This window comes from Sminthopsis crassicaudata, chromosome 4 (genome assembly GCF_048593235.1).
Source record: "Sminthopsis crassicaudata isolate SCR6 chromosome 4, ASM4859323v1, whole genome shotgun sequence".
NCBI lineage: Eukaryota > Metazoa > Chordata > Mammalia > Dasyuromorphia > Dasyuridae > Sminthopsis > Sminthopsis crassicaudata.
In genome coordinates, this window is record NC_133620.1 from 234,171,727 (window position 1) to 234,315,905 (window position 144,179).

The following is a 144,179-nucleotide window of genomic DNA, read 5'->3' on the forward strand; positions in this document are numbered from 1 at the left end:
GAAATGATGATTATATCCAATTTTATAATTATGTCATTTTGTACCAAGCTTGTCTTATCAATGAGGGGCTTATCATATATATCCACACACTTAAATATATATATATATATATATATATATATATTTGTTTAGAAGGGAAAATAATGTTATTAGTCATATATTTTTTATTTAGAACTCAAAGAAAGTTTTAGGTAAGCTATAACATACTGATGAAAGAAAGATTCTTTTTTCTTCCCATCTCCTGCTTATAAAGTGGTCATTAAACATTTGTTTAGAATAATGGATGGCATATTTATGTTTTTATTTTACACTACATCAGGTGTCTAGCACCTGATACTTGCATGATAAACATGCATCAATTTCATATATTCTGTTATGTAGTTAGTCTTGGGTCCTATTATTTAGTAATAGTAAAATTATTAATTTAAACATATAGCCATTTGAATGGCCAGAACAAAAAGTATAGGATCCCATCTCTTTTAACATACTTGAGATCATAGTATGTGTTAGTTATTGACATAACATGCAGCCTGAGAAGAAGAATCCTTTGGGAACTGACAGATATCAATGAGATATTTGGTCTGGATTAGGTAATACTGTTCTTATGGACACTTAGTCTATTAAGAATATAATAAGAGTTGAATAGCAAAGCAGAGTTGACCCCTCAGTTTCAACACAGTAGCAAATGATGTGGAGTCCCCCAGTGAAACAAGCCTATTGAATATATCAGAGTTAAGAATTTTGGAGCCTGAAAGTACCTGAATGTGTGAAGAGGCTTGAATCCCTATATCTTCACCCCAATGCTCTACCAAATGATTAAAGCCTTTTCATAATTGAGCCAATTTCCCTCTCTGTTTTCTCTTCTCTTGTGCTAAACTCCAACTTTTGTACAAACACAAAGCAAATTGGTCATCTGAACTGAGAGGCACAGCATTCCAAACATTTATTCTCAGTCATGCTGTCAGGCACAGACATAGGAGAGAGAAGGAAAAAGAGGCTGGCAATAACTTTTTCAGTGCATGCTTCTCCTAAATGGCCTAGCCAAGTTTGCCAATAAAAAGTGGTCAGGGATATTGCACAGGAGTAAGATTAATTCTTTAATCTAGGCATTCTATGTGACATATCATGGATAGACCAGAGATAGAGAATGATGGTCAGAAGAATAGGGATGTATTAGCTTTTTTAACAGTCATTCTAGCAGTGGGCAGCAATATTTTTGAAGCATGTCTTATCTTTTCCAAGAAAACCCCAAATGAGGTCAGGAGTCTGATATGACTGAAATGAATATACAGTCATTTGATTAATGAGGAACTGTCTCCACATGAAATTAAGTTACTTGAATGCTAAGCATCTGAGGCAAAATTTGATTTCATGTTTTTCAGACTGTTCCAGCACTCTATCTGTTATATACAGCTGCTTCCTTATTCAGAACCCTGGCTCCATTTCTAGCAAAACACATCTTGGGTGCCCTTCAATGACTTGCATACCTATTTTAGTGTTATAAATCATTTCAGTTTACCTGTACTCATCATCTGCTTCTTTATTGTCTTTTGGATAGTTCTTAAAGGGTTGATTGGATAAACTCAGTAATGTGGTTTCTCTTTGTGTAGTCTGGACCTATGTTGCAGTGTAGCAACTTTCTAGAACACAGTTTTAGAGAACTTACTGGGATACAGTTTTAAGTGACTTGCTCAGGGTCACATAGCTGGTTTGTATAAGTTTTACACGAATTCAGCTCTTCTTGATTTCAAGACCATTTTTTTATTATGCTATGCTATCCTGAGTTGTTTCATCAGTGGATGAGAAATCAATCAAATGACAGCTTAATTCAGCTAATAGATTAGGCTAGCAGAACTTTGTTTAGGTGACCAGAGAATGATTTTTGTAAAAGGTGGAGTTAAGGGAAAGCCTCATTAATTATAGATGATAATTCACAGCAACTTTGGAAGAGCTTTGTGGCAGTGATTTTGTATCATATCTTGTAATTCCAAAAGATCTTCACATATATTAATTCATTTGACCCACACAACAACTCACTAGGGTAGCTAGGAAAAGAAATCAATCCCTATTTTATGGGAAGATATGGAAACTCGGTAAATTTCAGTGACTTTACATCTTACAGCTAGTAACTGACAAAGAAAGGAATAAAATCTAATCAGTCCTGCCTGTAAGTCCAGGCTCTTTTTTCCTGTTTCATTTAATGGTCTATTCCTCAGCAATTTGGAATGATTTTAAAAATGTAATATTTACAAATTAATATGAGGAAAGAATATGACAGCTCTAAAAATGATTAAAATTTTGGAAATGAGAGACAATATGGAATAATTGATGTGTTGTTAATCCTGGAATGAGGAAAAACTTGATTCAAATCCTATTTCAGGTTATTTATTAGTGGTATGACTTTTGGCAATTCACTTAAGCTATTTATGCATCAGTTTCTTTATATAAGGAATTATTGAGAACCACATAGTGTGGAACCCAGAAAGCTTATAAAAGTGTTAATCAGGGACTGTACAAAAAATTAATAGGTCTGTTCTCTGACCTTCTGCAGCTATAAATCATGGCACACTATGAGAAACTATGGAAATGTTTTGTTTTCACAGTAAAAGAATTGTGAATCAGGCTTTACTGTTATCTTACTCTCTGAGTAGAACTAAGACTCAAGGAACACATGACTATGGGAGTCAATGATAAGTATTTCAATACCATACACCACATTTACTGACACTGATATTGCTTGAAAAAAATTATGCTTTTCTCTCAATGATAATAACCTTGCTGTGCTTAGAAAACATATATTCTGTATAGGAAAAGAATAAATCAGAGGTTCAGAGGTTTTCAATGTAACTGCCTCTCATTTCCTTGTAAAATTATTGTCTTCTCATATGACATGACCTATTCTGCTCATCAGAATTAGATCCCTGCAGCCACTAACAGGTAGCTCCCATAATAAGCAATAAAGTTATTTGGTTTATTGCTTGTGTCAAACTCAAACAGAAATGGATTAATTTAGAAAACCACAAATTAACAGTATCTATGTTTTATTATATTTTTGCTTATTTTGTTAACCATTTCCCAATTATATTTTAATCTGGTTATAGCTTGCACTTAATAATTTTGCTACAGGTGGAAAATTGGATATTTATGGACTAGATAATAAATTTATATATTCATATATTATATAATGTCAATTTCTCTTCCATTTCTAAATCAATGATCTTAGGACAGAATGAAAAAGCTATGCTGGGTGAGAAATGTTTAGGCTACTTTCACTACTCTCCATAGAGAAGATTACATGACTCTCTGATGCAGAGTTTTGATTGAGTTCTCAGGGATTTCTGGGGATCATGAAATTATGATTCTGTAAACTTGCAAGTTTGAAGAGACTATCCCTACCATTGCTTAATTCCATAAACTCACCAAAGTTATTTTTTAAAATTTTAGCTTCATTTTATGAAGTAGATTTTTTCAGTGGACATATTATCCATCTATCCATCCATTCGTCCATCCATCTATCTAATCTAGCTATCTATTTCATCTTCCTGCTTAGTAATAATGTTTCATAAAAAATGGAAAAATAATCTTCTAATTTAAATTCAGGTTCCTATAAGTTTCTTTTTTAAAAAATTGTTTTTAATATATGGAATAAAATGAGCATTTTCCATAATAGTATAAAAATATATTTTCACATGAAACTGCAAATCTGTTATGTACAATTTGCTATTGCTTTTAAATGTATAATAAAATTATCATATAAATTTATTTTTTTATTTTCATTCCTTCACCTTAGAGAGGGGTTACCACTAGATATATATGTTTATGTATATGTGTGCATATGTATATATGTATAATATATTTACATATATTATATATAAATAAAATTATTCTACACATACTCTAAGTATCCACTTTTTTCTCTAGAGAAAAATAGCATCTTTTTTTAGGTCCTTTATTTTTGTTTGTGTATTTATAATTGTCAAAATGATTTAATTGCTCAATCCTTTTAAAAACAATATTGCTATCACTGTATACTGTGTTTTCTTGTTTTGTTCACTTCACTTTTCACCATTTCTTGCAAGTCTTTTCATGCTTTTTAAAGATTATTGAGCTCATCATTTCTTATACCACAGCAATCTTCTATCTTAATCATATGCCTAACTTATACAGTCATTTCCTAATTGCTGGGGATCCTTGCATTTTCTAATTCTTTGCCACCAGAGAGAGCTATAAAAACATCTCATTCACAAAGTTGTAATTACTATTTATGAATTTTTCTTCATCTTATTTTTATAGACTATTTTCTTTCTCAGCCTATGTTTTTACCTTATCCCTATAAATTGTTTTTTTTTTTTTCTTTGCCCTTCCAATCCTCATCCTACCCACAATCTCATCCTCATCCTTCTAATCCCATTCATCCATACCTCCAAAAGTCCCTCTCCCAACATTTCTACTACCTTCCCAAATCCCAATCTACACACCCCTCTAAAATGTCCCCCAACTCTACCTCCCAGTTTTCTCAAGTCTCTAAATGTTCAGGATTATTAGCCCTCTATCTTACCCTGCTTCCTTTGCATTAATTCTTCTGTTTACATCCTATTTTTGTAATATGTTGCTTCCTTTTACCTTTTCCTACATAATTTTGCTTTTTAGAATCACCTGATCATACCCAGATGATCCCCAACATTTCTTTCAAGCTACCTAAATGATGTTGACAGTTTAAAGAATACTGATAGGATTTGCTTATATAAAATAAGTAAATAGGGGCAGCTAGGTGGCACAATGGATAGAGCACCAACCCTAAAAGTCAGGAGGACCTGAGTTCAAATGTGTCCTCAGACACTTAACTCTTCCTTGCCTGTGACCGTGGGCAAGTAACTTAACCTCAGTTGCTTCAGCAAAAAAAATAAATAAATAAATAAATAAAATAAGTAAATAGTTTGAACTTAATGAGTGCCTTATAATTAATCTTTAATGCTTCTTTCTTCTGAATCTTATATATTGAATTGTCCATTGAATTCGTCCCTATTTTTTTTTTTTTTCTAACAAATACCTGAAAGTCAGTCTATCAATTCTTTTTCTTTCTTTCTTTCTTTTTTTTTTTTTTTTCATTCAGAATTATACTCAGCCTTTTCTGGGTAAGTTATTCTTGGACATAATACCAGTTTCTTTTGCTCTTCAAAATATGTTCCAAGAACTAGGATTGTTTTTTTTTTTTTTTTTTTTCTTTCTGTAGCAATTGGGGTTAAATGACTTGCCCGGATTCACACAGCTAGGATGTGTTTAGTGTATGGGACTAGATTTGAATTTAGGTCCTCCTAATTTCAGGACTGGTGCTCTATCCAATGTACCACCTGCCTGCCCCTAGAACTATGATTTTCTTGACAAAAAGTTCATAGGTCTTGTAAAATCCTGACTATATTTCTACAGCATTAATTTTTTTGATGTTGCTTATAATATTTTCTCTTTATTGGGAATATTTTGAAACTTGAGTATGTCATTCCTGTAAGTTTTCTTCCTGGGATTTCTTTCAGAGTAGATTTTTTTTTTTTTTTTTTCTATTTTGCCTTTATCCCCTTGTTTTAGTACTTTACAGTTTTAATAATTTTTAATATTATTGTATTTAAATTCTTTTTTTTTTTTCAATGTTATAACTTTTAGGTAGTCCAGCAATTCTTATATTCTCTCTCCTGGATCTATTTTTCAGATCAGTTATTTTTCTTTTTTCTTTTTTTTAATTTTCAGTGAATTTGATTTTGTTCTGTACTGAAAATAAAAGAAACAACACTTGATGATATTGGGTCAAATAATCTTTCAGGGCTCTAATGAGCATAAGTCAACAGACTATCATGAAGTTAATTACAGTTTATGTAACAATCCACTAAACCACACCCATTGCAATGAATGAAGAATTTGACAAGATCCCCTAGCAAAGCCAATATATCTCAATGGACATTAAATTTACAAATATAAACTATTTACAAATGTAAAAAGGATCTGTCACTACTCAATGACTTCCCTTTTTCTTAAGATACTATTGTTTCTCACATTTTTTTTTTATTTTATAATAATAATTTTTTGACAGTATATATGCATGAGTAATTTTTTTTAATAACATTATCCCTTGTATTCATTTTTCCAAATTATCCCCTCTCTCCCTCTACTCCCTCCCCTAGATGACAGGCGATCCCATATATTTTACATGTGTTACAGTATAACCTAGATACAATATATGTGTGTAAATCCAATTTTCTTGTTGCACGTTAAGTATTAGATTCCAAAGGTATAAGTAACCTGGGTAAACAGTAGTGCTAACAATTTACATTTGCTTCCCAGTGTTCCTTCTCTAGGTGTAGTTGTTTCTGTCCATCATTGCAGATCAGTTATTTTTCTAATAATATCTTTTAGATTCTGTCCTATTTTTTAAAGTTTATTTGTTCATGTGTTATACAATCATTCTGCTCCTTTTGCTGAGTTCTAGTTTTCAAGGAGTGATTTTTTAAAGATTTTATATCTCTTTTTCCAATTGGTTAACTTTCTTTTCATAATTTTCTTCGATTGTTTTGGGTTTTTCCTCTTTAATTTTTCTTAAATCTCTTTTATTTGATTTTTAAATTTTCATTTCAAGTTTGTCCAAGAATTCTTTTTGGGCTTGTGATTATTTGATGTTACTATTTCTGGTAGGAGTGGATTTATTTTTTTTATCCTTACCATGTTTCTCTGAATATATGTTTCAAAAATATGACCCTTTTTCTGGGGCCTGATAACCTATGGAGAATTTATCCAGAAGTTTGCTCCATAAAAGGTTTTGGCCATAAAATTTTCCCTTAACATTCAGCACATGTGGCATGGATTGCTGTTAAGAAGGATATTTTGTTGATTCAAAGAGAAAATTTCAGTCATGATGAAAAAGGTATGGATAGAAGATGGAAACAAGAGCAGGTAACATAAAGAATACAAAAGGTGGAATGATGTTGTAAGAGTATTTTCAGGAGTGGTAAAATTCAGAGTGAGTTAAAGCTAGCAAGAATAAGGATAAATAGTTTTTGCTTTTATTAAAGTCATGCTGATGAAAAAATATTAGGAACAAAGGAGCATAGGACATTTCAGATTAAGAAGGGATACTGCTCTAATTGATACCAAAGAACAGAGGAGAGAGTGATACTTTATTACTACTTTGCTCCAATTTTTCCCCATGTGGAATGAATTTTGTGCTAGAAGGGATAGAATAATACTTCTATCTATAGTTGAATCAATAAATCTATACTGAAAGTTAAATAAGAAAGGACAAAGAACACTTAATCCAGGGGAGTGGCCTATTTTGGTGCTGAAAGAAGAGGCAGATATATTTGCCATGCCATGTATGATCTTAAAGTTCAAGGAGAATAGGGGAAGTACCATTAGACTGGGAAAAAACGAACATCTGCCTTCTAGTTTCCTAAAAATATCATTTTATCAATTCATTTTGCTTAATGAAGGTTTGGCTATCTTATATATATCTATGTGTTAGAAGTAGCATTCCTTATATTACATTTTTTAAGATGGCAATATTATTGGTGATAACTGCAATATTTTGGGCATATGGATATTCAGAAGGTACAAAAATCAGTAATGTTCTTCCTGTGATATATCACCTTGGGAAAAGTTGTATATATCATCTCTTTATGGCTTCAAACTTCTTTTATAATTACCTTTTTATAATTTCACACATGCTTTACCTTTTCTGTGAATTGATTTTTCTTTTCTTTTGGTGTTTTTTTTTTCTCTCCTGACTAAAAAACACCAAATAAAATGAACATTTCCATTGTAGATTGGTTTTCAATGATAATATCTGCAATTTCTTTTTATACAATTCTCTGTATTTTTCTGAAGCCTATTTCTTTCAAAGTTTAGACATAATTTATAAACAGGCATTTGGATGCAATACGAAAGTTCTCTATTTAAGGGAAGGTTAAAAAAATGAAAAACTTTTGTGTGAACAAAATCATTTCAATAAGGATAAATATTTACTATTTTATTTTCCCTGTTATATTTAAAGTCTTTTTTTGCATTTATTTTTAAAACCTGGAATTCCAGATTCTCTCTCTTCTTCCCTTGCCCCATTGGGAAATCACATGTGAAGTTATGCAAAACATTTCCACAAATGTCATATTGTAAAAGAAAACATAGCTTTATTCCTTCCCCCAATTCCCCTTCAAGCAAAATAAAATTTAAAAAAAAGAGAGAGAGTATGCTTTAATCTGTATTCAGACATAATCAATAACTTCTCTGGGTATGGACAGGATTTTTCACCATAATTCCTTCAGATAGTCTTGCATCATTGTATTGTTGAGAGTAGCAAAATCATTCACAGCTGATCAGGAATGATAATATAAGAGGTTGTTCATGCTGGAAAAATTTTGTGTCAACTACCCTGAGGGAAAGAACAATGAGATGGTTCAAGAAAAAGGTGCTGATTTGACCAGTCATTGTCTAACAGTATCTTGTACAATGTAAAGAACATGAGAACCTTCTATGAAGATGGTTAAAGATAATAAAGTGCAATGCTGTGAACACTGTCATAGTGTGTAGTGTACTACAGGGACCCAGAGGTGAGCAACTTAAGGATGCAGTCAAGATAAGAGATGCCCCAATAGTCAGAAAGGAAGGAAGAGAATGCATTGTGGAACATATTAGAAGTATGCCAGAGCTCCATGAAGGAGAAATTTGCTAAGAGAAGTACATGAGAATGTGGAACTCAGAGTCAACTTGGAAAGTATATGTATTTGTCAAGTTGTCTATTAGCAGTATGTAAGTGGTCAATTCTAAAAAAGTCAATTTTCATAGCTTATATGTTATCCTGAGGTCCAGTGAGAAAAAAAACATACTGAAGATTCTTTTATCATCTCCTTCTTCAGTTCTCTCTCTTTTCTGAACAAAACAAATATTAGTTAGTGAACTACGGAATTAATCTATTAATGTGTTCATTCAGCCATTCATTTAACACAAAGGAAGAAGATATTCCTGTCCTTAAATAGGGGGATGATATAGTCAGCCAAGTTATAGAAGCAAAATAGACTTCTTATTGCACATTTTGTCCTTTGGACCATGAATATAATATGCTTGGTAGAAAAGAATCTTTATCTGATGAATCATGAATAATACAGTCTGGAATTGTGAGATAAAGTGAGATTTTTAATATAAGGCAATATGAGAAGGATATTATAAAATTTCCTTCTGGTATAGATGATTTTTTTTGAAGGGGATAGACTGAAGTTTTCTTTTATAACATGACTTTTATGGAAATATTTTTCATAACAACTTCACATGTGCCTTCTCAATGGAGTAGGGGAGGAAGGGAGAGAATCTGGAACTCAAAGTTTTAAAAATAAATATAAAAAAAATTTTCATGTAGTTAGGGAAAATAAAATAGTAAATATATTATCCTTAATGAAATGATTTTGTTCAAACAAAAGTTTTTCATTTTTTTACCTTCCCTTAAATAGGAAACTTTAATGTTGCATCTAAGTGCTTGTTTATAAATTATGTCTAATCTTTAAAAGAAATAGACTTAAGAAAAAGATAGAGGATTGTATAAAAAAATTGCAGATATTATCATTGAAAACCAATCCACAATGGAAATGTTCATTTTAATTGTTATTTGTTAACAGACAGAATTTTTAAAAATCATCAAAAGAAAAATCAGTTCACAGTAAAGATAAAGTATTGTCAACATAGTCAACTCAATAAGCATTTATTAAGTATTGCATGCCAGTCAGTATGCCAAGTTTTAGTAATATCATGTAAGTAGGAAGAAAGATAATTTGTACTCTCAAGGAACTTATATTCTAATTGGGGGAAGAGAATATATAAAAGCAAGCTGAAAAAAGAGGATGGGAAGATAACCATGCAGGGGTATAGTAGAGAAAATCTGGAGGGAAGCCTGAAGAGATCTCTATCACAAACTAAAACACTTCATTCTTTTGGACAGAGGCAGGTCTATAATAAAGTCCAAATGCCATTGCCACTCAGAAGGTAGGTAGTCCATGGGAAGAGAAAGCATCAAGTCTAATGTTAATCTTATTTGATCCTTGTCTGAGTGCCCATTTCACAAGAATAAATATATCAACTTACATCATGTTGCAATATTGGATACCAAAAATCAGAGTAGACTCATGTTAGTCCCTAAAAAAGGTCTGTAGCTGGACTATTATAGGAAAGCTGGAAAGCTATTTCTCAACCATTGCTAGCAGGAATTTAGAGACTAAGATATCCCTGACCATGGGTACTGTACCCTTTTCAGGGGGAGATATCTAAGTAAAATACATAAATAATAACAGTGATATTAGCCAATGTTTACTTAATTCTTTAAGTTTTCCAACGTTTTTAAATACACATTGTCTTATTTGATAGTTACATAGTATTACATAGAATAATAATATGATTCCCATGGGAAGTTTTCTTTATATTTCTAATGTAATTGCTCCTTAAGTTCTGAGGCCAAAACTTTAGATGTATTCTGAAATGATGATGCAATTCATTTGAAGTCTAGGTGGACTCAGGAGAAGACAGAAGCTTTTCTTTGTCTTGGATTACTCTTTTCCTGGATTGAATCAATGATATTTTCTGTCCACAGATAACCTATTACTAATGGAATATGGGATGATGTATAACATGACAAGTCTTAACAGATAGTTGAGAGCCACTGAAGATTCTCAAGTGGAAGAAACATAGATTTTTTTTGGGGGGGGGACTCCTCACAATTTTGCAGTTATATGGAATATGCATTGAAGAAGGGAGAGGCCAGATGCATGAAGAACAAATAGCGGGATGTTTTAGTCCTACACATGTGAGATGACAAGAGATTGAACTAGGGTAGTTGCTTGTAATATGGGAAAAATATTGAAATAGAAATAGCAAATATGTCACATCCACTGACACAGAAGCTTCTTTTCTAGGCATGTGTTCAAGATATAAAGGTCACATATATACCAAAATATTTAGAGCATTCCCTTTTGTGGTAGCAAGGAATTCTAAAGAATATATATGTCCAATTAGAGAATGGTTAAAAAATTGTTGTAAATGAGTATAATGGACTATTTTATATCAAAAGAAATTATGACTATGAAGACTTCAGAAAAGTAAGAGAGAATCTATTAGTTTGTGATGAAGAGTAAAAAAGTAAAACCAAGGAGGAGCTAGGTGGTACAGGGATAGAGGACCAGCCCTGAAGTCAGGAGGATCTGAGTTAAAATCTGGCCTCAGACACTTCCTAGCTGTGTGACCCTGGGCAAGTCACTTAACCCCAAAGGCCTCAGGGAAAAAAAAAAGTAAACCAGGAAAACTATATATAACTAAATTATAAAGATTATTCTTTGTATCCATAGAAGACGTGTGGAAAAAAACAAACAGGTTGGCTTCCTCTTTTTTCCTTCAGAGTCATACAATAGTTGTAGAATGTTGCTTTTACTCTTATCTATGCTTGACATAGTTTTTCCTGAATTTCTTTTCCTTTTAACAATCTTTGCCACTCATGATAGTTGACTGGGCCATTAAGGAAATTAGTATGTATTTAGATACTAAACAAAAACATCAAAGTACCTAAAGAAAGGATATCTTTTACCGTTTGCTTGAAGGATTCAGGAAATCATAGAAATAGGCAACAATTAACCATTGTTAATTTCCTATTAATCACTAAGAAAAGAAAAAAGTATGTTGTGTTTGAAGTATCTAATGTAATATGAATTTTAGAAACATAAGAAATACATCAACATCTCATTTGGAGGGACCAGAGTAGTTGCACATTTCATGAGTGTGTGTGTGTGTGAGTGACAGAGACAGAGACAGAGATACAGAGAGGGAAAATGTGCATGTGAATAAATTAGAGAGGGGGAAGGAGAGGGACAGAGAGCGATGACAGATAGGTAGACCTATCTTTGTTTCATAGAGATACTTTTGAGTAATAAAATGACTTTGTAATATTACAAAGGCAATCTTATAAGCTTTCCTCCTATTTTATTCTGAACTCAATGCATAGTCCATATACTGTCAGTACTGAGAAATTCATTCAAGTTCTGCCTGTGAGATCTCTCTCTCTCTCTCTCTCTCTCTCTCTCTCTCTCTCTCTCTCTCTCTCTCTCTCTCTCTCTCTGTCTGTCTGTCTGTCTGTCCTGGTTTACAGAATATTGTCTGCTTCCTTGTAATATCAGGATATATAAATTATTCTTAAAAAACATAATCCATGAAGTAGTGGTAGTGATTAGGGATGGTGGAGCTATCAATCATCTCAGAGCTTAGAGCTTACGAAACCTGCTACCTCTGCCTTTTCATGGGCAGTGGCATGGACTTTTGAATTGTAATTTTTTCTTTCCAAGTGACTCATTCCCCATTTTTTCATGGAAGTATGACTTTCTTTTCAAGCTCAGGATGGTTGAGCCACTGACCTTCCAGGGAAATAGGAAATGACATTGATTACTTAAACCCTCCTACAATTTTTTCTTGTCTTATTTCTCAGGAGATTATTTGGATATTGTTTTGTCTTTCTTCCAAATAAACAGTCAACTTTGTTAAATGTGAATTCTCAGACACTTTGAGTTGGTAGATTTGTAAACTCTTCATAATATATATCTCTTTCTCTCTCTCTCTTTCTCTCTCTCTCTCTCTCTCTCTTTCTTACATCAAAATGTTTGTGTTAAAGTAGATAGACTTGAAATAGATTTGATTATGTTTTCTTGCTTTAAAAAAATCTGAAATTTTATGTCAAAAACAGAGAAAATTCCATATATATAGCAAAATATGAAAACGGAAGAAAAATTCACATATGTTTATATAGTTTTTGGATTTGTCCTGTTAGATTGCCAAGTATTATATATTGTCTGTATTTATTTTGAATGGAATTTTTCTTTCTATTTCTTACTCTGGAAGTGGAGCCAGCACTAATGTGCTAGTGTGACCTGCACTGGGATTGTGTGCTGGGCTCCCACTTTGATACCATAGACCTTTTCTGCTGACTTTTCAAGTTGTTTTGGTGTGCCTGTGTTGAAGTGGAAGACTCCCTATAATATTAAAGTTCTCAGGTTAGTGTCATGGATATAGTGAAAGAATTTACAACCTCAGTTTGTCTCCAAGTTAAGAAGCAAAGATTTATTATGCTGCTAAGTTCTAAATGAATTAAGCAAAGAAATTTAGAAAAAGAAAGATCAGGTTCTTCAAGTCACTAATAAACCAATTTTATGTCTTAGAGATAGAATTGAGGACTGGTAGAGGTGGAGTTGTACCCATGATTGGATTCTATGATTTAGAAGTAGAATTGAGGAGTAGTTTTAGAGATGGAGTTGAAGAGTATTGAGTTCTAGGATTTAAGGTGGAGGTGCATTCCATCATTGAATTCTATGACTTAGAGGTGGAATTGCACTGCATTATTGAGATTGTCTCAGAAACTGTTATTATAGACCAACAGATTGTTATTTGACAGCCAGCATTGTTTGTGGTACTCCCAAGGCTTGGTAGATTAGGATAATTGCTACATCATCCAGAAGAACTATACTGCTTCATCTGGATAGAAAGATCTGGAAGCTACCAATAGGGCCACTGATTCAGAGGTCTCTAGACCAGTTCCCAGCTTGCACAGGGACTGCTTGTTGAACTCTCATCCTGATGCTGTAGATGTTTTTTGCTGACCTTGTAAACTGTCACCAGTTAAAATATTGTTCTACTGTCTTTTTCTGTGTTCTGACACTAAAATTTGTTTAGAGACATTATATAAAGGAATTTGAAGCAATTTGGGATAGGAAAAAAGCACGGTGAGTTCCTGCCTTTATTCAGCCATCTTGGCTTCCCCTCTCCTTACTTCACTCCTAATTTTATCGATAATGTTTCTAGCTTATTTCCATTATAATGCTTGCTTATCATTTTAAGGAAAGTTCAATTTTTTTCAATGCTTCCTAGTGTGATTTTTTAAAAATTAGGAGTGAGTTTTGTGGTTAGTCAAAAGTTTATTTTTTTTTAACTGCATCAATTAAGATAATCATAAGATTTTGTTGGTTTTGTTATTTATATAGCCAAGTATGCTGATAGATTTTTTTTTTAATGTTGAACCACCCCTGCATTTCAGGTTATCATCTGTGATCTTTGTGGTATATTTCTATCATCCCCTTTCTAGTATTTTCTTTTTCTTTAATTAAAGCTTTTTATTTTCAAAACATATGCATGGATAATTTTCAACATTCACCCTTGCAAAACCTTGTGTTCCAAATATTTTTTCCATTTGAATGTGACTAAATTGGACAAGTTTTCTCAGTTTGAGGTTAAGTCACATGATCCTTATTCCCAGAAAATCAGGTCTTGGACTTGGATTGCAGGGAGTCTCTGAAGGTTAGAACCACATGAAGTGATGTGATCCACAGGAAGCAGACAATATTGGTCCAGGATGGTAATGTCCTTTTAGGCTTGGGTCTTTTGCTTCTTAAATCCTGAAAAAGGCATAAGCTGGTCAGCTCCACATGGTAGGAGCTGGGATGGCTCCCAGGTGTGTTTCTGGGCCTCACCCTCCAGGGACTTAATGTTGTGCCACAGGTCCCTTTTAATGTCCTGGCCCAGTTTCCCTAATTGTCCTATTCAGTTACTCTGCCTCAGGTTATAACCATTCCCTCTTAATGTTTGATAGGATAAAGGTCTTAGATCTTAGGATATAATCATTCCCTCTTAATATTTTGATGGGATAAAGGTCTTTATCCATTTTAGACATCAGTAGAATATCAGGAGTCTCTTTGGTACCTCCCTCCATTATTTTATCCTCGGTTCCTCTCCCCCATTAGGTCATTCCATCTAGGTCTTGTTACCCTATAAAAGAATCTTGTTGGTCCCTGCAAATCTCTCCCATTTAACAAATTATTAAATACTCTCTAATCTCTATCCTGCCTCAGTTTCTGCAGTATTACACAATCTATTAATGTATTCCTTTTCTAATTTATTATATTTACAGATATAATTTTTCCTCTAAGTACTGCTTTGGCTTTTTTCACAACTTTTAGTTTGTTGTCTTATGATTGCCGTTATCTTTATTGATCTTATTTATTAATTCTAGGATTTGTTTGACACTCATTTTTTTTAAGGATTACTTCCTAACTAATTTTAATCTATGTTTCTATGAATGTAATTTTTTATTTTATTATGATCTGAAATGGATACATTTAATATTTTTGCTTTTCTGCATTTGGTCATTAGGTTTTTTATGTTCTAATATATGATCAGTTGCTGTGAAGGTGCTATATACAACTGAGAAAAATTATGTTCCTTTTTAAAAATTTCCATTCCTTTTTCTCCAAAGGTTTTTTTTTTTTTAAATAGATCCAACTTTTCTAAAATTCTTTTTATTCTCCTTAACTTTTATTTATTTTTAAAATTTTTTTGTTGTCAGGTTTTTCTAATAAAGGAAAGTAGCTTTAACATCATTTGACTTTTCCATTAAGAATTTAGATGCTATGCCATTTGGTGCATATATAACTTCATTGTTTGCAGCACTTTTTTTTTTTCCTGAAATGATTGGGGTTAAGTGACTTGCCCAGGGTCACACAACCAGGAAGTATTGTGTCTGAGACCAGACTTAAATTCAGGTCCTCTTCACTTCAGGGCTGGTGCTCTATTCACTATATCAACTAGGTGCCTCAGTTTGTAGCACTTAAAAAAAAAAAAAATCAACATGTTGTTTCCCTGCTGTTTTATTTAGGTCAATTTTTGCCTTGTCTGAGATCATGAATACTACCTCATCAATTGTATCTGTATATAGATTTTCTGTCTTTGAATAAATTTAAATGTAGTAGTTTCAAGTATTGCCCACTATGATATTCTTGGTAGTTTTCATTTTGAGATTTCCTTTAGGTGGATTCTTTCATGTTCTATTTTTAAACCCTGATTCAAGGATATTGGGACAGTTTTCTTGGATAATTTTTTGAAATATATTGTTCAGGCTATTTCTTCAGACTTGACTTTTAGATTATTCATTAATTCTTAAATTAACTCTCCTTGATCAATTTTTCAGGTCAGTTATTTTTTGGTTATTTCTCATTTTCTTTTTTTAATTGTTTCTTGATTTCTTATGGAGTCATTAGCTTCCATTTGCCCAATTATAATTTTCAATATTTTTCAATGATTTTTCTCTGTAATATTCTCTCTAAAATATCATGTTCTCTGGGAGCAGCCTTAGTTTCAGTTCAGTAATCACCACAAATCCAGCCAGGGATTAAAGTCCAAATTCTTTATTGTCTCTTTCAAAGTTTTATCTCCTTTCCTGAGGCCCAGTTAGCTTTCTTAGAGACCTATCTCTCTCCTTGGTTCTGAGAGCTTAAGCTTCTGCTTCTAGTCCTTTATCTTCTCTGCTTCTGCCAGCTTGTCTTGGTTTCTGGGGGAGGCAGGAGGACCACCATCATTTCTCTGTCTTCCCTAGTTCTCATTCTGGCTGAGTTTTTCTGAGCTTATATAGTCTCTTATCAAAGGTGTGAATCTTGTAGAACTATATTAAGTACTAAGTACATGTACTAAAGTAGAGAACTGTTAAGCATCATGCTGAATTAGATAACTATTGTTTCTATGAATTCCTCTGACTTAGTACCATGTAAGAATTCTTTGTTTCAAGTTCAGAGTTTTGGCCCATACACTTCTCCCCATTTGATCAATTCTGCTTTTAAAGTATTATTTTCTTCAATAAGTTTTGTACCTTTTTAAAATCAAGTTGCTAATGTATTTTCATAATTCCCTTTAATTTTTTTTACTTATTTTTCTCTACCAGTTTTATTTGATTTTGAAGATTTCTTTTTTTTAAAGTTCTTCCAGTAATTTTTGTTGGGCTTTTTGTACAAATGTGAATTGTGTACAATTCATATTTTTCTATGGGGCTTTACTTTTAGCTTTTGATTTCATCATCTTATTCTGAATTTATATTTTAATCTTCATTGCATTGTTGTCATTATTGCACTTTTTATGGTCAAGCATTCTCTCCCTTCTTCTTTTTCTCTTTCTCCTTCTTTGGTGAAAGGTGTCATCACTGCTTTCTTGATCTGTGTTTGATCCATTTGGATTATAATTAATACTATTTCTCAGGATTCTTCCTCCCTTGTGACCTGAAGTGATACCTCCTCTCCGGACTTTTATTTCCTCTTGACTGAAAGTGCTCTTTTCCCTTTGAATTAAGACTCAAAAATGGGTATATGAAATGGAATTGCCAAACAGAGTCTGGTCTTATTTCCAGTGTTAGCACAGAGGTATTCTGTATTCTCTTTTTGATCAGTTTCCAGGCCCATTTAACACTTATGACTTAAGAACTCCTAAAACTGCTGCTATTTGTGTCATTATCACCTAATCCCACCTTTGATATCACAAATCGTTGGAGAAGGTATTTGAACTTGGGAGATTGGAATGGTGATAGTTTCTTTGACACAAGGAGGGAAATTAAAAAGAGATATTGTATTTTTAAGGAAATACAAAAGGAATTCCTTTTATATTTTGATTTTAGATATATTAAATATTATATGTCTGGAAAATTTTGTTGGAAACATTTAGTTGGCAGTTCACAATTTAGAATGGAAGTTCAGGAAAGACTGGAAATGCAGAATTTTAGAGTAATCTCAATTAGATTATTAGTTGCTCATTAGAGCAACACTGAGATGTTAAAAGCAGATAAGAGAAGCATAGGGAGGGGAAGAGAAATGAATGACGTGAACTTGTGAAAACTAATTCACAAGATGGAGACAATGTTCTAAACACTGAGTGAAGATTATGTGTGCCCAGGGTCAGGTTTCTTTTTTTAGAGATCACATAGTTTATAAAAATTGGGATCATACAGCCCTTTTCTTTGTGAGACTAAGTTGGGGCTACTTTGGCATTGAAACTCCCATATAGGGTAATTTAGTAATTCTTTAGATGTGGTTGAATTAGAAGTTTTTCCTTATTAATGACTTAGAATGTGAGGTCATTTGTCCTGACTAATCAGGGTAAAGATCCAGCTTATTACCCCAGAACCTTATATAATTCTTGTTTGTTAACTGGACTTACCTCTCATTGTTATTTGGGAGGGAGATGCTATTTTTTGTGAGAGTGTAATAAAATTCCTTTCTGATTTTACCTTGAGAAATGTCCTTGATTGATTTGAGTCAGTGGTTTTGTCCCACACAGTTTACAGAGGCTCTTCCAGAATCACATGACCTGGTGAGTGGGCGGGAATTCCAGTGTTAACAAGACAATGCCCTGCCTTGCTTTAGGTAGCCTGCAAATTTCCAAGATCTTTCCCTCCTTCCAAGGTCAAGTGACCTGAAGAGGACACACTCAACGCAAAATAAAAGTCAGTAAATCTGTGGCAAATCCTGAGTGGTAGCCATTGAAATGGCAGTCAGGCAACTTTTGTTTACAAATGCTAAAGGTGAGTGACCTGTGAGACCCTTGAGGTGACCCTTGAATTGAAGATTACAGACTGTTGGGATTCTCTGGACCAGATAGATAGGCCTTTTGGGGTTATTGAGGAGAGGGCTTGGGATGATTCCATTGAATTGAATGTGGCAGTCTGGGATCTAAGTGTATTTGATCCTGAAATATCTCATCAAATATTCAAAATGGGAAGGCTCAGTAACAAACATCCCTCCATGGAATAGATAGTCCCTTGGAAGATAGGAGGGCAAAAAGTAAAATGATTAAATAATGCTGTTCTGTATGGGGAGGAAGCTCCCAGGACTAATTGAGTATGTCCAATTTAAATCTGTATGTAAAATAGAATTCTGTGGGTGTTTGTGATTTCTGTGTGTGTCTGCTTTGCATTCTGTGTTCTGTGTTAAAAGTTAGTAAGCTGGATGAGAATTAAGGAGTCAGGCTCTGTTGCTTATTTGGAAAAGATCAGGCTGAGTTGGAAAGATAAGATCTTTAACTAATGTATATAGAAAAGTTAGTGAGAAAGTTTATGTATGAATGAGAAGAGTATAGGCTGAAAGAGATTGGAGAATTTGATGGCTTTTGGGAAAATAGAAAAGCAGTGTGTTTAAAAAAAGTGAATAAAATGAAAAAAATGATACTTGTGTGGCCCCAGAAATGGCCAATTTGAGTCTGAAGAAATAATTAAGTTACAGAACTGCTAAAAACATTTTAGCAGATTATGGGCTTTTTGAGAATAAGTTTTGGCTCTATCAGCTAAATTCAGTTGGTCTATTTGGTTTTTAAGGTCTAATTTTCATGATTAAAAGCCTTCTGAGAGAAACTGCCAAAGGAAAAGAAAAGAAAAGAAAAGAAAACAAACTGCTCTTTCTGTTTTTTTTCTAAGCCTTTCAGGTTTGTGGAATCTATCTTGGCTAGGGAAGTGTCCTGTTGGCCTGAATTTTTCTGGGGTTTGCACTGATACCCCCAATATCTTTGACATGGGCCCCCCTCCCCATCATTTCTGGCACAGAGAGTAAGACAGCCACTGAGCCACAGACCTGTAGCTGGACACCTGGGTCCAAATTTCTCCCACCATCTTCCTTCAGGGTTTTTGCATCTGACAATTTCTTAAAGACCTGTATTGGAATTCTGATTCTGAAACTGTAGGGTGTGAAGTCTGGATTAGCTCCCTGGAGGCCTCAAAATCAGCCGGAATCAGGATAAGCAAAAGTCCTTGGTCTTTAGGGGGAGAAGTGAAGGGGATGGACAAAACTGCTACAAACTTTCCACCAACCTCCCTTCTTGTCATCCTCTTCCAAAGTGACTCTGACTTGTCTTCCTCCACCCCCTAATTCCTCCTACCATTATTTGTATACACCAAAAGATGGAGCCAGCACAGAATAGTGAGAAGGGCCATTTTCCAAGAATATGCTAATAGGGTATTATCCAATAGGTAATTAGTCTTAAGTGCTCAGTTGTCTAATTCCAGTGCACCTATTCAGATTTTCAGCCTTTTACAGTAGGGGATAATTACTATTAACTTGTGCATATTAAAATTGTGAACTTGTTTATTCTGGTATAAGAGTTTAGAAATGTGTGCATTGATATTGAAATATTGCTAGTAGAAATTTAAATCTGTGTTTGATTTGATTTTGTTAAAAAATTTGGTTCTCTGGTAACACTTAAAGAGGTCACATGTTTGTATCTTAATTAGATGAAATATATTTAAGCTTTTATGTTCCTTGCTAAATTGTATATTAGGTAATTTGTAAAAATTGAATGAGTTATGCTTTAACATTTTGTTGGCCCAGCTGGATATATGGCACAAATTTTGTGAAATTTGATTCAAAGCTATTAAAAGTATTAATGTTATGATTTATCTTGCTTTCTCCCTTTGAGAAGTAAAAGCAAGAAAATTTGGCATATGGGGATGTGTGTAATTGCAGAACAAATTATATCTGAAAGGTATGTAACATGTCTAAAGATAAATAGGAAGTTATTGAGGAGGTGTCCCTCCACAGGAAGGGAGCCAGATCCAAGATATTAGGTTAAGTTTTAATGAAATTACGCCAGTGGGGAAACTGAAATCTAGGAGGAATGCATGGAAAAACTTTCCTCTGAGCTCTGCTGCTTTAATGGAATAAAATGGGAACAAATTGTACCTAAGTATGGATTGGTTGAGATTATTGTTTCTGATGAATAAAAATATTTTAATTTCAAGGTTTTATAAGAAATAATGGGGAAGAATTGCAAATTGACTGGCAATTCCATACACCTGAGTATCTGCCCTCCTCGGGAGAGTGGAAAGAATGAATCAGATTCTTAAGAAACTGATTACTAAATTGAAGTTAGATACTAAATTGCCTTGGACTAAATGTTTGCTTACTGCTTTGTTAAAGAATTAGAATGGTTCCCAGAAGTGACCTGGGACTTTCCTCATTTGTGATTGGTTTATTTTATTTAGGAGGAGAAAGGGAGTCTGTTGCTAGATGCATATATTGTCTATTTTAGCATTTTTTGTTGTTATTGACTTTTGTGGCAGACATTGTTATTTGTGAAAGGTTACCTACTCCAATTAAGGGGATATAACTGGTTGGGATGACAGTGATCTTGCTGCCTGAATCCAAAAAGAAAACTCTAATCAATGAGAAGCCTTTTCTGGAAGGCTGACATCCTAGCACTTGATGAGTTCTTCCTATTCCCAATCTGTATTATCTAAAAGGATTAGAATGAAGAACAAGGAAGGGAGGAAACTTTCTGGATGATTTCCAGGAGAAAAAGTATTATCTTGGTACAAGATATAACCAAAGACCTCAGAAAATTTGCACATGTTCAGATTCAAATTTGGACCTCACCTTTTAATACCTCTTGTTGGTCTTGCTTTGGAGGAGCCTATTGGAGACAGGCTTTATGCTTTCTCCTGACAGCCATCAGTAGAGTTATATCCCCCCTGTATGGATGCAATTTATTACCAATATGGTTCAGAAAACTCTGTCCCAAATCATTAAGATAGAAGGTAAAGTCATGGGATTAGTGGGATCAATGGTGCTCAAGAGATAAGTGTGGGAATCAGAGCCTGGGAGGATAGGTCAGATCCTGAAAATGAAGTTGATATAGGAAGTTGAAGAAATGTATAAACTTTGGTGTGAGAAGATTTCAAATGATGAAAGAGGGGAATTGAATGAAGTGAACTGTGAAAGCTATCTCACAAGATGGAAACAGTATTGTAAAGATTGAGTGAAGGTCGGCTGTGCAGTAAGACCAACTTTCTTTCTCTAGAGATCACCTGGTTTACAAGAGTGGGATCTTTTCTTTGTGGGACTAAGTTGGGTCCCCCTTGGCAATGAAACTTGAAACTCATATAAGGTAATTTAGTAATCCTAAAGAGGTGGTTGTAATGACTTAGAATATGAGATCATTTGTCCTAATTGTTGTCTGTTAACTGTTCAGTCTTTTCTCTTTGCCTAACTGCTTATGAAGAGGGAGATATCCTTAACTGCTAGATCTGTAATAAAATTCCTTTCTATTTTTACCTTGAAAAAATCCTTGATGCATTTGAACCAGTAGTCTTATGCCGCACAGGAATATAATGGGAGGGTAAGGAACAAGGGGAAAAAGGATGGAAGGAGATAGGAAGCATTGAGGGGGGAAGGGGAAGGAGAGGGCAAAAAGAAAGAACTTTGGGGAACATGTAAATTAGGGAGTGCCATAGAGAGGATGATCCATGAAGGATGATGTTCATTTTCTGGTAAATGGCCTGTGTTTTCAATTTGAAATAATAGTAATGAGAATAATGACAGCTACTCGCATTTATATAATGTTTCATGGTTTACAATAAACTTAATGTCCATTATCTCATTGATCTTTGCAACAGTGAGCTTAATGGTGAAAGAAAGTATCATCATCTCCATTTTGCAGATGAAAACACAAAGTCAGAGAGATTAAATAATTTACCTAACATCACACAGCTAGTAAACTATACATATTAGGAAAAAATCCCAAGTTTTTTGATTATTTTTTGGGACTATTTTGACTAATACACTATGTTGTCATAGGCATAATTTCTTTTGCTACTGGGAAAATTATTTTCTTATTATATTAATAATCAATTTAATATGCAAGACCCAATGATGTTCTTTTGATGATTAATATCAAATTGTTAGGTTTTTTTTTTTTTTTCCCTTTTACTTCTTCATTCAAAAACCAGTTTTTGTGAAGGACAGGTCTGACAATGAAATATTCTCCTTAATTTTGAACAGGACTACACCCAACTAATGGTAAAGAAAATCTAATTTAGGTGAATTTTGCCCTATTTTTCATCAACTTAAGTTCTCTGGGTGGAGATGGATCCCTTTGTCTAGATATCTGGAGGCACCTGAATCTCATTAAGCTAAGTCCTCAGACAGAGGAGTTGATGACTTTTTTGCCCACCTCTTTATTAATATATTCACACCCTCATTAATTATTAATCAATCAGAGTTGATTTTCATCCCAGGGACAACTTCTTTCCCAAAGGTATTTTATACATTCAATGTGGGGTTTTTGGTTATCCTGAGAGAGACCACTGACATTCAATTTACTAATTATTTTTTAAGTATACCTTCCAAAAAAAAAGAAACAGATAAAGTTGAAGTCATTTTTACTTGTAGTGACTCAAATGAAAAGTCCAAAAAATATTTTCTGGTTAATAAGTACTCAAATTATTAATTAGGCTAAAAAATAATTAGTAAATTGAATGTCAGTGGTCTCTCTCAGTGTATATGTAGAATGAAAACAAGTATTCATTATCCTTCATGGTTTCCATGAAATCTAGCATCTGGTCTTCCTCCTATTCTTATATTTTCACACACATTTAAACTTTGTAGAAAGTGTTCTTATTATTGATAACCCTTTGGGAGTGGAAGAAAATCAACTAAATAGAACTGCCCAGTTTCTTTTCCTACAGATGTCAGCTGACTATTTAGATCTTTGCATATCTAATCTCTCTTTAGAGGCATAATTAAGAAAAAAAATAAGCAGGTTTGTAGACATCACTCAAATTAAAAGTATTTTTAAAAATTTCTGTGATTTTCTTTTGACTTTGGTTCTATAATAATAGCTAGAAATTGTCAAAATTTGTCATTTCTACCTATATTAGATTTCTTGAAACTGACCTCTTTGGTTACATAATAACCACCTTAATTTGGAATTATTGCAATGGTCTGCTAATTGGTTGTCCACCCTGAAGACTTTCTACAAGTCCATTTTATCCTGTACAATTATACTGAGTAAGTGCTAGAGTCCCCCAGTTGGCTGGGGGAAAGCAGAGAGCAGAATGTTAAATTTTCAGGATGAGCATTTTCACTTCAGAAATCAGCAACCAGTACAGATCAAGGTTTAATTTATTACTTTATTGTCCAGAGATAAAATAATAGAAATTTATAATAAGCAGATTAAGTTTTAAAATGTGCCCAGCATTATTTATTTATTTATTTTTGTGGAGAGCCAGTTGCTAAACATTTACTAGCACATCCTAATCAAAGAGATCTGTTCATATAATTTTCTCCTTCATTAAACTCTAGAGACTGTCTATTGCCTTTAGGAAAAGAAAATAGTTTTTTAAAGTCTTTCACAGCTTGACCCCAACCTATTGTTGTATATTATTCTACCTCCCACACTCTATAGGGAACACTTCCTATGTTCCTCAAATATGATACTTTCACATCCTTACACTTGAACTGATCATTTCCCTTGCCTGGAATCTATTTCTTCTTCATCTAGGCCTTTTGGAATGTCTCTCTTCCTTTAAGATTTATTTCCAGCACAACTTCTTAAACCAGACCTTTTCTGATCTCTCCAACTGCTAGTGTTCTCCTTTCCAAATAATTTTATATTTAGCTACTTTGTATTTATTTTGTTAATTGTTTTTATATTACTTTGTATAGACATATACATATACAAACTTGTTGCGTCTCCTGCTTGGACATAAGCTCTTTTAGAATAGAGATTGTTCTATTCTTTATATTTTTTCCTCCAGTGCCAATGAAGCAGGTTGGGTTCCCTTTAAGAAACTGTATTTCCTATTGATCTGTATCCCAGCCCCTGCTGGCTGAGGCATATCCTTCCTAGACAAGTTGTCTTTCCAGGATGCCAGAGCCTTTGATTCAATTACAAATCCTGGTCAAAAAACATCCCTTTGAATTCCAATAGGAAATGCAGCCCCCATTCTGACTTGCTTGGGCTGTTCAGCCCTCACTGGTTCTGATCTGCTCGGCTTCCCAACCCCCACTAAGATACCCAATATAATAAGCTTCTGTCAACTAAAGTCTTTGCAGATGGACCTTGGTAGCTCACTCAACTACCAGGACTTTTTGTACATTGAGAACTGCATTCTCAGTTCAAAACTCCATTTTCCATAGATCTGCCACTATAGAAATCAGTCTTTGGGTAAACTGATTTCTATCTAACAATACATTTTGATTTTGCAACTAATATTCAAGAAGGAGTAAATTCTTTCATTCCTAAAACCTGAGGCCAATTTAAAGGGGATTCTCAATAACTCTCTTATTGCCACTAACCTCTAGACCACCAGGAATCTAGACCACTCTAAACCTCATCATCCAGGTAATCAATAGGCACTTAATGTGTATTGATTGATTAATATTCTGCTTTAAAGCTCACAAATATCTTACCTCTTTTTAGTCACCTGTAACAGGTGCTTTAGGAATTATTATTTCCATTTTATAGAAGAGGAAATTCAAGTTCAAAAAAATTATATGTATATATAAAGTAATATATGAGAAGCCAGAAACACACATACATCATTTAGAACTAAGAAAAAATATTAGAATGATAAACCAAGATAATGGGCTCCCAATGGAGAGTGTGAAATCTCTGTCCCTGAAGACCTTTAAGAAGAGAATAGACAATCTCATGTCCAGCAGTTTAAAAATTTATTTGTCTGAATATAAGGAACTTGACTAAATGATACGCCAAGACCACTTCTAATTTTGTAGTCTGTGATTTTCTTTTTTTACAGTGTCCACTGGTTTGAAAGAACCCGTTATAAACCAACACAGCGCTAAAAACTGATGCCTCAGTATTTTTTCATCTCTAACAAGGATAGAGTAATAGAATTGAATAGAATTCGGTTGTACTGTGAGGAACAGATTAAATATAAAGGAAAAACTACTAATTAAAATTATTAAAAATTGGAACAGATAGCCAAGAAAATTTATGGCTCCCATTAGTCTGACTTTGGGAAAAAGGTAGAACTTTTAATAGTGGTAGGAAAAAAAGGCCTTCAAAATCAGGAGGACTCCATGGCATTCTGTCTGGTGTTGTATTTTTAGCTTATGTGATAAGCTCATTTTAAGAGTTGGCAGCAACTACTCCAATGAAGCTCTTCGTGATGTGATCCTATAGATTTATTTGTTTAGTCACCCTATTAAAAATGGAATTTTCTCATTTATTATAAATTTTGTTATAAGTAAATGCAAGCTTGCAATACACAAAGAAAAAAAAAGACATATGAAACACTATAAATTTTTGTTACTTCCTTTCTTTTTTGAAAAAAGGGAAATGTATTAAATTTAACAATATTGCTTTCTTTGTTCTTTTCTTCTGATATCCATTTCATGATGATAATGATAGCTGTCATATATATGGAGTTGAGTATTTTCAAACTTTGAGAGCCTTTTTTATTTTTACAAAGCACTTTCATAAAAGGAAAAGTTACAGTCTTCTGCATAGGTAAGTCTTATCTGTCTTTATTGTTAATTAATTTGTGCCTTTGTCTATTTTATTTAGTATGCCAAGTACTATGTTAAGTAGGAACCCTATTATTAGGGTTAAGAGTAATTCAGATTTATAGGGGTTTTTATTATTTATAAAGCTTTTTTATGTTATCTCTTTTGATCTTCCTAATACTTCTGTAAATATTTGTTATTAAGTATATGTTACCTCTCTTACATCCATGGTAACTGAGATTCAGAGGAGATACAGTGCAGTATGGAATAAATAACCTCAATCCCTTATTTTTTCTTTAAAGATGTTAAGGCTCAAAATAATTTAAAATATATTTTCTATAGAATATATTTAAATATATTTTTATAGAAAATAATTCCAATTCTGTATTTTTTCTTTACAATGTAGAAATTAAAAATTCAAAACAATGACTAATTATAGTGTAAAAATATTAACCAATCCAACCAATCCATGAAAGCTTCTGCATTTTCCAATGTGCCCAAATTTTGCCCAAATTGGAAAATGTAGTAGTAGTGATTTTCATAATCTTAAGATGATTTTACTTTATTAAACATATGAGTAATTTTTACATTTATTAAAAGAGCTAAGGATGTGAGGGTTGAGCTAGTCATTGTAGTCAGTATGTTACTGAGTGATTTTTCTGGCCAAACATAATTAGGCTAACCTTTAAAGGTATTTTGAAAACTGAAAATATTTAAATAGGTCATTTAATGATTATTCATATAGTAATCTGGAAGGAATTTGCTCCCCACCCCCATTTTATAGATTAGGAAACTGAAAAGAGCAGTCCACCTAGAATTACATAGTTTATGACTTGACTATGCAAAGACTATCACTTGAATAGGATGATGAACTAAATTTTCTGTTCTCTGTTAAGTATTTAATTTCATTGATTCATTTATTTAAAATCCATTTATGGATTACTTACCATATGTTAAGGAAATATATTTAGTGCTTCAAATGCTTTAGCTTTTTTCTTTCTTTCTTTTCTTTTTCTTTTTCTTTTTCTTTTTTTTTTTTAAACCAAATAGCTTTTGAACCAGAATTCCCTACACAGTCCTCTCTCATTCTAACTCTAAGTCTTGGCTCATACAAGTCTCACTTCTTCGACTAGCCAAATCCTTTAATTCAAGGTCCAGTTCAAGTTTTACTCTTCCTTGTGCTTTTCACTCTAAACATCTACACATTGCTCTCCTCCTCTGAATGATTATAGCAGCATTGTATGGTGAAAGGCATTTGAATTAAAAAATAAAATTACCCCTGTCTCTCCCCCCAAGTAACTGTATAAATTTTTTCTGTGAACTCAGGAAGGTTTGAGAATGTCTATAACTTTGATTTCCTCATCTATAAATGGAAATTATCATCTCACAGGATTATGGTGGAAAATCAAAATAGATAAAATATTTTATTACCATAAATTATTATATAAATGTATTTTATTAAAGCATTCATTTGGATGCTCAATTATATTGTTTTTCCCTGTTGCATAACTTAGTCTATGAGCATATTTATCTTCTCAAATATGTCAGGTTGCTAGTTCTTAGAAAAGAGAGGTGTTTCTTGATATTCCTCTTCTTTTAAGTGTCCATTAAACCTGCAACAATACTATGCATATAGAATGCCCTCAAGATAGGCTTAATAAATAAATGTAGGAGATTAAAAAGGTCATATAAAGTATAGGCTCTACTTTCCTAAGGAGGAATTCTTAAAAAGGCATCTTATCATCCAGAATAAAAAAGTTTTAAAATACTTATTGTAATGACTTGCACTGAATCAAATAAAAGAGGGTGAATCCAGTTCATTAATGCTTTGACTTCTTTTCAAGGCTAGTCTTCAGTTTATTAGGATGAAGAACCAGACTATGGAAATGGAATTTATATTGGTGGGAATTTCCAGCCTCCCAGAGCTACGACTGTTTCTCCTAGTGTCCTTCCTATGCATCTATGTGACTGCTCTGGTGGGAAACTCTCTCATCTTCTTTACCATCTATGCCAGTAAACAGCTTCATACACCCATGTACTTCCTTTTGGGCAACTTGTCTGTCATTGACCTCTTGTGTACATCTACAATTGTGCCCAAGATGTTAGCCAACCTTTTGTCCCAGAAGTCTGCCATTTCATTTTCAGGCTGCATGGCTCAAATGTATGTGTTCACATGGGCCTTAGTTTCAGAGGCTCTCCTCCTGGCCCTCATGGCATTTGACCGCTATGCTGCCATCTGCCATCCCCTCCATTACCCAATGATCATGAGTAGTCGTGTCTGCATTGGGATGGCAGGCAGCATCTGGGCCATTGGTATAAGCAACTCAGCAGTCCATACCAGCTTGGCAATCCCCTTGTCGTTCTGCAGTTCTCTCATCATTGACCACTTTTTCTGTGAGCTGCCACCCATCCTGAAGCTGTCATGCTCTGACACCCATCTCAATGAAGCTCTAGCTTTTTGTGCAGATGTGATATTTGGGGTGGGGAGTTGTTCCCTTATCCTGGTTTCTTATGGATGCATTATTAGGACAATTCTGAGGATTCGCTCCTCTGAGGGCAAGAAGAAAGCATTTTCCACTTGCTCTTCTCATCTTACTGTTGTCTCTCTCTACTATTCCACTGTAATTTACACTTACATTCGTCCAACCTCCAATCTCACTTTGGGAAGGGACAAAATCATCACTGCCCTCTACTCTGTCATCATCCCTATGTTCAACCCAATTATTTATTCCTTCCGGAATAGAGAAGTGAAAGGGGCCCTGCAGAGGTTATTGGGATGGACTTCTTTCTTTCCCCTAGGCAGAACTGTATCAATTCATCTAAAAAATCATCCATCTTAGATCTGACTCAACACTTTCTCCATTATTAGAGGTGTGCAAGCAGAGACTAAATGGCCACTTTTCTAGAATTTGGTAGAAGACATTCATGTTTCAGGTAGAAGATGACTATTTTCTGGAGTTCTTTCAAGTTTTAAGATTCTACAACTCTGGAAGTAAATATTGTTTAGGTTGATTAGGTTAAGCAGCAATTCAGTGTTTAATGGGAATATTTGGTGAGGAAGGGCAGGAAACTCTCAAACTCACTAAATTGGATCACACAGACAACCACTTTTCTTCCATACTCTCTGACACATGAAATGATGATTATTTCTAATTTTATAATTATCATGTTGTAACATGTTTGTCTTATAATGAGGAGCTTGTCATACATATCCACACAAATATATAAATATATATATACATATATATATATATAAAATATATATACATATATACACACATTTATTTATTTATTTATTTATTTATTTGTTTAGAAGGGGAAACAATGCTACTAGTCATATATTTTTAATTTAGAACTCAAAAAAAGTTTCAAGTAAACTATAATATACTGAGGACAGAAATATTCTTTTTTCTTTTCCATCTCCAGGTTATTTAGTGGCCATTAAACATTTGTTTAGAATAATGGATGGCATATTTATTTTATTATTTTATATTATGGTGCCTGGCACCTGATACTTGCAGAATATCATGTAGCAATTACCTATATCCTGTTATGTAGCTAGTCCTGGGTCCTATTATTTAGTAGTAATAGTAAAGTCACTGTTGTAATTTGCCACTTCCTTTTCAAGTGTATCACCAATCCATAGGCAAACAGATGTTAAATAATATTAATGTATTTATTAATATCCTTTTTCTTTTAGTAAGATTTGATTTCATGTTTTCCTGTGTTCCAGCATTCTATCCACTATACCCAGCTGCTTCTTTCTTCAAAACCCTGACTCCATTTCTAGCAATCTTGTGTGCCCTTCAATGACTTGCATTCTCCTATTTTTGTCTCAGTTTACTTGTATTCATTATCTACTTCTTTATTGACTTTAGGGTGGTTCTAAAACAATGGGTTGATTGGATTAACTCAGTAACATGGTTTCTCTCTTTATGTAGTCTGGACCTATGCTGCAGTGCAACAAACTTCCTACAACACAGTTTTTAGAGAATTTCCTGGGATATAATTATAAGTAATTTGCTCAGGGTCACATAGCTGGTTTGAATAAGATGACATGAACTCAGGTCTTCTTGATTTCAAGAGCAATTTTCTATTATACTATGCTACTCTGAGTTGTTTTACTTAGTGGATGAGAAATTAATCAAATGACAGTTTAATTTAGCTAATAGATTAGGCTAGCAGAACTTTGCTCTAGGTGATCAGAGAGTGATCTTTCAAAAAAGGTGGAGATAAGGGAACACCTTTGGAAGAGTTTTGTGACAGTAATTTTGTATCATATTATATAGTTCCAAAGGATCTTCACATATATTAATTCATTTGAACCACACAACAACTTACTAGGGTAGCTAGGAAAAGATATCTCCATTTTATGGGAAGATATGGAAACTCAGCAAGTTTCAGTGACTTTATATCTTACAGCTAGTAACAAAGAAAGAAAGGAGCAAAATTTAATAAGTCTTGTCTTTAAATCCAGGGCTCTTTTTTTTCCCATTTTAATTTTAATTTTTTATTTCCTATTTTATTTTTTCCCCACGCACAAGAAAAGATAGTTTTCAACATTCATTTTTGTGATATTCTGAGTTCCAATTTTTTTCCTCCCTCCCTTCCTTTGTTTCTCTCCAGCACAGCAAGCAATCTTGTTTAGGTAATATCTGTATAACTGTTTTAAACACATATCCATATTAGTAATGGTGTGAAAGAAAAATCAAAACAAAAGGGAAAAATGAGGGAAAAAAAAGTGAAAAAAGTATGCTTCAAACTTCATTCAGTCTCCATATTTCTTTCTATAGATGTGGATGTCATTTTCTGTCCCAAGTTAGATGGAATTGTCTTGGTATTTCTGAGAATTGTGTCTGTCAGCATTCTGGTTCTGCTCACTTCACTCAGCATTAGTTCATGTAAATTTTACAAGGCTTTTTTGAAATCATCTTGTTTATCATTTCTAATAGAACAATAATATTCCATTACTTTAATATAGTATAATTTATTCAGCTATTCCCCAATATTCCTCATGTGCATTCACTCAATTTCCAATTTCTTGCCACTACAAAAAGGACTGCTACAAAAATTTTTTGCACAAGTGAGTTCTTTCCCCTCTCTTATGATCTCTTTGGCATACAGACTCAATAGTGGTACTGCTGGATCAAAGGATACGGCACAGTTTTAAAGCCTTTTTAATATATTTCCAAATTGCTCTCCAGAATGGTTGGCTTAGTTCATAACTCCACCAACATTTCCATCAACACCAATTTCCCCACATCTTCTCCAAAATTTATCATATTTTTTAAAGTAGTGAAAATATACCTTTTTAGTTATCCAATCTATTTCTAACATTTAATGCCATATATTATATATATGTTCATATTTAGTTCTATAATATAAATTAACAAAATATTCCACTATTATACATAAGTTGTTTATTCAGTCACATTCAATTCTTTGTAATCCCACAGATCATGGTTTATGGGATTTTCTTGATAAAGTCACTGTTATAGTTTGCCACTTCCTTTTCAAGTGTATCACCAATCCATAGGCAAACAGATGTTAAATAATTTGTTCAAGCTCACATAACTAGGGAATTTTTGAGGCTAGATTTGAAATCAGGACTTCCTGACTTCAAACCCAGCATTCAATCCACAGTACTACCTAATATGTTTGTATGTGTATGAGTGTGTGTGTATGTGAATAGGAAAAAATTTAGTATGAAGGCTCCTTTCTTGTGTCCTTTATAAGATTATATATTCAAAGAAACTTTAAACTCAAATTTAAATATACAGGCTTAGCTGAACATCTTAAAGTATGATCTTGAATAAATATTTGCTTTATTCCAATGTGGACATAAAGGTATGGTCTCTAGAATAACGAATTAATAGCAAAAATGTATTTCTGTATATTAATGACAATGCAAAGAAATTGTTTCACTTTTCTGTTATCTCGTAAGATTTTTGCCCTTTAAGTGGGATTCTATATATTAAAATTGGTATGATCAGAATATATGACTGATGTCAGTTATTTGTGTTTCATTTACCCTTTCAAACTCCCAGTATAACAAGTCCAAACAAACTACATTTTAGTGAAGTAAACAGATTGGTAAAGTAGGAACAATGGGTAAAAATTGTAGTGAGAAAATATTTGGAAAGTGTCTGAAAAATTAAAAACCTGCAAAAATGGAGTGGGTCACCATTGCATGAAATTTCTCTTCAAAATTTAAATGAAATTTGGATGACCTTACTTTGTTGATGTATATTGATTTCAAGTTCAGGTACAGGTTAGAATAGAAGAATGACCTTTTGATGTCCTTCCCAATCCTGGATTCCTGTGCTTATGTTTTAAATTTGTGGGTAAAATCAAGAAACTAACACTTTCCTGAAACACACTTGTTTATTTGAAAATAACATACTTGAATATCCTCCCATCAATCTATGTCAACTGTTTATTTAATAGCTAGACTACATGGACTAGAAGAAAACATTACCTGACTTGAAAATAAATGAAACATTTGAATCATGGTGCCATCATTTACTGTTGATCTTGAAAATATTTTTTATCCTTAAATACAAAATGGTGATAAACACCTTTCCTAACTATAACTAATAATTATTATTACAATCCAATATTGGATTTGTGCAAACCCTTTAAAAACCGTAAAGGAAAAATGACACATGAAGAACTTTTGGTGCTTTGCTGAAAGTTGTACATTGTCATTAAAATCCTTCATCTGTTTTCAAGTCATATAATATTTTCTGAAATTCTATACAGGTGATATTAACCAAAGGACCTTTAAATACAATGTTTTCAAATAAGTACTCCCCCCCCACCTTTTTTTTTTCCCAGAAAAGAGTCAATCTTTTGTTTTTAGGACCAGAATGAGTATACATAATTTTAAAAGCATCTTGTTATGATTCTCTAGATAATCTGGAAATCAACATTTTAAAACTGGTGAGCTTGATATGGACATGAAAGCAATGAAATTAAGTCAGTAAACACATACTTAAATGATATATCAATATACATGATATATATGTGCATATATATATCATAATAAACATACATGTATATAAACATGAAATGCACAAATGTATGTATACTTGTATATATACAAAATGTGTGTTTATATGTGGGAATATATATACACATACACACAGGCATATATCATGGAAAGGCTTTGGTATTCGAACCTTTAAGAAATATTTCTAGGCTATGAGTTTCATCAGAGCATTCTTTATATTCTTGTATCTCAGACTATAGATTACAGGATTTAGGGTTGGGGGTACCACTATATAGAACAGAGACAATGACAAATCTAGAACTGAGTCAAATTCCTCGGGTAGTTTTAGATAAACAATGAGAACGATGAGGTGGGGTAGGCAAGTGGAGAAGGCTTTTAACTTACCCCCTGTGGTTAGAATCTTCAGCACAGTTGAGAATATGAGACCATAAGAGGCACCTATGGAAATAGAGCAAAGAATGCCTAAACCGAGCCCAAAAGCCATTGTGACATCAATTGCAAAGTGTCTTAAAACAGGAGATCCTGAATAAGGAAGGGATATCACAGAAGAACTGGTGGATTTCCTTGGAGTCACAGAAAGCTAAGTACAGGCCCCCAAGCAAACCTCCACTGAGCCAGCAAGTAGCTGCCATCTTCACACAAATCTGGCATTATGACTTCATATTGCAAGGGTTGACAGATAGTAACATAGTAGTCATAGGACATTGCTGTGAGGAGAAAAAGCTCTAATGCTGCAAGTAACTATTAAAAAGAACTGTGATCCACACCCAAAAAAGAAATGGAGTAGCCGCAACAGTGAGTTTGCAATTGATTTGGGGACTATGATGGAAATAAGGCAGAGGTCTAAAAAAGATATGTTCTTTAGGAATATGTATGAAATTTCCATACAAGAGAGATGAGGGTGAAAATAAGTATATTACCCATTAGAATACCAGGTAGATCAGCAAGAAAAGGATTGTAGTTCTTAGATTTTAGAAAAAACCCAAGGGGAGGAATTCTGTCATCAAAGTGACATTGATCATATTCTAGGGGTAGAAGATTTTCTCTACTCTCTAAATGAAAGAGAAAGAAAGAGACGCCAAATGAAGGGAATGGCATATCAGGTAATTCTGGTTGAGGCTCACTCTGTGACATTAGACAAATGACAGTTCTTTCTGCTTTAATTCTCCTATTTTTAAAGTTGAAGTGATGAAACTAGTTCAGCATATTTTAACCTGAAGTTTATGGACCTAAAATGTTTTGATAAATGTATTTACCTGTAGTCTGTTTCCATTTTAATGTTACATATTTTAATACTTTTTAGAGAAATGATTCTCATTAATATGTCCATTGGATTCGTTCCCAAACCCACTTTAGATTTTGATTCACTTTGCCCTAGTTAAAAGGTTTCTGGAGCTCAAACACACATTCTCATATACTCATGAATTATTTCCCAACGTATACCTCTTTGACCCATTATTAATGTTTACAAAATATTTGGGAATGGGGATAAAGGAATTGAAAAGGACAAAACAAATCAAGAACTTGCTCTGTACTAGCCTTTATTCTACTCCAGTTATTTAAAAAAAAAAATTATCTCTTGAACTCAAGATGCTTTTAGTCTGTCAGGGGAATAAGTAATATAAGTACATGATGATAATTCAAAGTAAAATAGGATAATTGCATAGAAGAATGAAGCTCAGAGAGATATGAGACAGAGAGCTTATTTCTAACTGACAAGTCAAGGGACAGTTTCATGCTTTTTTAAATTTGAAGGCAAGGTTGTAGGAGAGAATTCTTAGATATAAATATTGAGGTTGCAAGGGGAGATATTGCATATATGTTATGAGCATAAAACACAGAAGTAGTGATGATTAGGACAAGAGAGAATTGTCTATTTTCTTAATATAAAGACATTTTAAAATTCAAATATTGATTTCAAGAGGCAACTGAGTTAACTGAAACTATCCTTTTCAAAGTCAATAATTTATTAATGTGTATATCTGATGGGTTTTTCTCAAAAAACATCCTTCTTGACTTCTGTGTGATACAGGACACAATTTTGCCTTATCTCATTCATCATGGTGTTGTTGTTGTTGTTGTTGTTTTTTTTTTTTTTTTTTTTTTTCTTTCTATATTTTTGTTTCTTAATTCTCTTTTGGTTGTCCTAATATCTATCTGACAATTCTGAGTTTTCTCTTGTTGGATCATCACTGTCCCATCATGCCCTTTCATTGGGTTTATGTCAATCCTCCTATTTTTTCAATTCATGCTCTTTCTTAGTGACTCTTATTATTTTACATGGGTTTGTTCATATTCCATATAATGATGAATTCCAAGAGCCCCAGTTGCTTAAGCTTTTTATCATGTATTGGACATTCCAAGTGGATGTTCTTTGTCAATGTAAAGCTCAGTATGCCCAAATCTACCCATTATTTTTTCCAGTTCCCATAGACCCCTGCTTCTCAACTTCCTTATTTTTTTAAGAGTACCATCATCCTTTCAGTCATCAGATTCAATAACTTTACTGTTATTCTTGCATATCACTCTTAGTTATTCCCTATCCCACATAGTATTCTTTCAATTTCCTCAATATCTCCCACACTTGTCTCTTTCACTTCATTTACTCAGCCACCACTCTTGTTCCGACTCTTGTCATTATCTAAAATAGTGAAGTATCTTCCTAAGTGATGTTCTGTTCCAAGGCTTTCCTCCTTTCTATTCATCTATTACACATCTTCCAAACTGGTTTCCTAAAGCACAAAGTTGAGCAAGTCACTCCTCTGCTCATTAAACCCTAAAGGACTCACTAAATCTCATATTTTCCAATATAAACTCCTCTTTTTGATTTTTAAAACCTTTTTGAAAGAGGACCCAACCTTTATTTCCAGCCATCGTGCACATAAATTAATGACTATTTTTTCCATTAATGTTTGAATTCCTAGCCCCTAGTACACTGACTGATCCATTTTAGGACCTTAGTAAATCTTGTTGATTGATGTGTGTGTGTGTGTGTGTGTGTGTGTGTGTGTGTGTGTGTGTGTGTTTAGTCTTTCAGTGATCACTTAGTCTGATATGACTTAAAAAGTTTTGGAAAGATCATGTGTCCCAAAATATGACCTTAAATTTCTGAAATCCTCAACTACATTGTTTTGCGCTTCCTGAATTTTACCATTAAAAAGATAGTTTTGTTGGATGGGATTTATTTTTATTTTTTAATATTGAGTTAAGTTAGGTACAAAGAGTGCTTTGTCTATATAGTATATGTGACTTTATACCTAGCTAGACCACAAAGAAAGTTAGTCCTGAATGGGTTGAATAATAATTTGCACGTATGGGAGACTAAACTGAATGCTTGAGGGATCTGCTTTCTTATATTGTAGAGCAATTGGAGTATTAAAACTTAGTAAAGAATATTAAGATGTAGGAGTTTATGTAAATCAACCTTCACATTCTCTTTAATTTTTGCCACACTTGCCTTTGATTTTCATACCCAAGAATCTGTTTAAAGTTGCAGATACAAATTGTAACAAACTATTTGCTAATATAGTTTTTAATCTTTCTAGACATTTAAGATTTATTTTGTTACAGTTTTTTCCCCCTAATCTTGGGCACAAATTACCACTGCATCTACATTTTGATTTAAAAAAAAAAAAAAGATGTAAATTTATGCCTCTTATGCCATTCACTCCTTCAATCCTTTGCTTGAGATGAGATGATCTCTTCTCTATTCAGGCACCTATAGGCTTATGTAGAGATGGAGTAAACTCTCAAAAGTGAACAATATTCATATATGCAATGGTGACATATGCAGTGGACAAAACATTTTCTTTTCTTTCTTTGGATTTCTGATCCTAGAAGGATCCCAACATATTATCGGTCACATTAAGTGTCCAAGGTGGGAATCACCAATATTTTCTTAGCTATGCTTACTACTTTTTTATTTTAGCTGCAGTATTCAATGTGTTTAGGAAATCAAATTTTGTGTTATGTATTTCCTTTTTTTTTTTTTTTTTTTTTTGAGATTGATTTATTTGCTATATTCTTACATCATTTTGAGATTTAAGCTTTCTAAATTTGCTGGGATTCTCCAAGAATTATAGAACAAGAGATCTGAATGTTTCTATAATTATTATTATGATGTTTCTATAATTATTCAGTGTTAAAGACCCTACAGTTCCTGAGCAGCTCAAATAGCCAACTTGTGAACCTGGCTTTTGGGAACTGGGGATCGATTGCTTGATCTTAAGACTTAAATCAATAACACCATAAACATCCCACCATCCATTAGATCACATTTAAAATTATTTTAGGATTCAGGAATAAGTTTCATATTCCACAAAGCAATATACATCAATAAACGATCTGTTCCCCAAATCACAAACAAACCCAACAACAAAATATATTCCTCGGCAAATCTTTGAAAAAAGGAACATTCTTTATTATAACCTTCATCTTTTACAATTTTCCTTTTGTTACAAGAAGGGTAATAATTTAACAATTTGGCAGAAATATTTTTCTCTCCATTCCTAGCACACAGGATGGTGCCTGATACATACAAACCATTTTTTGAGATGTAAAAATAAGTCATTAAGATATTCCCTATTGAAAGAGAAAGAAAGACAGAGGAAAAGAAAGAGAATATTTTAAGAGATGTCTTAATGTTTAAAGTTTTTCTTTCACTATGATATCATGGCTGTGACAGCTTTTTTCCCCTAATTCCTCATTTTTGTTCAATCGTTGTGTCTGACTCTTTGTGAGCCCATGGACCATAGCACTCTAATCCTCCACTATTTCTTGAAGTCTGTCTTAGCTCATGTTTGTTGTTTTCATGGTACTATTTATTTCTTCCTTTGCCCTCCCCTTTTATTTTTGCCCACAATTTCCCTCCCAAACAGATTCTTTTAAAATGAGTTTTCAGTCAATTATGTGCCTAAGAATTTAAGCTTTAGCTTTAGTGTTTGATCTCTCCCAGTAAATATCTTGAGTTAATTTCTTTTAATATCAACTTATTTAATCTCCATGATGTCTAAAGAAGAGCTTTAAAACTTTTTTCTCCTTGTGACACCTAGCATGCATTTCCTTAGTGGACCTGGCTTTGCATCTCTGAAATAGGTAGTGGACAACAAAGCTGCTATTTAGTGTTTTTTTCCCTTAGTCTGAACAATGTCTTGTTTTATGAGTACAGGACCTTGTATTATGCTTGGACAAAGTCTCTGGACACTGGCATGCTGAATGCTGAGTGTTCTTGGCCAAAGTCCCCCTCTAGTGTCTATAGACTTGTATGTCTCCCTATGCTGACTGAATTAGACAAATGACTCCCTATGATTTTTCCCCTCGAATTTCCTGATCTAGATTTTATCTGACACATTTTCTACTTCTGTTTGAATGAGTTAGGGATTGGAACTCACTGTACTTCTCTCTACTATTCTGCTATCTTCCCTATGAACTTAGAGGGTTGTGTAAGGCCAAGGGGGAAAAAAAAAAGCAGTCATTAAAGAAAGAAGTGAGAGAATTTTATCTATTGCCTATAACCCATTATGAGTTCTTTTCTCCTCCTATTTTCAGTTCAGTTTAAAAAAAGGCTATCTTATATCAGATATGCATAGTTACCTTGAGTGAATACATGGAAACTAAGCTGTTTTGAACCACCTCTGTGCACACATTGCGGTTTTTGAACAACTTGAAGAAATCTTTAAGATTGATCTATTTTCCAGAAACCCAGATCAAGTGGTGGCTAGCTGTTAGTTTCACTAAATGCCTATGATTTCTAGGCTTGTATTTTATGTTCTACTATCTTGAAGATGTATATTACCTAAATTTATTATTCTTTAAACATTCATCTAGATGTTCCTCAATGAATAATCATCCATCTATGGGTGTTTTCCTTTCCCCTAATCATTACTCTAGTAGTGATTTTTTTTCTTGTTTTATTTGTGTAGCTAGATTTTAAATAATAAAGATAATTCTGAGAATCCTAGCTTTTTGTCTGTGATTACTTTTCTGAGAAAGGTAAAATTGAAGAATGACAAAGGATATAATGCCAAATTATATGGAAAGAAGAGAGGAAACTTGGTATTTCAGAAAGGTAGAGTTCATATTGTTCACAGAGGATATGGAAGCAACAGGTTTGGTTATAGCCTGGAAAGAAAAAAAAAACAAAACACAAAACATTAGAATTTAGGTAGATTAGAAGGCAAGAAAAATGATGAGAATCAATCCATTTCTTAGAGAGCCTTAGCATATATCTTCTATGTGCTAGGTGAACAATCAGTTGTAAGAAAGAATACGAGTACCAAAACAAAACAAAACAAAACAAACAAACAAAAAAACCCCATACTCTCAATAAGCTTATGTTTTAAAGATAGTAATAACAAATATTTGAATAAATCTTTGTAATATAAATATAAAGAATAAAAATTAATATAAAAATGGTTAAGTATATGGTGTGTTGTGATTTGAATACACTAACAGATTGGGGAGATTAGAACAGGCTTTGTTCAGAAGATATTGGTTATTCTATATCATAAAAAATAAAGGGGCTTTATGAGGCAGAGATAAAAAAGGATTGAATTAAAAACATAGGATGTTCAATAAAAAGTAATGGAGAAAGTTAAAATAATGTATCTGGGGAACACAGAGAGAGTAAATTCAGATGATGAAAGGATGGGTTAAGGAGTAATATTTAAACAGTCTGGAAAGATTGATATGGGTACAGATATTTAGTGCTTTAAACATGAATTAACAAGTTTATATTTTATCCTTGAGGCAATAGGTAGGTAGTAGCTTCAATTAAATTGGGTAGTGCCATGGTCAGATTTTCTCTTAAGTGAAATGATGTTGTCAGTCTAGAATTGTCCAGAATATTCTGGAATGATGAGAAACTTGAATCAGGGAAGCCTGATTGAAGATTGTTGCAGTAATCTAGGCTAGAGGTGATGAAAGCCTCAATTAAAGTGATAGCTGTGAGAGTGGAGAGAAAGGTTCAAAATAGGGGAAATTACGAAACTAATTAAAAACAATCTACCTGAAGCAGCAAAGTTCAGGGAAAGATAGAAGACTTCATGTGCCATATACATCACACTCCCATCTCTTTATCAATTAATTTCCTCAAACTTGGATAGAAACAATACTGGACTTTGAGCCCAACTGTCCTGGAAAATGGTGTCATATTACTGATATGGGCCAGAACTTGAAACAAGGTACTAAGTGGAATTGAGGAGACAATGGTTAAATCTAATTTAGCACTGATTCAATTCTACAACAAATAATGGTTTCCTAATAATATAATCATTGGTGTATACTCAGTGTAGAGCATATAAGCTAGGAGCCTTAGCCAGGATTGACATTTGGAGAGATTCAGAGGGCAGTGAAGGAGGCAAAAGCTCAAGCTCACAAAACCAAGGAGAGAGGTAGGCTTCTAAGAAAGCTAACCAGGCCACCAAAAAGGAGACAAGAGTTTGAAAGAGATAATAAAGGATTTGGACTTTAATCCCTGGCTACTTGTATGGTGATTATTGAAGTGAAATGAAGGCTGCTCCAAGAGACCCTAAGAAAACCTCAATAGAGAACATTACATTTTGGTGTCCAAATGTGGAACCAAGAATGTTCATCTGTGACCCAGATATTAGGGTGAGTAGAAAAATAGACAAGGAAACTTTGTTAAGGGCTAAAGTAGTATTCCAGCTAAAATGGGACAAATATTTAGAAAAGAGATTTCTCCACCAAAAGGAAAATTTGCTGAAAGTTTGGTTACACTCATTAAAAGTTTGATTGTGACTTGGGAACAGATCATTGACCTTTTAGAAACAGTACAGTACACATCTCCTTGGTTCTCTAAGGAAAAAGAATTAAATTCAGACGAGTGGAAATTAGTAGGAGAGCAATTATGTGAATATTAACTACAATGATAATAGATCTGACTCAATTTCCAAAGAAACACTTTATACATATAACTTAATACAACACGCTTTAAGAAATTATATAAATATTAGAATAAGAAAAAAGAAGAAAGAGCAGGAAGGTGAGGATCCAGATAAACCAGGTGAAAAGGATGAAGAATCAGATAAGAATGGAGTTAAGTACAATCCTAAGTGTGGTGCTTTACAGCAGAAACCATTAAGGGATTCCCCATCTCATGACCCTTCCCCCTCAATTAACCCTTTATGGGTGGAGGAAGAAGGAGGAGAGGGAGAGGCAGTAACACATTCAGCACCACCTATGATGCAGTCTATGAGAAGTTTACAAAATGCACTGGTTAAAGCTAAAAAAGGACAGAATATATCTGATTTAATAAATGAATACCCTGTGATTGAAGAGCTTGACTCTTCAGGTCAACAAAGAAGATACACTCCTTTTGATTTGGAAAAAATTAAGAATTTGAAAAAGGGTTGCACTCTTTATAGAGTTACATCATCTTATGTTAAGATGTTACTAGAGAATTTGGCTTATGGAATTTTAACCCCTAGTGACTGGAAATTCATAGCAAGGACATTTTTTAAAAATTAATTTTATAATTATAAATTTTTTTTGGACAATATATATGCATGAGTAATTTTTTTTTTATGACATTATCCCTTGTATTCATTTTTCCAAATTTTCCCCTCCCTCCCTCTACTCCCTCTGCTAGATGACAGGCAATCCCATACATTTTACATGTGTTACAGTATAACCTAGATACACTATATGTATGTAAATCCAATTTTCTTGTTGCACGTTAAGTATTGGATTTTGAAGGTATAAGTAACCTGGGTAGATAGACAGTAGTGATAACAGTTTACATTCACTTCCCAGTGTTCCTTATCTGGGTGTAGTTGTTTCTGTCCATCATTATCAACTGAAAGTGAGTTGGATCTTCATGTTGAAGATATCCACTTCCATCAGAATATATCTTCATACAGTATTGTTGTTGAAGTGTATAGTATCTTTAGATACTTGTATAAAATAGAGAAAGAGAAGATCAATTAATTGGGCTTACAATTTAAAAAAGCTAGAAAAAGAACAAATTAAAAACCCTAATCAAATACCAAACTTGAAATTCTAAAAGTAAAAGGAGAGATCAATAAATTTGAAACTAAAAAAAAAAAAAACTATTGATTTAATAAATAAAACTAAATCTTAAATCTTTGGCTTTGGCTGCATCCCACAAATTTTGGTATGTTGCCTTATTATTGTCATTCATTTGGATGAAATTATTGATTGTGACTATGATTTACTGTTTCACCTATTCATTCTTTAGCATAAGATTATTTAGTTTCCAATTTCTTTTTGTATTATTTTCCCCTGGCCTATTATTGAATGTAATTTTTATTGCACCGTGATCTGAAAAAAATGCATTTACTATTTCTGCCTTTCTGCATTTGATTTTGAGGTTTCTATGTCCCAATATATGGTCAATTTTTGTATAGATTCCATGAAATGCCAAGAAGAAAGTGTACTCCTTTCTGTCTCCATTTAATTTTCTTCAAAGATCTATCATATCTAGTTTTTCTAGTATTGTATTTACCTCTTTAACTTCTTTCTTATTTATTTTGTGGTTGGATTTATCTAGTTCTGAGAGAACAAGGTTGAGAATTTTTTTTTTTTTTTGCTATTTATTTATTATAGTTTTGCTATTTCTTTCTTCTTGCAACTCTCTTAACTTCTTTAGGAATTTAGATGCTACACTACTTGATGTATGTTTAATATTGATATTACTTCATTATCTCTGGTACCCTTTAACAAGATAGAATTTCCTTCCTTATCTCTTTTAATTAGGTCTATTTTTGCTTTTGCTTGATCTGAGATGAGGATGGCTACCCCTGATTTTTTTACTTCACCTGAAGCATAATAAATACTTTTCTCTTTCCTTTTCCCCTTTCCCTCCTTCCCAGTATTTTACTTATGAGGCACTACTTGCCTCAAGCAATCCTCCTTTAGAGAGCTTCCTCCTTTCTTATACCTTTCCCCTACTATTTCTGTTTTCCCTTCTATTTAGCCTATCCCTTCCCTTTTCTTCTTTCTCCCTCCTACTTTTCTATAGGGTGAGAAAAGTTTCTCAGTGAAACCAAATATATCTAATATTTTTTCTTTAACCCAAATCTGATGAGAGTAAGATTCACATAATATTCGTTACCCTCTCTTCTTTTCCTCAATTATAATAGGTTTTCTTTGCCTCTTCCTGAGATGTAATTTCTCTCATTTGACCTACACTTCCCCCCCTTTTTTTCTGTTACAATCCCCTTTCTGCCTCTAGTTTCTTTTTTATATTATAATAGTAAAATTAGATTGTGTAATTACTCTCTATGAATACCCATAACAGAAATACAGTTCTCAAAATTTTTTTTCTTTTTACCTTTTTATGCCTCCCTTGAGTTCTATATTTGTAAGTCAGATTTTTTATTTAGCTTGGTTTTTTCATAAAAAATAAATGGAATTCACCAGGTTCATTGAATGTCCATCACCTTCCCTGAAAGAAAATGCTGAGTTTAGCAGGGTAATTTATTCTTGGCTTGATTCCAATTTCCTTCACCTTTTGGAATATGAGATTCTAACCCTTCAATCCTTTAAAGTGGAAGCTGCTAGGTCCTGAGTAATCTTTATTGTGGCTCCTTGGTATTTGAATTGTTTCTTTCTGGCTGCTTGTCATATTTTTTTCCTTGGTCCAATAGTTCTGAAATTTAGCCACAATATTCCTTGGGGTTTTAATTTTGGGGTCTCTTTCGGGAGGTATTTGGTGAATTTTTTTCAATGGTCATTTTACCTTCTGATTTTATGATATCCAGGTGGTTCTCCTTGATGATTTCCTGAAAGATAGTCTAGGCTCTTTTTTTCATCATGTATTTCAGGGAGTTCAATCATCCTTATATTGTCTCTCCTAGATCTATTTTCCAGATTTTTTGTTTTTCCAATTAGATATTTTACATTTTTTTCTATTTTTTCTTTTTTGGGGGGAGGGTTTGCTTGACTGATTCTTGTTGTCTCATTGAGTCATTCATTTCCATTTATACAGTTCTGAATTTCAGTGAATTATTTTCTTCATTTACTTTTTTTTTTTTTACTTCTTTTTGTATTTGATCAATTGAATTTTTAAATGAGTTGTTTTGTTCTATGGAAATTTTTTCCATTTCACAAATTTTGTTTTTTAAGGAGGTTTTTTTTTTTTTTTTTTTTTTTTTTTTTTTTTTTGCACATCCTGTTCTTTAAGGAGTTATTTTCTTTTTCTATTTCACAAATTCTGTTTTTTTGAAATTGCTTTCTTTTTCCATTTTATCAAATCTATCTTTTAATGAGTTATATGCCTTTTCCAAACCCTCTTGCAAAGTTTTTATTTGCTTTTCCTTTTTTTTTTTTTTTTTCCTAGCTCTCTTTAAGATCCTTTTTTCATTTCTTCTAGGAGAGCCTTGTGTGATGGAGATTAGATTATATCACCCTTGGTGGTTCATCTGGATACAATCTGCCTTTGTGTCCTCAGGGTTTGGAATCTTCTCTCTTACACCATAAAACCTGTCTATCATCAGAGTCCTCTTTACTTTTTTGCTATATATATATATATATTTTTTTTTTAATTAAGGTCTGCTTTTAGGGCAGAGGAGATTTTCCAAGCCTCCTCTACAAGCAGTGGCTTATTCTAGGCTTACATATGGCTGTGGCCATGCTGGGTCACTGCTGATTCACTCCTGGTGCTGGTTGGGCATGGCCAGGTCCCATAAAACTCTGGCATTTAGGGGTTCACTATTGATCTTTTGTGTTTGTGTTGGATGTTTTGTAACTTCTCTGCTGATCTACTTGCTTTCAATGAAGGCAGACTGGCCAACATTGCTGTAGATTCCTGTAGATTCCTTCCTGGAGATTTTCCCCCACATGGAGTCCATACCCCCCTGAAGAGTCCACACTGCCCTAGGAGTCTACACCACCCCAGGACTCTGTTCCATCTGTGCTGGCTTTTGTGCTCAGCTACTTGTGCTTGCCTGCCTCCCTCCCATTTCTGATTGAAAGAGACCTTTTCTGGTCTGTTTCCTACTTGTAGATTCTCTGCCATGTGGAGTCTGCACTGTCCTTGGACTCTGCACTGTCTGGCATTTGTGCTTAGCTGCTTGCCTTGGCTGTCGCCCTCCCATTTCTAATTGAAATAGTCCCTTTCTGGCAATCCTCGAATTATCTTCTGATGATAATTTGTTGCACTCCCAATATTTGTGTGTTCTGCTGGCCCAGAGCTAATGTAGAGGCTTGATTTGCTAATTATTGTAAAGGTTTTAGGAGAAGGTCAGAAACAAATGTGTGTAATCTTGGCTCTGACTTCCAAGTCTCCAAAGTATTTAAGTTTCTTAGTATCTAGTTCAGTTCCTTTCCTGAGGTTGATATATTTGTTATATCTTTACATCTTTTTATTTTCCTTCTGAGTTTCAAGCTCTCTGAATATGCTGGTATTCTCTAAAAATGATGGAATTAGAAATCTCATTAGTATTTATATAGTTATTCAGTATTAAGGACCCTATAGTTCCTGAGCAGCAGCTCAAATCCCTGAACCTATAACAAACTTATTGCTGCAACCTTTGGGAAATGGGGAGAGGGAACATTTCAGGACTTTAAGATGCCTAGATACTATGGCTTATCTTAAATATCCCAGTAACCATCAAATCATGTTTAAAATTATTTTTGATTTGGAAAACAGTTTTGTATTGTACAAAGCTGTATAAATTAATAATGCCACCCATTCCCCAAACAACTAAGAAAACCAACAACAATATATGTTTTCTGCAACTCTTAGAAAAATAGCATTCTTCATTATAAACATTTTTTAAAAAATAATTTTCCATGTATTACAGGAAAGAGGGTAATGTAACAATTTGACAGAAATAATTCCACTCTGTTTTTAGCACTAAGCACAGTACCTGATATATACCAATCATTTATTGAGATGTCAAAACTAGTCATGAAAAAATATTCACTATTTTGAGAGAGGGAGAGAAGGAGATAAAGAGAGAGAAACAGAGACAGGGTTGAGGGGAGAGATAGAGAAAGGAAGATAAAAGGAAGAAGAGAGAATTAAGAAAAGGAAGAGGGGGGAGGGAGAGAAAGGGGGAAAGGCAAGAATAGGGGGAGGAGGAGGGAGAGGAAGAAGAGGGAATTAGGGAAGAAGAGGAAGATTTAGGAAGGGAGAAGGGAAGGGGGAAGGGAAAGGAGAGGGAGAAGAGAAGGGAGAGGGAAGGGAATGGGGAGGAAAAAGGAGGGGGAAGTAGGGAGAAGGAAAGAGAGGGGAGGGGGAGGGATGGAAGGAGAAGGGAGAGAGAGGGAGAAAGAGAGAATGAGCACATTTTAAAAGATGTCTTAATTCTTAAAGTCTTTCTGGCTCTCTGATATTATGTCATTGTTCTAGCTTTCTGATTATTTTCCTTAATTCCTCACTTTTGTTCAGCCATTCAGTTGTGTATGATTCTTTGTGATCCTTTACATCATAACATCCCAGTTCCTTTTTTCCTCCATTATCTCTTAAAATCTGTTTCAATGCTGTCTATTTCTTCCTCTGTTCTCCCCTTTTCTTTTTGCCTTTAATTTTCTCCAACATTAGCATCTTTTCCAATGAGTTCTGCCTTTTAATTTTGTGGCCAAAATATTTAATCTTCAGTTTCAGTATTTGACCTTTCAGTTAATAGCCTGCATTAATTTCTTTCAGTATTGACTGACTTGTTTTCTTTGCTGTCTAAAGGACTCTCAAAGGACTTCTCTAGCACCATAACATTAAATAGTCAATACTGCAGTGCTCAGCTTTCCTGCTAGTCCAACTCTCACAGCTATACATTGCTACTGAAAAATCATAGCATTAACTATATGGACTTTTGTTGGCAAGCTGATATCTCTGTCCCAATTTGCCATAGGTATCTATTATTTTGAAGACTTCAGTCATCATCTATAGGGATTTTTGTGCCCAAAAATATAAAACCTGATATGCCTGACATTTCTTTTTCTTCTATTTGCCAAGAAGTGTTAGGAGAGGTTGCCAAGATTAAGTTTCTTTCTTTCTTTTTTTTTTTTTCTTTTGATATTAGGCTTCCAGGCAGCTTTTACAATTTTTTAAAGAGACTCCTTAATTCTTCTTAACATTTGTTATCAGAAAATTCCTCATTGCTTTTCTTTTTATGTTTAGGTTATTTGCAACACGCACACAACTGCTTTTAGTCTTCCATTAATCGCCCATTTAAATACTCTTGACTCTTCATCTTTTTTTTTGTAGGATATTTTTACATAATTATTATTTTTAAAAGCATGGCCTATAATCTTACGTTACCATAGTACATTCATTTTTTTTCTCTCCTCCTACTTTTAGTAGCATTATAGTACTCATCTTATTGATAGCATTATCCAGTTACTGCTTTCATGGCACAAAGATTCAGTGGTACATATGAGGCCATATTTGCTTCTTGAATCATGCCTTCTAATTTGTCTTGTTTCTTACCTGAATTTGAAAATTGTACATGGACTTTTTAGCCCCTGAATTTTATTTCTAGTCATTTCTTGTAACCTGTCTTGTGGTCTTCTGAAAGTCTTCCCAACTGTTATTCTTCTTGTTTCATTTTAATCATACTTAATACTCTTTATCTTGGTAGATGTGAATAGTTAACTCTATCATTTTATTTTTTTTTTTACTTTAAACAACTTTCAATAAATACATATATTCTTATGAACTTCTATTCCTATACAAAAGTCATTACTTTGTATTATGCCAATATCCAGAAATCCAGATCCAATTTTATTTTATAATTTTCTTACATATCTTTTCATTAGCTTTTTTTTTCTTTCTGTATGATGATAATACCACTTGTTTCCCTATGTACTTCAAATAATATTTTCTAGGCTTCTTCTGACAATATTCTTTGTGTCCATGTGAAAGTCATTCAAAGTTGGAAGTAATTGCCAGTTGGACAACTATTGGGCAAATTTTTGGTTTGTATTCTGGCAAATGTTCCAAGAAAAACCAAACTTTCAGATAATGGTAAATGCAATAACTACCTCATAATCATGGAAAACCATCATTTCCCCAATAGCCACTATTTTTTGCCCCTCCTTTGACTCTAATTGGAATTCCTAACAATTTGGAATACAGAGGTAACCTTTGATCTTCAAATATTTTTTGTATTTTTACTTATTTCACTCAGTATTTCTCATTTTGAGTTCTAAATAATCTTCCTTTCTTTCCTTATCCATTAGAAATGCTAGCAATATGTGATAGATAAAAGGTGTAATGGTTGAGAAGACAAAATTTTAAGTTCTTGATTTATTTGTCATTTCCTGACAATGGCTTAATCAATAAGGACCAGTAGCCTTCCTCTACTTTGGATTCAGGAAGACAGACTTTTTTTGCATTAAAAACTATCAATTAAATGAGATCTATTAATTAAAATACCCTTAACCCTGATACAAAAGTAGAAATCTGATTTCTAATGGTAAAATAGTAGAAGCTTATCAAGTTGGGAATGGGAGAGTGAAAAGATATAATTAATTGAAATTGGTAAAATATGTCCTATCCCTAACTGCAAATCTAAGTAACATGGAAACAATAATTGATTGATCGGTATGGGAACAGTTTTCAAATAAGCCATGTGAAAAATTGTGAAAAAATTGCTTATATAAATAATAGGTAAACATGGCCTAGCTTTTTAGCAACAATCAGCAATTGCTGATTGAACAATTGCTCAAACAAAGCAACAAAGTCTTCTCACAATTCCCATAATTAAAAATGAAATTGTACTAGACCTGTGATTGAATGAAAAGGGAACTGATCTATATCCAGAATTGAGTTAGAAGATGTAGACAATGTAGTTTATTCCATACCCATAACCACTTGGTGATCTAATATCTCCAATATCCCTTTTGATTTACTGAGGCATATGTAACCTATTACTTCCAGGAATCATTCATCTATAAGCCAAATCTATAACTCATATTTATAAAGAGAAATTACTTAAGTCAGAATATAGATCAAACTACTTAGGGGGCTTACAATGACTAATTTTGAGAAGAACTATTTACATGTCATTATGGTCACTAAGAAAACTTAAATATAAGCCTCATGAAACAAAAAGGCATGAGAGTAAACCAATGAGCATCAATATCAACTAACAAGAAGTCTTTTGTATCCTGCTAAGCGATTTCCAATGCCTATTTAATATCACATTCGGTCTTGAGTCCTAAATACTCCATGTCATTAACTAATCCCTGGAAACCTTCTCTTGGACATTCTGGATTAGGTCTCATTCTCAGAGTAGCTCTGAGGGGTACTTTGTTTCTCTGATTTCAAATTAACTTGTAATGGTTCTGATAATTCGATAACATCTGTCAGGAACAAGATTTCATACAATATAGTATGACATTTAAAATTTTGTTTTTTAAACCTGAAACTTTAGAGGATATCACTTTCTATTTCTTTCTTTATCTAAAATCTGTATCTTAAAAAACAAACAAACAAACAAAAACTTAAAAAATTCCTAAGGGTCTAAATTGTAAAAAAAAAATATTCTGTCTTTTTAATTTTTTTTCAGATACTTTAAAAGTAGAAAAATAATTTCAATTCAAGTGTTGGGGATAGAAAAAGAAAATAATTGGAAAAACTGATTCTCAACCAAAAGGAGCTTATATTCTTTAGACCAGTAATTTAGGTTAGATCTATTAGAGTGGAGATAATTAATCATTTGACTCCTCACCTCTTTACCTTTCAGGGATTCAAAGCATACTTTAGAGAATGGTAGAAATAAATGTGAACATGAGTACCAGAAAAGGGGAAAAAAAACCTTTTCATTTCTACTGTTTCTGATATCCCTCCTTGAATCCATTAGCATTTATTTCCTAATTTATCATCTGACTCTAGTAAATTTTGATTTGTATGGCTCAGTCTTTTAAAGAGTGGAAGTGATATTTTATAGAGAATGTCATATTCCTTAAGATTTAAGGGAACTAGTTATTTATGTAGAGAATGTAGAGTTCTAGAGAATTTCCAATCTCTTGAGAAGAGTTTCATACATTTAGTCCTAGAATTGGGAGAATAATAATGGAATAAGACATAATATAGAGGAATAAAACTCAAGACTTTTATTTCTTCTGGTACTTTGAGCTGTTCAGATGTAAGGGGTCTGATGGATAGAAATATCTGGAATATTCAAATAATTTTTTTTAAGCTAGGTTCATGGGTTGTTTTCTTTCTTGAAAGTAGTCCAATGTTTTATACCAAGAATGAAAAGATAACTCAGTCAATGGAAAAAAAAATCAACATTTACTCTTTTCCAGGTACTGATCTCTGCACTGTGCTTATAAATTCAAAAGTGATGAAGTTCCTACTTGAAAAAGCTTATAATTTAATAGAGGAAGTTTTGGCCACAGAAAAGAAAAGTTTTGTTCCAGATTCTCAGGGATAGTATAACAATAATTTTGCTTGTTTTATTGGTATACCTAAAGAATTTTCTACACTGGTAAGTAAGAAAGGTGAGAATGGACATTTTTTTTCAAGTCATTGAAAAAAAGGGAGGATTGTAAAAGAATGACAATGCAATAATTTTGAAATAGGAAAGAAAAGGCAGGTCAAACCATGTACTTTAGAAACTTCATGTGCATGATCTTCATGGTACATAAAGAAAAAACCAGCATAAGTACAATTCACAAAGCAGAAAAATAAAATTCAGGGCAGATTGGAAAGCAAGGGAAATGATGAAAACAATCAACAAACAAATAGGTGTTATGGATTTACTATGTACTGTACTCTGTAATATGGTTTAGGGATACAACTATAGAATGGCACATTCTCTACTCACAAGGAAGATGAGGAAAATACAAAATAGATATATATGTATAATGCCATTGTTTTTTATCTTTAATTTTCATAAAAGCCCAATGACATCTCAGGAATTGTCTTGACTTGTACTTGAATTAGATTTAAGTGAGGCAGAGTTGCAGAGAGTCATCAACTTTACTCTCTTTCCCAGGATCATCTTGGAACCAGGGGAAGAAAAAAAGTCTAGATGATTGGATATAGCCTGAGATGCAGTGGAGGACCCTGATATCTTCAAAGTCCTACCAAGTTCTATGCACACCACAGGGCCTGGTTAGTCACCTTCATAATCTTTGGGACAAATTGTTCTCATCTATACCTTCTGCTGGGGAAAGGAAATAAGCCAAAATTCACAAAAGTGGTTAAATAATAGGTGCTTTGTGATGAGAGGGCAGAAAGTAATACCAGAAGATATTATGTGCATCCAAAAGAAACAGAGAAGATTATGTAAGACACAGATAAGGAGAGAGTGCATTCAGTGCTTGTAGAATGATCAGTATAAAGGCAAAAATAGGACACATATTGCAGTAATTTAAATTCATCATGTAATATTTAGATATAGTTGACAAAACGTGGCTGTACCTTCTAGAAAAAATACTCTTTGAACAATCTATTTTTCTATCTATTAAGGTCTGAAGTAAGGTGAACCAGTTTGAGTAGAGAGAAAGAGTTGTACTCAGAGTTTTTGTGGAGGTCAAAAAACAAACTTTGTCAACAGAATCTATAGGTGGCCTAATTGAAATAGAAAAGTTCTTTAAAGGCAGAAGGTTCATGTGTCTGATGAGTCAAGCAATTACTTCTAAGACATGGATGGATAAGGTCCTAGACCTTGAATTCAAGAACATGAAATTTTATCAACCACTAAATCTGAAGTACCTTGTGTCCAGCTCTGTTTTTACACTTGCCATTCATGGAATAACCCTAATAAAGTAATAAAGATGCAATATGACAGTTACTTCTGCAGATGCTCCTCAAAGGCAGAAGTGTAGATTAAAAGAAAATCTTTCCTATAGCCAAAGGTGAAATGTTAGAAGTGAATGTGTCAGTGGAAATAACATTAGAGAACACTCTATACCACATTTGTTCTTGTTCTCTAATGACCATTGAGCCTTTCTTTTCCTTGTAGTTGAAGTCTCTTATTAAATGTTAAATTATGAATTCCTTGAGAAGAGGGACATTGTTTTTCTATTACTTAGAATAATGATTTGCATATAATAAATTCTTAACAAAATTCTTCCTTTTTTTCCTCCCCCTATCCCACCCAGTAATTTACTCATTCATAAGGTGAACAAGAGAAGGAATTTTTGATATTGCTATAGTTATCAACTTGAGATATTGGGAGGATCAACATATACTTTGAAAGATTTTAACTGGATCATTGGTGATCTTGTACTGAAACTTAATGGAGAAACTAGCATAATTCTCTATCTGTTTATCTATATTTGCCTATCTATTCATTGGTATTGACATACATTAATATTTGCATTTATCATTATTTATTATTATCTTTTATCAATCTAACTGAATTATAGTTATGGAAAAAGAGACTTTCATCATAATTCTGACTCTCATAAATTTCTGAAATATGATTCAATTTTGCTTAGAGCTGACCATCCATGAAGAATGTCTAAAATATTTTTTCAAAAAGTTTTTTTTTTCCTGCTGTAATGTCTTTTCCTAAAAGTCAGCTATAAGACATGAGATTCTGCCCAAGAAGAGCATTATTAATGTGATGATCAAAAAGCGTGACTTGAAAATGAAATGTGAGTGGTATTAGGAAGTAAGTGGATGAATATTCTGATATAAAATGAACTTTCAGGATAATGTCAATAGTGCTGAAGTTATGAATGAGCTGAGATTAACAAGGAAAAAAGTGGGGATTTTGGAAAGTGTTTGTTTTTAAGTCTTGTTGATAAAAAGTCTAAGATTTTTGACTCTTTACTCACATGGACTGGGTTTTGGACATTGGACTGAGTTTCTATTCCTTTAGTTACTGTCCTTATTTCATAGTAAGACCAGAGAAATCCCTCTATATATCATAGGCTTTAAAAACTGTTCAATATTCATGAAATATTATTTCTTAACTCTACAATCCCTCTTTCCAACTTTGATCTCAAGTTTTCTCTACTCTTTGCATTTCTAAACAGAAGCTTGTGATGGAGTAGATCACTATCCACCGAATCACTAATATGCCACACTAATATGCCACTTGAAGAAATTAGAGGACATGAGAGCTCTCTACTTAGGTGTCAGTGAATAGTATATGCCTGTCTTATTTCTCACATGATACTAACCAACTGTGTTGTGCTGGTTTTGTTAGATTGACTCTTGATCAGAAAGAATGTAAGGAAAATGTGGGATCAGTGTATTAGAAAATCACTGTCAAGGTAAGACTGATGGATTATATGATTATTATTTCTGTTCATCTTAAATAAACTTCTGTATGGAATGATTTATTCCTAATCAGTGTGTGTGTCTCATTTACCCACATTATGATATTTGGAATACTTTACCCTCTAATCCATGAATTGTTCCTTGGAACTGCAAATTGGTCAGTATCAGCTGCATCAAATAATCTGTGTGTCTGTACATTGACTATGCATATAAATGAGAGATGTGGGTTAATTATCAAGACCCAATGTATAGGAACTTTTTCTTTTCCCCTATTTATTGCAATGGATAGAAACCTAGTGTAAAACAATTTCTTCTAGTTAAGTGTGGAAATAGAGTACTGAGTTCCTCAGATGTATTAAGTAATACACTAAGATAAATGGCTTCCATATCCTCTTTTCTTTAATTATTATAAACCTGTGGAAAATTTAAAAAAGGAATCTCTAAGACCAAACATCTTACCTGCCTCAGCAAAAGAAACACCTGAATATTACATAGTTATGCACTATGGTCATAGACCTTGTATATCATACCTGGTATAGTTCAGTAAATGCTTTCCTTAGGAGCAATTTTCTTTTCTCAATAAAGTATTGCCATTAAAGTATAGGAAAATTCCAAGTGAGGAAGAACAATAAGAAAACAAATATCAATTTGGCTTAATTAAAAGAAAAAAGAAAACTCAAATAAAATATCAAGGATCAGATGCTGATAAATTTCAGTGTAATACATATTTGTGTATTCATTTGAAATATAAATAGGTTAACATTCTGTGATTAAAAAAAGTTCAATCTTTAATTTATCTCTCAAAGCCTTTCAGGGTTAAATTGGGATGCTCAGAGGAATTCCAAACAAAAACTAACTTTTTTTTTTCTCCCAAAGAGGAAACAAAGGGTAAAGATATGGAATGGATCCAAGAGAAAAGAAGCTAACTCATTATTTTAGTTCCCCCCTTTTCCCCCTAAGGATAAGGATATGGAATGGATCCAAGGAAAAATAAATTAACTCATTATTTCACTTTTTTTCCCCCCCTCTGGTGCAGGAATGAGTGAGTTCTGATGAAAATATACTGGTTTTATCTTTTATGTATACATGATTCAAAATTGTTCAGGGAGAAGAAAAAAGTAGCTCCTAGTAAGATTGGAGTCAGTTTAAAATGAAGTAGGAGCTTTTTGTTAGGAACTCTCTAAGCTTCCATAAATTTTGTTATTTTGGCCCAACTGGAACATTAATTCAGTCTACTCTTCATTGTTTCCTCCTAGTCTGTTCAATCAAAAGAAAAAAAAAAAGGAAAGAAAAAAAAAAAGTAAAATAAAGAAATAAAAAGACCCTATTACTTTGTTCTAAGGATAAAAGTCTTATGAATTCACAGGGATTTGTAGTAATATTTTAAAAATGGTTGGTTTGGGTACAAATTATAACATGGTTTTCTTTCTTTTTTTATTAATAGTTTTTATTTACCTGATACATGCATGGGTAATTTTACAACATTGACAATTGTCAAACCTCTTGTTCTAATTTTTCCCCTCCCCCCTGGTTGGCAGGTTGACCAATACATGTTAAATATGTTAAAGTATAAATTAAATATAATATGTGTATACATGTCCAAATAGTTGTTTTGCTGTACAAAAAGAATTGGACTTTGAAATATTGTATAATTAGCCTGTGAAGGAAATCCAAAATGCAGGCGGACAAAATTAGAGGGATTAAGAATTCTATGTAGTGGTTCATAGTCATCTCCTAGAGTTCTTTCGCTGGATGCAGCTGGTTCAGTTCATTATTGCTCTATTGGAACTTATTTGGTTCATCTCATTGTTAAAAATGGCCACATCCATCAGAATTAATCATCATATAGTATTGTTGTTGAAGTATACAATGATCTCCTGGTCCTACTCATTTCACTCAGCATCAGTTCTTGAAGTCTCTCCAGGCCTTTCTGAAATCATCCTATTGGTCATTTCTTACAGAACAATAATATTCCATAATATTCATATACCACATTTTATTCAGCCAATCTCCAATTGATGGGCATCCACATAGCTTCCAGTTTCTGGCCACCACAAAGAAGGCTGCCACAAATATTCTTGTACATACAGGTCCCTTTCCCTTCTTTAAGATCTCTTTGTGATATAAGTCCATTAGTAACACTGCTGGGTCAAAGGGTATGCACTGTTTGATAACTTTTTGAGCATAGTTCCAAATTGCTCTCCAGAATGGCTGGATATATTCACATTTCCACCAACAATGTAGCAGTGTCCCTGTTTTCCCTCATCCCTTCCAACATTCTGCATTATCTTTCCCTGTCATTCTAGCCAATCTGACAGGTGTGTAGTGGTATCTCAGAGTTATCTTAATTTGCATTTCTCTGATTAATAATAACTTGGAGCATCTTTTCATATGACTAAAAATAGTTTCAATTTCTTCATCTGAGAATTGTCTGTTCATATCCTTTGACCATTTATCTATTGGAGATTGGCTTGATTTCTTATAAAGTAGAGTCAATTTTCTATATATTTTGGAAATGAGATCTTTATCAGAACCTTTGACTGGAAAAATGTTTTCCCGGTTTATTGTTTCCCTTCTAATCTTGTCTGCATTAGTTTTGTTTGTGCAAAAACTTTTCAATTTGATATAATCAAATTTTTCTACTTTGTGATTATAATAATGATCTCCAGTTCTTTGGGTGTAAATTCATTCCTCTTCCACAGGTTTCTAATTTTCCCAGAATTTTTTGTCAAACATTGAGTTCTTATCCCAAAGGCTGGGGTCCTTGGGTTTGTTAAACAAAAGATTATTAGAGTTATTGATTATTTTGTCCTTTGGACCTAACCTATTCCACTGATCAACTAGTTTATTTCTTAGCCAATACCAAGTGATTTTGGTAACCGCTGTTTTATAATATAATTTTAGATCTGATACAGCTAGGCCCCCTTCATTTGATTTTTTTTTTCATTAATTCCCTTGAAATTCTTGACCTTAGTTGTTATTTTTTCTAGGTCATTAAAATTTTTTTAAAATTAATTTTGTAATTATATATATTTTTAACAGTACATATGCATGAGTAATTTTTTTTTACAACATTATTTCTTGTATTCATTTTTCCAAATTTTCCCTTCCCTCCCTCTACTCCCTCTGCTAGATGACAGGCAATCCCATACATTTTACATGTGCTACAGTATAGCCTAGATACAGTATATGTGTGTAAATTCGATTTTCTTGTTGCATGGTAAGAATTGGATTCCGAAGGTATAAGTAACCTGGGTAGAAAGACAGTAGTGCAAACAGTTTACATTCAAATCCCAGTGTTCCTTCTCTGGGTGTAGCTGTTTCTGTCCATCACTGATCAACTGGAAATGAATTTGATCTTCTTTATGTTGAAGATATCTACTTCAATCAGAATATATCTTCATACAGTATTGTTGTTGAAGTGTATAGTGATCTCCTGGTTCTGCTCATTTCACTCAGCATCAGTTCATGCAAGTCTCTCCAAACCTCTCTGAATTCATCCTGCTGGTCATTTCTTACAGAGCAATAATATTCCATAACCTTCATATACCATAATTTACCCAACCATTCTCCAATTGATGGACATCCATTCATTTTCCAGTTTCTAGCCACTACAAAAAGAGCTGCCACAAACATTTTGGCACATACAGGTCCCTTTCCCATCTTTAGTATTTCTTAGGGATATAAGCCCAGTAGCAGCACTGCTGTCCTCTTGTTGTTGCCATGTACCTCTCCTGGTTCTAGACATTTCGTTAGCATCATCAGTTCATGTAAGTCTCTCCAAACCTTTCTGAAATTATCCTCCTGATCATTTCTTATAGAATAATAATATATTGATTTATTAGTCAATGCCTGCCAATTGCTTAACAAATAGTAGCCAATAGCCTTCCTCTACTTTGTCACTGGACACTGGATTCAAGGGGAGACAAACTTTTTTTACATTAAGACCTTTTTTACATTAACTAAATGAGACTCATTAATTAAAATACATCAACTGGGATACAAAATTAGGCAATCTGATTCTAATTGGTGGAATATTAATACTTTACTAAGTTAGGAGGGGGAGAGTGAAAAGGCACAATTAATTGAAATCAGTAAAAAAGGTATCCTACCCCTAACTCCAAAAGTCTGTGAACAAACTAATGAACTTGGAAACAATAATTGATTGATCAGTATGGGACTGGTTTTCAAATAAGATAAATGAGATCCTTGAAATGTATAATTGTGAAAAAATTGCTTATGTAATCACACCAAATTTCTGGTCACTACAATCTAGATCCTCATTTAAAACAATAGGTAGAAGTGGTCCAGCTTCCCAGCAAGAGTGGACTAGGTTCAAACAGAGCAACAAAGTCTTCTCACAGTTCTTGTAATTAAAAAATAAATTATATTAAACCATGACTGAATAAAAAGGGAACTGAACTATATCCAGAATTGAGTTATAAGATAGAGCAGTAGGATTTAACGCCATACACATAACCACTTGGTGATCTAATCAATGCACTGTCCCCCATTTGATTCACTGGGGAATGTGCATCCTATTCCTCTTAGGGGTCATTCATCTATAAGCCAAATCTATAATTCATATGTTCAGAGAAATTATTTAAGTCAGAATATAAATCAAACTTTTTAGAGGTCTTACAAGTGACTAATTTTGAAGGAAGCTATTTACATATCTCTATGGTCAGTAAGAAAAGCATAAACACCATGAAACAAACCAAAATAAACAAAACATGAAACAAGCATTAATATCAGCTAACAAGAAGTCTCTAGCACTGATAATCCATTCCCAATGTCCATTTAATCATCACATTTTTGTCTTGAGTCCTAAAGATGCTATATAGTCAAGTGATCTCTGGAAACCTGTTGGATATTCTGGAGTAGGCTTCATTCTTACAGTAGCTCTGAAAGGGGCTCTGTTTCTCTGATTCCAAATTACTTGTAATAATTCTGATAATTCTGCTAATATCTGAAAGTAACACAATTTTGTACAATATGATATAACACCTTAAATTTTGTTTTTCCAACTTGAAAATTTAGAGGATATTTCTTTCTGTTTCTTTCTTTATTTAAAACCTACACATGAAGTATAAATCTTAAAAAATTCCTGCGAGTCTATATTGTAAAAAATAAATCTTCTTTTAAATTTTTTTTCAAATACTTTAAAATTGGGGAAACAATTTCACTTTAGGAGTTGGAATAGAAAACAAAATTCCTGAAAAACTAATTCCCAACCAAGAGGAGTACATTCTTTGGATCAATAATTTAGGTTAGATCTATTACAATGGAGATAATTAATCATTTGACCCATCACTTCTTTACCTTTCAGGGATTGAAAACGTACTTTAGAGAACTGTAGAAATAAATGTGACATGAGTATCAGAAAAGGAGAAAAGAAAACCTTTTCATTTGCACTGTTTCTTGAACTCCTTGAACCCATTAATAATAAATATTAGTGGAGTTAGAGTTTATGTCCTAATTTACCAGCTAATTCTGCATGAGTATTGAGTAGTATGGTTTAGTCTTTTAGAGAGTAGTCATGGTATTTCAAAGACAATGTCAAGTCCCTTAGATTTAAGGGAGCCAGTTATGTAGGTAGAGGATGTAGAGTTCTGGAGCATTTTCAGTCTCCAGAAGATGTTCATACATATGGTCCCAGTGCTAGGAGAATAATAACAGACTAGGACAATACAGAAAAGAAAAAATCTATGACTTTTATTTCTTTATTTTGAGCTGTTCAGATGCATTTCCTGATGCATAAGAATATCTGGAATAGTCACAGAGTCTTGTTTCTCCAACAAATTATTTTTATTTTTGAAGGTAAACTAAGGTTTTATATTAAGAATGAAAAGGTACATCAATGAAAAAGTACATTAAAGAAAAAACAAAAAAAAATTCTTCAGTATTTAATCTCTTCTAGGCACTGATCTCTGCTCTGTGCTTACAAATGCAAAAGTGACCAAATTCATATTTTCAAGAGCTTATATTTTAATAGAGGGAGTTATAGCCATGGAAAAGAAAAATTTTGTTCCAGGAGTCTCAGGGAAAGTATAACAATAACAATAATTTTGTTTTATTTGTTTGTGTAGCTAGAGAACCTTGGGCACAAATAAATAAGAAAAGTGACAATACATAGCCTTTTTTTTTTCATTGTGTAAGTCTTTGGGAGAGGGAGAATTATAATAGATTGACAAAGGTAATAATTTTGCAATAGGATAGAAAAGGCAGCTCAAATTATGTACTTCAGAAGATTCACGTGCATGATGTTCATAGAGGATAAGGAAGGAACCAGTATAAGTACAATTCACAAAGCCGAAAAATAAAATTCAGGACAGGTTGGAAAGCAAGAGACTGATGAAGACGATCAATAAACAAATAAGCTTTAAGGACTTACTATGCATTGTACACTGTAATATTCTAAAGGGTTACAAGTATAGAATGGCATAATGAAGATGAAGGAGATTCAAAATATCTCTATCTCTTTATCCTTAATTTTCAGAGAAGACCAATGACAGGTAATATCTTGACTTGCATGTGACTTGGATTTAAGTGAGACAGAGTTGCACAGAGTCATCACCTTCACTCTCTTTTCCAGTGTCATCTCAGCCCAGTGGTAGAAAGGAAGTTTAGATAACTGGACATAGCCCGAGATGTTGTAGAGGATCTTGGCATCTTTAAAGTCCTAAACACACCCCAGGACCTGCTTCAGCCCCCTTCATGTCCATCATGTACCTCCTTTTGGGGAAAGTCTTCACATGCATGAATAGCAAAAACAAAGGCAATAAATCTAAATGCATAAAAGTGGTTAAATACAAGATGCTTTGTGGTGGGAGGGAAAGAAGTAACATAAATGATGTTATTTTAGGTGCCCCTAAAAGGAAGAGAAAAGGAGAGAGTGCATTCAAGATTTGTGGAATGATCAGCACAAAGACAAAGCCAGGAGACATAGTATCTTGTATAAAAAGTAGAGAGAAATCCAGTTCTACTATATTACCAAATTTGAGAAAATTCATAATGTCCAGTGAGCCTGTAACCATTTATCGGGCTTGTATCTTTAATGAAGTGCTTCCAAACATGAATAGAGGAGCTTTTATTTTTGGTCCATTTAGGCAATAAAAAGATGCTAAAGTTTATTGAGTACTGAATTACTTTATTAAATTTGTGCTTAAGTAAATTTAGTAGTCCTGTGTAGGATGTTCTGCAGAAGTGAGATACTTGATTTAGAGAAGTCAGGTAGAAATCTGTTATAATAATTTAGTTTAGGAAAGATAAAGATCTGAACTAAGACATGAGACATGAGATTCTACCCAAAAAGAGCATTGTGAATGAAAAAAAAAAGTATTAATGGGACGATAAAAACAAACAAACAAACAAACAAAAAAAATCAGTGACTTGAAGATAAGATGAAGTAGAATTATGAGGTAATAGGATAAATATATATAAAAAAGTTTATATTCTGATATGAAGTGAATTGTCAGAATAATGTCCAGAGTGTTCAAGCTGAGAATGAGCTCAGACTAGCAAGGAAAAATAAGGATCAAGGAAAAGTCAGGATTACTTCTTCATTTGGATAAGATGGTGATAATTCACCATACCAGGATAGGGGTTCCTTTATTTTTATTTTACATCTTTATCATTGGATAAGGAGAATGAGTTTTTCCACTGAAAAGGACAGAACAAAATGTGTAATAGATTTGGTATTCTAAGTAAAAGGATCCTGAGAGTACTTAGTAACTGGAAGAGAGGAATGATGTTTATTGGTGCTGAAAGAAGTGGCAGATGTCCTTTTAAAGCCATAGTTCATTATTTTAGAAATATCGATTAGAAAAGGAGAGTTCTATCAGACTGACTTATTATTTTCTGACAATATCAGTTTATCCTTAGATATATTTACCATGTGACTTAATGGAAATTTCTCTAATTTTCTCATATTTGATAACAATTCACCATGTACAGCGACATATTTGAAATAGTTTACCTTGCATTCCACTTTCAAGGACTTATGATTTCATCCTTGGACAACTTGCTATACCCTCCTGAATCGATATATTGAGGAATACACACAACCACAAATGGTATAACCAACTTGACAAAATCATGGCAATATTAATTGGTTGAACAAAAGAAACTGTATTTTAAAAAATGAAAACATGATGATAGGCAGGAAGAAAATTGATTATAGTACTTCTAGATCTCAATCTACATTACAAAATTGTAAGCAACAGAACCAGAGTTTGTTTAAAAAATAGGTAGCTCAGTAGAAGAGACTAGAAAAAAAGAGAATTAGAAGCCATGAAACTCAATAACCTAGTTTTTTTTTTTAATAAAATTGAAAATACAAATTACCTTAAAAAACCTCTTTTTTGAAGGGGGGATAAAATATATATTGGAAAATCTGGAAAGTAATCTGGTAGGAAGTAAACTTTGACCAATAACTTATGCCATGTTCCACAACACATTTGAAATAGATACATGATCTTAATATTAAAGATTATATAATACATAATTAGAAGAGAAACAGTTCATATGCCAGAGTGGGGGGTTTCATCTTCTTGAAAGATTGTGAGTCATTTGGCTAGTATAGCCTTGCTCTTGGTAATGTATTGGACAGAGGCAGAGAGGCAATGAGCAATCTTAGATTAGGCATTAATTACTGGGTTTTTGTTTTGTAAATCATGGAGTTATCTGCAGTTGCTTTGCTTTGATATGTCAAAAGTTATGAAAGGTTGTAAGGATTAGACATAATTAATGTTTATTTCTCCATCTCCTTCTTTTGTCCATGTGAGCAGAATTTATGCAGAATTCTTCATCAAATAAATGATAGATGCAATTGCAAGAGCTAGAATAAATAGCTTTGATTACTTAAAACTAAAAAAAAATCTCTGCATACACAAAATTAATGCATAGGTTTAATATAACAACAAGGAAAAGAAGTTGAAAGGAAAAACATTTTTTGAATCAAACTTCTTTGAGAATTAATACTCCAGGTAGCCATGGCTTATGAAATGTCATCAAAGGATATGAGGAAACATTTCTCACAAGAAGTCAAAGTATTTACTACCACATGAAAGAATGCTCCAAATCAGTAAAAATGAGCCATATAAATCAACCTAATCCTGGGGTTTCATCTCATATCGTACAAATTGGATGATACTAAAAATGTCAATAGTCAAAGTTGGAAGGTTTGTGCAATAGTATGCACACTAATATTTTATTGGTTGATCTATGAAATAGTTAAACCATTTTGGAAAGCAGTTTGGAATTATGATAATAAAATGATTAAAATTACATGTTTTTTTGAACTAGAGATTACATAATTGAAGTATAGCCTCGGAAAGAAATAAGGAGGAAAAAAAAGACCTAATATATGCCAAAAGATGTATAGCAGCACTTTTTGTGATAAGAAAAAATTGGAATCAAAGCAAAGATACAAATTTTATTACTGGAATGTATCTGACTATTATTAAGCTTTATTTCTTAATGTGATACTTGTGCCATAATCATACCTTTTTTTCTACTCTTGGTTTATTTTGAGTTGACATCTGGGTAGATCTCTACTACCTGGAACGAGACTCCGCCAGATTTTTAAAGTCCAGAGTATTGAATCTTCAGTTTCCTTTATAGTATGCTAAGATAGAGTTCTAATGATATCAGAAATTTTAAGAATAACTTTGGTGATCTGAGTGAGGCCATATAGGCAGGTTAAATGCCTTGATTAGTTTCATTGTGAATTCTTTAAGTTTCTAATCACTCGGGAGCTTTTTTTGGAAGAAAATTCTAATCTAGCTGTCACTAGATATAAAACTTTGTAGACTACAGTGTCCCTGGCAGAAATCTGTTTCAGTTATGCAGTTCTTGGTTTGCTTTCCTTATTTTGGTTTTGTGGCAGGCTCTCCTTTTCATTGTCTATAGCATACCATTTCATGTCTTTTTTCCTGTACTTTTTTGGTGGAAAAATTTTCAATGTAGGTGGTTATTGGATTTCTTGATTATTATTTAAATTTTTAGTTTTACTAGTTATAGTTTGCAAGAGCTTGGCTGCCTATCTCAGTTGACTGGAAGTTGGAGATCTCTGGCCTTTAAGGAGCCTGAGCTTAAAATCTCTTAAACTAACCAATTGCTATTAATTCACATCTCCCATCTTTCAGTCATCTATTGGTGTAGTTTTCAAATTTATCATAGCCTCTATCCATATTCATAAAAACCTGTTCATTAACTCTATAATTCTCCTTTCCAACTTTGATCTCAAGTTTTTTCTGCTTTTTGCATTTCTAAGCAGAAATTTGTGATGGAATAGATTACTATCCACTGAATCCCTAATATGCCACTTTAAGAAATCAGAGAACATGGGAGATCTCTACTTAGGTCTCAGTGAATAGTCTTTGCCTGTCTACTTCTCACATGATGCCAACCAATTGTGTTGTGCTGATTTTATTAGACTGACTCTTTAGGTCAGAAGTTAAGGAAAATGTGGAATCAGTGAATAGTTTTCCCAAAATTAACTTTGTTAGAAAATCATTGTTAAGGTAGAGTGATGGATTTAATAATTGTTATTTCCTATTGTTCTTAAACTTCTTCTGTATGGGATGATTTATTCCTAATAGTGTGTGGGTCCTATTTGCCCAAATAGTTATATTTGGAATATTTCCCCCCATAATCTGTGAACTGCTGCTTAAAAGTGAGAATTGGTCAGTTTCAGCTACATCAAACAATCCATTTTTTCTGTGCACTATCCATATATATGAATATAAGAGGCATGCATTGATCATTGTAAGGGGCCTTTAAATGGGTGCCACAGTGCATCAGGAGATTGAGGCCCGGAAGTAAATTCTGTGGATATTAGGACTGCCCTTGGGCGGGATCCTGGCCATATTGAGATAGCTTCGTAATGGGTGACTCTCTCGCTGATTGGCTGTGTGTGTGACCTCACAGGCCCTATGTAAGCCCACTGCAGGCAGCAATAGCCCTCTTTAATCTGGTGCTCTTCACCCTGGCTCCCTAGCCTGGGTGGCTAAGCCGAGATGGATAGCCAACAGAGGTAAGGATTTTGGTAGTGAACACGTGGGTCTTCTGACCAGGTGTTCACTCGGGAACCAACAAGTCAGGGCATCAGTTAGGGCATTATGTGAGTAGGTATAATAAAGGCTTTTAAGATTACACGTGGTTGTTCTTGAGTGCACTACCGGTTATTAAGCTAGTAATTGTAACTGCCAGGAGAGCACGTTACAGATCATCAAGACCCAATGTATAGGAACTTTTTCTTTCCCCTTATTCTTTATTGCAATTGATAGAAACCTGGTAGAAAACAGTTTCTTCAAATTAAATACAAAAGAGAATCCCTCAGCTGTATTAGGTAATACACTCAGGCAAATAAATGGCTGCCATAACCTCTTTTCTTCTAAAATTATTAAACCTGTGGAAATTAAAGTAAGGAATCTCTTAAGACCCCACATCTTCCCTGCCAGAGTAAAAGAGATACCTGAATATTATATAGGTATACATTTGGTCATTTATCTATGTAAGGCTTAAATTAATATGCCAGTTGTACTCTAGTCAAATGCTTTCTTTAGGAGCAATTTTATTATCTCAATAAAGTATTGCAATTAAAGGACATGGAAATTCTAAGTGAGGAAGAATAATAAAACAAATATCCAATTTGGTTTAATTACAAGAAAAAGGAAAGCACAAGTAAAATAGCAAGGGTCAGATCTTGGTAAATTTCAGTGTAATACATATGTGTGTGTATTTCATACACATACATTGTATATTTATACATATGTGTGTATATTTATGTATATGTGTGTATGTGCATATATATGTATATACATAAGTGAACATACACAAATATGTGTGGATATGTTTTTTTTTCTATGTATGTATATGTAATGTTTATTTGAAATAGAAATAGATTAACATTTTGTGATTAAGAAAAAAAATTCAATCTTTAAATTAGGTCTCATTGCCTTTCAGGACTAAATTGGAATGCTCAGGGATTCTGACCAAGAAATAACTTTTATTTTTATCTCCCAAAGAGGAAACAAAGGGTAAAGATATGGAATGTATCCAGGAGAAAAGACGCTAACTCATTATTTTAGTTTTTAGTTTTTTTTTTTTTTTTCCTGATGTAGGAATGAGTGAGTTCTGGTGAAAGTGTTCTATTTTCATCATTTTATTTATACATGATTCAAAGTTGTTCAGTGAGAAGAAAAAAAAAAGCAGCTCCAATTAAGTTGTAGTAAGTTTTGCTAGGAACTTTCTAAACTTCCATAATGTCTTTTGTTTTGGCCCAGTTGGTACATTAATTCAGTCTACTCTTCATTCTTTCCTCTTAGTCTGGTCAGTTAAAAGAAAAAAAAAAGAAAAAAGAAAGCAAAGAAATAAAAGAACCCTGTTGCTTACTAAATTTGTTGTAAGAACAGAAGTCATGAATTCACAGGGACTGTAGGAATGGTATTTTTACAATGGTTGGTTTGGGTGGTTGGCTTTCTATAGTGAATTCCATATTGAAGTGTCTTTGGAAGAGCTTTACTGTGGATAGTTAAATATATAGCTAAAGCATTTATTAAGTACTCAATATGGTTTAAGCAACATGCTAATTAGAAATTCACATATTAGCCACCATTATTAAAAATAATTTTAAAAAAATTATTTATTTCCAACTTTTGTTCTCAAATTCTGAATTCCAGATTATCTCCCTATCTTCTACCCTTCCGTTACCCACTAAGACAAAAATTTATCAATTATATATTTGAAACCATGTAATACAATTTTCCATTTTAGCCATTATTCCCATTTTTTTAAATTCTTAGTTTATCAGTATGTCGATGAAAATGCTATTTTTAAAATCAAAAGTTTTGCAGAGAAGGCCCCTTCAGACATTTTGAAATAGTGCAACTTGCTATTCCTTTTAAATATATAACAAAATTATCATATTGATTTTTTTTTGTTCCCTCATGCTGTTCCACCTATAGATACAGCTACTATTATGTATATATCTATCTATCTCTATATTTATATGTGTATATATATATATATATATATCTATCTATATATCTATCTATATATATGTACAATTATTTTATGCATGCTTCTATTTATCAATTCTTTCTCTAGATGCTGATAAGGTCTTTAAATATATTCTTTAGAATTAAATTATATTTTTAAAATAAACTCATTCAATTAAATATATATTTGAAAAGCATTAATTAACAATAACTAATGACCTTGACATGGAGATACAAGAAAAATGTCAAGTCAGTAAGCTCAGAAAGGCCATAACTGATTTTCTTTTCATTAAAAAAAATAAAACAATAGTATAATCATGAAGAAATCCTTAGTGTTGATCCCTATGAGAGGTATTTCCAGGCTATTAGCTTTCTCAGAAAAATCTCGATGTCCTTATTCCTTAGGCTATAGATTATAGGATTCGGGGGTGGGGGCACCACTGTATAAAATATAGATAACAAGGGATCTAGAACAGAGTCAGATTCCTGAGATGGCTTTAGGTAAACTATGACAACTGTTGTGCAAAAAATAATGAGAACAATGAGGTGGGGCAGGCAAGTGGAGAAGGCTTTTGATCTACCATCTATTGATGGAATCTTCAGCACAGTTGAGAATATGGGACCATAAGAGACAGCTATGGAAATAAAGCACAGAATTCCTAAAGCAACTCCAATAGCCAAATATACTCCAATATGTATATCAGAGCAGTAGAGCCAAAGGAATGAAAGAAAATCACAGAAGAATTGGTGGATCTCCTTGGACCTACGGAAAGGCAAAATAAATATATTAGCTGAGTACAGAGTCCGAACAAACCTCCACCAAGCCAGGAAACAGTTGCCATCTTCACACAAGTCTCTCTAATCATGATGACTTTATAGTGCAGGGGCTGGCAGATAGCCACATACCGATCATAGGACATCATTGTGAGGAGAAAAAGTTCTGATACTACAAAGAAAATTACAAAAAAGAACTGTAATACACACCCTGTGGAAGAAATGGAACGGTTATGGCTCAGAGAGTTTGTGATGGATTTAGGGAGTGTAGTAGAAATAAAGCAAATATCTAAAAAGGATAGGTTCTTGAGGAAGAAGTACATGGGAGAGTGGAGATGTTCTTCAAGGGATATGAGGGTGAATATGAGCCAGTTCCCCATCAGAGATAACAAGTAGATCAATAAGAGAAGCATGCCATATAAGACCTGCAGCTCCCATGTGTTGGAAAATTCCATCAGGAGGAATCCTGTCACCATGCTGAAGTTGGTCATGCTCTGAGAATTCTCTTTATTATCTGCACAGAAAAAAGAAGCAATTATTAAATGATTAGAACACTCAATGTGCCGGACATCAAGGCTCTGTGGCCTTGTACAAATTGCAGAGCTTTGATTGATTGAGTCATTTGCTAAATGAGATGAAACTGCAACAGAGAGTCTAGATCTTAAATCCAGGAATATTTTTAAAACCATATTTTGCTAAATATATTTTCCCATGGATGATTTCTTTTTAAAATCTTTGTATTTTAATTTAAACACTTACATATAGTATTCTGAGGAGGGAGAGATAAGTTTTACCAGAAGTAGTCCAGGATAAAAGACAGGTAAGGAATCCCTGAACCAGAAGATTTTTAACATCACTTTTACATGCCAAATGTTCTGTGTTTTGAGGAACATTATCCACAGGTTATAAAAGATAATAAAAATAGTAATATATTTCTACTGTATATGAATTTTAAGGGTTATCTAACACTTTTATCATAAGAACTCTATGAGATGGGTGGTTTGAGAAATATTACTCCATTTTGAACATAAAATACCAAATTTTAGGGAAGTTATGTGGTCATCCAGGAATTATTAGAACCTGCCCTTCTGATTCTAAGGCCGAGTTGAAATTGAGTCCAGGTTCCTTCACTGAGTCAAACCTGAACTTTCTCTTGAAGAGCAATTGACTTTCTTCCCATTCTTCAGGAATGTTAGTGATATAGTTTCCTCTAATAATTTTAAATAATATTTATTACCTAGGATGTATTACCCAACCATGTAACTGTCATATTTATAGTTTTATTACCCTAAAATAATAGAAATGTCATGCAAATGAAGCCAGTGTCATTGATTTGGGACCAACCTAAGCTAATTCCATTTTATATTCTCCCTTGTTCAAATACAATACCACCAGCAACTGAGAACTGCCATCTTGAAATACAAATATATTGGTCCTGGAGAACTAATTTCCAGATTTCCTTAGGTATGATATGATGAAGGCAGGATGAGAATGGGGTTAGAAAGTATGAGAATACAAGCAGGAGAGCCTGAAAGTGTAGACAGCATTATACTAAACTTAGGCTAAAAAATGGAAGACATAGAAAGAGAACTTTTCAAAGATTGTAAGATATAATAAAGAATATTTTAATAATGAAGGAAATTAAAGTTTATAAGTAGCAAGGGAAGACCAAATAGACAAACATTAAAAGGAGAAAAAAGAAAAATAATAAAGACAGAAAAGAAAAAAATTAATAAAGACAGGATGAGAAAAGATCAAAGGTATGGATAAAATTTTACCTTTGTCTGGTGTTGTTGCCTCACATTATCGTCAAGGAATAAAAGAGGAGAGAATGATGAATATCAAGGAATTATGACTGAAAAAGAAAAGGAATAGAAAAAACTCACAAAGAAAAGAAAAGTGTCTTTTATATAAATGAAGTGTGAAATGAAGTCCTAACTTATGTGACTTGCTGTATGAAAAATTTAAAGAGAATAGATAAGTTTGGAAAAAAATAAAGTGAAAAATATGATTTAAAAAAAATCAATTTAAAAAGTAAAATAATGATTGGCTTACTGAGATTAGATAATTAAAATTGGCACTTGGCCCAGTTAGTAGTTCTTGGCTTTCATTAGATCCATTCAGTAGTGCCTAAATAGGATTAAAGTAGGTGAATGCAGGAGTAATCACAAGTTAATTTTAATAGATGTGATCTGCAATTATTCATGAAAGCAAGTGATTTCAAGAGAAGACAAAACTGGTTAAATAAAGAGTCCCAGATAGGGAAGCTGTCAGAGTGAGGCAATTGCTCAAGAAAGTACTGAAGAATATGAAGACTATAGGACACAGGAAAGATAAAAGAGCATGATTTGGAAGAATAAGGCTTGGGAATTTTTCTAAAACTACCAAATTTTCAATTCCTTAAATTTTTAAATGGTTTTTATATTGAAAAAATGGAGAACCCCAATTTCCAAACATGACCTTTTTATCTCTGCTACTATATATTTATCAACACCATACTTAGAATCAAGAAAATCCATAAGGCCAACACTTGGGTATTAGTGATCTTCTTAAACATTTTTCCACTTGTGACCTTTTTTTAACCAAGAAAATTTTATACAATCCAAGGCATATAGCTATTTTATCTATTTTATATTTGTTTTACACAAATCAAACATTTTCTAATAATAAATCATAATGAAATTTATTTTAAATATATATTTATATATAATTAATATATTTTATATATTAAATATATTAAATTTAAATGTATTAAATATTAATTAATATTAAAATAATTTTATCTCTATATATATTTTCACAAGAAAAAAGTTCAAACCTTGTAATCCATTTATTTCTTCAATCCATTCCTTGAATGTTAGACTATGATATCACTTCACATTATTCAATATGCTTACCTAGAAATGGAGTAATGTTTGAAAAGTGGAGATAATTCATATACTGAATTGGGACATGAGGAGGTAACAAAAAATCTGCTGATCTTTCTTCTAATACCTGGCTCCAGTATGACCTCACCATTTCCTAGAATTACCTCAAATATACTGAGATAGGATAATTTAGTATCTCCTTATCTACTATTGCAGTAGCATTTATTCTCTATTAAGAATCAAGGTTTTAAAACCCAGTAAATGTTTTCTCTGATAGTTAAATACTTGGAAGATCCTTGAATCATTTTATTTTCCTTTTGGTATATAAGTTCTCTCTATTTTGGACTTCCTCTGTGGATCATAACTGGCATTCTCCAGAGTATTTCTGCAGCCACTCAGTATCATTTTCTTAATTGCTCAAGTATAAGAACTTATTAGCATTGCCCCAGGAGTTGAATAACACTTTGGGACTCTATGACAGCTATATCTTATGCCTTGTTTTGATAACCACATAAATCTCCCTTTGTCCACTGGATTAAAGTTGTTTTATTTAATATTTTCCCCCAGTTATATTCAAAGCCAAATTTTTTACATGTTTTTAAAATTTTTTTAAATTCTAGGTTCTCTTCCTTATGCCCATCCACAATTAAGAAAATACATATGAAGGTATGTAAAACATTTCTATGAAGGTCAAGTTGTGAAAGAAATCATAGGCCTACCCCATCAATAAAAATAAAAACAGAAAAATTAAGTTAAAAAAGGAGAGAGATAGAGAGAATACTTCAATCTATATTCAGTCACAAACAGTTCCTTCTCTGGATATGGATAGAATTTTCCATCATAAGTCCTTGAGCGTAGTTGTGGATGATTATACTACTGAGAATAACAAAATCATTTACATATGGTCATCCAGGAACATTGCTATTCCTTTGTATACAAGACATTTCACTTTGATTGAGTTCATGGAAGACTTGAGTTGATATTGACTTTTAAGTTGTTGTTGTTATTGTTGTTATTTTTTTCTGAGAGCATTCTGCTCATCATTTCCTATAGAAAAATAATATCCCATCCCAAATACATATCACAGTTTATTGAGCCATTCCCCAATTGATGGGCATGCTCTGAATTTCCAATATTTTATCTCTGAGAAGCTAGATGCAATGAATATTATGTGTACATATAAATACTTTTCCTTTTGTTTTAAATATCTATTTTGGTATTCATGCCTAGTAATGGTTTTGTTAGGTCAAAGGATTTGCATTAATTTAGATCTTTTTGAGAACAGCTCATATCTTTGGATAATTTATCAATTATAAATTTTCCAACTGGAATTATGAGTTGTAACTTATTCACTTAATTGTTACTTAAATTTTGAGTGCAGTTATATATGGAACTTTTAATTGATAATTGATAAAAATCTTTTCTCATAATTTCCTGCATTGTGTATTATGGACCTTAAATACTATTAAGTACTATTGTTCTTTCTTTATTTTAGCTATGGTCTATATCATTTAGCTAAATAGATGTATTTTTTTTTTAAATTATTGTTACTTTATTTTTAACATTAAATTTTTGGAGGGCTAAATTCTGATATCTATGGAAAAGACAAGAAATATAATATCATATGGAATCTTGCAAAACAGATTTCCATATTAGCCATATTGTGAAAAAGCAAGAAAAAAAAAAGAACATGAAAAAAGTATGCTTTAATTTGCACTCCAACTCAACCAGTTAGATAACTTTTTTTAATCACAAGTTATTTGGAATGGTTCCATAAGGTCGTTTCTATGCATGGCCCTGAGGATGTTATTTGTCTATACTCACATAATTATTTTTGAGTCAAAAACCTTGAAGAGGAGCCCTTTCAAAACAATTTTATCATAAAAGATAACAAAGAAAATTAAATTACAGGAAATATTCAAAAAAGCTAATATGGAGCTAGTACTTACATAGATAGCTCTTAATAGTTTGAGAAATATTTTAGATATATGTTATTTTATTTGATCTTCACAATAGCTTTATTTCTATTATACAAATGTGGAAATTGAGATGCAGAGAGGTTAAGTGACTTGTTTACCTCTATATGAGAAAATTCTATAAGCCATCCCTTTATGCTAGGTCTTTAAAGAGGGGCTAAAAGGAATTTGACATTTTTTTTTTTTTTTTTATCTTTTCAAGGAGATTATGCCCAATCTCAACACACATTAGAGTAGTATAGAAATAAATGTTGACCTGAATCTTAGGATTGGGGCCAGGAAGTCTGTTTCTTTCTCCTTGCTGTTGTCTACCCATAGTAAATCTGTTGGAAATTCTGTCAAACAAAATTAGGAATGGTTTCCTAAAAGGTATGTAACAGGACCCCTTCCAGAAAATTATCTCTTCTACAAAATACTAATAATTGCCTGGCACCTGGCATTTGACTGGATACCCAGTGACCTATCCACATTGCAATTAAGCTTCATCAGAAGTACCTTTCTAATATCTATCATCTAATATCATTCTCTCTCTCTGTGTGTCTCTGTGTGTGTGTGTGTGTCTCTCTCTCTCTCTCTCTGTTTCTCTGTCTCTTTCTCTCTCTGTTCGTCTCTGTCTCTTTGTCTCTATCTCTGTCTCTACCTCACTTAAGGGTGAAAAGTAATTTTCACCTAGGTTTTTAAACTTTTGAATTACATGGACTTGGTTTCAAACTGGGGACATTGAACTAGGTTTCTGTTACTTATTTCATAGTAAGATTATGAAGAAATCAGTGATGTAAAATTTAGATATGACAACAAAATTTAGATAGGCTTTCTTTTGAGGTCAGAGTCAAGATGGTAGAGAAGAGATGCATCTTTATATGAGCTTTTCCTGAAGTCCCCTAGATCAATACCAAATCAAGCCTCTAATCTGATTTTGGAGCCAACAGAACCCACAAATATTTGAAATGTAACAAATTTCTAGCAGAAGATTTTTTGGAATAACTTCAGAAAATGTCTGTTTCAATCAGATGTGGAGGAAGAGGCTGAGCACAGAAATTTTGCAGTGATCCAGGGCAGTGTGGTGTTGGGGCACCAGGGAATCTACCAGGAGGCTCTGACCCAAAATACAGCAGTGTTAGCTACTCTGTCCTGGTTACAAGCCAGTGTATCAGCATAATGATTGTAAGACATCTTACACAAATACAAAATACAAATAATAAGCCTTTGAACCCTAAAATAATGAGGGATTCTGACACACCCATCTAACACTGGAAGTTGGTAACATTGATCCAGGGCAGCTGCTGTCATATGTAGATGAAGCTTGGGATAATCTCACCTCTCCCCTAAGAGCACACCTTAATCTTTAAATAAAAGGGCAGAAAAGCAAAAAGAACTCTGATTATAGATATTTTTTATGGAGAAAGAGAAAAGAATCCCAAACTGAGAATACTAAAAGCAAATTATCTCCAGATGAATTCACAAAGGGTGATATGAGTTGGTTCCCATCTCACAAGGCTTTGTTGGAAGAATAAAGAAATGATCTTAAAAGAGAATTAGAAGAAAATTGGGGAAAGGAAATTAGAACATTGCTGGAGTATTTGGAAAAGGAATTTAAAAAATTATCTGAAGAAACTTCTTACAAAATAGATTTAGCAAAATGTAAAAATCATATAACTCCTTATAAAATAAATTTGGGAAAATGGAAAAAGAAAACAACTTCTTGAAAAACAGAATTTGTGAAATGGGGAAAAATCCATTGTACAAAACAATTCATTTAAAAATTCAATTGGCCAAATGCAAAAAGAACTAAAAAAAGGTAATTGAAGAAAATAATTCACTAAAAATTAGAATTTAACACATGGAAATGAATTACTCAATGGGACATCAAGAATCAGTCAAAGAAAACACAAAAAATGAAAATAAAAAAGAAGAAAATGTAAAATACATTACTGGAAAAAGAATTGACCTGGAAAATACATCTACGTGAGGCAATCTAAGAATGATTGGACTTCATTAAAACCATGATGTAAAAAAGTATCTAGATGTCATCTTTTAGGAAATTGTTAAGGAAAACTGCCCATGTGTCCTAGAACCAGACGGTAAAATAGCCAATGAAAAAATTCACTGATCACTTCCTGAATGAGACCCCAAAATAAAATATCATAGCTAAATTTTAGAATTATCAGATCAAGAGGAAAATATTGCAAGTAGCCAATAAGAAACAATTCAAGTATCAGAAACCACAGTCATGAATACCCAAGACTTAGCAGCTTTCACTTTAAAGGATCAAAGGGACTGGTATCTGATATTCTGAGAAGCAGCCAAGAATCAACTCCCCAGTAAAATTGAGCATTATTTACATGAAGTGTGCTAAGTGAAGTGAGCAGAACCAGAAGATCACTGTACATGCCAACAAGAAAATTACATGATCATGAATGGCTTTTCTTAACAATGAGATGATTCAGGCCATTTCCAATTATCTCATGATGAAGAAAGCAATCTACATCCAGAGAGAGTACTGTGGAACTGAGGGTGGATCACAACATAGCATTTTCAGTTTTTTGTTGTTTGCTTGCATTTTGTTTTCTTTCTCCTTTTTTTACTTTTTTTATGTGATATCTCTTATGCAGCACATTAATTGTGGAAATATATGTAAAATAATTGCACATATTTTACATATATTAGATTCCTTGCCCTTAGGAGGGAGTGGGGCAAAGGCTTGGAAAAAATTTGGAACATAAGGTTTTGCAAGGGTGCATGTTTAAAATTATACATTCTTATATTTTGAAAATAAAAAGCTTTAAAAATGCTCTTTGAACTTTACATATAGATATATCAATTTATCTCAGAACAATATAAATACGAGATATAGTATGCTCCTTTATTTTTCCTACCTCCAAAAATGTTTAAGACTGTGAGGAGCTAAAATGTGGTTATAAAAAATGCAGTACCTCTCATTAACTTTCAAATAAATTTCACTTATTATACTCTTCTTTTAAAGAAAAGGGCCCCATGTAACTGTTCAACCAGCATTTCATGATTAGCTTAGATGTGTGCAACTTGAATTCAACATCATCATGCCATGGATTAGGCTTTCTAACATTTAACCCCATTGCTTAGACAAATAAGTTAAAAAAGTGTGTGTGTGTGTGTGTGTGTGTGTGTGTGTGTGTGTGTGTGTGTGTACTCAAGATACTACTTTTTATGGATATTTAAGATAAGAATATGGTAATGCTGAATGTTGGAGGGGATGTGGGAAAACTGGAACACTGATACATTGTTGGTGGAATTGTCCCAACCATTCTGGAGAGCGATTTCGAACTATGCTCAAGCAATTATCAAATTATGTATACCTTTTGATCCAGAAGTGTTACTACTGGGCTTATATCCCAAAGAGATCTTAAAAAAGGGAAAGGGACCTGTATGTGCCAAAATGTTTGTGACAGCCCTCTTTGTAGTGGTCAAAAATTGGAAACTGAATGGATGCCCATCAATTGGAGAGTGGCTGAATAAATTGTGGTATATGAAGGTTATGGAATATTATTTTTCTTTTCTTTCTTTTGTTATTTTAAATTTATTTATTTAATTAATTTTTATAAAAATTTTATGCATAGGTAATTTTCCAGCACTGACAATTGCAAAACCTTTTGTTTCAACTTTTCCCCTCCTTCCCCTCACCCCTTCCCCCAGATGGCAGGTTGACCAATACATGTTAAATATGTTAAAGTATAAGTTAAATACAATATATGTATACATGTCCAAACAGTTATTTTGCTGTACAAAAACAATCAGATTTTGAAACTGTAAACTTAGCCTGTGAAGGAAATCAAAAAAGTAGGCAGACAAAAATATAGGGATTGGGAATTCTACATAGTGGTTCATAGTCAGCTCCCAGAGTTCTTTTGCTGGGTGTAGCCGGTTCAATTCCTTATTGCTCTATTGGAACTGATTTGGTTCATCTCATTATTGGAGAGGGCCTTATCCATCAGAATTGATCATCATATAGTATTGTTGTTGAAGTATATAATAATCTCCTGGTCCTGCTCATTTCACTCAGCATCAGCTCATGTAAGTCTCTCCAGGCCTTTCTGAAATCATCCTGTTGGTCATTTCTTACAGAACAGTAATATTCCATAATATTCATATACCACAATTTATTTAGCTATAATCCAATTGATGGACATCCACTCAGTTTCTAGTTTCTGGCCACTACAAAGAGGGCTGCCATAAACATTCTTGCACCTACAGATCCCTTTTCCTTCTTTAAGATCTCTTTGGGATATAAACCCAGTAGTAACACTGCTGAGTCATAGGGTATGCACAGTTTGATAACTCTTTGAGCATAATTCCAAATTGTTCTCCATAATGGATGGATGTATGGAATATTTTTTTTTTCTGTAAGAAATGACCAGCAGGATGATTTCAGTAAGGGCTAGAGAGACTTACATGAACTGATGCTGAGTGAAACAAGCAGGACCAGGAGATTGTTATATACTCCAATAATAATACTATATGATGATCAATTCTGATGGACATGGCTCTCTTCAACAATAAGATCAACCAAATCAGTACCATTTGTTCAATAAAGAATAGAACCAGCTACACCTAGCGAAAGAACTCTGAGAAATGAATGTGAATCACTACATAGAATTTTCAGTCCTACTGTTTTTGTCTACTTGCTTTTTTTGATTTCCTTCACAGGTTAATTGCACATTATTTCAAAGTCCGATTCTTCTTGTGCAGCAAAATAACTACATGGATATGTATACATATGTTGTATTTAACATATTTAACATATATTTGATTACCTGCCATCTGGGGGAGAGGGTAGGGAGAAGGAGGGGAAAAATTGGAACAAAAGGTTTTGCAATTGTCAATGCTGAAAAATTACCCATGCATATAACTTGTAAATAAAAAAAAATATAATAAAAAATCTTTAAAAAGATAGGAATCTGGTTCAGGTAGAGTTTATATCAAAAATGGTCTAACATTCTCATTTGTCTGTGGTTTTCTCATTATTTTCTAAATATTGAAAGAGCCAAATGATCATCTTTGAGGAGTTATCCTCCCTCTAGCCATCTGGAATCAAGATTTTTTCCTAGTCAGAAAGCATAATTTGTTAAGGAATGCTAAGTAGTACTTTATCTTCGTGATTTAAAAGGGTAAGATAAGAAATCTGGTGGGCACTACTTCTATACAAGCACATGTTTTTGCTGTCATGTGCTTACATAGGAAAACATGAATCCCCACCAGCATTCTTGTATGTATGAACTGGGGAAGAGAAAAATATCTCCATTAACTCCTTCAGGTTTCTAACAAATTCAAATTAAAATCTAGCAAAGTGTTCCAGAAGAAGAATGCTCCCAAAAAAGGAAGTATAAGCTTTTTGCTCACTGATCTTAAAAACTACAGAGAAGATGGCTCCTCCTGATTTTGTATGCAATCATATTGAACAAGATGATCAATTGACATATGTTGCATCATCTCAGATACATTCATGTCTCAACAAATGATCCATTCACCTAGACACATAAATAAAAATAAATAAAAATCTCTGTGTAAAATATTGTATGTATGCCTGTGATAGAAATGAAGTTCAGGGGGGGCGGAGGCAAGATGGCAGAGAAGGCACATGTGACATTCTGAGCTCCTCTCATACTCTCATTATCAATTTTTAAAATCAGCCTCAAAAATAACGCTAGATTGGTAAGGTTCATGAAGATTGGAAGTACAACAACTAACCAGCCAAAGATAATCAGGAATATCACCAGAAAAGGTTTGTCCTGAGTGGCAGGAACAAACTGGTGCAGGCAAGGATAGAATCGGAGCAAGGGCAGCCTCTGTGGTTCAAAGATTTACATAGTCATACATACTCTGCCATAGCCCGATTACTTTGCTTTGGTTGCAGATCTGGCTGTGCCCACTCAGAACCGGAAATGACTTAGCGAAGACCATAACACAATCTTCATTGGCATTCTGCATCTAGGGGCTCCTATTGGGGAGGGGGCAGTCACAAAACTGCACAGCAGGGGCACAGCCTGGAGTAGCCTCTCATCTGCATAGTGTGGGGCTAGGCCTGGGGTAGTGGAATTTCCCCAGGCTGACTACACTGCCCAGGCAGAGACACTTCTGGTGCAGTGAGGGATAGGGCAACAGCTAAAATTCAAAGAGGGCATTTGTGGGGGGGGGGGCAGTGATACTTTTGCTGCTTAACCTCTAGCCCCAAGGCAATTGCTAATCATCACAGTGAGGCTCCTCCCAGGGCACTTACACAGTGTGGCCCTTGATACCCAGGCCTAGTCACTCCCATATGGAACTCTTCCCAGAGCACTCCCACAGCTTGGCTGCTCCCTGCAGCCCATTGAGAGGCCAGCTACTGTCCATATACCCATCCTTGCTCTGCAGAGGAAGCTGGTAACCTCCTTGCCTTGAAGGCAGACCCTGAAGGCTTTAAAAAAAGTGAATAAAAAAATGAAGAGAACCATTGATAGCTTCTATACAGAAGGAGATCTGGTTTCCAACCCTGAGAAGACTAATAGCAAACAGCCTCTAGACAATACCCCAAATAATGCTCTCCTAGAAGAGACTATTAAAAATCTCAAAAGAGAGTTAGAAGAAAAATGGAGAAAGGAAAGAGAAGCTATGCAAGAGAGTAACAACCTCCTGAAATGTGAATTGGGAAAGGTAAACAACTTCCTGAAATGTGAATTGGAAAAGGTAAAGAATTCACAGGAAGTGCAGGGAAACAGAATTAGGGAATTGGAAAAGATAAAGAAATCACAGGAAAGTAGGATCTGTAAATTGGAAAAGATAAAGAATTACCAAGAAAGTAGGATTTGTGAATCGGAAAAAGAAAATAACTCACTAAAAACCAAATTTAGTGAAATGGAAAAAATTCCATAGAGCAAAAACAACTCATTTAAAAACTCAATTGGACATATACAAAAAGAAGTAAAAAAAGCTAATGAAGAAAATAACTCATTAAAAATCAGAACTGAACAAATAGAAATGAATGATTCATTGAGACACCAAGAATCAGTCAAGCAAAACCAAAAAAAAAAAAAATGAAAAACTGGAGGAACATGTCCAATATTTACTTGGAAAAATAACAGACCTGGAAAATATATCTAGGACAGATAAACTGAAGATTATTGGATTTCCCGAAAAAGTATGATGAAAAAAAAGAGCCTAGATACTATTTTACAGGAAATCATCAAAGAGAACTGCTCAGAGGTAATAGAACCAGAAGGTAAAATAGGCATTGAAAGAATATATCTAACACCTTCTGAAAAAGACCCTAAAACCCCTCCCCCCAAAACAAACAAAAAAAATTCCATGGAATATTGTAGCCAAATTTCAGAACTATCAGACTAAGAAAAAAATATTACAAGAAGCCAGGAAAAAAACAATTCAAATACCAAGGTGCCACAATAAGGGTCACTCAAGATCTGGCTGCCTCTACATTAAAGGATTGAAGGGCCTGGAATCTGATATTCTGAAAGGCAAAAGAACTTGGAATGTAGCCAAGAATAAACTATCCAGCTAAGTTTAGCATTTTCTTCCATGGAAGAAGATGAACATTTAATGAAACAGATGAAGTCCATTTATTTCTAAGGAAAAAAAAAAACAGATCTAAACAAAAATTTTGATCTCCAAACAAAGGACTCAAGAGAAGCAGAAAAAGGTAAAAGGAACTCTTGAGAACTGTATTTCTGTTGTGGATATACATTAAGACCACATGTGTAATTTGATTTTACTGATACAACATAAAAAAGGGAAGTAGAAATGGAAAGGGGATAGTATCAGAAAAAGGGAAAAGGGGAGATAAAAACAGGGAAAATACATCCCACAAAGAAGCAAAGAAAACTTATAATATCTGAGGGAATTTAGAGAGGGGGAGGAACATTGTGTGAATTGTACTCTCATCAGAATTGGCTCAAAGAGAAAATAATTGACCCATTGGTCAATAAAAACTACATTCAACAAAAAGTTAGGGGCAAATAGACCAAAAAGTAATTGGAAACTAAATAATCTTATCTTAAAGAATGATTGGGTGAAACAGCAAATTATAGACACACTTAATAATCTCACTCAGGATAATGACAATGATGAGACATCATACCAAAACTTGTGGGATACAGCCAAAGTGGTAATAAGGGGAAATTTTATATCTTTAGAGTATTACTTGAATAAAATAGAGAAATAGAAGATCAATGAATTGGGCTTGCAACTTAAAAAGCTAGAAAATGACCAAATTAAAACCCCACATTCAAATACTAAACTTGAAATTCTAAAACTAGAAAGAGAAATTAATAATATTAAAAGTAAAAAACAAAAAACAAAAAGAAAACAAACTTGAACAAATAAATAAAACTAAGAGTTGGCTTTATGGAAAAACCAATAAAATAAACAAACCTTTGGTAAATCTGATTAGAAAAAGGAGAGAGGAAAATCAAATTGTTAGTCTTAAAAATGAAAAAGGAGAACTTTCCATCAATGAAGAGGAAATTAGAGCAATAATAAGGAGTCACTTTGCCCAACTTTATGCCAGTAAATTGGATAACTCAAGTGAAATGGATGACTACTTCCAAAAATATAGGCTTCCCAGATTAACAGAGGAGGAAGTAAATTGCTTAAATAGTCCCATTTCAGAAAAAAGAAATTGAACAAGCTATTAATCAACTTCCTAAGAAAAAAATCTCGAGGACCAGATTGATTTATATGTGGATTCTACCAAACATTCAAAAAACAATTAACCTGAATGCTATATAAACTATTTGAAAAAATAGGGAATGAAGGAGTCCTACCAAATTCCTTTTATGACACAGACGTGGTACTGATACCCAAACCCGATAGGTTGAAAACAGAGAGAGAAAACTATAGACCAATCTCCCTAATGAATATTGATGCTAAAAATCTTAAATAAAATGTTAGCAAAAAGACTACAGAAAATCATCCCCAGCATAATATACCATGATCAAGTAGGATTTATACCAGGAATGCAGGGCTGGTTCAATATTAGGAAAACTATCAGCATAATTGGCCATATTAATAACCAAATTAACAAAAACCATATGATCATCTCAATAGATGCAGAAAAAGCATTTGATAAAATCCAACATCCATTCCTATTAAAAACACTTGAGAATATAGGAATAAATGGACTTTTCCTTAAAATAATCAGTAGCATCTATTTAAAACCATCAGTAAGCATATGTAATAGGAATAAACTGCAACCATTCCCAATAAGATCAGGAGTGAAACAAGGTTGCCTGTTATCACCATTATTATTCAATATTGTATTAGAAATGCTAGATTTGGCAATAAGAGTGGAGAAAGAGATTAAAGGAATTAGAGTAGGTAATGAGGAAACCAAATTATCACTTTTTGCTGATGATATGATGGTACACTCAAGAGAACCCCAAAGGTTCTAATAAAAAGTTATTGGAAGTAATCCACACCTTTAGCAAAGTTGTAGGATACAAAATAAACCCACATAAATCATCAGCATTCTTATATGTCACTAACAAAATCCAACAGAATTACAAAGAGAAATTCCATTTAAAGTAACTACAGATAGTATAAAATATTTAGGCATCTATCTGCCAAGGGAAAATCAGAAACTATATGAGCAAAACTACAAAACACTTTCCACACAAATTAAGTCTGATCTAACCAATTGGGAAAATATCAAACGCTCTTGGATAAGGCAAGCAAATATAATGAAGATAACGATACTACCTAAACTAATCTATTTATTTAGCACTATACCAATCAGACTCTCCAAAAACTATTTTAATGACTTAGAAAAAATAACAACAAAGATCATATGGAAAAACAAAAGGTCAAGAATTTCAAGGTAATTAATGAAAAAAAAAATCAAGTGAAGGTGGCCTACGTGTACCAGATCAAAAATTATATTATAAAGCAGTAATTACCAAAACCATTTGGTATTGTCTAAGAAATAGACTAGTTGATTAGTGGAATAGGTTAGTTTCAAAGAACAAAATAATCAATAGCTTTAATAATCTGGTGTTTGACAAACCCAAGGACCCCAGCTTTTGGGATAAGAACTGTTTGACAAAAATTGCTGAGAAAATTGGAAATTAATATGGCAGGAACTAGGCATTGACCCACACTTAACATTGTACACCAAAATCAGTTCAAAATGGATTCATGAACTAGTCATAAAGAATGTGATTATAAATAAATTAGAGGAACATTGGATAGTTTACCTCTCAGACCTGTGGAAAAGGAATGAATTCATGACCAAAGAAGACCTAGAGATCATTATTGATCACAAAATAGAAAACTTTGATTATATCAAATTGAAAAGTTTTTGTACAAACAAAACTAATGCACGTAAGATTAGAAGGGAAACAATAAACTGGGAAAACATTTTTATAGTCACAGGTTCTGATAAAGGCTTCATTTCCAAAATATATAGAGAATTGACTCTAATTTATAAAAAATCAAGCCATTCTCCAATTGATAAATGGTCAAAGGATATGAACAGACAATTCTCAGATGAAGAAATTGAAACTATTTCTAGTCATATGAAAAGATGCTCCAAATCATTATGAATCAGAGAAATGCAAATCAAGACAACTCTGAGATAGCACTACATACCTGTCAAATTGGCTAGTATGACAGGGAAAGATAATGCACAATGTTGGAGGGGATGTGGGAAAACAAGGACACTGATATATTGTTGGTGGAATTATGAATACATCCAGCCATTCTGGAGAGCAATTAGGAACTATGCTCAAAAAGTTATCAAACTGTGCATACCCTTTGATTCAGCAGTGTTACTACTGGGCTTATATCCCAAAAAGATCTTTTTTTTTTTTTTTTTTTTTTTTTTTTTTTAGGCTGGGGTTAAGTGACTTGCACAGGGTCACACAGCTAGGAAGTGTTAAGTGTCTGAGAACAGATTTGAACTCAGGTCCTCTTGAATTCAGGGCTGGTGCTCTATCCACTGCGCCACCTAGATACCCCCCAAAGAGATCTTAAAGAAGGGAAAGGAACCTGTATGTGCAAGAATGTCTGTGGCAGCCCTCTTTGTAGTGGCCAGAAACTGGAAACTAAGTGGATGCATATCAATTGGAGAATGGCTGAATAAATTGTGGTATATGAATATTATGGAATATTATTGTTTTGTAAGAAATGACCAACAGGATGAATTCAAAAAGGCTTGGGGAGACTTCAAGAACTGAAGCTGAGTGAAATGAACAAGAGCAGGATATCATTGTATACTTCAACAACAATACTATATGATGATCAATTCTGATGGATGTGGCCATCTTCAACAATGAGATGAACCAAATCAATTCCAATAGAGCAGTAATTGAACAAGCTACACCCAGCGAAAGAATTCTGGGAGATATCTATGAACCACTACATAGAATTCTCAATCCCTCTATTTTTGTCCACCTGCATTTTTGATTTCCTTCACAGGCTAATTGTACACTATTTCAAAGTCTGATTCTTTTTGTACAGCAAAAGAAATATTTGGACATGTATACATATATTGTATTTAATTTATACTTTAACATACAGCCTGCCATCTGGGGGGGGGGGGAGGAGGGGAAAATTGGAACAAAAGGTTTGGCAATTGTCAATGCTGTAAAATTACCCGTGCATATATCTGGTAAATAAAAGTATAATTCATAAAAAAAAATTAGATTCAGGTAGGATTATAAGATATTTGTCATTTCCAAGTGTCTGAGGTTTTCTACTTCTGTTTTAAATGGTGAATTACATTCAATGGTTAGCTACCTTAGGAAAAGTTAATTGTGTTTATATTATATATATATATATATAATTTATTAATATATTATATTTTTATTTTAGTTATATATATGCATGTATAAATACATACACACACACATATATATATATATATATGTAACTACATACTTAACACATACATATTTTTGTCAAATATAAGCCCTCTCCAGGACAGGACAGGGAAAGGGAAGGGAAAGGAAAGAAAAAAAATTGGAAAAAACGAAATTTGCATGATAACTTTATTATATATTTAAAAGGAATATTAAGTTGTATATCTTTCTTGTTCTGCTATGTTATAAAATTGCTTCCCCCCCTGAAATTTTGAAAAATAAAATAAATAAAAATAAAATTAGCAAAAAAAAAAAAAAAAGCATACATATAATCATGGAAAAGGCTGTCAGTGAAAGCCTTCTGAAGAATATTTTCAGACAATTAGCTTCTTATGAACGTCTTCACCTTCTTGTGCCATAGGCTATAGATAATGGGATGCAGGGCTGGGGACATAGAATATAGATGACAGTAGATCCAGAACTGAGTCAGTGGCCAAAGGTGGACTTTGTAATACAAGAATGCAGCTGTAATAAAAGGCAAGAGAATAAAAAGTAAGCAAGTGGAAAAGGTTTTTAACTGATGCTCTATGGTTGGAATCTTCAACACAATTGAAAAAAGTGGGATTATAAAAGGTATTAATGGAAATGCAGCAGAGAATCCCTAAACTGAACCCACTAGCTATAGTCATATCAAGTACAATATGTGTATCACAGCAGGATATTCTGAGTAAGGAAGGGATATCACAAAAGAACTGAAGGATCTCACTGGAAATACAGACAGGCAAACTGAATAAACTAATTGTATATAGTTCCAAAACCAAATCTCCAGTAAGGGAGGAAGCAGCTGCCACTTTTATACCAGTCCCTTTGTTCAAGATAGCTTCACAGTGCAAGACCTCTCAGGGACTCTAGCCATGATATTTTAAAAATGAATGGTTTGGGTGTAAATTAAAACACTGTTGTCTTTTTATACAGAATATTATGTTGATTTTTCTCTGGAAGAGCTTTACCATCAGTTATTAAATACATAACTAAAGCATTTATTAAATTCTTAATATACTCCCAGAAGTACCCTAAGTTTGAAACCAGGCTTAATCTTTTGTAAAAAAAGATTATTTCTAACTTTTTATTTTTAAATTTTGAGTTCCAGATTTTCACACTACTTTGTACATATTCCCCCTTGCACCAAGATGAATACTATAACAATTATATATGTGAAAAAATGTTAAAAATGATTTCCATATAAGCCACATTAGTTTCAATTTTAAACATTTATGATTTATTATTATGTTGTTGAGAATTCTATTTTGGAGGAAAAGTTTTGTAGAGGAGGCTCCTTAAAACAATTTAAAATTTTACAGATTGGTATTTCTTTTAAACTGCAAAATAGGTGTGTGTGTGTGTTTGTGTGTGTATGAATATATGTATATATGTATATATATATATATATGTGTGTGTGTGTGTGTGTGTGTGTGTATGTGTAAAATTATTTTAGTATATTGCTATTTATCACTTTCTCTTTATTTAGATAGCATCTTCTTTCACTTGCCCTTTATATTTACTTTGGATGTTGATAATAGTCAAAATAACTTATTCATTCAGATTGTATATATTTTGAACATTATTTATTAACAGTCTTTAAGAGACAGCATTTTCTAACTAATGACATTGACTTAGGCTGAAAGTAAAGAATTCAAGTAAGTACAGAAAGACCACAACTGATTTCCTTTTATTTTTTTGTTTTTGTTTTATTTTATTTAGTATTTTCCCCTAGTTATATTTTTTACATTTGCTTTAAAAATTTTTTGAGTTCTATGTTCTCTCCCTTATCCCCACCCACAATTAAGAAAGCACATGTGAAATTATGGAAAATATTTCCATAAAAGTCAAGTTGTGAAAGAAAATGTAGATTCCCCACCCTAATGAAAATAAAATTCCTCAAGAAAAATTGAGAGAGATGAGAGAGAGAGAAAGAGAAAGAAAGAAAGAAAGAGAAAGAGAAAGAATGAGAATGTTTCAGTTTGTATTCAGACAATCTATTCCTTGTCTTGGTTTGGGTAGGATTTTTCATGATAAGTCCTTCACAGTAGTTGTGGATGATTACACTACTTAGAGCCTCAAAGTCATTTATAATTCATGGAGGTCTTTCCAGTACTTTTTTTTTTTTTCTTTCTTAGCCTATATATCATTTCTCATAAAACAATTATATTCTATCAAAAAAAATACCAGAGTTTATTGAGCCATTCCCTCAATTTCCATTATTTTTGTATTGAGAATAGAGCTGCTTTGCATATTTTTTTGTACATATAGATTCTTTTTCTGTTTCTTTTTCCAATTCTCTTTTGGTATTCATGCCTAGTAGTGATGTTGTTAAATCAAAGGGTATGCATGAATTTATAGCCCTTGGGGCACAGTTCATGTATCTTGATCATTTATCAATTGGGGCATGACTCTTATTTTTCATAAATTTGACTCAGTTCCATGTTTGAGAAATGAGGTTTTATCAGAAAAAGTTGCTTCACAATTTATGTTACAATTATTTTGCTAACTATTTTCCCCCTTAACTTTTATTTTTTTTAAATACTTATTTTATTTAAACTTTTAAAAAAGGTATGGAAATAACTGTAGTGTTAATCCCTATGAGAGATATTTTAGGACTCTAATTTCATTAGAGAAATCTTGATGTCCTTGTTACTTAGGCTATAGATTACAGCATTCAGGGTTGGAGCCACCATAGTATAGAATATGGACAACAAAAGATCTAGAACAGTCAGATTCTTGCTTTAGATAAGCAGTGCCACTTGTTACAATATAAATCATGAGAACAACTTGGTAGGGCAGGCAAGTAGAGAAGACTTTGATTTACCATCTGTGGTTGGAATCTTCAGCACAGTTGAGAATATGGGACCATTAGAAACTGAGTGGATGCCCATCAGTTGGAGAATTGCTGAATAAATTGTTGTATATGAACGTTATGGAATATTATTGTTCTGTAAGAAATGACCAGCAGGATGAATACAGAGAGACTTGGTGAGACTTACATGAACTGACACTGAGTGAAATGAGCAGGACCGAGAGATCATTATACACTTCAACAACAATACTATATGATGATCAATTCTGATGGACGTGGCCATCTTCAACAATGAGATAAATCAAATCAGTTCCAACAGAGCAGTAATGAATTGAACCAGCTACACCCAGTGAAAGAACTCTGGGAGATGACTATGAACCACTACATAGAATTCCCAATCCCTCTAATTGTGTCTGACTGCATTTTGTATTTCCTTCACAGGCTAATTATACACTATTTCAAAGTCTGATTCTCTTTGTACAGCAAAATAACGGTTTGGACATGTCTACATATATTGTATTTAACTTATACTTTAACATATTTAACATGTATTGGTCAACCTGCCATCTGGGGGAGCAGGTGGGGAGAAGGAGGGGAAAAATTGGAACAAAAGGTTATGCAATTGTCAATGCTGTAAAATTACTTATGGTAATGAGTATCTGGCAAATAAAAAGCTATAATAAAAAATAAATATAAAAAAAGAGAATATGAGACCATAAGAAATGGCTATTGATATAAAGCAGAGAATTCCTAAAGTAATCCCAAAAGCCAAACTCACAAAACAGAACTGGTGAATCTCCTTGGAACTACAGAAAGGCAAAGTGAACATACTAGCTGAGTATAGAGCCCCAAAGAAACCTCAAAGTAGAGTGGATAAACACATAGGAGAACAAAGATCTAACAGAGGTGTTATGGAGAGCTTATTTTAAACTGGCAAAAGTCAGATTGAGGCTTAAAGGAATTTGTAGAGTAGGTTTCAGGAGGGTCCTTACAAGTTTTGGTAGGATATTAAGAGTAATAATGTTAAAGTTCCAAGGGGGATATGTACCATGTATGTTAAGAGTCTAAACATAGAAACAGTGATGAGCAGGATAAGAAATATAAATGTCTTAATATAAAGATATTTTGACATTTGATTTCAAGAAGTATAATTTTAATGAAAGTACAAGTACATACACACAATTTCCCATGCATTATTCTTCTTAACATTATTTGTTTTTATTTGGATCTCCAGTTCTTTTATCACTCAACAATTTTCTTGTCAATCATATTTAATTTGACTTTACTTTCTTTCCTTCCTTAATGTGTTTTTATAATTAATTAGTTTGATTGGATATTTTCCTTTATTCTTGAATCACTTGCTGCTTTATCTTATTGCTGATTATACCTTACCAAATTCCTGATTACTTTAGCCATTCACTTCTTATAATTTTACTTGTATTCTGCTAAATGGACTAGGCAAATCACAAATCTTTACTGACTGGGTTTACTCCTAATTGATGCCTTATAATTTCATCTGAATCTTACTTCAGGCAGGCAATCCTTTATTCCTCTCATGTTGGTTCTCTATCCCATTCTTTATTTTGACTACTCCCTAGACTTATATTCTGTTTGTATATATCCTATATCTTTCCTCCCAAAAATTTACACAACTAAAGACTTAATATACTTCATTTAGAAAATAGAGACTATTGTTGGTGAGTTATTTCCCCCTTCTTTTCAACTCACAGCTAATTGACATTCTGTCCCATTCTCTTGGGTTTTACTGTAGTTTCAGATGAAGATTTGAAGTAATCCTGGTTCTGAGAAAAGTAAAATCCTATATGTATATCCTTCATTAAATCCCATTATAAAGTTTTACCTTTGTTATTGACTTTTCTATAATATTCAGTCTTTCCTCACTACACACATGTAAGATTGGCTAAGATGACAGGAAATGAAAATGACGAATATTGAAGGGGATGTGGGCAAACTGGGACACTGATGGATTGTTGGTGGAGTTGTGAATGGATCCAACCATTCTGGAGAACAATTTGAAACTGTGCTCAAAAAGTTATCAAGCTGTGCATACCGTTTGATCTAGCAGCGGTGCTACTGGGCTTATATCCCGAGGAGATGTTGAGGAAGGGAAAAGGACCTGATTGTGTCAAAATGTTTGTGGCAGCCCTTTTTGTAGTGGCTAAAAACTGGAAATTAAATGGATGCCCATCAATTGGAGAATGGTTGGGTATGTGAATGTTATGGAATATTATTGTTCTGTAAGAAATGACCAGCAGGATGATTTCAGAGATGCCTGTAGATACTCACCTGAACTGATGCTAAGTGAAATGTGCAAAACAAGGAGATCATTATACACTTCAACAACAATACTATATGAAAATATATTCAGATGAAATAGATTCTCTTTGACAATGAGAAGATCCAATTCGGTTCCAATTGATCAATGATGGACAGAACCAGCTACACCCAGAAAAAGAACACTGGATAGTGAATGTGGACTACTTGCATTTTTGTTTTTCTTCCCAGGTCATTTTTACCTTTCTGAATCCGATTTTTCTTGTGCAACAGGAGAGCTGTACAGATGTGTACACATGTATTGTATTTCGGATGTGCTTTGACATGTTTTGAATGTGTGAGACTGCCTGACATGGAGGTAGGGAGGGGAGGAATTGCAATAGAAGTGATTGCAGGGGACAGTGTTGAGGAGTTGCCCATGCATATGTTCTGTCAGTGGAAAGCTATAATGAAAAAGAAGAAAAAAAAATCAGTTTTTCCTTATCTATGTATTTCTTTTCTGCTGCCTGAAATTTTCAAAATTTCTATACTCAGCAAAAGACTTAGAAAATACTATCTTTACAAACATTTTATCTCCATTATTTCTTCTTTTATTCTTCATAAACTGCCTATAATCTGACATATGACCTCACGATTCAACTAAAACTCTCTCAAAATAAATAATAATTTACTGATATGTGTACATGACAGACTTTTTTCAAAGCTCATTCTTCTTGTCTTTTGTATCATATTTGCTACTGTTGGAGTCTCTCATCCTTTATAGTGTTTCCTCTCTGGATCTTTGTTACTTGGCTTTTTCTTGTTTGTTGTAATACTCATCTGACACTTATCTTAATACTTGAGATCAGGTATTTGAAAGAATCATTTGTCTGAATATCTTATAGAAAGAATACATAATTTTGGCACTGGCTGCAGCCAAAGTAAGTTAATCCTGAGTGGGTTAAATGACAATTTGCAGGGAAAGAAGACTAAACTGAAAGTTTTCTGAGAAATAAGGGAGCAACATTAGGTTTCTGTGTTCTTAAAATGTAGAAATAAAGTTATATTAAAACTTAGTAAAAAGTATAAATAATTAAAGCTTACTAAAAGCAAGTCAGATTCTCTTTGTTTTTTGCCATGTGTGGTATTGATTCTTATATCCTAGAATCTATTTAAAGTTGCAAATACAGGTTGTAACAAACCCTCTCCTTTTGCTTACATTTTTAAAATATTTCAGGATATTTATGATTAATTTTGTCTTAGACTTTTTCTTATCTTGGCCACAAAGTCTCTGATGCATCTACATTTTTGTTATGAACTGCCTCTTGCACCATTCACTTCTTCAATTCATTTCTTGAGATGAGATTATCTGTTTTCTGTTCTGGCAACTATAGGCATACATATAAGTGAGGCAAGCTCTTAAAAGTGAAGGGTATTCTTATACTCAATGATGACATGTGCAAGGGAGAAAAATTTTTTCTTTTCTTTCTTTGTATTTCTGGTCTTAGTAGGATCCCATCATATCATCAGTCACAGTAAGCATACTGAGGTAGGAATCAGTAGTGGCTTCTTAGCTATGCTGGCTACTTTTCTACTTCAATTATAGCAATCAAAATGTTTTTAGAGAATCAAATTTCTTAGTATTTATTTCAGTTTTCTTCCTGGAGTTGATATATTTGCTAAGATGTATGAATATGTATCATTTTATTTTCCTTCTGAGATTCAAGCTCTTTATATTTGCTGGGATTCTCTAAGGATGATAGAATTTGAAATCTCATTATTATTTACATAGTTATTCAGTGTTAACGACCCCACAAGCCCTGAGCAGCTCAAATCCCTGAACCTATAACTAGCTTATTAACATAACCTTTGGGAAATGGGGGAGGCAGCATTTGAGGAATTTGTTATGCCGAGATACTATGGCTTGTTTGAAACATTCTAGTAACCATTAGATCATATTTAAAATTATTTTTGGTTCGAAAACAGTTTCATATTTTACAAAGCAATATAAATCAATATATCACCTATTCCCCAAACAACAAAGATATCCAACAACACTAAATGCTCCTCTGCAACTCTTAGAAAAATCAGCATTCCTCATTGTAAACAATTTTTAAAATAATTTTCCATGATTATAGGAGAGAGGGTGACATATAATCAATAGCATCACTCTGTTTCTACCTCCCAGGACAGTGCGGGATATATGCTAACTATTTACTGAGATGTCAAAACAATTCATGAAGATAATCAGTTTTTTGAGAGAAAGAGGGGGAGGGGTAAAGAGAGAGGAAGACACACACACATACACACACACGCATACAGAGAGAGAAAGAGAGAGAGAGAGAGAGAGAGAGAGAGAGAGAGAGAGAGGAGAATAAGCACACACTAATTTAGATTACATCTATTACAGAGGAGAAAATTTATCATTTAAATGATAAATTTTCATCACCCATTTACCTTCAGGGATTTGAAACACACTTTAGAGAACTGTAGAAATAAATATGAACATGAATATCAGAAAAGAGGAAAAAGTAACTTTTTCATTTGCATTTTCTGGTATCCCTTCTTGAAACCATTAATAGTAAATATTAGTGGAAGTATAATTTATTTCCTAATTTACCAAGTGGCTCTGTATATGTATTGATTATTGTATATGACCGTATAATTATTGATATCTAGAAGCTTAGTCTTCTAGAGAGTGGAGGTGGTATTTCATAGGAAATATCAAGTTCCTTAACATTTAATGGAGCCAGTTATATAGGTAGAGAATGTGTAATTCTATGCAATTTCTAATCTCTTTTTTTTAATCAAAGCTTTTTATTTTTCAAAACATATGAGTAGACAATTATTCAACATTAGCCCTTACAAAACCCATGTTCCAATTTCTCCCCTTCCCCCACACCCTCCTTTGGAGGGCAAGTAGTCCAATATATGTTAAACATGGTAGAAATATATGTTAAATCCAATATATGTACACATATTTATACAATTATAGTCCCGCACAAGAAAAAAAGAGAAGCAAAATAAAACAACAACAAGAGTGAAAATGCTATGTTGTGAACTCAGTTCCCACAATCCTATTCATAATTGAACAATTAGAACTGGTTTGAATAATTTCATTATTGAATAGAGCCATGTCCATCAGAATTGATCATTATATAATCTTATTGCTGCTGCATATAATGATCTCCTGGTTCTGCTCATTTCACTTAGCATCAGTTCATATAAGTATCTCCAGTCTTTCTGAAATCATCCTGTTGGTCGTTTATTACAGAATAATAATATTCCATAACATTAATATACCATAGCAATTTCTAATCTTTTGAGAAGAAGAGGTACATACAGATGGTCCCAGAGTTGGAAAAGTAATAAGGGACTAAGATATAAAATAGAGGAGCAAGACTTTTATTTCTGCTGCTACAATGAACTGTTTAGATGTGAGGGATCTGAGAGATAGGAATATCTGGAATATTTACATAGTTTTCTTTCTCCATCAACTTCATGGATTATTTTTTCTTCATGAAACTAGTCTATAAAGTTTTATACCAAGAATGAAAAGGTAAATCAATCGATGAAAAAAAAAAATTCTTCAATGTTTACCCTGTTCCAGGCACTGACCTCTGCACTGTGTTTATAAATGCAAAAGTGGCCAAGTTCATATTTTCAAATAGCTTATATTTAAATAGAGGGAGACAACACAGATAGATTCCATGGCCATGGAAAAGAAAAGTTTTGTTCCTGGAGTCCTGAGATAGCGTAACATATTATAGATTCTTTTAAATTGGTAAATAAGAAAGGTGACAATAGACACCATTTTTTTTTCATTGTCTAAGAGAAAAAGAGGGAGATTATAAAAGAATGACAAAGCCAATAATTTTGAAATAGGATAGAAAAGGCAGTTCAAACATACACTTCAGAAGATTCAAATGCATGATGTTCACAGAGGATAAAGAAGAACCAATATACTTTTCACAAAGGAGAAAAGTAAAATTCAGGATAGACTGGAAAGCAAGAGAGATGATGAAGACAATCAGTAAACAAATAGGTTTTATATATTTACTATGTATATGTGATATACTCTTGGGCTACAAATTTTTTTTTTCTCAGAATAGAGTCCTTTTATTCTCCTTTTTGCATGCCAGTTTGAAATCTACAACTGAACTCATTAAAATAATTTATCACAGTTTGGACATGTTTTCAAGGTGTATACAAAGTTGCAATCGATACTGGTGGAGAAGTTGGGCTACAAATATAAAAAAGGTACATTCTTTACTCATAAGGAAGATGAGAGACACAAAATATGTGTATATGTATAATATAGTTCTTTATTATTAATTTTCAGAGGAGATCAATTATGCTTCAGGTGATATATTCATTTGTATATGAATTGAATTTAAGTGAGGCAGAATTGCACAGAATCCTAAACTTCTTTCCCTCTTCCAGTGTCATCTTGATCCAGCAGCAGAAAAAAAAAGTTTACATGGTTTGATGTGGTCTGGGATGCAGTGGAAGACCTTGACATCTTCAAAGTCTTACTAAGTTCCAAGCACACAACAAGACCTGCTTCAGTCACCTTCATGACCATTGGAACAACTTATTCTAATCTACTCCTTCTGCTGGGGAAAATCTTCACATGCTTGAATGGTATAAACATAAAGAAAAAAAATCTAAATGCATAAAATGGTTAAATACAAGGGCTTTGTGATGACAGAGCAGAAAGTAACATTAGAAAATGTTTATGTGCATCTAAAAGAAAAAGATGCTATGAGACACACATAAGAAGAGAGTTCAATCAAGGTATGTGCAATGATCAGTACAAAAACTAATAAAGGACATATGACATTGTGTCAAAGAATAGAGAGAAAAATATTTCTGTTCTATCACCAAATATGAGAAGGCCAATAAAATTCAATGAGTCTGGAAGCATTTTTTAAGAGCTGGGCCATTCATGAAGTGCTTTCAAAGATGAATAGAGGAACTTTTTTTTTTTTTTTTAATCTACGAGGCAATTAAGAAAACCACTAAAGTTTATTGAGTATGGAATGACAGGGTCATATTTGTGTTTAAGTAAATTTCCTTTAGAAGTTCTGTGCAGGATGTCCTGTAGTGCGGTGAAACATTTGAGTTATAAAGAAAAGGTAAGAGACTTGTAGTAATCTAGATCAGGGAAGATTAAGATTCTGAACTAAATTGATAGCTGTTTGAGCAGAGAAAAGTAGTTGGATTCATGAGTTTTTGTGGAAGTAGAAAAACAAGATTTGTCAACAGAATCTGTAGGTACCCTAGCTAATGTAGGAAAATTCTCTGAAGAAAGATAGGAGTTTTATGTATCACATAGGTCAAACAACCACCACCAAGACATAGCAGGTGATGGCTCTAAATCTTGGCTCAAAAACATGGAAACCACTAACCTTTCATTCTTTCTTCCAATCTAGTTTGTTTAGGAGCAGTTCATGGAATAACCTTTGTGAAGATGCTATGTGGCAGGTACTTCTGCAGATGTTTCAACACCTGACTCTTTTACGGGAGCCATCTGCTAGTAGCTTCTGGATGTTATGGGAGTCATCTGCTAATGGCTGCTGGGGATTTAATTCTGACCAGCAGAATAGATCCCTTCATGTGAGAATGATAACGATATAAGAGACTGAGAGGCAGTTGCATTCTCTGAGCTCTCTCCTCTTCTCTCTTGCCTCCCATTTATTTCATTCCCAATCCACAAGCAACATCTGTGTTAGTAAAGGCTGATTTGCAATTCCTTCAGAAGTCTTATATTCATATCTGTGGGGTCCTTGGAGAATCAACATGTCTCTTCACACTTAGGCATAGTCCTTAACATAACTCCTCAGAAGCCATAGCTAAAGATGAAAAGAAAATCTTTTGCACAGCCAAAGGTACAATGTTAGAAGTAAATGTTGTCTTATTAGTGGAAATGTATTAGAAAACACAATCCATGTTTTTGTGCTTTATTTATCACTGAGCCTTTCCTTTCCTTATAGTTTAAGTCTCCTATTATGTGTTAAATTATAAGTTTCTTGAGAAGAGGAACTATTTTGCTTTTCTGTTTGAATTTCTATCATTAAATATTTTTCATGTAATAAACACTTATCAAATACTTCCTCTCTCCGTCCTGCCTTAGTAATTTATTCATTCATAAGAGAAAAAAAAAAGAATATAAGAGATTTAGGATGCTGCTGCAGTTAGCAACTTGAGATAATCAGAGGATCATGGAAATTTTTTAAATTTTTCAAAAGAAACTTTTAATGAATTATAACAGAATTAAAAGTTTTAATTTATTTCTGATTCCATTGACTGTGATTAGAGTCATTTAAATACAACTGGCACCTTTAATCTGGGATTTTGAAAGGTACCTGTAAACATTATTTAATTCTATCTTACAATAATTGGTAAGACAGCCCTCAGTCTCCCATGTCAGAGAAATAATTTCATTTATTTATTAGAGTTATCCAATTGGACCTTTCATGATTAAAACAAACAAACAAACAAAAAAAACACACTTCAATGCAAAGTACACAACCATTACAATTCACTAAAACACATTAAAAATTGGGTGTCAGCAGTTGTCAGTTTTAGGAGTCCTACAGCGCAAATATCATGCTTCATGTTCTTTTAATTTTTTTTTTATTAAAGATTTTTATTTTCAAAACATGTGTATATAATTTTTAATTTTTCAACATTGACCCTTGCAAAACCTTGTGTTCCAGATTTTTCCCTCCTTCCTCCCATCCCCTTCCAAGATGGTAAGTAATCCAATATATGCTAGACATGTTAAAATATGTGTTAAAGACAATATATTTACACATATTTATACAATTATCTTCCTGCACAAGAAAAATTAGATCAGAAAGAAAATAAGAAAGAAAACAAAATGCAAGCAAGCAGCAACAAAAAGAGTGAAAATGCTATGTTGTAGTCCACACTCAGTTACCACAGTTTTCTCTCTGAATGTATGTAGATGGTTTTCTTCATCAAAAGATCAATGGAATTGGCGTCAATCCTCACTGCTGGAAAGAGTCATGTCCATCAGAATTGATCACTGTATAATCTTGTTGTTGCTGTGTAATAATGATCCCCTGGTTCATGTAAGTCTCTCCAAGCATCTCTGAAATCATCCTGCTGATCGTTTCTTATGGAACAATGATATGTCATAACATTCATATACCTTAACTTATTCAGCTGTTCTCCACCTTATGGGAATATACTTAGTTTCCAATTTCTGGCCACTACAAAAAAGTCTGCCATAAACATCTTTGAACATGTGGATCCCTTTTCCTCTTTTAAGATTTCTTAAAGTTCAGCAGTAATACTGCTGGATCACAGGATATGCACAGTTTGAGAACTTTTGAGCATAGTTCCAACTTGATCTCCAGAATGGTCAGATCCATTTACAATTCCACCAACAATGTATTAGTGTCCCAGTTTTCCCATATGCCTTTCAACATTTGTCATTACCTTTTCCTGCCATATTAGTCAATCTGAGAAATGAATCATAGTAATTTTTGATGGAAATGGATAGTGAATGTGGAAATGAAGAGGATTTTGAGAAAAAAAAGTAATTCTATTTTGGTTTTATTGAATTTAAGAAGGTCCAAACAATCATTAATTTTCTTAGTACTGAAACTTAGTGGAGAAACTGTCTTTGTGTGTCATCTATTTATATATCTCTCTATCAGTCCATTGACATTCATATACTTCAATATATGCATGTTTCTTTTATCAATCTCATTGCATAGTAAATATATATCTACATATCTATATATAGCATTAAAAGTGAACAAAAATAGTTTTTCATCATAATGCTGGTTCTATAAATTTCTGTAACGTGATTCCATTTCTTTAAGAGCTGACCATCAATGAAGAAGTTGTTTAAAGATTTTTCCAAAAAAAAATTCTGTTATAATGTCATTTCCCAAAAGTCAACCCATGAGACATGGCATTCTGAAGGAAAAATGTATTAATGTAATGGTAAAAAAGGGTAACTTGATGATGAAACATGAGTATAGTCATGAGGTATGAGGATAAAAATAAATGGGTTGATATTGTGATATGGACTATCAGAATAATGTTGGAATGAGCTGAAATTAGTGACAAAAAATAATGATTTCTGAAAAGGTTTTGTTTGTTTTTAAGTCTTTTTGAAAAGACCAGGATCAAGGAAAGGACAAGACTATTGCTTCATTTAGATAAATAATGATAATTGATCATACTGGGATGACACTTTTTATTTTACTTTATTATTATTATTTGTCAAGGAGAATGAGTTTTTCACTAGAAAGGATGGATCAAAATTTGTAGCAGATTTGATACTCAAAGTAAGTAAAGGGATTCTGAGAGTACTTAGGAAATGGAAGAGAGGAATGCTATTTATTGGTGAATGATATTTATTGGTGCTGAAAGAAATGGCAGATGTCCTTTTAATGCCATAGTTTGTGAACTTGGAAATATGAATTAGAAGAGGTGAGTCCCATCAGACTGAAGAAGGAAAAAGGTTTGACTATTTTTTCTGAAAACATCCTTTTATCCTATTTACCCATGTGGCTTAATGAAAGTTTCTTTAATTTTCTCTACCACAGTGCTGGCTACTCTGCTCTGGTTCAAGCCAGTAGATCAGCAGAGAAGTTATAAAACATCCAACACAAATGCAAAAGGTAAAGAGTGTACCCCAAAGCACTGGAGTCTCATGGGACCTGGCCACACCCACCCAGCACTGGGAGTGACTCAGCACAGCTGCGATTGCTTTCTGGTCTACAGAGGCAGCTTAGAACCTTCTTGCCCTAAAAGCAGACCACAACTTGAAATTCTAAAAATAAAAGAAAAGACTAATAAAATTGAAAGTAAAAAAAAACTTATTGAATAAATAAATAAAAATAAGAGTTGGTTTTATGAAAAAAAAAAAAAAAAACAAACCCAACAAGATAGATAAACCTTTACTAAATTTTATTAGAAAAAGGAAAGAGGAAAATCAAATTGTTAGTCTTAAAAAACCATAAGTAAGCATCATATGTAATGGGGATAAACTGATACTATTCCCAATAAGATCAGGAATGAAACAAAGTTGCTCACTATAACCATTACTATTCAGTATTATTATATTAGAAATACTATCTTTGGCAATAAGAGTTGAGAAAGAGATCAAAAGAATTAGAGTAGGTAATGGGGAAACCAAATTATCACTCTTTGCAGATGATATAATGGTATTCTTAGAGAATCCCAAAGAATCTACGAAAAAGCTATTAGAAATAATCCACAACTTTAGCAAAGTTGCAGGATACAAAATAAATCCACATAAATCCTCAGCATTTTTATACATCACTAACAAAATCTAACAGCAAGAAATACAAAGATAAAAAAAGTCAGATCTAAACAATTGGAAAAATATTAAGTGGAGTTGGATAGGTCAAGCAAATATAATAAAGATGACAATACTATCCTAAACTAATCTATTTATTTAGTGCTATACCAATCAGACTCCCAACAAACTATTTTAATGACTTGGAAATCATTATTAATCACAAATTAGATTATTTTTATTATATTAAGTTAAAAAGGTTTTGTACAAAGAAAACTAATGCAAAGAAGATTAAAAGGGAAGCAATAAACTGGGAAAACAGTTTTACAATCAGAGGCTCTGATAAAGGCCTCATTTCCAAATTATATAGAGAATTGACTCAAATTTATAAGAAATCAAGCCATTCTCCAAATGATAAATGGTCAAAGAATATGAACAATTTTCAGTTGAAGAAATGCAAACTATTTCTAGTCATGTGAAAAGGTGCTCCAAATCACTATTAATCAGAGAAATGCAAATTAAGACAACTCTGAGATGCCACTACAGACTTCTCAGATTGGCTAGTAGTATAGGAAAAGATAAAGATAAATGTTGGAGGGGATGTGGGAAAACTGAGACACTGACAGATTTTTGGTGGAATTGTGAATGAATCCAACCATTTGAGAGAGCAGTTTGAAACTATACTAAAAAAGTTATCAAACTGCATATCCTCATATCCTTTGACCCAGAAGGGTTTCTATTGGGTTTATATCCCAAAGAAATCTTAAAGAAGGGGAAAGGGATCCACAAAATGTGGCGAAAATGTTTGTGGCAGCTCTTTTAGTAGTAGCTAGAAACTGGAAACTGAGTGGATGCCCATCAATTGGTGAATTGCTGAATAAATTGTGATATATAAATGTTATGAAATATTATTTTTTTGTAAGAAATGCCCAACAGGATGATTTCTGAGAGGCCTGGAGAGACTTACATGAATTGATGTTAAGTGAAATGAACAGAATCAGAAAATCATTATACGTGGCAACAATAAAATTATACGATCATCAATTCTGATGGATGTGGCTCTCTTCAACAATGAGATGATTAAAACCATTTCCAATTGTTTAATAATGAAGAGAGTCAGCTACACTCAGAGAGAGAACTATGGAAAATGAGTGTGGACCACAACATAGAATTTCCACCTTTCTCTTATGGTTTACTTGCATTTTTGTTTTCCTCTTCCAGTTTTTTCTTTCTTTCTAGATGTGATTTTTCTTGTATAGCAAGATAACTGTATAAATATGTATACATACATTGGATTTAACATATACTTTAACATATTTAACATGTATTGGACTACTTGCCATCTAGGGCATGGGGTGGGGGTAAGGAGGGGAAAATTTGGAACAGAAGGTTTTGCAAGGGTCAATGTTGAAAAACTATGAAGGCATATGCTTTGTAAATAAAAAGGTATAATTAAAAAATAAGATTGTGAGTCATTTGGCCATTGTAGCCTTGTTCTTGGTATTGAACTGGACAAAATCAGAGAGGGTACTGTGTAATCTCAGATTAGGCATTCATTAATGGGTTTTTAAACTGTCTTTTGTTTTTTAAACCATGGATCAACTTGCAGTTGCTTTGCTTTGATATGTCAAATTTTGAAAGGTTATAAGGATCAGACATAATTAATGTCTAGTTCTCCATCTTTTGTTCATATTAACTTAAAAGCCCTCATGCAGAATTCTTCATCAAATAAATGATAAAGCCAATAGCAAAAGGTAGAATAAATAACTTTGATTACTTAATATTGAAAAGCTTCTGCACACACAAAATTAATGTACAGATTTAATAAGATAAGTTGAAAGGGAAAAACATTTTTGAATCAAACTTCTCTGGGGAGTTAGTATTCCATGTATCCATGCCTCATTAAATAAGTTGTCAAAGGATAAGAGAAAACATTTCTCAAAAGAAGTGGGAATGCTCCAAATCACTAATAATAAGCAATATAAATCAACATAACCCTGGGGTTTTACCTCACACTTTCCAAATTGGACAAGATAGCAAAAATATCAAAAGTCAAAGTTGGAGGTTTTGTAAAATGGTGTGCATGCTAATATTTTATTGGTGAAGCCATGAAATGGTTAAACCATTTTGGAAAGCAATTTGGAATTATGACAATAAAATGTTTAAAATATCTATATTTTTTGAACTAGCGATTCCATTATTGGAGTATAGTCCCAGAAAGCAATTAATGAGAAAAAGTCCCAAAATACACCAAAAAATTTACAGCAGCACTTTTTCTGACAGCAAAGAATTGGAATCAAAGCAAAGGCCACTAATTGGGGAATAATTAAACAAATTTTGTTACTGGAATTTTTTGGACTATTACTAAACTTTGCTTCTTAATGTGATGCTTGTGCTATAACTCTGTCTTTTGTCCTCCCCTTGGTTGATGTTGTTTACCCTGCCTCATCTCAGCCTATATAACCTGAGTTCCCATGTGGATCTCTACTACCTGGAATCGGACCCTGCCACATTTTCAAAGATCAGATTAAATTTTCAGTAATTTTTATAGCAAATCAAGATAAGAATTATAGTGATATCAGAAATGAAAATCATGGCTTTCATGGTTCAGGTGAGACTGTATTGCAGGCTAAGTGCCTTGATTACTTTCATTGTTTATGCTTTATGTTTCTGATCCTTCAGGGGCTTTTTTGGAAGAGAATTCTATTCTAACTATTCCAAGATACAAGACTTTCAGACTACCATGCCTCTGCAGAAATCTGTTTTAGTTGTGGTGCTCCTGGCTTATTTTCCTTATCTTGGTTTTGTGGCAGGCCCTCCTTCCCCTTGTCTATGGTATGCCATCTATATGTCTTTTTTTCCTGTTCTTGGAGGAAAAAATTGACTTTAGGTAGTCATTGAATTTCTTGATTATTGTTTGAACTGGCATTACTTTTATATTTTTGCTAGTTTTAGATTGTAAGAGCATGTCTGCCTGCCTCATTGTGTTGGAAGCTGAAGACCTTTGGCCTTTAAGGAATGTGACCTCAAACTCTGTTAAATTAATCAGCAGCTATGAATTCACATAGCTTTCACTCATCTATTGGGATATTGTTCAAAATCTATATATCAGTCTCTAAATCTGTTCCATATTCATACAAAACTGTTCTTTAAAAAGTCTATAATTTCCCTTTCAAACTTTGATCTCAAGTATTTTCTGCTCTCTCCATTTCTAAGTGTAAACTTATGATGGAACAGATCGCTATCCACCAAATAATATGCCACTTGAAGAAATAAGAAAACAAGAGATCTCTACTTAGGTGCCAGTGAATAGTCTATGCCTATCTATTTCTCATATGATGCCAACCATGCTGTTTTCAATCAAGCTTCTTCTGTATGGAATGATTTATTCCTATCAGTATGTGGTTCCTATTTGCCTAAGCTGTTATATTTGAAATAATTCTCCCTGTGTTCCATTAGCTATTGCTTAAAACTGGGACTTGGTCAGTATCAGCTGCAAACAATCTGTGAGTCTGTGTACTGACCATGTATAAAAATGTGAGAGGTATGGGTTGCTCGTCAAAACCCAACATACAGGAATTTTTCCTTTATTCTTTATTACAATAGATGGAAACCTGGTTTAAAATAATTTCTTCTAGTTAAGTGTGGAGAGTACTGAATCCCTCAGCTGTATTAGGGAATACACTCAGGCAAATAAATGGTTTCCTCATCTTCTTTTCCTTCCTTCAAACATTTTAAAACCTGTGGGACTTAAAATAAGATATCTCTAAGATTAAACATTTTACTTGTCCAAACAAACAAGACACCTGCATATTATATGTGTATACACTATTGTTGTAGATCTCAAAATGTTTTAAATTAGCCTACCAGGTATAATCCAGTTAAATGCTTTCCTTTAGGAACACTTCTCTTATCTAAATAAAATATTGCAACTAAGAGGGATGAAAGTTCCAAGTGAGGGGGAGCAATAAGAAAACAAATATCCAGTTTTGCTTAATTAAAAGAAAAAGAAAGTTCAAATAAAACAGTAAGGGTCAGTTATTGGTAAATATCAGTGTAATTATATATATGTAAATATATACATATGTATATATATATACATAAATATATATATATATATACACACATGTATATATGTATGTATGTGTTTGTATATATAATAGTTTTTATTTCCAAAATTTTTGATTTTAAACTCCCTACTTTCTACCCTTCCATCATTCACTATGGAGACAAACAATTAATCAATTATATATTTGAAATCATGCAATACAATTTTCCACTTTCACCATATTTCTTCTATTTTTTTATTGGTAGTTAATGTTGATGTGTTGATAAAAATAGTTTTTAAGCCAAAAGTTTTGCAAAAAAGGCCCCTTAAGACATTTTAATATAGTGAAACCTGCTATTCCTTTTAAATTATCATATTAAATTAATTTTTTCTTCCTTTCTTTTTTTCCACACCCCAGATTCAACCAACATTAGGAGTATTTGTGGATGTGTTTGTGTGTGTCTGTATGTGTGCATATATATATATATATATATATATATATATATATATATATGTGTGTGTGTGTGTGTGTGTGTGTGTGTGTGTGTGTGTGTGTGTGTGTGTGTGTATGTATATGTGTATATTTATTTTTTGCATTTTTCTATTTATTAATTCTTCCTCTTCATTTTAATACAGTCTTTATTCATATATTCTTTGGAATTATTTTGTATTTTTATAATAACTTATTCAATCAAAATGTATATATTTTGAAAATCATTAATTAACAATCACTAAGGAACTTGACATGGACAAACAAGAAAGATTTCAAGTCAGTAAGCCCAGAAAGGCCGTAACTGATTCTTTTTTTCAGTAAAAAAAATTAAGCAATAGTAGAATCATGGAGAACACATTAGTGTTGATACCTATGAGAGGTGTTTCTTGGCTATTAGCTTTCTCAGAGAAATATTGATGTCCTTATTTCTTAGGCTATAGATTATAGGGTTCAGGGTTGGGGGCACCACTGTATAGAACATAGATAGCTATGGATACAGAACAGAGTCAGATTCCTGAGGTGGCTTTAGATAAATTGTGACACCTATTGTGATAAAACAATGAGAACAATGAGGTGGGGTAAGCAAGTGGAGAAGGCTTTTGACCTACCATCTGTGGTTGGAATCTTCAGCACAGTTGAGATTTTGGGACCATAAGAGACAGCTATAGAAATAAAGTACAGAATTCCTAAAGCAAACTCAATAGCAAAAGTCACATCAATTCCTATATATATATATATATATATATATATATATATATATATATATATATATATATATATTAGAGCAGAGTCTAAGTAATAAAGGTAAGTCACAGAAGAATTGATGGATCTCCTTGGACCTAAAAAGGCAAAGTGAATGTACTAGTTGAGTACAGAATCCCAAAGAAACCGTCACTAAGTCAGGAAATAATTGCCATCTTCATACAAGTCTCTCTAATCATGATAACTTCATAGTGCAGAGGCTAGCAGATGGCCACATAGTGGTCATAGGACATCATTGTGAGGAGGAAATGTTCTGATGCTGCAAAGGAAATTACTAAAAAGAATTGTAATACACACCCCATGAAAGAAATGGAATGGCTATGGCTCAGAGAGTTTATGATAGATTTAGGGAGTGTGATAGAAATAAAGCAATGATCTAAAAAGGACAGGTTCTTGAGGAAAAAGTACATGGGGAAGTGGAGATGTTCATCAAGGGAGATGAGGGTGAAAATGAGCAGGTTCCCCATCAGTGCCACCAAGTGATCAATAAGAGGAGCAGCTCCCAGGTATTGGAAAAGTCCATCAGCAGGAATCCTGTTACTATGCTGAATTGGCCATGTTCTGGGAGTGCTCTTGATTGTTTACAAAGAAAAAAAAAGTTGTTAAATGATTAGAACACTCAGTGTGCTGGATATAATGAGGCTCTGTAGCATTATTCAAATTTTAATGTTTTGGTTGGGTCATTTGTTAAATGAAGAGATGAAATTTCATCAGATAGTCTCTAGATCTTAGATCCAATGATTTTTTAAAAAAAATGTATTTTGCTAAATGTATTTCACCATGGATGATTTATTTTAAAAATCTATGGATTTCGATTTAAACAGTTATATTCTGAAGAGGGAGTGGCAAACATTACCTGAAGTAGTCCAGGACAGAAGACAGCTAAAGAATCCCTGAACTAGATATTTTAAGAGCTCTTCTACATTACAAAGCTTTTGTGCTCTAATGAGCAATATTCATTTGTTGAGACCCTGGATATCTTAGAATCAGCCGGAATCAGGATAAGCAAAAGTCCCTATTTTTAGTCTTTTGGGGTCGCTGTCAAGGGATCAGATATGGGAATCTCCACACCTCCTTCCTCTCTCTCCACTGCCAAAGAATGATCCTCCTGTCCTACTCCATCCTCTCCTTTCTCTCTTTTCCTTCTTTGTCCATACCCACCAATTGAGCCAGCACAGAATAGTTGGGGAGGGTCATTCTCCAAGCATATGTTAATAGAGAATTGTCCAATTAGTAATTAGTCCTAAGTGCTAGGTTACCTTTATCTAGGTTAAGTACATCTGCTCAGTTCTAGCCCTTTGCATCCATGGATTGAAAAAGATAATAAAAATAGCAAGGTATCTCTAATGCATATGAATTTTAAGGCTTATTGGTCACTTGTATTATAAAAACCCTGTGAGATAGGTGAGTCAAGAAGTATCATACCATTTTAAACATATGATACCAAATTTCAGGGAAGTTATATGACTTTCTAGTGGTAATCCAATAATTGTTAGAACTTGCCCTTCTGATCCTAAGACTTAGTTGAAAATGAGTCCAGCTTCCTTTTCTGAGACAAACCTGAACTTTCTCTTGAAAAACAATTGACTTTCTTCCCATTCTTCAAGAATGTTAGTGATATTGATTTTCCAACAAATTTAAATCATGTTACTGCCTAGGATGGAAAATCCAGCCAAGTAACTATCATATTTATCATTTAATTTTCCCTGAATAATAGAATTGTCATGCAGAAGAAGCCTATGTTATAGATTTGATATCACCATGAGTCATCTTAATTTTATATTCTACCTTATTCATATATTGAGAATGACCATTTTGAAATACAAATCCATTGTGAACTAGAGAACTAATTTCCAAATCTCATTAGGAGTAGTATGATGAAGGCAAATAGAGAATGAAAGCCACTCTGAAGTCTAATCCACATTGTTTTAGTTAAGTACCCATCTTTCTCCAGGCAGCTAGATGGAACAGTGGATAGTGTGTCACACTTGTAATTAGGAAGACTGAGTGTAAATCCAGGCTCAAACACTTTGTAACTATAGGATCCTGAAGAAATCACTCAATTTCTGCTTGCTTCAGCTTGCTCATTTGTAAAATGGGTATAATAATAAAGAGGTTAAAATGAAATTATAATAATAACTCTCTTAGGATAGTACCTACAATATGGTAAGTGCCACATAAATATTACCTGTTATTATTCCGTATCCTTACAAACTCCAAAGTTATATAGAAAGACATGCCTGAAGGACCCTCTACTCTCATAAGATCTACAAAAATAAGATAAAATAATTACTAATTATGTTTCACTAATGCTTTCCAGCAAAGTTTTCTCAATTGTTTACTCCATAAAAATCTTTGTTCTAGTCATGTACATTCCATGTATAAACTGTGGATCTGTGTCTCTTATGTGTTCACTTAACTGAATGTGGGGATACCAAAAATTAGTTCAATAAAAAGATTCTGAATTCCTGAAGTAACAAACATTCCACTAACCATTAATTTTTTATGTAAAAAAGTAAACAAGCACATTATCTAATTAATATGCAAATTTGCTTTCATCTTTAATAAAAGGTAAAATTATTTTAATATTAATTAATATTTAATATATTTAAACTAAGTTTATTTATTACTTATTATCAATATATTTGATTTGTATATCTTTTTATATAGCTATATAGATGAGATTGTGTAAAAATTTCTTGGTTGGAAAAAAGTCACTAGTGGAAAAAAGTTTAAGAAGCCATGGGGTAGATCAACAATACCCAAATGGATCTTTATGGATATTCTAGACTCTTAAAGAAACAAGTATGATTTGCAAAGAGCTACAATACAAATCAAAATGAAATAATTATATAAGAATTCAAGTGTTATGTGAGATGAGAGTTCACTTCTTGCAGCAGATATGTATATATATATGTATATATATATGTATATGTTCATATTTTCTTATATATATGCATCTATATACATGTGTATATACATTTACATACCCATAGATGACTTTGTGCAGTAAGGTGGTTTTTAAACCACCTTGGGCAGGAACATTTAAGTTTTTTGAGATATACCAAGTATGGCACTAACCAAAATATAGAAGCAGAAAAGGAAAGGTGAAGTTTGGAAAGATGGGTTCTCAATTTTCTCAAAATAAAGACCTTTTAAAATCCTAAATTACCCAGGACCAGATGGATTTACATGTGAATTCTACTAACCATTTAAAGAACAATTAATTCCAATGCTATATAAACTGTTTGAAAAAATAGGGATCGAAAGATCCTACCAAATTCCTTTTATGACACAGACATGGTACTGATACCTAAACCAGTTAGGATGAAAACAGAGAAAGAAAATTACAGACCAATCTCCCTAATGATTATTGATGCTAAAAATCTTAAATAAAATATTAGCAAAAAGATTATAGAAAATCATCCCCAGGATGATACACTATGATCAAGTGGGATTTATACCAGGAATGCAGGGCTGGTTCAATATTAGGAAAACTATTAGCATAATCGACTATATCAATAACCAAATTACAAAAACTATATGATCATCTCAATAGATGCAGAAAAAAACATTTGACAAATTCCAACATCCATTCCTACTAAAAACACTTGAGAGTATAGGAATAAATGGATTATTCTTTAAAATAATCAGGAGCATATATTTTAAACCATCAGTAAGCATCATATGTAATGTCAATAAACTGGAACCTTTCCCAATAAGATCAGGAGTGAAGATGACATGATGGTATACTTAGAGAACCCCAAAGACTCTGCTAAAAAGCTATTAGAAATAATTCAGAATTTTAGCAAAGTCGCAGGATACAAAATAAATCCACATAAATCCTCAGGATTTTTATACATTACCAACACAATCCAACAGCAAGAGATACAAAGAGAAATTCCATTCAAAATAACAGTCGATAGTATCAAATATTTGGGAATATATCTACCAAAGGAGAGTCAGGAATTATATGAGCAAAATTACAAAACACTTGCCACAAAAATAAAGTCAGATTTAAATAATTGGAAAGACATTCAATGTTCTTGGATAGGCCGAGCGAATATAATAAAGATGACAATACTCCCCAAACTAATCTATTTATTTAGTGCTATACCAATCAGACTCCCAAGAAACTATTTTAATGACCTAGAAAAAATAACAACAAAATTCATATGGAAGAATAAAAGGTCGAGAATTGCAAGGGAACTAATGAAAAAAAAGTCAGAGGAAGGTGGTCTAAGTGTACCTGATTTAAAGCTATATTATAAAGCAACAGTCACCAAAACCATTTGGTATTGGCTAAGAAATAGACTAGTTGATCAGTGGCATAGGTTAGGTTCACAGGACAAGATAGTGAATAAAAATAGCAATCTAATCTTTGACAAACCCAAAGATCCCAAATTTTGGGATAAGAATTCATTATTTGACAAAAACTGCTGGGAAAACTGGAAATTAGTATGGCAGAAACTAGGCATGGACCCACATTTAACACCACATACTAAGATTAGATCAAAATGGGTCCAAGATTTAGGCATAAAGAACGAAATCATAAATAAATTGGAGGAACATGGGATGGTTTACCTCTCAGACTTGTGGAGGAGGAAGGAGTTTGTGTCCAAGGGAGAACTAGAGACCATTATTGATCACAAAATAGAACATTTTGATTACACCAAATTAAAAAGTTTCTGCACAAACAAAACTAATGCAAACAAGATTAGAAGGGAAGTAACAAATTGGGAAAAAATTTTTACAGTTAAAGGTTCTGATAAAGGCCTCATCTCCAAAATATACAGAGAATTGACTTTAATTTATAAGAAATCAAGCCATTCTCCAATTGATAAATGGTCAAAGGATATGAACAGACAATTTTCAGATGATGAAATTAAAACTATTTCCACTCATATGAAAGAGTGTTCCAAATCACTATTGATCAGAGAAATGCAAATTAAGACAACTCTGAGGTATCATTACACACCTGTCAGATTGGCTAAGATGACAGGAACAAATAACGATGAATGTTGGAGGGGCTGTGGGAAAACTGGGACACTGATGCATTGTTGGTGGAGTTGTGAAAGAATCCAACCATTCTGGAGAGCAATCTGGAATTATGCCCAAAAAGTTATCAAAATGTGCATACCCTTTGACCCAGCCATACTACTACTGGGCTTATACCCCAAGGAACTACTAGAGAAGGGAAAGGGTCCTGTATGTGCCAAAATGTTTGTGGCAGCCCTTTTCATAGTGGCTAGAAGCTGGAAGATGAATGGATGTCCATCAATTGGAGAATGGTTGGGTAAACTATGGTATATGAATGTTATGGAATATTATTGTTCTATAAGAAATGACCAACAGGAGAAATACAGAGAGGCTTGGAGAGACTTACACCAACTGATGCTGAGTGAAACGAGCAGAACCAGAAGATCATTATACACTTCAACAATGATACTGTACGAGGATGTATGCTGATGGAAGTGGATTTCTTCAACATAGAGAAGAACTAATCCAATTCCAATTGATTAATGATGGACAGAACCAGCTACATCCAGAAAAGGAACACTGGGAAATGAATGTAAACTGTTATTTTTACCTTCTGAATCCAATTCTTCCTGTGCAACAAAAAATTCGGTTCTACACACATATATTGTATATAAATTATACTGTAATATATTTAACATATATAAGACTGCTTGCCATCTGGGGGAGGGGGTTGGGGGAGGAAGGGAAAAAATATGAATAGAAGTAAGTGCAAGGGATAATGTTGTAAAAAATTACCCATGCATATGTACTGTCAAAAAATGTTATAATTATAAAATAAAATAAAAAATTAAAAAAAAAAACAAAAGATCAGGAGTGAAACAAGGTTGCCCACTATCACCATTACTATTCAATATTGTATTAGAAAAGAAAGAGATTAAATTAATTAGAGTAGGCAGTGAGGAAACCAAACTATCACTCTTTGCAGATGATATGATGGCATACTTAGAAAACCCCAAAGTTTCTTTTAAAAAGCTATTAGAAATAATTCACAACTTTAGAAAAGTTGCAGGACAGAAAATAAATCCACATAAATCCTCAGCATTTTTATATATTACCAAGAAAATACAACAGCAAGAGATACAAAGAGAAATTCCATTGAAAATAACTGTTGATAGTATAAAATATTTGGGCATCTATCTACCAAAGGAAAGTCAGGAATTATATGAACAAAATTATAAAACACTTGCTACAAAAATAAAGTCAGATTTAAATAATTGGAAAGACATTAAGTGCTCTTGGATAGGCTGAACAAATATAATAAAGATGACAATACTCCCTAAACTAATCGATTTATTTAGTGCTATACCAATCAGACTCCCAACAAACTATTTTAATGACCTAGAAAAAATAACAACAAAATTCATATGGAAGAACAAAAGGTCAAGAATTTCAAGGGAATTAATGAAAAAAAAATCAAATGAAAGTGGCCTAGCTGTAAAACTAAAACTATATTATAAAGCAGCTGTCAACAAAACTGGTATTGACTAAGAAATAGACTAGTTGATCTGTGGAATAGGTTAGGTCCACAGGACAAAATAGTGAACAACTCTAGCAATCTAGTGTTTGACAAACCCAAAGATCCCAACTTTTGGGATAAGAATTCATTATTTGGAAAAAAAACTGTTGGGAAAACTGGAAATTAGTATGGCAGAAATTAGGCATGGACCCACACTTAACACCACATACCAAGATAAGATCAAAATGGGTCCATGATTTAGGCATAAAGAATGAGATCATAAATAAATTAGAGGAACATAGGATAGTTTACCTCTCAGACTTGCGGAGGAGGAAGGAATGTGTGACCAAAGGAGAACTAGAGATCATTATTGACCACAAAATAGAAAATTTTGGTTACATCAAATTAAAAAGCTTTTGTACAAACAAAACTAATGCAAATAAGATTAGAAGGGAAGTAACAAATTGGGAAAATATTTTTAAAGTTAAAGGTTCTGATAAAGGCCTCATTTACAAAATATATATAGAACTGACTCTAATTTATAAGAAATCAAGCCATTCTCCAATTGATAAATAGTCAAATGAACAGATATGAACAGACAAGTTTCAGATGATGAAATTGAAACTATTTCCACTCATATGAAAGTGTTCCAAATAACTATTGATCAGAGAAATGCAAATTAAGACAACTCTGAGATACCACTACACACCTGTCAGATTGGCTAAGATGACAGGAAAAAAATAATGATGAATGTTGGAGGTGATGTGGGAAAACTGGGACAATGATGGATTGTTGGTGGAGTTGTGAAAGAATCCAACCATTCTGGAGAACAATCTGGAATTATGGCCAAAAAGTTATCAAACTGTGCATACCCTTTGATCCAACAGTGCTACTACTGGGCTTATATTCCAAAGAAATACTAAAGAAGGGAAAGGGATCTGTATGTGCCAAAATGTTTGTGGAAGCCCTTTTTGTAGAAGGTAGAAACTGGAAAATGAATGGATGTCCATCAATTGGAGAATGGTTGGGTAAATTATGGTATATGAATGTTATGGAATATTATTGTTCTGTAAGAAATGACCAGCAGGATGAATACAGAGAGACTTAGTGAGACTTACATGAACTGATGCTGAATGAAATGAGCAGAACCAGGAGATCATTATACACTTCAACAACAATACTGTATGAGGATGTATTCTGATGGAATTGGATATCTTCAACAAAGGGAAGATCTAATTTAGATCCAATTGATCAATGATGGACAGAATCAGCTACACCCAAAGAAGGAACACTGGAAAATGAGTGTAAACTGTTTGCATTTTTGTTTTTCTTCCCAGGTTATTTTTACCTTCTGAATCCAATTCTTCTTTGCAACAAAAAAATTTGGTTCTGCACACATATATTGTATCTAGGATATAATATAACATATTTAATATGTATGGGAATGTCTGCCATTTAGGGGAGGGGGTAGAGGGAAAGAGGCGAAAATTCAGAACAGCAATGAGTGCAAGGGATAATATTGTAAAAAATTACCCATGCATATGTCCTGTCAAAAAACTCCTAAATTATTGTTTGATATTGGAATTGGAAATTTTTTATTTTGAGAAAAATTTCCAAGTCTAATTCTCCATAAGGCCTTTTGTCTTTCCTGTGTCCTACAGTCTTCATAACCTTCAATATTTTCTTGTGTAATTATCTTACTCTGGTTTAATTTCCCTTTTTGGGAATCTATACTTAATAACTTTTATCTTTTCTTGGATCACTTGCTTTCTTGAATAATTGCAATTTACATCTATTAAAATTAACTTGTCATTAGTCCTATATTGCCCTCCTTTAATCCTATTTAGTTAGGTACGACTGAATGAAACTGATAAAAGTCAAACTCTGCCAATTTTAATTATCTAATCTCAGTAAGCCAGTCATTATTTTCTCCTTTGAAATAGAATTTTACAAAATCATATTTTTCATTTTATCTTTTCCCAAATTTACCAAATTTTATCTCTTCAAATTTTCCACACTCCTTTTTATCCATGCTTCACATAAATTGGGACTTAATTTCACACTTGATTTAAATAAAAGAAAATTTTATTCATGAGCTTTTTCTATTCCTCTTTTTTTTCAGTCATAATTTCTTAAAAATGCTTCATTCTCTCCTCCTTTATTCCTTGATAATGTGTGAGGTGACAATTCCCAGATAAAGGCAAAAATTTATACTTACCTTTGATCCTTTATCATCTTGTCAACTTATAAATAGTGTTAATTTCCTCCATCATAAAAATAGTCTTCACATGATCTACAATCTTTGAGAAGTTATCTTTCCATGTGTCTTTTTCCTTTCTTAGCCTACGTTTAAAATAATACTGTCTACAGTTTTGGAATATACTGCTGACATTCTCATATTTCCTAACCCAACTCTAGACTTTGGAAAGGTCATTGTATCCCATGGTATAATTCCAGACTTCTTGAAATGCTTAACTTTGATGTTTTAAACTACCTAAAATTATACAATGAAAGATAATACAAGTGAATATATTTTTAATTCACCAATTTGTTTGTTTTTTTCTAAATTCTGGGTTGAGAGGAAGTGTTGCAATGAGTGTTTTGAAGTGTTATTCAGAATGGATGTCTAATTTTGGAAGTGGAGACAGCTCAAATAATGTTTATGGATGGAATGGAATTTGTAAGATAAGAGCCCTCTCTGAAATCTGACTAGGTAGGAAGAGAGGATCATTAGGGACTTGCATTATTAAAAAGCAGATAAAAGAAAATGCCAATACTTAGGAAGAAATAGAATGTAATTAAGATCTCTAAAGTGACCACCTTTTCTTCATTATCTTCCAGACTTTGCCCCCATTTTCATCCTTGTGACCTTGTTTATCAGCATATATACAAGTTGTCATTAACTATTCACACATTTACTCAAATTTTTTTTCATATTTCATATTGATGGTGAAATACATTTTTATAATCTGAGTCATAAAGATAGTGATACCTATATATATATATATATATATGTATACACATACACATTGTATATATAGTTATAAGAGAAAAAGGTAGTTCATACCTTGTAATCCATTTATTTCTTCAATTCATTGCTTGAGGGTTAGACTATGAGATCACTTTACATTATTCAATATACTTATTGAGAAGTGTTTTCAGGACATGAGCTTCTTATGGAAATCTTGACATTCTTGTTCCACAGATTATAGATGATTAAAGTTCAGGACTGGGTGCACCATTTATAAAATACAAATGATAATAGATCCTGAACTGACAGTGTCCAAACATAGACTTAGATAGGATGAAGTTGCAGTTGTAATAAAAAGCATGAGAACAATAAGGTGGGATAGCAATTAGAAAAGGCTTTTAATCTATCCTCTGTGATTGAAATTTTCAGCACACTTGAAAAAATGGGACTATAAGGAATAGTAATGGAGATGCAGCAGAAAATCTCTAAACTGAACCCACCAGCTATGAGTAAGGAAGGAACATTAGAGAAGAAATGATAGATTTCACTAAAGGTACAGAAAGTCAAAATTAATGTACTAATTATATACAGGACCCCTAACAAAACTCCAGTAAAACAGGAAACAGCCACTACTTTTAAACAAGTCTCTTTTTTTTTTTCATGACAACTTCATAGTTCAGGGACTGGTGAAGGATCATATAACATTCATAGAACATCACTGTTAGAAGAAAAATGCTCTGATGATGAAAAAAAGTAAGTAAAAAAAAAAAAAAGCTGCCTTCCAACACAGAGATGAAATGGCTGTGGTTTAGGGAATTAGCCATGGTACTGTAGGTACTATAATAGAATTAAGTATCTAAAAAAGACAGATCACTCAGGAAAAAGTACGTGGAGGAGTGGAGATGCTTGTCAAGACAGCTAGAAGTGAAGATGAGCAGTTTTCCCATAAGAGTGACCAGGTAGATCAAGATCTGGTGTGCAAGACCTAAAGCTCCAAAGTACTGGAAAAGTCCATTAGGGAAAATTCTGTCAATTTGATGAGATTGGCCATGCTCTGGGAGTTCTTTTGACTGTCTACACAGAGAAAAGAAATAGCTATGAAATAATGAGAACACTGAGTTTGGTGAACATCACGGTTTTTTGGTTCAGACCTACTCTATGACTTTGTGCAAATCAGAATCCCTCTGTCTACTTTGCTTTTGTCATTTACCAAATGCATAGATGAAACTATATCAAAGTATATTAATGTTAGGTACATGAATTTAGATTTAGAAAACACATTTTAATAACTATACTGCAACAAAGATGATTTCTTCTTAAGAACTTCTTAACTAAATAATTGTAAAGGATCTTAGCTTCCAAAGGATTTGTGTTTCTAGAAAGAATATTTTTACCTTTAAAAATAACAATAAAAATACTGGTAGTAATATCTCTCTAATTTGTATGATTTTTAAGAAGTACATCAGTTTTTTATTATTAAGTATCTTGTGAGGTAAAAATTTTCAAAAAATTATTATCATTTTGATCATAAGATTTCAAACACTCAGAGAAGTTTTGTGACTTTCTATTGGTTACACAAGAACTGTCAGAATATGAATTCTGACATGGGTTTCTGATTCCAAGGTTGAGTTTAAAGCTTCTTCAGGTTCCTGCACTGAAGTGAACCTGGACTTACAGTTCATGAACAAAAGCCTTTCTTTCCATTGTATCAAGAATAAAATGATATGGACTGTCTAATATTTTTTAATGATATTCATTGCACAGGATCTGTAATTCAGCCATGTTTGATAATCTCATTAGACCAGAATAAGAATTGTTATGCAAAGAAAGGTAGTGCCTTGGGTTTGACACTAATATGGGCCATTTAATTTTATGTTCTCGCTTAGTGAAAGATTATACCACCAAGAACTCTGAACAGCCATCTTTAAATGCAAATCTGTTGTCAATTAGAGAATTAATTCCTAAACCACTTCTGCTTGTGGTGAAACTGCCTAGTTTCTGTGGTAGAATGGTGAATAATGACCTTCCTGAATTCTCATTTATCTTTCCTCAATTAAAATACCCACCTATCTAGAGGAAACTTAATCATGTAATGGCTAGACTTCTCGGTCTAGATTTTAAAAGACCTAAATTTAAATTGGGGTTAAAAATACTTACTAGCTGTGGGACCCCATACAAATCATTTAACTGCTATTCTTAATGAAATGCTCAACATTTGCAGGCATTATTCTTCAGAAACCTGTTCTTTGTGTTCCCGGTGATGACTAGTCCTTCCATCCTTTTGTACTTTCCCGGGCAATCACCCATGTTCTGACCAAATATCCTTACCTTCCTAATTGGGATCTTATATTTAATCATTCTCACTCCTTTTTAATCATTTGTCACTGTCTAATTGCAGATAATACTTAACATAATCAATGTTGATTATTCCCCCCCCCACCTCCATTTATCTTACTGAGGTGCTGTGGAATGGAACTTATTGAAAGTTCAAAATTATTCTAACTGCTTCCACTACCAATTTTACTTATCAGACCACAATCTGTTTCTCACAACAGCACGATAACTTTTTTACTCTCAAATTGATTTTTTATAACATTTCCCACCTTTCTCTTCTCTCAGATTTTTCTTTTCTCCTTTCTGCAAAATTAGTGACCTTTTTATTTTATGATTCATTTAGGAAAATAGACCATCTCTGTTAAATAACTCTTTTCCTCTTTCATTTTAAGCTCCTTGACAGCATCCTCCACTCTGTCCTACTTTACTCTTCTGTGATAAAAGTAAATATGTTAGAGGGCCCTTCTTCTGACAAAGGTGAATTATGCATTCACTGGACATTTCCCATCATACTAAAATGTCCTCATTTTCTTCTCTCTCTCTAATTTTTCTCTACCAACAAGTTCTTTCTTTGCTTTTAAAATATACCTACATTTTCCCCAGTCTTAAAAGGCCTTCATCAAATTTGACAATTCTCAATAAGTTATCTTTTCATATCTCCCTTCCTTTTTACAGCTTTTGTTCTAGAAAAAGTTCTTTCTACACTTTGACTCCACTAGCTGTATGATAATGTTTTTTAAAACCTTTATGATCTGCTTATTACCTCATCAGCAATCTGATCTATCCTTTCCTAAGTTATTAATGGTTTATTAATTGGTGAATTTGATGACACTTTCTTCTTCTTTATCCCTGTACAGTATTTTGTGATTAGATGCCAATGTTTTATTTCATGTTCTCTTTTATCCTCTCTGAATCTTCTCTCTTTGTGATCTTATCAGTTAACATGGGTTTATTAATCTTCTCTATGCTGACCACTCCAACTTCTATATTTCTGCCATAGTTTCTTTTCTGAGCATCAGTGTTCTCATCATCTGAGCATCAACTTCCTTTTGTATATTTGAAAGTTGTTTTCCTATAGATAGCTTAAATTCAACATGTTCAAAAGATAAATCATTATCTCATCTTTCCCTTCCCTCCTCCTCCCTTCCTAAACTCTTTCCCAAAAGAGCCCTCTTCTTTGGAATTTTCTTACTTCTATCAAAGGGGGACACATTCTTTCTATCACCTGGATTCAGAACTTTGCTGATATTATTGTTACAGAACCATAGAGTCAACTAAACAACTTCTTGTAACAATTTACAACTTAAGAAAAGTTGTATATTACAAAATAAATCCACAGAAATCATCAAATTTTTATATATTGCCAACGAAGTTCAGCTACAAGTGATACAAGAGAAATTTCATTTTAAATAACTTTAGATGGGGGGGGGGTAGAGCCAAGATAGTGGAGAGAACACACATGTCTGTCTAAACTCTCCTTTTCCCTCAATCTATTTTTTAAGAAACTCAGTCATGGAATTAGTGCTTTACTGTCAAAATCCATGACTATTGGTAGTACAACACATTACTAACAGAAGATAATCTTTAAATTCACCAGAAAAGGTCTTTTTTTTTGCTCACGGGTGGGGATGGCTAAGCCAGGCATAGAATCAGGCAAGTAGGAAGTTAGAGCATGGGAAACAAATCATGTTGAGCAGACTGGAGGGGGGAAGGATGTGGTCTTTTACAAGCTGAAAATTTGCGGGGAGAATTTTACCATAATGTCAGCTACTCTGCTCTGGCAATAAGCCAGTAAATCAATAGGGAAGCTATAAACACAGGGGGTAAAGATTATATCTCCAAAATGCTAGAGTCTCTCAAGACCTTGCCACACCCACCAAGCACATGGAGGGACTCAGCACAATCTCTTCAAGCAACTGTTGATCCCAGCACAGATGATGATCCCAACACAGCCATTGCTGTCCCACTGTTGCTCCACTGCTACTTCCTGTTGTCTGTTGAGTAACACCACGCTGCACCAAAAGCAAACTGCAGTTTTTTTTTTTAATGAGTAAAAAGGCAAAGCTAGCTCTAACTATAGATAGCTTCTATACTAAAAGAGAGCAGACTTCATCAAACCCCTGAAGAGACTAAAAACAGATTGTCTCCAGATGAAGCCCCAAAAGGGATATAAGCTAATCCTCATCACACAAGGGTCTCATATAAGAAATTTAAAAGGCTCTTAAAAGAGAATTATAAGAAAAATAAGGAAAGGAAAAGGAAGCTTTGCAAGAGGGTCTGGATAAGACATGTAACTCATTAAAAGATAGAGTGGATAAAGAAATCAACTCCCTGGGGAAAAAACAAAACCAAACAGAATAAGTGAATTGGAAAAAAATAATTCCTTAAAAAATAAAATTGATGAAATAGAAAAAAAATTACATAAAACAAAACAACTCATTTAAAAACTCAATTTGACATTTACAAAAAAGAAATAAAAAAGTAAATGAAGAAAATAACTCATTAAAAATCAGAATTGGACCAATGAAAATGAATGACTTGAGGAAACACCAAGAATCAATCAAGCAAAACCAAAAAAGAAAGTGAAAAAATACTATTAAGCAGCCAGGAAAACAAAACAAAACAAAACAAAACAAAAAATACCCCCAAAACCAATTCAAATACAGAGGAGCCACAATAAGGATTATTCAAGATCTAGCCGCATTCACACTAAAGAATCAAAGGGCCTGGAATATGATATTCTGAAAGGCTAAGGAACTTGATTATGCAGTCAAGAATAACTTACCCAGCCAAACTCCAAACTGAGCATTTTCTTCCAAGGAAGAAGATGGACATTCAATGAAATAGGTGAATTCCATTTATTTCTGATGAAAAAACTAGAATTAAAAAAAAGTTTGACCTCCAACTATAGGATTCAAGAGAAGCATAAAATGGTAAAAAGCAATCTTGGGAACTATATTTCTGTTATGTGTATACATAAAGAGTACATGTATAATTTGGTTTTACTGTTATAATATAAAAAAGAATCTAGAGGTGCAAAGGAAATTGTACCAGAAAAAGAGAAAAGTAGAAATACTACATTTCATGAAGAGGCAAAGAAAACCTAAGAGGCAAAGAGGGAGATGAACATTGTGTGAACTTTACTCTCATCAGAATTGGTTCAAAGAGAAAATATTAGACATGTTCAATTTACAGAGAAACTTCTTCCACTTCATTGAAAAGTGGGAAGGGAAAAGTAAAAAGGTAAGGAATAGGCTAAATAGAAGGGAACACAGAAATTGTAAGGAAAGGGTTTAAGAAAGGGGGAGGCATGCAAAGCCAAGATGGCAGAAAAGATACACATGCATTTCTAAGTTCCCTTCTATCCTCAATACTAACTAGTTAAATCAGCCTCAAAATTAATGCTGGACTGATAAAAAACACAAGAATTAAAAACACAACTTATCAGCCAAAGAGAATCTGGAATTTTGACAGAAAAGGTAGATTCCAAGGGGAGGGAAAAAAGACCAGCACAGACAGGAATGGACTAAGGGCTAGCACATTGTGCCAAACGGGCTGGGGAGAGAACTCTGGGATCAGAGAAGCCACTGAGATAGAGGAATCTGGCATAGGCTGATAGCTCTACTCTGCTTGTAAAACAGCAGATCAGAAGAGAAATCAAAGCCACTTTAAAATAAAAGGCCAGAAAATATAATCACCCCAAACTGGAAATGACCTAACAGTTATCTTGGCATGGCTGTGCAGCCACCTTCTGCTGTTCCTTGGGGCAGTTAATAACCTGAACAGCACAGCAGGGGACATAGCCCAGGGCAGCCTCTAATCCACATAGTGCGGGGCTCAGCCTGAGTCAGTGGAATTCTCACAGTGGTGAAAACCCAGCAGAAGCGGAACTCCCACAGCAGAGGAACGCCTGCAACAGTGACTGTGCTTTCTGGGCAGAGACTTCCAGTTTGAGTGCAAGGGCCTTTTGCATGAGCTGCTAATATCCACGTCCCCACAGGAGGCTTTCGCTGGGGTTTGTGATGCTTTTAATGTTCAGCCCCTAGCCTCAGGGCTGTCGCTAGGCCACACAGTAGGGGTCCTTCACTGGGCACTCATCGCAAGGCAGCTGTGCTAACCACCTCTGAGTCATTTGGGCAGGGGGGAGCAGAACTCTCTCCCAGAGCTCTCTCTTAGCCCAATCAGAGGATTGCTGCATCCTATACCCGGTCTGGGAGGAAGCTGGTAAATTTCCTACTGAAGGGTAGACCCCCACAGAGTTTTAACAATGAGTAAGAAACTGAAGAAAACAATTTCCACCTTCTATACAGAGAAAGAGAGGGTATCCAGCCCCAAGGAGGCTAACAGCAGACAGTCTCCAAATAATACCCTAAAGGGGAATGATACCTGTCCCCTATCACACAATTCTCTCCTAGAAGAGACTATTAAAAAGTGAAGAGCGTTTGAAGAAAAATGGGGAAAGGAAAGAGAAGCTATGATAGAGAATTTGAGTTGGAAGTTGGAAAAAATAAAGAATTCACAGGAGGTGCAGGGAAACAAAATTTGTGAATTAGAAAAGGTTAAAAAATCACAGGAAAGTAGGATTTCTGAATTGGAAAAGATAAAAAATTCCCAAGAAAGTAGGATTTGTGATTTGGAAAAAGAAAATAACTCACTAAAAAAAAATTAGCAAAATGGAAAAAAAAATTCAACAGAACAAAATAATTCATTTAAAAACTCAATTGGAGATATAAAAAAAGAACTAAATAAATGTGAATGAAGAAAATAACTCATTAAAAATCAGGACTGAACAAATAGAAATAAATGATTCATTGAGAAACCAAAAATCAGTCAAACAAACAAACAAACAAACAAAAAAAAAGAAAAGCTGGAGAATAACATCAAATATTTACTGGGCAAATCTATAGACCTGGAAAATAGATCTAGGAGAGATAATCTGAGGATCATTGGACTTACTGAAAATTATGATGAAAAAAAGAGCCTAGATTCTATTTTACAGGAAATCATGAAAGAGAACTGTCCAGAGATAATAGAAACAGAAGGGAAAATAGGCATTGAAACAATTCATTGAACGCCTTCTGAAAAAGACCCTAAAAAAAGAACTCCACGGAACATTGTGGCTAAGCTGCAGAACTACCAAACTAAGGGAAAAAAAATATTGCAAGTAGCTAAGAAAAAACAATTCAAATATCAAGGTGCCACAATAAGGGTCACTCAAGATCTGGCTGCCTCCACATTAAAGGATCAACCTGATATTCCAAAAGGCAAGAGAACCAGGATTACAACCAAGAATAAACTACCCAGCTAAGTTTAATGAAACAGAGGAATTCCATTTGTTTTTAAGAAAAAAAAAAACAGACTTAAACAAAAAATTTGATCTACATTCACAAGACTCAAGAGAAGCAGGAAAAGGTAAAAAGAAAAAAAGAACTCTTGAGGAATATATCTCTGTTGTGGATATACAGAAAGTCCACATGGATAATTTTACTGATATAACATAAAAAAGGGAAGTAGTAAAGGGAAGGGGATAGTATCAGAAGGATATCAGGAGAGATAAAAAAGGGAAACTACATCCCAGGAAGAGGCATAGAAAATTTACCACATATGAGGGAATTTAGAAAGGGGGAGAAACATTGGGTGAATCTTACTCTCATCAGAGTGGGCTCAAAGAGTAAATAATTGACATATTTGTTTTTCAGAGAATTCTCTCACATCATTATAAGGGGGGAGAGGAAAAGGGAAAAGGAAAAGAGGAATAAGGGAAGGGTACAAGAAAGGGGAAGGCACTTCGAAGGAGGGGGGAGGGATACTAAAAAGGGAGGGCTGAGCATCACAAGTGGGGTCCATAAATTCAATACTGGGGAAGGGGTTCAAGAGGGACAAAGGGGAAAAAAAGCAAAATCAGGGGATAATATAATGGCAGGAAATACAGAATTAGTAATTTTAACTGTAAATGTTAATGGGATGAGCTCTCCCATTAAATGGAGGCAGATAGCAGACTGGATCAAAAGTCAAAACCCTACAATACGTTGTTTGCAGGAAACATATTTAAAGCAGGGAGATACATACAGAGTAAAGGTAAAAGGTTGGAGTAGAATCATGCTTCAGGTGAAGACAAAAAAGCATGGGTACCAATCCTTATCTCAGATCAAAGCAGAAATTGATCTAATTTAAAGAGATAAGGGAGGAAACTATATCACGCTAAGAGGTAGCATAGACAATGAAGCCACATCAATACTAAACTTATATGCACCAAGTCTCATAGAATCTAACTTCCTAAAGGAGAAATTAAGAGAGTTGCAAGAAGAAATAGACAGCAAAACTATAATAGTAGGAGATCTCAAACTTGCACTCTTAGAATTAGATAAATCAAACCACACAACAAATAAGAAAGCAATTAAAGAGGTTAATAGAACATTAGAAAAAGTAGGTATGATAGATCTTTGGAGAAAACTGAATGGTGATAGAAAGGAGTATACTTTCTTCTCAGTAGTTCATGGAACCTATACAAAAATTGACCATATATTGGGACATAAAGATCTCAAAATTAAATGCTGGAAGGCAGAAATAGTAAATGCCTTCTTCTCAGATCACAATGCAATAAAAACTACATTCAACAAGAAGTTGGGGGTAAATAGACCAAAAAGTAATTGGAAAATAATAATCTCATCTTATAGCAATCTAGTTTTTGACACAACGATACCAACATTTGGGATAAGAATTCATTATTTGAAAAAACTGTTGGGAAAACTGGAAATTAGTATGGCAGAAATTAGATATGGACCCAGACTTTTTAAAATTTTTTTTAGTCTTTTTTAAATTAATTTTTATAATTATAACTTTTTTTTTGACAGTACATATGCATAGGCAATTTTTTTTATATTAGTCCTTGTACTCCCTTCTGTTCCAAATTTTTCCCCTCCTTCCCTTCCCCCTCCCCTAGATGGCAGGCATTCCCATACATATTAAATATCTTATAGTATATCCTAGTACAAAGGTCCATGATTTAGGCATAAAGAATGAGATCATAAAGAGATTAGAGGAACAGAGGATAGTCTACCTCTCAGACCTGTAGAGGAAGAAGAAATTTATGACCAAAGGAGAACTAAAGATCATTATTGATCACAAAATAGAAGATTTTGATTACGTCAAATTAAAAAGCTTTTGTACAAACAAAACTAATACAAACAAGATTAGAAGGGAAGTAACAAATTGGGAAAATATTTTTACAGTAAAAGGTTCTGAAAAAGGCCTCATTTCCAAAATATATAGAGAACTGACTCTAATTTATAAGAAATCAAACCATTCTCCAATTGATAAATGGTCAAAGGATATGAACAGACAATTTTCAGATGATGAAATTGAAACTATATCCACTCATATGAAAGAGTGCTCCAAATGATCAGAGAAATGCAAATTAAGACAACTCTGAGATACCACTACACATCTGTCAGATTGGCTAAGATGACAGGAAAAGATAATGATGAATATTGGAGGGGATGTGGGAAAACTGGGACACTGATGCAATGTTGGTGGAGTTGTGAAAAAATCCAGCCATTCTGGAAAGCAATTGGAACTATGCCCAAAAAGTTATCAAACTGTGCATACTCTTTGATCCAGCAGCACTACTATTGGGCTTATATCACAAAGAAATACTAAAGATGGGAAAGAGCCCTGTATGTGCCAAAATGTTTGTGGCAGATCTTTTTGTAGTGGCTAGAAACTGGAAAATGAATGGATGTCCATCAATCAGAGAATGGTTGGGTAAATTATGGTACATGAACTGTTTTGTCATGGTGGAAGCAAATCAATAAGTAAGAAAATTGGATTTACACACATATATTGTATCTAAGATATATTGTAACACATTTAATATGCATTGGATTGCCTGTCATCTAGTGGAAGGAGTAGAGGAAGGGTGGGGAAAATTTGGTAAAATGAATACAAGGGATAATGTAAAAAAATTACTCATGCATATGTACTCTCAAAAAATATAATTATAAAATTAATTTAAAAAAGGGGAGGTACTCTAAGGGGGGAGGGAGGGATCCTAAATAGTGAGGGATGAGTGAAGCAAGTGGTGCTCACAAGTTTAATACTGGGGAGGTAGGTAAGGGGGAAAGGAAAGACAAAAGCATAATTTCGAATTAGCAAGATGGCAGGAAATACAGAATTAGTAATTTTAACCATAAATGTGATAGGGGTAAACTCCCCCATAAAGTGGAAGCGGATAGCAGATGGATTAAAAGTCAGAATCCTACAATATATTGTTTACAGGAAACACCCTTGAAGCAGGGCGATACATACAGAGTAAAGGGTAAAAGGCTGGAGCAGAATCTACTATGCTTCAGATGAAGTCAAAAAAGCAGAGGTAGCCATCCTCATCTCAGATCAAGCAACAGCAAAAATTGATCTAATTAAAAGAGATAAAGAAGGACACTATATCTTACTAAAGGGTAGCATAGATAATGAAGCAATACTAATATTAAACATATATGCACCAAATGGTGTACCATCTAAATTCCTAAAGGAGAAGTTAAGAGAGCTGCAAGAAGAAATAGATAGCAAAATTTTAATAATGGGAGATCTCAACCTTGCACTCTCAGAACTAGATAAATCAAAATAAAGGATCTGGACTTTAACTTCTGGCTGCATTTGGGGTGCCTCCAGAAGGCTGCCTCCAGAAGCCCCCCCCACATTATATTTCAAGAAGAATATTACAATTATTGATCACAAAATAGAAAATTTTGATTATATTAAGTTAAAAAAGTTTTTGTACAAACAAAATTAATACAGACAAGATTAGAAGGGAAGTAATAAACTGGGAAACATTTTTACACTTAAAGGTTCTGATAATGGCCTCATTTCCAAAATATATTGAGAATTGACTCTAATTTATAAAAAATCAAGCCACTCTCCAAATGATAAATGGTCAAAGAATATGAACAGACAATTTTCAGATGATGAAATTGAAACTATTTCCACTCATATGACAGTGTTCTAAATCACTATTGATCAGAGAAATGCAAATTAAGACAACTCTGAGATACCACTATGCACTGGCTAAGATGACAAAAAAAGATAATGATGAATGTTGGAAGGGATGTGGGAAAACTGGGACACTGATGTATTGTTGATAGAGTTGTGAATGGATCCAACCATTCTGGAGAGCAATTTGGAACTATACTCAAAAAGTTATTAAACTGTGCATAGCCTTTGATGCAGAAGTGTTGCTACTGGGAATATCTCAAAGAGATCTTTTTTTTTTTTTCTTTAAAAAGGTTTATTTTAAAATTTTCCCTAGTTATACTTGAATTTTTTTGGTTATGCATATACTTTTTATTGCCAAATTTTAAAATTAATTTTATAATTATAACTTTTTTTTTTTTTTACAACATTATCCCTTATATTCCCTTCTGTTCCGAATTTTCCCCTACTTCCCTCCACCCCCTCCCCTAAATGGCAGGCATTCTCATACATATTAAATATGTTATAGTATATCCTAGGTACAATATATATGTGCAGAACCGAATTTTGTTGTTGTTGTTGTTGTTGCAAAGGAAGAATTGGATTTGGAAGGTAAAAATAACCTGGGGAGAAAAACAAAAAATGCTACAGTTTACACGCATTTCCCAGTGTTCCTTCTTTGGGTGTAGCTGATTCTGTCCATCATTGATCAATTGGAATTGGATTAGCTCTTCTCTATGTTGAAGATATCCACTTCCATCAGAATACATCCTCATACAGTATCATTGTTGAAGGGTATAATAGTCTCCTAGTTCTGCTTGTTTCACTCAGCATCAGTTGATGTAAGTTTCTCCAAGCCTCTCTGTATTCATCCTGTTGGTTGTTTCTTACAGAACAATAATATTCCATAACATTCATATACCATAATTTACCCAACCATTCTCCAATTGATGGGCATCCATTCATTTTCCAGTTTCTAGCCGCCACAAACATTTTGGCACATACAGGTCCCTTTCCCTTCTTTAGTATTTTCTTGGATCAAAGCTGGATCAAAGGTTATGCACAGTTTGATAACTTTTTGGGCATAATTCGAGATTGCTCACCAGAATATTTGGATTCTTTCACAACTCCACCAACAATGCATCAGTGTCCCAGTTTTTCCACATCCCCTCCAACATTCATCATTATCTTTTCCTGTCATCTTAGTCAATCTGACAGGTGTGTAGTGGTATCTCAGAGTTGTCTTAATTTGCATTTCTCTGATCAATTGTGATTTGGAGCACTCTTTCATATGAGTGGAAATAGTTTCAATTTCATCATCTGAAAATTGTCTGTTCATTCCTTTGACCCTTTATCAATTGGAGAATGGCTTGGTTTCTTATAAATTAAAGTCAATTCTCTGTATATTTTGGAGATGAGGCCTTTATCAGAACCTTTAACTGTAAAAATGTTTTCCCAATTTGTTTCTTCCCTTCTAATCTTGTTTGCATTAGTTTTATTTGTGCAAAAGCTTTTTAATTTGATGTAATCAAAATTTTCTATTTTGTGATCAATAATGATCTCTTGTTCTCCTTTGGACACAAATTACTTCCTCCTCCACAAGTCTGAGAGGTAAACTATCTTATGTTCCTCTAATTTATTTATAATCTTGTTCTTTATGCCTAAATCTTGGGCCCATTTTGATCTTATCTTAGTATGTGGTGTTAAATGTGGGTCCATGCCTAGTTTCTGCCATACTAATTTCCAGTTTTCCCAGCAGTTTTGTCAAATAATGAATTCTTATCCTAAAAGTTGGGATTCCCAAAGAGATTTAATTGAATAGATGCCCATCAATTGGAGAATGGCTGAGTAAATTATGATAGATGAATGTTATGGAATATTATTGTTCAGAAAGGAATGCCCAGCAGAATGAATCCAGAGACTTGGAAAGACTTACATGAAGTGATGCTAAGTGCAATGAGAAGAACCAGGAAATCATTATACACTTCAACAATATTTGATTGATTAATGAGGATTAATCATGATGGAAGTGGCTATCTTCAGCAATGAGATGATCCCATTCAGTTCCAATTGATCAGTGATGAACAGAACCAACTACACTCAGTGAAAAAACACTGGGAAATGAGTGTGGATCACAACGTAGCATTTGGAGTCTTTCTGTTGTTGTTTGCTTGCATTTTTTGTTTTTCTTCCTAGATTATTTTCACCTTTAGGAAGGTAAAATTAAGACAGAAAGGATTTAGAAATCTGATTTTTCTTGTGCAACAAGAGAAATATATAAATATGTACACATATATTTTATCTAAGATATACTTTAACATGTTTAATTTGAATGAAATTGCCTGCCATCTAGGGAAGGGGATGGAGAGAAGGAGAAATAAAGTTGGAATAAAGTGTTTGCAAGGGCCAATGTTGAAAAATTGCCCATGCATATGTTTTTTCAATAAAAAAGCTACAATAATAATAACAATAATAAAAGAATTAAAAACAACAATTACCACCAATCAGATAGTACATATTTGAAGTAAAAGTAAAATGCCAGTTCAGAAGTCCCACAAAGTGTTTTGTGGTTTAATGATTTATATATCACCTCCTGAAGACTATTTAACAGGACTAATAAATTTACTATTTTATTTTAAAAAACCCATTAGATAACAAAATATTTGGGAGTCTACCTATGAAAAAATGTCAGAAACTATATGAACATAATTTCAAAACACTTTCTACACAAATAAAGTCAGATGTAATCAATTGGTAAAATATTTAAAAGTGCTTATATGTAAGACCGAGAAAATATACTAAAAATGACAATATTACCTAAATTAATCTACTTATTTTGTGCCATACCAATTAAACTCCAAAGAAGTTATTTTACAGATCTAGAAAATGTAATAACAAAGTTAATCTGGAAGAATAAAAGGCCAAGAATTTCAAGGGAATTAATGGAAAAAAATGCCAGTGAAGGTGGCCTAACTGTATCAGACCTAAAACTATATTATAAAGCATCAGTTATCAAAACTATTTGTTACTGGTTAAAAATAGAATAGTCAATCATTGGAAAAGGTCAGTTTCCCATGACAGAATAGTTAATAAGTATTGCAATCTAGTGTTTGATGAACCCAATTTTTGGGATAATCAGTCTTTGATAAAAGCTGCTGGGGAAATTGGGAAACCAAGATAAGGTTTGAAATGTGTTCGTGATTTAGACATAAAGAATGATATTATAAGCACATTTGAAGAACATAGGGTAGGTTACCTATAAAGGTCCTGTCATCTCTAAGTTATAATCCTTCTCTGAGAGGAGATCTCTTTTCTGTAAAATCTTTTCCTCAGTGAGCAGGTTTCTTCGGAAGCTTCTGGAGCCTCCAGCCAGAGTGAAGATAGAATCTTGAATCCTCTTCTTCCTGAATCCTGGCTCTGAATTTCCTTAAGCTTCCCTGAAGTTCTCCCGGGAAGTCTTGTTCTTCTCCCAGTCTAGATTCTCCTTCCAGACTGCCATCTAAACTCAATCTCCCAGTATAGACTGACTCCTTGCCCCACTGCCCTCCTCTTTTATCCTCCCAGAGAATGGACTTGTGAGAACTCAGGGGCTTGTGGGAAATACTTCAACCAATGAAATTGCTCCCTCCAAGGTGCAAACTCCTCCAAATATGTAAACTCCTTTTCAGAAGTCTAAAGGTACAAACTCCTTTTTAAAGGTTTGAACTAAAGGTGTGAATTCTGAGCTAGAGAATTGTTTAGACAACCTGAGTTATCACTTTGTAATCCTAACAGTTACCTCTCAGATCTGTTGAGAAGGAAAGAATTTGTGATCAAAGAAGAACTGTAACTCATTATTGAACACTGAATAATAATGTTGATTATATTAAGTTGAAAAATTTTTGTACAAACTATAGTAATGTAGACAAGATTAGAAGGGAAATAATGAATTGGGAAAACATTTTTACATTGAAGGTTTCTGATAAAGGCCTCACAGAATTGACTCATATGTACAAGAATTCAAGCCAATTTCCAATTGAAAAATGGTCCAATGATATGAACAGACCATTTTCATGTGAAGAAATTGAAACCATTTCTAGTCATTAAAAGCTGCTCTAAATCATTATTGATCACAGAAATGCAAATTAAGACAACTGTGAGATACCACTACACACTTCTCAGATTGGCTAAGATGACAGGAAAAGATAATGATGAATGTTGGAGGAGATGTGGGAAAACTCAGACATTGCTGCTAGAATTTTGAATGGATGCAGCCATTCTGGAGAGCAATTTTGAACTATGCTCAAAAAAGTTATCAAACTGTCCAAACCTTTGATCCAGCAGTATTTCTATTGGGATTATATCCCAAAGAGATCTTAAAGGATGGAAAGGGACCCACATGTGAAAAATGTTTGTGGCAGCCCTTTTTGTTAGTGACAAGAAACTGAAAAAACTGAGTGGATGTCTATTAGTTGCAGAATGGCGGAATAAAGTTGTGGTATGTGAATGTTATGGGGTATTATTATTGTTCTATAAAAACAAAACAAAAACAAAACAAAACAAAACAAAACAAAACAAAACAAAAAAACACTATCTGCAGAATGGTTTTAGAGAGACCTGGAGAGACCTACATGAACTAATGCTAAATGAAACGAGCATATCCAGGAGATTATTATATATGGCAAAAACCAAGATTGTATAATGATCAATTTAGATGGATGTGACTTTTTGTAACAATGAGATGTTTGAGGCCTATTGCAATGACCTTGTGATGAAGAAGACCATATACACACAGAGAGAGGACTGTGGGAACTGAATGTGAACCACAACATAGGATTTTTCACTTTTTTATTTGCTTGCATTTTGATTTCTTTTTTATTTTTTCCTTTTTGATCTGATTTTCCTGTGCAGCAGGATAATTGTTTAAATATGTATACATATATTGGATTTAACATATTTTAACATGTTTAACATTTACTGGATTATTTGCCATGTAGGGAAGGAGTGGGGGAAAGGAAAGGAAAATTTGAAACATAAGGTTTTGCAAGGGTCAAGGTTGAAAAATTATCTATGCATGTGTTTTTAAAAAAAGCTTTAATAAAAAAAGGTAATTGAGTAATAGTCATCACCCCTCATTCTCCTTTCATGAAACTAAAAAGCCCTAATTATTTGAGTCCAGATGGAAGATAGTATCTTAGATGTTTGGACAGCAAACCAAACATTATTGTAGGGCAGTTTGATATCAGACCCAACTCCCTTTCTGTTCACACACATTCTCCTAGCTATGGAAATTATTTTGGGGCAAAAACCCTGGATTTTGAACTAAGCTCATTACTGGTTAGCTGAACTCTGAGCTAAGTTCAGAGAAAAAATTTTAAATGAGTGAAGCAGTTATGGTATAAAAGTTGTTACATTACAAATTAATTAATTTTAAATAGAATCAATGTAGAAATGAAACAGAATCTTCTCATCCGACACAAAAATCCCCTCCAACATTCATCATTATCTTTTCCTGTCATCTTAGTCAATCTGACAGGTGTGTAGCGGTATCTCAGAGTTGTCTTAATTTGCATTTCTCTGATCAATTGTGATTTGGAGCACTCTTTCATATGAGTGGAAATAGTTTCAATTTCATCATCTGAAAATTGTCTGTTCATTCCTTTGACCCTTTATCAATTGGAGAATGGCTTGGTTTCTTATAAATTAAAGTCAATTCTCTGTATATTTTGGAGATGAGGCCTTTATCAGAACCTTTAACTGTAAAAATGTTTTCCCAATTTGTTTCTTCCCTTCTAATCTTGTTTGCATTAGTTTTATTTGTGCAAAAGCTTTTTAATTTGATGTAATCAAAATTTTCTATTTTGTGATCAATAATGATCTCTTGTTCTCCTTTGGACACAAATTCCTTCCTCCTCCACAAGTCTGAGAGGTAAACTATCTTATGTTCCTCTAATTTATTTATAATCTTGTTCTTTATGCCTAAATCTTGGGCGGCCCATTTTGATCTTATCTTAGTATGTGGTGTTAAATGTGGGTCCATGCCTAGTTTCTGCCATACTAATTTCCAGTTTTCCCAGCAGTTTTGTCAAATAATGAATTCTTATCCTAAAAGTTGGGATTCCCAAAGAGATTTAATTGAATAGATGCCCATCAATTAGAGAATGCCTGAGTAAATTATGATAGATGAATGTTATGGAATATTATTGTTCAGAAAGGAATGCCCAGCAGAATGAATCCAGAGACTTGGAAAGACTTACATGAAGTGATGCTAAGTGCAATGAGAAGAACCAGGAAATCATTATACACTTCAACAATATTTGATTGATTAATGAGGATTAATCGTGATGGAAGTGGCTATCTTCAGCAATGAGATGATCCCATTCAGTTCCAATTGATCAGTGATGAACAGAACCAACTACACTCAGTGAAAAAACACTGGGAAATGAGTGTGGATCACAACATAGCATTTGGAGTCTTTCTGTTGTTGTTTGCTTGCATTTTTGTTTTTCTTCCCAGATTATTTTCACCTTTAGGAAGGTAAAATTAAGACAGAAAGGATTTAGAAATCTGATTTTTCTTGTGCAACAAGAGAAATATATAAATATGTACACATATATTTTATCTAAGATATACTTTAACATGTTTAATTTGAATGAAATTGCCTGCCATCTAGGGAAGGGGATGGAGAGAAGGAGAAATAAAGTTGGAATAAAGTGTTTGCAAGGGCCAATGTTGAAAAATTGCCCATGCATATGTTTTTTCAATAAAAAGCTACAATAATAATAACAATAATAAAAGAATTAAAAACAACAATTACCACCAATCAGATAGTACATATTTGAAGTAAAAGTAAAATGCCAGTTCAGAAGTCCCACAAAGTGTTTTGTGGTTTAATGATTTATATATCACCTCCTGAAGACTTTTTAACAGGACTAATAAATTTACTATTTTATTTTTAAAAACCCATTAGATAACAAAATATTTTGGAGTCTACCTATGAAAAAATGTCAGAAACTATATGAACATAATTTCAAAACACTTTCTACACAAATAAAGTCAGATGTAATCAATTGGGTAAAATATTTAAAAGTGCTCATATGTAAGCCCGAGAGAATATACTGAAAATGACAATATTACCTAAATTAATCTACTTATTTTGTGCCATACCAATTAAACTCCAAAGAAGTTATTTTACAGATCTAGAAAATGTAATAACAAAGTTAATCTGGAAGAATAAAAGGCCAAGAATTTCAAGGGAATTAATGGAAAAAAAATGCCAGTGAAGGTGGCCTAACTGTATCAGACCTAAAACTATATTATAAAGCATCAGTTATCAAAACTATTTGTTACTGGTTAAAAATAGAATAGTCAATCATTGGAAAAGGTCAGTTTCCCATGACAGAATAGTTAATAAGTATTGCAATCTAGTGTTTGATGAACCCAATTTTTGGGATAATCAGTCTTTGATAAAAGCTGCTGGGGAAATTGGGAAACCAAGATAAGGTTTGAAATGTGTTCGTGATTTAGACATAAAGAATGATATTATAAGCACATTTGAAGAACATAGGGTAGGTTACCTATAAAGGTCCTGTCATCTCTAAGTTATAATCCTTCTCTGAGAGGAGATCTCTTTTCTGTAAAATCTTTTCCTCAGTGAGCAGGTTTCTTCGGAAGCTTCTGGAGCCTCCAGCCAGAGTGAAGATAGAATCTTGAATCCTCTTCTTCCTGAATCCTGGCTCTGAATTTCCTTAAGCTTCCCTGAAGTTCTCCCGGGAAGTCTTGTTTTTCTCCCAGTCTAGATTCTCCTTCCAGACTGCCATCTAAACTCAATCTCCCAGTATAGACTGACTCCTTGCCCCACTGCCCTCCTCTTTTATCCTCCCAGAGAATGGACTTGTGAGAACTCAGGGGCTTGTGGGAAATACTTCAACCAATGAAATTGCTCCCTCCAAGGTGCAAACTCCTCCAAATATGTAAACTCCTTTTCAGAAATCTAAAGGTACAAACTCCTTTTTAAAGGGTTTGAACTAAAGGTGTGAATTCTGAGCTAGAGAATTGTTTAGACAACCTGAGTTATCACTTTGTAATCCTAACAGTTACCTCTCAGATCTGTTGAGAAGGAAAGAATTTGTGATCAAAGAAGAACTGTAACTCATTATTGAACACTGAATAATAATGATGATTATATTAAGTTGAAAAATTTTTGTACAAACTATAGTAATGTAGACAAGATTAGAAGGGAAATAATGAATTGGGAAAACATTTTTACATTGAAGGTTTCTGATAAAGGCCTCACAGAATTGACTCATATGTACAAGAATTCAAGCCAATTTCCAATTGAAAAATGGTCCAATGATATGAACAGACCATTTTCATGTGAAGAAATTGAAACCATTTCTAGTCATTAAAAGCTGCTCTAAATCATTATTGATCACAGAAATGCAAATTAAGACAACTGTGAGATACCACTACACACTTCTCAGATTGGCTAAGATGACAGGAAAAGATAATGATGAATGTTGGAGGAGATGTGGGAAAACTCAGACATTGCTGCTAGAATTTTGAATGGATGCAGCCATTCTGGAGAGCAATTTTGAACTATGCTCAAAAAAGTTATCAAACTGTCCAAACCTTTGATCCAGCAGTATTTCTATTGGGATTATATCCCAAAGAGATCTTAAAGGATGGAAAGGGACCCACATGTGAAAAATGTTTGTGGCAGCCCTTTTTGTTAGTGACAAGAAACTGAAAAAACTGAGTGGATGTCTATCAGTTGCAGAATGGCGGAATAAAGTTGTGGTATGTGAATGTTATGGGGTATTATTGTTCTATAAAAAACAAAGCAAAAACAAAACAAAATAAAATAAAACAAAACAAAACAAAAAAACACTATCTGCAGAATGGTTTTAGAGAGACCTGGAGAGACCTACATGAACTAATGCTAAATGAAACGAGCATATCCAGGAGATTATTATATATGGCAAAAACCAAGATTGTATAATGATCAATTTAGATGGATGTGACTTTTTGTAACAATGAGATGTTTGAGGCCTATTGCAATGACCTTGTGATGAAGAAGACCATATACACACAGAAAGAGGACTGTGGGAACTGAATGTGAACCACAACATAGGATTTTTCACTTTTTTATTTGCTTGCATTTTGATTTCTTTTTTATTTTTTCCTTTTTGATCTGATTTTCCTGTGCAGCAGGATAATTGTTTAAATATGTATACATATATTGGATTTAACATATTTTAACATGTTTAACATTTACTGGATTATTTGCCATGTAGGGGAGGAGTGGGGGAAAGGAAAGGAAAATTTGAAACATAAGGTTTTGCAAGGGTCAAGGTTGAACAATTATCTATGCATGTGTTTTTTAAAAAAGCTTTAATAAAAAAAGGTAATTGAGTAATAGTCATCACCCCTCATTCTCCTTTCATGAAACTAAAAAGCCCTAATTATTTGAGTCCAGATGGAAGATAGTATCTTAGATGTTTGGACAGCAAACCAAACATTATCGTAGGGCAGTTTGATATCAGACCCAACTCCCTTTCTGTTCACACATATTCTCCTAGCTATGGAAATTATTTTGGGGCAAAAACCCTGGATTTTGAACTAAGCTCATTACTGGTTAGCTGAACTCTGAGCTAAGTTCAGAGAAAAATTTTTAAATGAGTGAAGCAGTTATGGTGTAAAAGTCGTTACATTACAAAGTAATTAATTTTAAATAGAATCAATGTAGAAATGAAACAGAATCTTCTCATCTGACACAAAAGAACTGCTATAGATGTTTTTGTACATAGAAATCCTTTTTCTTTTTCTCTGATTTATTTGGGATATAGACCTACTAGTAAGTTCATACCTTATCCCTACATGAGAAGATTCTATCATTTATCCTTTTGTGCTTGATCTATTAAAGAGAAACTAATGAGGAATTTGGTATATTTTTTCTTTTAAAGGAGATTCTGAATAATCTCAATTGTTGACTTGAGTCTCAGAGATAAGGGGCAAAAAGCCTGTTTCTTTCTTTCTTTTTTTCTTTCTTTTTTTCTTTCTTTTTTTCTTTCTTTCTTTCTTTCTTTCTTTCTTTCTTTCTTTCTTTCTTTCTTTCTTTCTTTCTTTCTTTCTTTCTTTCTTTCTTTCTTTCTTTCTTTCTTTCTTTCTTTCTTTCTTTCTTTCTTTCTTTCTTTCTTTCTTCTCTCTCTCTCTCTCTCTCTTTCTCTCTCTCTCTCTTTCTTTCTTTCTTTCTTTCTTTCTTTCTTTCTTTCTTTCTTTCTTTCTTTCTTTCTTTCTCTCTCTCTTCCTTCCTTTTTTTTTTTTTTTTTGCTATTGCTACCCATAAATCTCTGAGAAAACCTCTCACATAAAATTAGGTATGGATTCCTTAAAATATGGGTAGCAGGATCCCTTCCAGAAAAACATCCTGCTAGAAAATACTAACAAGTACTTGACACACCATTTGACTCAATGGCCAGTGACCTATCTATAATGTCATTTCGCATCATAAGTATCTTTGTAAGAGGTATTATAATTCTGTCTGTCTGTCTACCTATGTACCTATGTATATATCTATCTGAAGATCTGTTTTTCATCTATCATGGTGATAAAACCCTCACTTAAGTGTGGGAGATGCTTTTCACTTAGTTTGTGACTCTACTCACATGGACTGGGTTTTGAACTGAGGACACTGGACCAAGTTTCTGATCATTTGATTTGCTTTTATTATTTCATAGTAAAATCCTAGAGAAATCTTTCAAGGAAAATTTACATATAACTGATTAAATATGGCTAATAGGATACTTCTAGAAAAGGTACTTATTAAACATGTAGATATCAGGCATAGCATGCTCATTTATTTTTCTCTACCACAGAAAATACTTTGAGAGGAGCTCAAAAGTGCTTATAAAAATTATACAACACCTTCCAATAAACTTCCAAATAAATTGTACTCATTATACTCTTCTTGCAAAGAAAAAAACTCTGTGTGTAATTGTTGAACTGATTTTTCATATTTATCTTGAATATGTGCAACTCTTGAGGTTGACATCATTGCACTAATCAAGAGCCTTAGGCTCTCTTGAGTTAAGAAATAAAAACATGGTCATTTTCTACTTTGAGGATGTGGGATTTCTAATTAGCAGTTTAAGCTCACAATAAAAAAGAGCAAAAAAAGAATACTGTTGGGGACACATTCTCCTATGCAGACACATGTTATTTGTGTGCATAGGAGAACATGGTTCCCCACCCACTTTATTTTATGCATAAGATAAGGAGAAAGAATCTTCAATAGCTCACTCAACTGTGAGGGAAGTACAAGGGAAATTAAAATCTGCCAAAATATTCCAAAAAAGAAGGGCCCGAAAGAGATAAGAGGTGGAAACCAGACTTTTTGCTTAGTGCTCTTAAAAACTACAGAGAGAGTGGCTCTTCCTGATTTTGTGTGAAATCATATTGAACAAGGTGATCTATCAGATTTTGTTATGTCATCTCAGGAACATTCATGTATCAGCAAGTCCCCCATCATGAAACATAAACAATAATAAGTGTGCATGTACTAAGTGTTGTGGATGTTTCAGGTAGAAATCTGGTTCAGGTAGGGAACTGAAAGGAGTCTGATATCCCTAAGTATCTGTGGATTTATGATAGTTTTTTAAAATGCTTAAGTAAAATTAGTAGTCAGCAACATTATCAAAATAATTTTGCTTTTCATGATATATTTTATTTGGAGAGCCTCACAAAATCACATTAAATTTACTTTTGAAGTAGAGCTGTGAGGCAGATGGGAAGCTGGTTTTCTCATCAGGAAAACAAAGGTTGAAATCCTATTTTTAACAGACAGTATTGGTATGACTCTAGGCAAGTCACTTAAACTCCCATCTCACTAATACAGAAATTTTTCTCTGGAGTTACCTCCATTCTAGGCCAAGGAAACAAAAGCCCACTCAGAGGTTTTTTCTTAACAGTAAAATAGCATTTCTTATAGTTAGTACAGGGATGAGATGTTATGTTGTATAAAGTCCTTTTAAAAATATAAAGGCCTATAGAAAATTTCCTTCCTTCCTTCCTTCCTTCCTTCCTTCCTTCCTTCCTTCCTTCCTTCCTTCCTTCCTTCCTTCCTTCCTTCCTTCCTTCCTTCCTTCCTTCCTTCCTTCCTTCCTTCCTTCCTTCCTTCCTTCCTTCCTTCCTTCCTTCCATTTCTGTTCATAGATCAGCAGGTCCAATATAATAAAAATAACAGTTATAACCAAATTAATTTATATATTCAATGTCATCCCAATTAAAACACCAAAATTTATTTTCCTGAATTAGGAAAAATAAAAATAAAATTTAGGTAAGAAGAAAAAATTAATAATATCAAATGAGAAAATAAAAATATAAAAAAGTATAAAATTTAAGCTAAAAGGCAGTTATCAAAGATATGATAAGAAATGTAAAACAGAGTAGACATTTAGTTTACAATGCAAATCAATATATCAATCTTGTGCTTGACAAGCATAAATACAAGTTTGGATGATAAGAATTCAGTATTTGGTAAACATTGTTGGAAAAACTGGAAAGCAGTATAGCAGAATTGGGCATAGACCAATATATACACTATTTACCAGTCAAAATGGGCAGAATGCTTATATAAAAAGATATATTGCAAGAAAACTTGAAGAAGATGGACATATTGCTTGTCAGACGTGAGGATAGATAAATAATTTATGAATAAATGAGATAGGGAGCAGAGTGAATTATAAATGGATATTTTCTATCAATTAAATTACAAAGTTTTGTGCAAAGGAAAAATATATAACCAAGATCAGAGGGAAAGCAGAAATTGGGGAAAATCTTCTATAAAGTTTTTCTTAAAAGTTCTCATATCTAAAATATATGAAGAATTTTGTCAATCTATATTATACAAGCCATTCCCCAGTTGATGAATAGTCAAATAACAATTTTCCATGGAAGAGATCAAAACTACTTACATTATATGAAAAATATTCTAATTCATTATTGATTGAAGAAACATATATTAAAACAACCATTTTATACCATCAGATTAGATTAAATGATTGAAAGTAAAAGCCACAAAAGTTGGATGGAATGTCAAAAAGTTGGTACTCTAATTCATTGATCTAAGACCCAGAAATAGCATTACTAGGTCTGTTTCCAAATATTATTAGGAATAAAGGAAAATAATTATATATTCTAAAATATTTATAGGAGCTCCCTTTGTGGTGACAAAGAACTGGAAATTTCAGGGAAAATAGGGGAATCAATTGGGGAATGATTGAACAAGTTGTGGTATATGATTGTGATGGAATCTTACTGGTCTATAAGAAATGATTTTAGGAAAAACATGTATAGACTTGAATGAAATAATAAAGAGCAACATGAACAGAACCAGAAGAATATTGTATATAGTAACCACTTTATTGTTTTAAGAACAACTTTGAACAAATAAGTCATTTTGGCTATTATAAATACCCAAATTAAAAAAGGCTTATGAAGGAAGACATTATTTGAATTCATAGAAAGAACTGATATAAGTATTTGAAGAATGATTTACATATATATGTATATTTATGTATATACATATATGTGTATATTTGTGTATGTATATACATACATACCCACATAAATTTGTCTAGTAGTAGCCATCTCCAGGGCAGGGAAGGGGGATATAAGAAAAAAATAGGAAAAAAGTTGCATGATAACTTTATTATATATTTAAAAAGAATATAGTTTCAATTTCATGTGCAAGTATCTTTTTTGTCCCACTCTATGGGAATGTTTATTTTATGTCATAAATAAAAAAAAAGTTATTAAAATAAAAAAAATTGTAAAAAAAGTAAGCATTTGATCATGGAAAAGCCTTTGTGATAAAACCCTCTGAAGAGTGTTTTCAGGCTATGAGCTTCTTTAGTGAATTCTTCACATCTTTGTTCCTCAGGCTATAGATGATAGGGTTCAAGACTGGGGGCACTACTATATAGAACATAGACAACAATAGATCTACAACTGAGACAGTGTCTGAAGGTGGACTTAGATAAGACATGGCTGCAGTTGTAATAAAAAGAGTAAGAACAAAGAGGTGGGGTAGGCAAGTGGAAAAGGCTTTTGACCTACCCTCTGTGGTTGGAATTTTCAGCACAGTTGCAAAAATGGGACCATAAGAAATAGTAATAGAAATGCAGCAAAGAATCCCTAAACTGAACCCAATAGCTATAGTTATATCAAGTGCAATATGTGTATCAGAACAAGAAATTCTGAGTAAGGAAGGGACATCACAGAAGAACTGATGAATCTCATTGGAGCTACAGAAAGACAATGTGAATGTACTAATTGTATAGAGGACCCCAAACATACCTCCAATGAACCAGGAAACAGCTGCCATTTTTACACAAGCCTTTTTGTTCATGATGACTTCATAGTTCAGGGGCCGACAGATGGCTACATATCGATCATAGGACATCACAGTTAGGATAAAAAGCTCTGATGATGCAAAGAAAATAACTAAAAAAAGCTGTAAAATGCATTCCAACAGAGAAATGAAATGGCTGTGGCTCAGGGAATTGGCAATGGATTTAGGAACTGTGGTAGAAATTAGGCAAAGATCTAAAATGGATAAGTTTTTCAGGAAAAAGTACATGGGGGATTGCAGATGTTCATCAAGAGATATGAGGGTGAAAATGAGCAGGTTCCCCATCAGAGCCACCAGGTAGATCAACAAGAAGAGCATGGCATGTAAGATCTGAAGCTCCCAAATATAGGAAAAGTCCATGAGAAGAAATTCTGTCACCATGGTGAGGTTGGCCATGCTCTGGGAGTTCTCTTGACTCTCTGCACAGAGAAAAGAAGCAGCTATCAAATGATGAGAATGCTGATCTGCTGAATATCATGATCTCTTGGTTCAGACTTACTCTGTCATCTTATGTAAATCAGAATCCCTTTGTTTACTTTGTTTTGGTAATTCACCAAATGTATAGATGAAACTATATAAAAATATCTTAATCTTAAGGAAGTGGATTTAGATTTAGAAACAAATTTTGATAACTGCACAGAAACATTGTTTCATGTATGTAAAGCTCTTATTCTGAAAAAGCTTTCATATAATTTACCAGATGCCAAAAACACAAAACAGCTTAAGAACTTCTTAAGTATAGATAAAGTTTAGTTTAATTAAAGCTCCATTTAAAGGCTCTTTTACCTTCCAAAGGTTCTACATTTCTAGGAATGGTATCCTTGCTTTTTAAAAATATGACAAAAGTGGGAATAGCTCTTTAAATTGTTTTTAAGGATTACAGCAACTTTTTATCACAAGATTTTTGTGAAGTTGATTTTTTCAACTACTATTTGAACATTTTAAAAATAAAATATTAAACATTTAGAGAGGTTTTATGACTTTCTAGTAATTGTACAAGTAGTATCAGAACATGGATGCTAACATAGGCTTCAGATTTCTAAGAATTAGTTGAAAGCTCCTCAGGTTCTTGCATTGAGGCAAAGATGGACTTTCTTTTAATGAGTAAATAGTTTTCTTTCCATTCTTTCAAGGATAATAGTTATGTAAATTCTCTAACAATTTTAAATGATGTCCACTGCACAGGATGGTTAACTCAGCTAAGACGCTGTCATTTTTAAAGACTCATTAATCCAGAAAAAGAATGGTTATGCAAAGATATGAAGTGTCTTGGGTTTGATATTAACCTGGGTCATTTAATTTTATGTTCTTCCTTAATCAAAGACTAGAACAACAGTAATTCAGAACAGCCATCTTGAATTGTAAATCTATTGTCATTTGGAGAATTAACTCCGAATTCACCTTTGTCTGTGCTGAGACTGTTTTACACTCTTTAGTGGAATATGGAACAATTTTCTCTCTGGATTCAGATTCTTCTTGCTTGACTTAAAATATTCCTCTATCTTGAGGAAAGTTAATGTTGCATCGGACAGATTGCCACGTCTGAAGTCTAAAAGACCTGATTTTAAATCTGGGCTCAAATACTTACTAGCTATAGGACCTAGAAAAATCACTTAATTTTTTTTTTTTGGCTTCAGTTTCCTTATCTTAAAATAGGACTAATAACATTACTACCTTTCAGGATTGTAATAAAGGAAAATGAGATAATGAATATAAAGCTTTTAAGTACAATGTCTAGTACATAGTAAGCACAATATAAATGTTAGCTATTTTTGTTATTATCTATCCCCATAAATTCATGAATTAGTAAATTGGCATATTCAAAAAACTATTGCTTTTATCATTGCCATATACACTTCAACAATACTTTTCCACAAAGTTTTGTTTACCAACTTCTGTATATAAATTTTTCTTCTAGACCTGCATAGTGTGAAAGATGAACAATGTCTAGTCTGAGGCCTTAAGATACTTCCAGAAGTCCAAAGAATTACAATACAATTACAATTACAATACAAATTGGAAAGAAATAATTCCCAACATTTGTAGGTATTCATCTTCAGAAACCTATTCTTTGTCTTCCCTGGAACTAGCAATACTTCTATTCCTTAATACTTTTCCTGCCAATCACCATTATTCTGACCTAACTTTCTTACCTTCCAAATTGAGAGATGTCCAAAATGACAGATGTCAAACTGGCTTTTCGAAAGTAAAATCTTAGCATGGCACTTTCCTACTCATTAAACTTTAGTTCTTCCCTAATAATTCTAGGATCAAGTATAAACTATTGTGTTTGGCAATCTTTTATGAATCAGAACTCAAATTTTCTTGTAATTCATATTGCTTATCATTTTTCTCTAAAACTCCACAGTCCAGCCCCAAATCCCTTCTTGCTATTCCTTTTATCTGTCATATTATTTCCCATTCCCATGACTTTGCACTGCCATTTCCCATGCCTCATATACATTTCCTTCTCACCTCAGTTTCCTAGAATTCTCAAATTTTTAAGTCTCATCTAATGTCCTCTATTTAGTATTTATGACCAATTTATTAGTATGACCCCAGTGGGGTTGTGGGACATTTTAGGATTTAGTCATCCATAGACCTAAGAATAATTTTGATAAAAACACAAATATCCAAATATCAATTAGATTACATTACAAACTCATTTTTCATTCTAATCCAATGCCTCCAAAATACATGTTTCATGGACAGTTATGAGTTAATTGTCAACCTTTGTCAAGACAAAATAATCTCAATAACAAAATGCATTCCATTGTAAACTCTTAAACATTTTAATGAACTTCTTGCCTTTTCCTCTAAATTCCTCTTGTACTCATTTGATATTCATTTTAATGTATTCATATATATATGTATATATATATGTATATATATATGTCTTTAAAACAGTTTATAAAATTTTTGAAGGCAAGGATCATTCTGATTTTTGCCTTTGTATTCCTAGAATAATGATTGACCTAAAGTAAGAACTTGATAAATACTTTTTGATTGATTGGATACAACCCAAACTTCCTGAATTCCAAACTTCCTGAAATGATTAATCATATTTTTTTATACTACTTGAAATTTTATTATCTCTTTAAGGGATAGTTTAGTTGGATTGAATTTTTTTTCACTTTTTACTTTATTTGTGCTTGGTTGATATCAGGTGCTAGTATGCATGTTTTGAAACAATTGAGAAAGACTGTGTAACTTTGAAACTGGAGACAGCCTGAATGACGTTAGTTCCAAGTTAGTTCCAAGTTAGGGCAAGAGATTACTGGGAAAAGATGAGCCCACTCAGAAGTCTGATCAGGTAGCAAGGAGAAGTACAAAGGTGTTGTACTATTAAAGGGTAGAGAAGAGAAGATGTCCAAATTTAGGAGAAAATAAATTGGAAATAGAAAAATCTCTAAAGTAATCTTTATCTTTTCTTCAATTTTGCTTACACTTTGCTCTTTTTTTTTCTTATACCAGAGACCTTGTTTACAGTCATAGATACAACTTTTCAAAAATACTCTCAACATTTATTCATATAGTCTCTGATATTTCTGCTCATTTCAGATTGCTGGTAGACTAATTTTTATATATATCTTAGTTATAAAAATACTGATGCATATATATTTTTGACAAAAGAAAATGTAAGTTCATACCTTGTAATCCATTTATTTCTTCAATCCATTGCTTAAGAGTCAAACCATGAGATCTCCATACATTATCCAATATGATTATGTGGAGGAGGAAGGATTTTTCAAAAGGAAAGGAGATTCATAAAAGGAAGTAATAACATTTTACTGACCCTTCTTTTCCTTGTCCTAGTATGACTTTACCATTTCCTAAACTCACTGAAAGTATACTGGAATAAAAAGCCTTAGAGTCTTCTTAGGTATGATGAACACTTTTTTAAAAACTTTGGTTGTAACATTTAAAGTATCTGTAAACAATCAAGTTTCTTAATACCTAATTGGTTCTTCTGATATTTAAATACTTTCCAGATACTTTCATCATTTTATTTTTCTTTAGCTACCTTTTGGGCATTTTCTGAGGATGATAGACCTGGAGTTCTCTAGAGTGTTCCTGTATCCATTGTGTATTATGGGTCCTAAGTCCCTGAGTAGCTCAAACCCCAGAACCTGCTGCCAGCTTATTAGAATGACTCCTAGGGGATTGTGGGATATTTTAGGATTCAATAATTCCTTGATATTATGACTCTTTTTAATAAAAACATAAATACCCTATTATCCATTGGATTAAATTTAAAATTAATTTTCTTTCCCACCAAGCTCCTAAAATTCATGTTCCATAGGTAATGATTTTTCCACTTCATTGAAAACAAAATAATTCCAGCAACAAAATGCGTGTGTTTGTCAGGGTTAGGAAAATTTATTCAAAAAAGTGATTATTACTGATACTATGTACAATGATTATAGTTCACAATTTTCCATTTATCAAAATAAAGTGATAGTTTTTTAACTTTGATAAGTTGACACATATATTGTTTTTGTATTCCCAGTGTCTGGCATTTATTTAATAGTAGGCATAATCAGAATTTATTGAGTTATAGAAAAATGTCATGATGTTATCCTCTTCATTTCTTTTGATAGAGATAGAAATTTCTTTCATATGTTTTACTAAATAAAGTCTCCTTGCAAATACATGTAAGGAATTTGTATCAGTTTTTCAATTAATTCACCAAGTTATTTTTTTATTACTTTTACTTTTTTGTTGGATTATTTATAGCACACTTTTCCAGACAAAATACTTCCTCTTTTGATCTTTCCTTAGATGATCTAAACCAGGGATTCTCAAACTATGGCCAGCGGGCCAGATGCAGCCCCCTGAGCACGTTTATGCAGCCCACCTAGTTATGGCAAATGGGCTGAGGGGCAGAAACAGAATGTGAGTTTTTGTTTTTACTATAGCCTGGCCCTCCAACAGTGTGCGGTTCAGTGAACTGGCCCTTTATTTAAAAAGTTTGAGGACCATTCTTTCTATTGAGTGCTTGATTTTCTCACATGAGTACAACTATTCTCCATGTGTGAATCCTTTTGTTTCTCTCCCTTTTTATTCTTTGAATAATGTAGTGTTTTTTTCTAAATATATCCAAGAATTAGAATGTGTGCCATAAAATTTCAAGTATATTTATGAGGTCAAATTTTCCACTTTGAATTAAGATCTTTTTTTGTTCATTTTACTTATTGTCTAATATTGGAACATTTGTATATAGACTTTTTAGCCCATGTATTTTTTTTTTTTCCTAATTAGATTTTGTATTGTGACTTTGTACTGTAGCCTCAAATATTATATATTTTTTCATTCATTTGGCTATACTTTGTAATATATAATTCAGTAGATGTTCATTTAAAATTCTTTTCTTCCATTATCTCTTCTAAATTAGCTTTTCTTTTAACTGATAGCTGGAGTTGTTCAGATGGCACAGGTCTGAAGGGTTGAAATCTATCTGAAACTGTTCATATAGTTTTACTTTTCTCTCAACTTAATTTTTTTTATTTTCTGAGAGGAGTTCAACCATAAAACTTGTATAGGGGTATCATGAATG

At 33.2% G+C, this 144,179-nt stretch overlaps 2 protein-coding genes, 1 long non-coding RNA gene and 3 pseudogenes across 3 annotated transcripts; 2 read left to right on the forward strand and 4 right to left on the reverse strand.

Annotated features, from left to right (window-relative positions):
- The first annotated feature begins 18,274 nt into the window (after positions 1-18,274).
- On the forward strand, positions 18,275-94,951 carry LOC141566219 (uncharacterized). The gene is made up of 5 exons (XR_012489253.1): positions 18,275-18,388; positions 51,042-51,160; positions 70,547-70,592; positions 93,296-93,649; positions 94,288-94,951. It is a non-coding gene; the product is annotated as an uncharacterized LOC141566219 (long non-coding RNA).
- On the forward strand, positions 27,965-28,939 carry LOC141541332 (olfactory receptor 13G1-like). The gene has a single exon (XM_074265474.1). It carries the CDS (start codon positions 27,965-27,967, stop codon positions 28,937-28,939), a length of 975 nt encoding a protein of 324 aa, XP_074121575.1.
- Positions 32,706-45,150, reverse strand: LOC141566884 (olfactory receptor 14A2-like; annotated as a pseudogene).
- Positions 66,628-67,550, reverse strand: LOC141541244 (olfactory receptor 14A2-like; annotated as a pseudogene).
- An 8,119-nt stretch (positions 94,952-103,070) lies between the features above and the next one.
- LOC141540713 (olfactory receptor 14A16-like) lies at positions 103,071-119,236 on the reverse strand (annotated as a pseudogene).
- An 18,867-nt stretch (positions 119,237-138,103) lies between these two features.
- LOC141541245 (olfactory receptor 14A2-like) lies at positions 138,104-139,018 on the reverse strand. The gene has a single exon (XM_074265428.1). It carries the CDS (start codon positions 139,016-139,018, stop codon positions 138,104-138,106), a length of 915 nt encoding a protein of 304 aa, XP_074121529.1.
- Positions 139,019-144,179: the final 5,161 nt, after the last annotated feature.

Excerpts from the sequence above, each read along its gene's own strand:
- LOC141541332 (XM_074265474.1), top strand. The coding sequence starts at position 27,965 with ATGAAGAACCAGACTATGGAAATGGAATTTATATTGGTGGGAATTTCC.
- LOC141541245 (XM_074265428.1), bottom strand. The coding sequence starts at position 139,018 with ATGGCCAACCTCACCATGGTGACAGAATTTCTTCTCATGGACTTTTCC.